Below are 123415 nucleotides of genomic sequence, written 5' to 3'. Positions count from 1 at the left end.
AAATGTCATCACTCAACTTTGCCTCTGCTCAGTAAAAGTTTTACGATGCTACAGAGCATCTTATATCTCAAGTCTTTTTCTTTAATTATTAAATCTTCTATTTTGTATATTTTAATTAAAAATTTAACGGTTAAAGAGCTTGGAGTATTATATATTTCAGAGTACCACATGAAATCCTAACTACTTAGTCGATGTTTCAATCCAATAACGTACGAACGTTTATTTAATTTCATTACATGACTATTTGGTATCAGTTTCTATTACGGTCACAGACAAATCTCGTGGTATTAAATTTTTAATTTTAAGCGCTAACAGAATTCAAATGACGTGAATTAAAATGAAAAAGTAAGTGAAAAGGTTGCTAAGCAAAAGCATTTAATTTGTATCCAAACAACACTGCCTCAGATAGCCCTGCCAAAAATATGAGAGATTTTTCAGTGTGATTGTCACACAAGGTAGTACACCACGTGTTCCTATATAAATGGTGGGTTATGCGTGTTTAAAGGTTAATAACTTAAAAATTATAATTTTCCACCACTTACATAAAAACACTTGGTGTATCATCCGTGTTCCCGTCACAACTAAAAATTTCTCCAAAAATAGTCATTTTCCTCCTCAGATGTGCTTAGTCCCTAAGCTAATTATATTCTCCCCCGGATAATTACTTAAACCTACCCTCATTTTGTCGTTTACCAAATACCCTCCCACTATAAACGGTAATAACCATTCACAAGGGCAGAATGGTACTTTCGCCTCTGAAATATTCTGCCCTTTACAACCTATAAATACGACCCTCCATTCCGATACGCAACCCGCAAAACACTTCCGAAAAAACTCTATCTCCGATCAATGGCGTCCGGTCACGAAGTCCAACTGAAGCTCACCTCTGCCCGCGACCTCAAGAACGTCAACTGGCGAAACGGCGCCTTGAAGCCCTACGCCGTCGTTTGGGTGGACCCCAAGAACAAATGCTCCTCCCACGTCGATGAGGAGGGCGACACGTCACCCTACTGGGACGAGACCCTCACCATCCCCTTACCGGGCCCCGTTGACGGCGACACCACTCTCAACATCGACATCGTGCACGCCGGATCTGACCCGGATACCAAGCCCTTGATTGGGTCGGCCCGGCTCAAGCTCCGGGATGTCATCGATGACGTGGGCTTCGACGAGCCCGCCAGCCGCACACTCCAGCTCAAGCGACCATCCGGTAGGCCCCAGGGGAAAGTTGACGTTAAGGTTACGATCAGGGAGCCACGCTATCGTGCGCCGGAACCGTACAACGCTCCTCCTTATGGTGTCCCGCCGCCAGCTGGCTCTCGGGAATATCCCGCTCCGCCAACGGCTTATGGGGCACCGTACGGCGTACCTGCACCTCCGCCGCCGCAAAATCCTTACTACGCGGCGCCTCCGCCTTCTGGGTATCCGTATAACCAATACAGTGCTCCAGCGCCGCCGTACGGTCAGCCCGCTCCCTACGGTCAGATGGGACAAGGGAGTTACGGACAGCCGGGGCAGGGCTACGGGCAGGGGGCGTACGGGCAGGAGGAGAAGAAGAGCAAGTTTGGGGGGATGGGGACGGGACTGGCGGTAGGCGCGGTGGCTGGGGCGGTGGGTGGGCTGGCATTGGCGGAGGGGTTTGATTACGTGGAGGACAAAATTGCGGATGACGTGGCTGAGAAAGTGGAGGATGATGTGTACGACGGCGACGACGGCGACGACTTCTAGGTTGTTTTGTTGTTTTCCGATGTTTCGATAGTTGAGGCGTGGCTTGCATGCATGGGCCATGCTTTTTAATTAATTGCATGTTTTTTTTTTTTTTTTGCATTGAGAAAAATGGAATGGAAATAATATGTGGTTTAAATTAAAATTATCTAAATCGAATGGGACATAAAGGCAGTCCAATTCGAAAATGCGACAAAATGTGCGTGACAGGGTAAGCGAGTGCGTCAGGATAATTGTGCATTTTTTTAACATGCGTGTGAGAAACGTGTTATTGAATCTTCAATAACAGGATCAGTCAGAGCATCTAGATAATATGGATGCGTTGTGCATATATGCAGCACAAACAGAAAGAAATGAATCAAATCAAGGTGCAAATTCAATAGGGCAGTCCATCATTAACTATTCTCGCAAAAGAGAGATTTTTAGTGTGCCGAGAATATTAATCGATATATCAAATATAATAATACAATTATTTGGGGAAAAAAATTTCATTTAATTTGTATTATGATATTTGGTGTAACGAATCGCGTTCCCAACTTTTTAAAAAAATGGCCGATGTAACGTCTGATTGGGTTTAAATGGAGCGGAACTTGTTTCGAGTGTTGATTAATTCAAGTTTTTTACTATGTTGTTATCAATGTAAAAGTTATTAATCACATCGCTGATACAATTTTTAGTATATGTTACCGTTTATTTAGAGTCGGCTTGTATTAAGAGAACAAGATATGTTCTCTTGTCACAATATAGACACCCTACGAGGACTCAACACGCTAAAATAGGGCATAAGATTGGCATCTAGGCATATATAGGGCGGTGGATGTTGGTATGGAATATTCTTTTTTTTCCTCTTTTTATGCGGTATGGAATTTTACTTCTTTTTTCTTTTCTTTTTTTTAACAACGAAATTTTTCTTTTTAAAACAAAAATAATAGGGCAAATTACATAGTAACCCCTCAGGTTTGAGGTCTATTGCAATCTTATACAACATCTTTAAAACATTTCACTTTCATACCTCAAATACTATTTTATTTCAATTTCATACAACCGTTACATTTTCTATCCATGAATCTGTTAAATGCTGACGTGGCTGCCACATATATGCCATGTGGCTGTCAAATGTCTGCCACGTGGCAAATAAAATAATTTTTAAAATTTTTTTTAAAAACTTGAAATTGGAAGAAGAAGAAGAAAAAAAAAAAAAGAGACCGAACCCCTGCAACCCAGAAAAAGAAGGAGGAAAAAGAAGAAAAAAATAAAAAAATAAATAAAAAAGGACCGAACCCCTGCAACCCAGAAGAAGAAGGAGGAATAAAAAGAAGAAAGAGGAGGAAGAGGAAGAAGAAGAAGAAGAAAAAAAAAAGAATGATCGAACCCCCTGCAACCCAGAAGAAGAAGAAGGAAGAAAAAAATAGAAGAAGGAGGAGGAGGAAGAAGAAGAAAAAGAAAAAAAAAACAAAAAGATATGTGGCATACAGGTTTTTAAAAAAAATTAAAAAAATTATTTTATTTGCCACGTGGCATATATGTGGTAGCCACGTCAACATTTAACAAATCCATGGATGGAAAATGTAACGGTTGTATGAAATTGAAATAAAATAGTACTTGAGGTATGAAAGTGAAATGTTTTAAAGATGTTATATAAGATTGCAATAGACCTCAAACCTGAGGGGCTACTATGTAATTTACCCAAAATAATATATCCGGAATATTTGGCTTCCTCCTTTCTTAGTCACCTCTGATTGGTTCACCATGGCATCAGAATGCTTGGCACGTCCTAAACCAATCATTTTAATCTTCTCTCCGCGTGAGAGACCTTTTCTCTGTGTGAGAGACTTTCTCACCGGTGTGTGAGTGCTCCCAATTCCGTCATCTCGCTCTGCCGCCAACCCTAGCAGTGACCAGGGTCAGTGGCCTTCCTTATTCTTCTTCATTTTTTTGTCTCTCTTCCCTTTTCTGTGAGACTGGCTTTCTCCATGCATGTTTTTCGACTCGTTTTTCTTGTAATCCATCCCCTAAGTCCTCCGATCTAACCTTTCTTCGGTCTCAATCTGATAGTCCCACTTCCAACCTTCCTTTTTCTTATTTTTCCTCAAGTTTTTCCACCTCCATGACTCTAATCTAGCCATTTTCTTACCTTTCCATTTGCTTCATTCATCCATCGTTCTCACACATGTCTGATTCTACAACCATTTCTTAAACCCGCGTTTTGCGGCTTTCTCGGAAGGTGTGCAAAGCTTTGGCTCATGCGGTGTACACACCACCACCTTCCACTTGTATGTCGTTTTCGGCTTTGTTGCTGGGGGAAAATTCTTTCCTACTAGCTTTTTTCCTTGGTGACAGTGGTTTCGATATGTGTGGTGCTTGGTGGAGGAAGATGGAGCCCTCTTCTTTAGGGTTGTGTTTGGTGAGATCTCTGCCATGGGATGCTGGATGGTAGTCTTTTAGGGTTGTTGTTTTTCTGTTTTTGGGCTCTTCTTTTGGGTTGGGCTTTTGTTTTGTGTTTGGGGTTCACTTTTTGTTTTGTGTTTGTTGTGTTATTGGGCCCCTTTGGTTGTACTTGTGCTCTCTTGGTAATGAAAATTACCTTTGTCCCAAAAAAAAAAAAACCAATCATTTTAATCTTAATTATTAGCTAAGTCTTAGTCGAGTAATAAATATATCCTCAAAATGCTGAAATATGTCTCTTTAAGTAGAAGTAGGTTCGAATTTATTTGGTTTGGTTTTTTGTCAAAATAAAAAATCAAACTATAAATATTATTATTCGGTTTGGTTAGGTTCGCAATTTGTACTTCAGATAAATTTGATTTTTTTGGTTCGGTTCATTTATTTTTTTTCAAAAAAAAATCTTTTTCTTTTTAGTCTAGAAATTGAAGAGAAAATGAAGAAGAAAAAAAATATAGGGAATAAGGCTTTCAACATGTTTGGGCTTTTAAGTTAGGTTTCCTTAACCTTGAATTGAAATGAGGCTAATAGTTGAATTGGAATATGGGTTGGAAAATTAACCCCCTACATAAAAAAATACATGAAATATTAATTTATATTCATTCAGTTCAGATTGATTCATTTATGTTCCATTTTGAACCACCAAAATTGAAATCGGACCAATAGTTTTCGTTTATGTTCTTTTATTTCCCGTTCAATATTTTGGTTTCGATTCAATATTCAATCCCTTTTTTTCGGTTTTCGGTTTTTCGAATCCACCCGTAATCTCAAGTACGTATTTTTGTCTCCATTGATAGAAGAAAAATAAAAAAATTACGTACATGCCAAATAATTTGAGTAAAGATTGGAAGGAGGACACTAATTGTTATAAGAGCAAGGATTAGAAGAAAATTGTACACAATATTATTGTTGTTGCTAAGCTTCCAAACAATTCTTATGAGCCTTCACATGCACTACAAGGCCCGGATTGAAGGTCTACACACCCTTATCACCTCACCTACGTTTCTTACAAGCAATAACCAAAACGAAAATAGTTTTGGGCTGTATAAAATCCTCTCCTTTCTCACTTCCCTTTCCTTCATGTAATTTGCCAACGTTGTTTGCAGCATTTCGTACAAGCAAATATCAAGGAGGTATGTTCGAAAACATGACTCTGAGTGCACAGATAAACGTTTTTAATCACTCGAGTCACAAACTTATTACGTCATTCAAATCCACATTTTAACGAGGTAAAATGGGGAAAAAAATGAGTACATGCATCCATGTATTGGTAATCTTTCGGGAATTATTATTAGCACATCAAACACAAATAATTAATCATTTCAAAGTTCCTATTACAATTTTGGTTTACTATTTTGATTGAGAATCTAGGCCTATGGCATCAACTACTTCAATGGGAATGGATGTAACAGAAGAATACGTTAATGCCTTCCGCACCGGAATCCTACCTCCACTTTTGGATACGTGTCGTCGCGTTATCCAATAGTGAATCCACCAAGTTTACGTGCAAGCCGATGGAGTCGACTACCGCAGCTCGGCTCCCATCCTATCGGCTCTTCGTGGAGCATTTATTGGATCCGGATCAACCCATGGTTACTCGGATCTTACATCGCTCCCTAATCACCTAATCAACCTCTTACTTTTATGGTAGGCTTGAGCCAAGCTCCAACTCGAAAAAACTTCGAGTCGGCTCAACCATCTTCGTTGTGTTAAGCATAATAGTCGTCATGCTATTATGAAAATTTGTGTACCCAATCGTATTTTCCACACGGAACCAGATCCCTTCTTGAGCATAGGGTTGGGAGCCTTTGACCGGGCAATCTGGACTATTAAAATTTGATCCAACTACTACAAACAGGGGGCCCTCTAAAAGTTGTAATTATTGTAGCCTTTGGATCAAATTTCAATGGTCCAGATGATCCAATCAGGAGGATCCCACCTATTGCTCAAGAGGGGATCTGGTTCCTTTTCCACACAATGAAAATTCTATTCTTGACTTGGGTGTCATGTAGTCACTTTCAAGTTTGAAGACTATTAGAAACCAATAAATACAGGCATCAAAATATAATATGTGTGGAGTAGAGAGATTCCGTCATATATCTGGGAGTGTAACTCATACTCTCGGTTGCTTCCATCACATAATGTGTAACTACGCAATGAAAGATATATCCTCCGATTACACTTAAAATTTTACCGTGTCAGTGTGTCAGTGGCTTCGCAGTGGATCCCGAGTCATCAAAAATATTGGTTCTAACATGGCCTTTTTTTTCATTAAGTATGGTACGTTTACGGTCAGAGCAATATTAAGAAGACTCTCAAAAGTGATTTTTCGTAAACTCTTTATCACCTCATGTTTTAGTATAATATTTTATTATATTAGCATAATAATTAACGTTAAACGTGAGATATTATAGAGTCATAAAGTCTTACTTTCAGATCCCCGTCGCATTTCCCTTATGGTCCTCTTGAAACATGATTGCCAGAGCTGAACTGGCGGTCATTGAATGCCCAACCAACACCCACCGCCCCCCCCCCCCCCTCCGAGTGGAAAGTGAACTACTTGCATAAGTGGAGATCATTATCTTTTGCAGTAATTTTCCAGAAAAAGAAAAATATAAATTTGGGATTACTTCTGAAAATGTATTAATCTAATTAATTATAAACCACAGTGTGGTAATATTATTGGGTCATTCATATAATTTCTTTGAATTCTCTAAAATTCACGTAATGAATCAGATAAATTTAACAAAAGCGTAATCCGATCTTAGGTAAGTTTCCATTTGCTTACCATATAAATTTATCTAAGATCGGGTTAATTTGTACAATTCATTAATAACTTGGTTAATTTGTACAATTCATTAATACTTAATCACACAACTACAAAAAATAGGGTTCACTAATTAGGGCTCTAATGAAGGTGCTCAAATTAATAGTCACACTTGTTCTTGTTAGATCTCAACAATCCCCAACAAATTTATGAAAGACTTCGTAATGCTTTCATATACTTTTTTTGCGTATAGGTTGGTCTAAGGTTAGAGAGCCGAAAAGGGTACACGGGGAGTCATTTTCAATAAATATTTTCAAAGAAATGCTAACGGAACTTTCTTAAAAGTGGGACTCCTTAGCTTTCCTCGTATTTTCAACAACATTTTATAACATATGTACGGAAATTACATTAAATTGTGAGGTGATAGAGTGTTCATAGAGAGTCTTGCTTTTGAGAGAATCCCCTTAACATTAGGAAATCATACAAATATATACCTAGGAAATTAGATTATGTTGACTTATATCATGATTGAGTTTGTAGAAGGATACGTTCATGCATATATTGTATCGTTCCTATTTACTTATCTCATTTCAAATAATTTAACATGTTGATATAGTTAGACTATAAAGATATTGTGTTTTTGAAAGCATGTGTTGTGAATAAATACTAACCTGTTGTGTGTGGATAAAATGATATATTGAAGTACAAATCGACATAAAAAATTACTATTTACGAGATTCGAATCTAAGATCTCACTTACAACTAAAGAAAAATACCAGTAAACCATAATTTTATTGTGTTAATTGCCAAATTGGTATGAATCCGATCCAACAAGACTTTACACAAACACTAATTGTCGTGTCGCGCTTGTATGATTTTCTCTCAAAATTAACTTCGAGATAGTTCATCTCGATTGATTTAGCGTTTTCCTTTAACCAAGTTTATGTGTTGCATGATTATATGATTAATGATATAGTTAAATTAAAAAATTAGTATCCGGTCCCTAGTTCCTAATGTTCATTGACTATGATCTTATTATTTTTCAAATTTTGATTGAAGTCTCTAGCATTAATATGATAATGAATTTACATGTTTATTACATAATTTTTTAATATAAAATTAGTAATTAAATTAGGGTTTAATACTCACAGCTCTATTAAACTCCTAATTAATTTTCAATTCAAACATTTCCAAAATAATAAAAAATAAAATTAGATTAAGTTTGTACCTATTAGTTCTTTTTTTTTTGGTTTATAAAAAGATTCTCAATTATTTAATCTTAAATGTACCCATTCATATAATTTTTTAATTTTTTTTAATCTTAAATGTACCCATTCTTAAATATATCAATTTGTTATATGTAAAATGTACCCTTTTTTAATATAAAATTCATTCAAAAATTTTAATCCATTTTTAAACTTATATGGGTACATTATTTTTCGTTGATTTGAGAATGTATCCATGTCAAGTTTGGTCGAAGAAATTTACTAATATTATTAAGCTTGATATAATTTTTTTTATGTGGTTTTGAATAATGTACCCATGTTTTGGTACAATAACTTTTTTTTGTTAATTTTGGTGAATGTACCCATATATATATATATATATGTATGTATATAGACACACACACAATAGAATAGAGAGTATAATTTATATTTTATTATTTTTAATCCCACAAATTATGGGTTTTATTTAAAATCTCATTAATATAAACAATTACAAATTTCAATTTTTAATTTTTAATTTTAAAAATATAGTAACTTGCATTATTACATTAATGTCAGAGACTTCGATAAAAAACTAAAAACTAATAAGGTTTCAGTCAAAGAATATTGATAGCTAGGGATCACTTTCAAAGTGTCTCTAGTTAATTACACAACCCACTCTCCACTGCTCAGTTTACCCCCACTGCATAATTTACCGTTTTTAGTACGGTAAGAACACGGTCTAATATACTAAGTGTAATAATACAATTGATTGTAGTTTTTATTTATAAGTTTTCAGCCGATTGTATTACTATATTTAGTGTACCAGATAGTGTTTTCGACACATTAAAAAATCTTTTCCACCAAGTGGGTTAAAAGAGAGAAGCATTTTTAGAACATCTTTAGAAGCTGTCAAAATATCTAAATCAGCTTTAACAATCATAAAGGACAGCAACAAAATTTTCCAACCGAGAAGCAAAATCTGATGTAGCATAATATAGAATACCAGCCCACCCAGTCGTCTCTAACCATTTGCAGAGTCCTCCCAGTCGTCGACTCGGGAGACTCCGACGTGGACATCATTAGAGCCCTCCACATGGCCAACAACGACGTCACCGCCGCAATCAACATAATCTTCGACACGCCCAGTTTCAAATTGAAGGAAAGACCACCAGCTTTTCGGAAGAATCCCCAAATTTTGAGCTCCGAGGTCGTAAATTTGAAGCAAATTGGGGAACGACGTGGTTGAAGAAGTCGCGGTTGCACGGTGCGAGAGCTCGGCTGGGAGCCAGTGGTGGGTTGTGGGCAGCGGTGAAGTTTCAGGTTTATCAACGTGTAAAGTTAGGAGGCTTAGGCCTGGAGACGAAGTGGATTTTACTTTTCCAACAAAGAGCAGTTCGACATCTCCGTCACTCTGCAAGGTTTTTGGGAAGGGACGGCGGGCAGCTGCTTGTTCGGAGATTGTGAGGTTTTCAAACGAACACATTCATTATTTATTTATATTTTTTTGCTGAAATTGTAGAAGTTATTTATATTTGTAAAATATAAATATAAAATAAAATTATAAAGAGAAAATAATGTAACAAAATAATAGTTCAATTTAACATATCAGGTAGAGATTAAAATTTTAAATGATGTCAAATTACCATATAAGCTTTTAAATTTAAATTTTATGTTTAAAATTTGACATTTACTTTAAAATGATCGTAGGTCACAAATCTCGATCTACCATGGGTCCCATAATTGCACCCCAACTACACCAAGCAACTACTTTATAAGTATCGATCTCCGAAATCCCATTTATCCACCCACACACCCTTCCATCTTCAAACCCTCCTCGCCCTCCTCCTCCATTGTTAGATTCTGCTCCTCCCCATCACCACCAACAATGGCGGAGATTTCGAAGGTGAAAGTCACCGGAAAAACCCATGTGAAGCCCAACAAGAAGATAGGCAACCAACAATGTCAGCTGGTCACATTTGACCTACCCTACCTCGCATTTTACTACAACCAAAAGCTCCTTTTCTACAAGGGGGGTGAGTTCGAGGAAATGGTGAAGAAACTGAAGGAGGGTTTGGAGGTGGTTCTGGTGGAGTTTTACCAGCTAGCCGGGAAGCTCGGCAAGGACGAGGAGGGAGTGTTTAGGGTTGAGTATGGTGATGAGATGGAGGGTGTGGAGGTAGCCGAGGCGGCGGCGGAGGAGATCAGCATAACTGATCTGGCAGTTGAGGAAGGCACCAGCGCTTTGAAGGACTTCATCCCCTACAACGGGGTCTTGAACTTGGAGGGCGTTCACAGGCCTTTGCTAGCAGTCCAGGTAATTAATCAATGCTAATTAAGCTACGTAATCTTGCTTAAATGTGGTCAGCTGTCCAAATATCTTGTTAAATAATGCATTACTATTGTGGTTAATCTCAGTATCTAATTAATCTTTAGGGAAAAAAAATAATCAACAGCTTGGCGTGATGAAGTTATTAAAATCAAGGGACCCGATAAATACTTTTTGATGTCAATTTAGAGAGATTTTTCAGCCCGGAATATATGGCAGAGCAACACAAGTCATGGTCATTAGACAATAAGAGAAAAAAAAAATTCTCAAACTATATAATGACATGAAATGTTTCGTCCTATATACCAGACAAACTGAAAAATCAATCAATTTGAAAGTGGGGTATATGGGGTGGTTGGAGTTGAAGGTTTTTTTCAAGAAAAAATACCATAATAATTTGAACCTTTTAATTACATGCTATTTTATGTGACATGAAATGTATTTATTTTGGTAGTTGGCATCTATTTAATTTCTGATTTCTCTGGGGAGGTAAATAAATGCTTTCTCATCCAAATGGCTAGTGTTTCACGCCACTGTTAGGTTTTGAATGCGATGTTTTACGGCTGGTTTGGAAGTTCTTCTTGCAAGAAGCATTAAAAGTGTTTTTTCCAAAAAAACACTTAATTTAGTATTTACCATGATTAATCTTTTCCATCATTGATTTGGCAGTTAACCAAGCTGAAAGATGGACTGGCAATAGGGTGCGCCTTCAACCATGCAATACTGGACGGTACGTCCACGTGGCACTTCATGAGCTCATGGGCCGAGATCTGCAACGGATCCAAATCCATTTCGACCCAACCATTCCTGGACCGGACCCAGGCCCGAAACACGCGAGTGAAGCTCGATCTCTCCCCGCCGGCATCAAACGGCGACGTTCCCGCCAACGGAAAAACGGAGCCCAACCTAAGAGAGAGAGTCTTCAAATTCTCTGAAGCAGCGATCGACAAGATCAAGTCAACGGTCAACGAAAACCAGCCATCCGACGGCTCAAAACCGTTCTCCACATTCCAGTCCCTCTCCGTCCACATCTGGCGCCACGTCACCCAAGCCCGCCAACTAAAACCCGAAGACTACACGGTGTTCACCGTCTTCGCCGACTGCCGCAAACGGGTCGACCCGCCCATGCCCGACGCCTACTTCGGGAACCTAATCCAGGCCGTGTTCACCGTCACGGCCGCCGGACTTCTGTCGGCGAACCTGCCGGAGTTCGGCGCATCGATCATCCAGAAGGCGATCGAGGGGCACAACGCGAAAGCGATCGATCAGAGGAACACCGACTGGGAGAGCTCGCCGAAGATTTTCGAGTTCAAGGACGCGGGAGTGAACTGCGTGGCGGTGGGGAGCTCGCCGAGGTTCCAGGTCTATGAGGTGGATTTCGGGTGGGGAAAACCCGAGGGGGTGAGAAGCGGGTCGAACAACCGGTTCGACGGGATGGTTTATTTGTACCAGGGGAAGAGCGGCGGGAGGAGCATCGATGTGGAGATCAGCTTGGAGGCTCCGACGATGGAGAAGCTGGAACAGGACAAGGGCTTTCTGGTCATTGACAACTAGTTAATTAAGCTTGGGATTTGGGTTAAGATAATTTGAAGGCAGTTTAATTAGTAGTGGTAACTACGGGATTAAGATTAATTAATTGGTTCGTGTGTGGGTTTAGTTGGGGCAGGCTTTTAATAATTACTGGACTCACATATGGATCAATTTTTATTTAGATTTGTGTGGGAGAGAGTGAGTTATTTGCTGGTCTTTTAACTTAAATTCTCCTTTTTATTTTATTTTTCGTTTGGATATTAAATTTTAATTATAAAAAGTTTACTTTTCCAATTCCAATGTAAATCTAATGTCAAATGCTCTTTAGACCATCTTCAACCCTTGGGCTAAAAGTCAAATTTTTTAGCCCGAAAAATTTAGCTTTTAGCCCAGAAACATCTTTTCTGCTCCAACCCTTCTACCCTAAAATTTTAGCCCGGAATTATTAAAGAATGAAATTAGCCTAAATTTTTTTCTTAAATCAATTTAAAAAAAAAAAAAAAATATGTAGATTATTGTAAATTAATTTTATGAACATTTTAATCTAAAAAAATTTAAATTCCGATAAACATTTCGCATTTAGCCCGGGGGGAAAGCTGGGGGGTATTTGGCCCAGAAATAGCATTTGGCATTTAGCCTAAAATTTTAGCATGGGTTGGAGAGTGTTTGGGGGGGTAATTTGGGAAGGAATTTGGCTTTTAGCCAAGGGTTGGAGATGGTCTTAAGAGGAGGATCCCATTTTACCCAAAAAATAAAAAATAAAAATGAGAATTATGTAAGGAGCCTTCTGATCTCTTGTGGTACTATCGTGAGTTTGTGACTTACCATGTGATATTACTTTTTTTTTTTTTTATCTTTTATTTTTTTAGTGAGAGAAATAACTCATTGTCTCACGAAAAGGCGCATATCAATTGAACGCTCGTATTCTCCTCTGTCTTTTTAACGGAAGAAATAACTCGTTGTCTCACGAGGAGACGCATATCAATTGAACGGCGATCTTTCAAATTCAGATATGGTCTCCTCTGTCTTATCATTCTACATGTTACCCCTTTTGTTGCTTTCGTAAAAGGGATTGAGGGGTTGATTGAAACTCTTAGTGGGTTTTCACCGACGAGATCAAATGTGTTTTGGGCAATCAAATCGGGGTAATGAGGTTGTTAAGTCCCAGCCGCAAGATCTCACTCTTTTATCAATTTGTATACTATTTTCTTGTCTCTCTCACATAAAGTGCGATAATTCAACTAATACTAGTATGGAACTTATTTGGATGTGTTTTTGAAATGATTGAAAGAGTTTTTTGTAAAAATATTTTTATAATTAATCATTAGTAAAAATGCAAGTAAATCCTGAAAAAACACTTAAAGTGCTTCTTAGAAGAAGCACATAACTAGTGCTTCTTGCAGAAAACACTTTAAGTGCTTTTGAAACCCAAAAATATTTTTCTAAAAGCACTTTCAGTTATTTTAAAAGCACATTAAAATGAGCTCATAATCGGTTGGCAAAATGAAAGATAAAACGGTTGAAATAACTAATCACTTTACTAAGAAAAACCAAATTATAGTTTAGTTCTGTAAGTAGTTTAAAATTACACTTGTTTAGTGTCAGACTCAAACCAAATCGGTTCAATTTGTTTATGTCAAAATTAATTGTTCCCATACAAACTATTGTTTATTCGTGGCTTAAATTAAATATGAAAAAGTATAAAAAATAATTATAACTTTTACAATACTTTATTATTTAATTTCTTCCTTTCTGCATAGCAGTAAATATAGTGAATTATTACTTATCAAATATAGTGAATTCTTAGGATGCACCTAAGTTTTATATTTATCTGCCAATTAACAAGTGAATTTTCGGGATTAGTTTAGCATTGCTGAAATTATTTTTAAAATTGAGATTAAAATTGTATTTGGTAAATGAAAAGAAAAAGTATTTTTTTGTCAAAATCATATTTCAAACAGCAAAAATCAGAAGCAACTCTATCCCTGCTTATGAAAACATCGTTTTTTTTTTCCAGCACAATAATTCCAAACTAATCCTCAGTTTATCCTTTCAGTTTTTTTTTTTAATAAAAAATATGGTTGGATATATCAAAATATAAATAATTAAAATTTTATTCAAATATCCAACAACTTCTATTACGATTATGCATAACCGAGCCGCATATCTTTGACAGTAGGCGACTGGTTGGATTAGAGTAGCTGTCGAACCGGTGACTCAGAGAAATTTTTCAGTATGATCGTCACACAAAATAATACATACGTGTTCCTATATAAATAATAAAATATATATATTAAAAAATTAATAACTTAAAAATTAAAATTTTACACCGCATATCATCCGTTTATGTGACAACTAAAAATTTCTCGGCGGCGCTTTACGGAAAAATACTCTCTCCCTTCCTCTGGTCTCGCTCTCTCTTCCCATCGCCCACTTCACCCACCGGCCAACGTATCATTGTCTTCCTCCCTCCAAAATTTGAGAGCGTCGCAGTAATATAATCATACGTCCAAGGGGAAGATTTGCAGACTTGTGAATTTGCGACCGGCGTCGAGGTTTAACGGACGGCGGATTCTTTCTCAGGTAAGTCCGATTCAGATTTTACGAAATTTGAGATTCCGAAACCCTAGTTTCTACTGTATTTGATGTTTGGTGATTTGTGTGATTGGATTACAATGTGAGCGTCAAACCCCTGAGAATTTAGGGTTTTAGGTGGACGAACTTCCAGTTTTATTTTGATTGTGTTGTTGGGATTGTGCTAAACACTTGGAATTATAAGCTGTTGACTTGGGTTTTTGGTTCTTAGAGTGTGTTTTGATGGATTCTCCTGAACGTAGTCGGAGTCATGTGAAACGAGAGGTGGAGGATAGCTCAGATTTGAGGCGTGATAGGGCTGGAGACGATGAAGAGTGGGAGGGCAGTGATAAGAGGAAGCACAGGTCAAGCCGATCAAGAAAGTCCGGTAATGGAGAAGACACGGGAGGAATAGAGAGCAGTGGAAGAAGGAGAAGTTATGGGGACAGAAGTGAGGGCCGAAGGAGATCAGGTGGCTCTAGCATTGCAGATAGTGATGAAGATGATTATGACTCAAGAAAAGAGTCGCGTTCTAAGCAGATGAAGAAAAAGCAAGAAGAGAGCAGTTTGGAAAAGTTGAGCAGTTGGTATCAGGACGGGGAATTAGAGAACAGGCAAGATGGCGGAGATAAGTTGGGAGGTAGAGGGTCAGTTCGAGCTGAAGAAAGTGAGAGAAGGAAAATGAGCACAAAGCTTACACAGCATGAGGATTCTCAGAGTAAAAGTAAGAGTAAAGAGGAAAGACCCCATGACGAAGAGCTTGAAAAGACACTTGGTAGAGATTCCAGGCATTCGGAGAGTAAGGAGAGCAGCCGCGAGAGGACACATGGTTCTTCTGAACAGGTGAAGACCTCGAGAAGAAGATGGGATGATTCAGAAGGTGGGAGAAAGGCAGAAGAAAGTCATTATGATAAATCCGATTCAAGAAGCAGCAAGCCTTCTGATCCTAAGTATGAGAGTTCTAAAGAAAAGAGTGTCTCTGCAAGAAATGAACCCAGCGAGAGTAGAATCCGGGGCGTGGATTCAAACAGTGATAGGGCTACCAAATCTAACAGGGAAGAGAGAAAACCTGATGTGGAAAAGAGTAAGAGCAAAACCAGGCCAGAAACACTGGAAGAAGACAACAGGGATAGTCCTGTCACTCGTGAAGATAGATCAGGCAGGGAGAAAACTGAAAAGCATAGACAGCAGAGAACTCCAACTGGTCGGGATGTTGCTGAAAGCAAGGAGCGGTCTTTGAATGCAGATGAAGCAAATGCGGTGACGAAAGACAAGGGTCCTAGAGAAGTAGGAAGTACCACCAGAACGAGGACACCTGAGCGGAGTGGGAGGCGTTATCAGGATTCAGAATACTTTGAAATGGATTATGACAGGAGTTTTAATCTCAAGCGGAAGGAACTGGATAAAGATGGTTATAGAGATGATCGATCAAAAGGGAGAGATGAAAGCTGGACTGACAAGAGTAGGGACCGAGAAGGTTCCAAAGAGAACTGGAAACGAAGGCAACCCAGTAGTAGTGAAAAAGACTCCAAAAATGGGGACATGAGTTATGATCATGGTAGAGAGTGGGAGCTGCCGCGACATGGTCGTGAGAGGACTGACAATGAAAGGCCTCACGGTCGGTCTGGTAATAGGAAAGATGGAAGCCGTGGTGAAGCTGTGAAGACCTCATCAAATTTTGGAATTTCAAATGAAAATTACGATGTGATTGAGATCCAAACTAAGCCTATAGATTATGGAAGAGCAGACTCAGCATCCAACTTTGCTAGGAGGACCGAAGCTGGTCAGCAATCTGATGGGAAATCAGCACCAAGTGATGAAGAGTGGGCATATCTGCAGGATGACAGGACAAGGAGGAGTGATATGTATGGATCTGGACCACCTAGAGAAGATTCAAAGGAAAGATATTCAGATGATATTAACTCCTTGCGAGATCAGAATTCATGGAGGGAGGACTCTGATGCCTACGGAGGCAAAGGTCGAGGACAGAAAGGTTCTATGCCTGGGCGTGGTGCTGGTGGCCAAAGTTCTGGTGGTGGCTCACAGCCTCCATATGGAAATGCAGAGCCAGGTTCCTTCAATAGAAATGCTTCACAAGGGATGAAAGGGGGTAGAGTAGGTAGAGGAGGAAGGGGTAGGCTTACTGGAAGAGATAGCCAACCGGTAGGAATCCCACTTCCAATAATGGGATCGCCGTTTGGCCCTCTTGGAATGCCACCACCTGGACCCATGCAGCCACTTACACCTAGCATGTCACCTGCTCCAGGTCCACCGATGTCCCCTGGTGTCTTCATTCCACCATTTTCTCCTCCTGTGTGGCCTGGGGCTCGGGGAGTTGACGTGAATATGTTAGGTGTCCCACCTGGTCTCTCCTCGGTCCCTCCTGGATCATCAGGCCCAAGATTTCCTCCTAATATGAGTACTCCGACAAACCCTGCCATGTTTTTTAACCAATCTGGCCATGGAAGAGGAGTTCCTCCAAACATATCTGGCCCTGGTTTTAATTCTGCAGGACCAATGGGTCGAGGAACTCCAGCTGATAAAAATCAAGGTGGTTGGGTTCCTCATAAAAGTAGTGGACCTCCTGGTAAAGCTCCTTCAAGAGGAGAGCAGAATGATTACTCGCAAAATTTTGTCGATACTGGTATGCGACCCCAGAATTTCATCAGGGAGCTAGAGCTTACAAATGTTGTGGAGGATTACCCCAAGCTGAGGGAGCTTATACAGAAAAAGGATGAGATTGTGGCTAATTCTGCTTCACATCCCATGTATTACAAGGGTGACCTGAAAGAGTTTGAGCTATCCCCAGAGTTCTTTGGAACCAAGTTTGATGTCATTCTCGTGGATCCACCTTGGGAGGAATACGTTCATCGTGCTCCTGGTGTTGCTGACCACACAGAGTATTGGACGTTTGAAGAAATAATGAATCTTAAGATTGAGGTAGTATATCTGCAAATCACATTTTTTTCCCTGACAAAAGACTAGAAATAGGCATCCCTACGAGCTTATGGCAAACTTGCTGCTTAATTTTAACTTCATAGTGGTAAATCATAAATCAGTTATCAACAGGTGCTTCATATGATTAAATATTAGCATTTTAATATTCTATAAGCTGCACATACATTTATATGTACTTTACTGTATTAGACACTTAGAATTTAATTCATATGCCATAAAGGTTTAATTCTTGCCTTTATGTGCTTCCTCTTACATTTGACTCAATAGTTGAACTTTAGTCTTTTGTTCTCTCAGGCAATAGCAGACACGCCTTCTTTCATTTTTCTTTGGGTGGGTGATGGCATGGGTCTTGAGCAGGGTCGTCAATGTCTAAAAAAGGTATTTAATCCAGAATTTTTTATTCGATTCTAAACACAACGTGTGGTTGCCTTTATTGCTGTAATATGATGTTGGATAATATGTTTGTGTAAACAAATTGTGATTATCTACATCTAATCAATGTGGTCCTGCAGTGGGGCTTTCGTAGGTGTGAAGATATATGTTGGGTGAAGACAAACAAAACTAATGCAACTCCTGGTTTGCGCCACGATGCTCATACTTTGTTTCAGCACTCAAAGGTTGGTGTAATTTTTCTTGTGTACACCTTCATCTTATTAACTGCCCTCCCCCCCTTGTTGAAAATGCTTTGTGGTACGTTAATTGGTTTTAAATAGTTTGTTCTGTTGCCAATACAATGAAGGAACATTGCTTAATGGGAATAAAAGGCACCGTTCGTCGCAGCACTGATGGCCACATAATCCACGCCAACATTGATACAGATGTGATAATAGCCGAGGAACCCCCGTACGGTTAGTAACCACATCAAGAACGCTGAGTTTTATTGCTATCTGTGAATCATGGTTTAAAGCTGAAGAATGGTGTGGGTGTCTCAATGTTTCTGTGATCAAGTCGTATGATGTGTATGAGCTGGTGGCAATAACTTAGTCTGCTATTGAGTTTGCCCCTTGTGTCTAAAATTAGTTAGATGTTTTATGCTGTTGGTTGATATACATATAACGACATATAAGCAAAATAACTTAGTATTCTTTGCAACTGTTGATCCGTTGCCTTTGAGGAATTTACTTTTCTTGCTATTTCTGTTATGTTTTAGATATTAAGCGAGTTTTGTTAAAATAGTAGTGGCATGCATGAATGGTGACACAATCATCTCTGTAGCGAAATTTTACTCTAGGTGTAAACACATAAAAAATAGTCGTACCCTCGTACAATTAAACAAAATGAGGAATGGGGGAGATAGAAATGGCATTATCAACTACATCATTCTTGGTTCTTGTGATACCAACCCATTTTGCATCTAGAGCAATGAAAATGAGAACCTAGGATGCTAAACTATGCCTTCGGAATTGCAGGTTCAACCCAAAAGCCTGAGGATATGTACAGGATTATTGAGCATTTTGCCCTTGGCCGTAGAAGGCTTGAGCTCTTTGGTGAAGACCACAACATTCGGTCCGGCTGGCTGACTGTTGGTAAAGGACTATCCTCATCGAATTTTAATATCGAGGTAAAATAGCTTAGCTCAAATTCTTGGTGTTTATCAAATCATGAGTTATTCATTGGAATATGAATAACCATACATGCCCAGAAGTGGGTTTAAAGTCGGTTAATTATACCACCGCATCGATCTTGTTCCCTTGTCGACATCAAAATCTGTTTCATGAATTGTCCAGGGATATACCAAGAACTTTGCTGACAAGGACGGGAAGGTTTGGCAAGGAGGGGGTGGACGAAACCCACCTCCAGAGGCACCTCATCTTGTGGTGACAACTCCAGACATAGAGGCCCTTCGGCCCAAGTCACCGATGAAAAACCAGCAGCAATTGCAGCAGCAGAATTCATCATCCATTTCTCTTACACCGGCAAATTCCTCCAACAGAAGACCTGCCGGAAACTCACCGCAAAATCCAATTGCTCTTGGTGTAAACCAAGAAGCTTCAAGTTCTAATCCCTCAACTCCAGCTCCTTGGGGGCCTCCACCAATGGAGGGTTTTAAAGGGCGAGACGGCAATAGTATGCCGTCAGATGATAAGGTTTATGATATGTATGGATACTCCGGACAGCCAAATGGAGAGTTTCTAGATTTTGAGTCTCACAGGCACATGAATTTATTGTAACGAAACGATGAGTGATATTTCTTTTTATTTGTATTGTAATTCTTTTTCCCTCTTATATAAATGGAAAGAAAATGCGCCGTTGGTATGCGTCCATCTTCGTTATTGTTCATCTGTTTCCCTTTCATCTTGAATAAAGTTGCTCAAAATTTATAATCTTTGAAGTCGAAGACACCGCGGTACAAACCCTAAACGAACCGAAATGTCACTTTCTAAAAAGATGGCGTTTCTGCATCAGTACTAGGTCAAAATCATGCTCTTAGATGAGATTACAGGCACCTTTTTGTACTCAATTACACAGAAATTCTATGGACTTAAACTCTATTTCCATCAACAAAAATTGAGAAGGAACAACAAAAGTGGGATTTCTCAGCTCCATTCATCCTCCGTCAAGCTTCATGTCTCGAATTTGACAAATTTGAGAGTTATGAAAAATTGGCAAGCATCCGTCAATCAACTGTAAGTTGTTCTTATGTCTCACTTTGAGGTTGTTGGGGCGAAGGCGTTCTAGCGGCAGTTTCTTCAACAGTTTGAGGTGGTTGGGGTGAAGGCGTTTTTGCAGTAGTTTCTTCAGCTGTAGCTGTTACCAATGTATGCATACAACAATGTTAACAAGAGCGAGATAGAGATGTAGGCATTCAACAATGTTATGAAGTGAGAGACTTAACGATGACTAACCTTGAGACGGAGTCTGAGGTTCAAGCTGACTTTCTGCTGGAGCAGATACCTGCGCCTTCTTTTGGGCAGCTGCTAGCTGCTCCTCTGTGATCTTTAAGTACTCTTCTGTGGTGTATGCTCTGGGTGGTGACGGAGCCCCATCTGCATTAGATAATTGACAGGTCAGGATTTAATAAAGAGACAAGAAACTACATGCACTGAATCATACAGCGAAAACATGAATCTGATAAAAAAAAATGGCTAAACGGTGAATATTGTCCTCTATACGAATCAGATGTAGCACATATGAAGATGCATGTGAAAGAAATATCATGGGAGATGGAACTGGCTCTACATTTCCCAGCTCTAGTTACTTGGATTTTTCATTTTTCCTACCATTAGTTCATATCCTAAACCTCATAAATTTTCACTAAACTTCCATAATGTGTCAGATGATCTAATGGCAATTTGAAAAACACATTAATCGCTTACTGGGGTCAGCCGTGGTCTTGGAATCTTCAGCTGTGGCAGTTGATGAAGAAGTTGATTTCTTGCTCATTATTCTGGCATTGTATGCATCTATTGATGATAAACTTGAAATGTCTAGAGTTTTGGAATCTTCGTCCGTGGTTTTGGAATCTTCAGTCATGGTAGTTGATGAAGGGGTTGAAGTAGTATCCATTTTCTTGCCATTGAATGCATCTATTGATGAACTAGAAATGTCATCAAGACCGATCTCCTTTTCAAGGGTGCTCTTGAAATCCCTCGAAACTTCCTGCAGATGCACGTACATGCAACATTGACATCCTTCTCATAAGAGGCATAAACATACATTTCAAATGAAGTTAATATTACCTACCTGAAGTTCTTTAATGGTGGGTTGAAAAGCACGTAAAGTCTTTCCTAATGTCCGAGCAACCTGCACGAAGATAACCGTTACTCAGGAATGCCAAAAGATCTGCTAAACTGTCAACACTAAGGTTATCAATTCTTTTTCTAAAGCTTGTCATCCTAACCTCACGACCCCATCATTACTTCAATCAACGAGTTTTGATCAACAACAATTCTGTGGGGGGTTCGGGGTTCATATACCAATCAGGCCCTAACCCTCCACACCCCTCTATCCCCGCTACTTAAACTGAGAATACATGCATCCGCGTGAGAAATTAAGGGCTTGTTTGGGATTACTTCTGGGAAGGTCAAAAGCGCTTTTGACGGCAGAAAAGTTAAGAAGTATTTCTGGTTTATGGAAGCATTTGTAGTGTTTCCTGAGGGAAGCACCTATCAAGTGCTTACTTGTGAAGTGCTTCCAAAAGCATTTTCAGGAAAATCTTGGATTAAACATTATTATGCTTCCAGCATAAGCACTTCGGATGAAAGCACTAATGAGTAGAAGTGTATTCTACAAAACCATTTCAGACCCAAACTTCCAGCTACAATACAACATACCACTCACCTCAGCAAGTCCTTTGGGACCAAAAACCAGCAAAGCCACTACTCCGATAACCAGAGCCTCAGGAGCTCCAACACCAAACAGAGATGCATAAACCACCATACCCTTACACCTTCTCTTCCTCTCTGCACCGTCAAATCACAAACGAGCTGGACTGATTAACCAAAACAGCAAACAAATTGCAAAATCCAAGAAAAACCCACGAACCCAAATGCTGAAAAGTTACCTAATTTCAAAGACTTCGGTGCGAATGAGACGCCCAGATGCTTCAATCCAATCCATGGCGAGAAAGGGCTGAGACCCAGCGGCCGAACCACTGAACAGAGCTGAAATTTCGGGTCTTTGGGGCGGAAGGCGGCTGCTTTTGTGCCTCTGGCGGCGGATGACGGCGAGCACACAAATGCAGTAGAACCAGCAGCGACGGTGGACGCCATGGCCATCAGTTCGAGACTTTTGATAGTTTTGGAGTCATGAGCTCTGGTGACGGTCCAAAATTATACCAACCAGAAGTATTAGATGTGTTTTCAGTTTTCAGCATTTCTGGGTGGGCCTTGAACCGTGGGCTTGATCTATACTTTTTGTTGGGCCAGTTTAACACTGCCCAAATGTTGTTGGTTGGCTCTTCTTTGACCCAAATGATTGATGTTATCTGTTTTTTCAGTTACAAGGGAGGGACAGCGGGTGAGGGAAGATTCGAACACAAGACCTTAATTGCAGAAGTAAACGTTGGTATATGGGTTGAATGATTTTTCAATCGGATACTCTAAGCTAGCCGACATTCACCTCTCCCAGACCCTACGTAAAGCGGGAGCCTTGTGCACTGGGTACGACCTTTATACTCTAAGCTTCTTTAATTTATCCAGAAGTTGATCGAATTCCGAGTGTGAGGCGCAGTGAGACCAAACAAGTCACTCCCTCGCCTTGCAGCAGCGACATCTTTTTATAAGTTAAGTCACTTCTTAAGATGGCTCACCTTATTCTACTACAATCCAAGCAACATAATTTCTTAATCAACCCAACTAAAACATATTTGTAAGCGGTGTTTAAAATATCGGTACCGGTAATATACAAATTTGTTGAAATATCGATGGATATGTCGATATCCGTATCCATATCGGTTAACTCCGATGGAAAAACGTGGTCATTTAAAATTAAACTTTAAGAAATGTCATATGGTAGTTTGTTGATATCTAACCGATATGCAGTGTTCTAAAAATCGGCTTAGGCAGTGAAGACCCGCCGCAATTTAAGGCAAATCGTTTCGAAAAATCGGTCTGGAGCTAGGCGGGCTAGGCGGGCTAGGCGGTCCTAGGCGGCTCCTAGGCGGATTTGATTTTTTTTTAAAGTAATTGTGTGCTTTTTTATTTTTTAGTTTCATGATGGTTTACTTATGGAAATGGTGTACCTAATTTGCAAAGGATGGATTGACTACAAGTTCATCAAATTGTGAAATTAATTGGAGAACTTTTTAGGGGATACATACAAAAAAAAAAAAAAACAAGAAGAAAAAAACTAGATACAACAACGTTAAATAATTTAGTCTATGTCCAATTCAATGCAAAGATCATGAACAAGAAGAATTTAGTATATCATCCAAGAATACTCCTCATAATGATTATATGCTTACTGTTTTTTAAATATTGAACTTGTTGGATGGATTTATTTTGTGTATTCTTCTACTTCTATTTTCGCATTTTATCATTCTTCTATTATCTGCAAGTATAGTTTTTTTTTAAGTGTAAATAGACACTTATTTACAAGATATATAATAAATTTACATAAATCCGTCTAGGCTTCACCTAGGCGCTAGGCCCCTGCCCGCTGCCCAACTAGAGTCTAGCGTTTTTTAAAACCTTATCGATATGTCGGAAATATTGATAAAATATGTCGATTTTAACCAAATTTAAGAGTTTCTGCAATAATTTATAAAGTTTAGACTTTCGTCTTTTCATATTTTCTTAATATTTTGACCGTATCAAATAAATTTCAAACACTATCCGCAAGAGATTCATGCATTAAATCCCACAACAATGAATGACCTTCATCCATACTCCTAAAGCATTATGATCTTGAATTATTCCGACGAGAGAATTTTGCAAATGGGTATAATTTATGAAGGAGGATCTTCATATAAATCTTTTATATACATATAATATGTTATGCATGTGTTTGTATATTAAAAGCATGCGATCGAACCCCCACCTACTCGATAAGTCGAACACGTGGTGTGCTGGTTTAGCTTTTGGCTTGTAGGGCCATATCCACACCACCTAGCCACCCCATGAGAGGTTCATTTTTGTGAAATATCTAGTAGCTGCCCCACCCTTGTGGACCCCTGCCCTTTTCCAATATTTGGTTACATGGGTGGTGGATCTAGAAACATAGAATTATCACATTATTCACTTTAAATGTAACTAAACCTGTATGGTATAATTTAGTCTCGTTTGGTGGGGCCAGCATGGAAAGCATTGAATTAGGCTTCTGAGTCGTGTCGCGTTGAGACTCGTGTCTCGTGTAAGCATGTCGACATCTGTTGAGCTATGCTATAAAGGTTAGTCCAGCAACATTTGATGTGCCCTGTCAAGATATGTCGAGTGTGTATTTTAGCAAACACTTGGTAAGTTGGTTCGAAGCTTTTTTTTTTCTTCCGTTTTTGGTAGGATCTCAAGACCTAGGGAGACCTAGTTGTTCCCTAAATGGATTCACTTTTATGGCGCGTTTACGTAACGGTAATGAAAATAGAATGAATTGAATTGAGGAGGAGTTGGAATGAGGAGAAGTCATAATCGGATTTCTATTGAAGCTGCTTACTTAAATGTTCTTGAATCATAATAGAATTCCATAAAACTGTTTACTAATTCAGCAAAATCGGAATACAAACCTGTATCATTACTAAAATGTCCTTGTCCCAAATCAAATATTTTATATACTTTAATAGGTTTATAAAGGATAGTCCTGGAAATAGAAAAAGTAAGTGAGGGCATAAAGGGAACAAAAGTATCATTCCAATTACCCAAACAATCAGGAATTGGATTACCACCTATATCTAGGGAATCAAATTCCACCCACACAAGGAATTGAATTCCAAAATTTATGTGGGTCCCACTGCTTTTTTTATTCCTCCATGTTTAGTAAACCGTAATCGGAATTCAATTCCACATTCTCATTGCGATTACGGATACGTAAACACGCCCTTAGAGGCAACTAGGCCTGGTAAAAGGGATCCTCCGGATCTCTTCTACCAAATTCACCAAATTAATCAATCCGGACCCTTAAAATTTGATCCAACGGCTACAAACATAGGGTCCATTTAAAAATTATAATAACTTGTTGGATCAAATTTCAAATACCCGAATTAGGTGATTTAGTGAATTTGTTGGAAGGGGTCCGGAGATGATCTCTTTCCCCAGTACAATATCTAGGCTCAATTCGAAATTCTTATGAGTATCCGAGCACCATCTGGAATACTAATTTGTGGTCTTAAAAATAAATTTATTTTATATATAAATAACTAATGTATCGTTCTGATTCAATAACCACACCATCAAATTAATTTGGAATTGGTGGCCTTTTGATGTACAACTTTTAACTTTTGTTTATAGAAGTCACCAAAGTGATGTCTAGAAAAGTGAATTTCATCATAAATTTCAAGAACAGAATCTGAATGTGTGTGTGTGTGACAAGGTAACATGAAATTTAATAGTTCAAAAGTAAAAAGGTAAAAAGGTAAATAACAATAAAAAGGGATTGGGGTCAGAAAGCAAAAGGATTGAATGGGATGGATCATGGATGGATGATGACGATAAAACAGAGAACCGCCCACCCGTGCAAGTTTAATTTAGTGTATGTGCATGTCGCTATCTTACGCACGTGGGGTGCGCACAAATACCCATTGCCCACATGTGAACATCTTTGACAAAAGGCTTTATCTTAGTGGAAAATATAATTAAAAATTTAGAATGTATTCTATTAGGATTTTGAGGGATTTAATTCTTTTAATGAATCTAGGGTTATTCAATCATGATTTTAAGTGATTATTTGAAATTTAAGGTGTATCCAATTAGAATTTTAAGATAGTTTATTAAAATCCTTAAAAATCTGAGTGTATTCAATTATGATTTTAAAGAAGTTTATAACATTTCAGGTGTATTCAATTATAAATTGATTTTAAAGAATTTGAGAAAGTTGAAAAATTAGAGCGAATTGGAGAGATTTCGTAGTGTATTTTAAGCATTCACAAATCTTACATCTTCTTATGAAAATCAATTAAACTCCATGAAAATCCATTAAAATCTCTCAATTTCTTAATTGAATACACTCCCCTAATACTTTGCCTAGTTATATTTTCCTTTCCGGTTGGAATTTTTTTTGTTCAAATTTCACTTCGAATCTCTGTATTTAGAGTTTGGGCATACAATTTCAATTATATAGTTCTTATTAGCCCATTTTACTAGCCTATTTTATGAACTAAAAACCTAAACACTCCTAATTTCTTTATTTTTATTTGAACGAGACTCTCTCGGTCCACAAACTCCAAACTAAAGCTCCAGACTGGATCCCATTCTTCCTAATCAGGCCCACTAAAAATATTGTATTATATTTTAAACTTATTTTTAGCTACGCCCATAGGATTCGATTTTAGTCTCATTTTGCTCATTCTGACTCAAAAGTTACCACACTACTTCCTAAAACTCAAAGTTCGTTTCATTTTGCCCCTTGAGTTGATCCCAGTTTACCCCCTAAAGCTTGAAAATTGTCTCCATAAAACTCAAAGTTCGCTCAATATTGCTTTAAATCTATTAATTTTTTATCTGAGTTTGATTTGGATGCGCCAGGTAACATGGTCTTATTAGGTGTTGGATCCCACATATGTTTTAAAAGACCACCTACAAGTTGTAAGGAGAACAGAAACTTCATAAGTTAAAATGTAACGAATTTTGAATTTCGAAAAATAAAGTAATAATTTTTTAGTTACATTAATAAAGTGAGATCAAAACGAAATTTCATAGAGTTCGTAGTTAAAAGTAAATCTATATTTTAACTTGAAAAGTTACCGAATTTACGGTTTTTTCTGTTGGGTTGTGGAGATGGCAACTGAATGCGGTCACGAGAGGAGTCCCGCAACGTGAAAAGCAGATATCGAGAATATTACGAGTCACGAGAATCTCACGCGGTCACACCACCGCCGCCAGTAACTTTCCTGCTTCCCCATTGAAATCACCGCCGAATCATTACCTTGGTGGGACATACTTGGTGAATTAGAGCCACGTCAAAGGCCAATTACGTCAAATTCCATTTTCCCGTTGGATTTGAAAATTACAATCATTTTTATCAATTAAAAGAGAGTGAAAAGATAAATTAGTCTTTTATCACACAAAAAAATGATTGTCAATAATGTAATTTCACAAGTCCAAATTTTACTGATTTTTATTGAAGTATCACCTACAAGATATGTTAAAATACCTTACATATTAAAATAAAATAAAAAACTGAAAACAAAAACTTTTCACTCCGCCACGTTCTCTCTCTCCCTCACTCCTTCTCGTTTTCTAAAAAAATGTGTTAATACACACAAAGTACGTAGACAAATGCTAGTTATCAATAATAAAAATGAATTTTAACGAAAAGCTCCAAGTACTATTTATTTTAACGAAAAATCATATTTTTTACACTAAAATGTCAATCCTAATATTATTCACTTTACCCTTTATTTTGTTTTTATCGTTAAAACTTAAAATTTTCAAATCATTTTCATTAGTTTTCGTATAATAGAATCTTTGTTATTAACTAATTATATGTGTTTGACTAAACAAATTATATAGATAATTAAAAAATGAGTGTGAGAGAGAGAGAGATGACAGCTGGCTTGTCCAATCTCGTATCCAATTAATTAACCCCAACTTGTAAGATTCTAATCATTAATTTGTGAAAGCCATGGCCACAACAAGAAAAGTTTTTTTAATGTGTCAGAAAAACAGCTCGGTATATCAAATATCGTAGATTTAAAGTATCAGACCGTGTTACGGACAAATTATCCGCATTAAGTTAGTATTAGTTTTTCTTGTGTGAACGTACTTGTCAACATTAAATAAATGTAACTTGTGGAACAAGTTCGTCTTCATTTCAATGAAGAGAATCTATCAACATGTAGAGATGTTTGAAAAATATGTCACAAAGAACCAGTGGAATCGATTGTATCGATAATTATCAAATTAGGAGAGATTCTTAGGTACGTCGTAGTGATTAGAGATATAGAACGAACAAAAATATTTTATCATAGACAATAGAGACCTCCCAAGAAAAGATTAAGTTGTTGCATTTATGAATGAGAATTGTTATTGACATTTCAAAAATCTTATTCTACACTACTTACAAATATATTTTTCTTTATAAATATAGAAAGTTTGAAGTGCAAAATGAGAATTTTGGTGTGCTAATAATAATTCCCTTATGAAAATAAAAACATGTAACATCATTGTGATGAGAGATTTTTAGCGTATTGGGACATCAGTACATACATTGTATATCATTATACAAGTGGAATAAAGATTTTTTTTTTCAAATATTTTTCCACTTGTATAATTATATAGACGTATGTGCATGTGTTTCCGGTCGAGTGAATCTCATAATAATAGTTGAGAAAAAGATGAAGTATAATAGTGTATGGAAGAGTGGGGTGGTTGCATGCTATGCTTGCGTCATTAATATACTATTTGTTTTTTAACAGAAATATTGGATGCAGTTTTGCTGGATCTATGAATAATTCAGATTTGTGCTTATTAGATTATACACAACATGTTAATTTAATAAATAAAACACATATGAAAATTTATTTTATTTTTGATAATTTCATAACAAAAATTAGAATAATGCATCAAGCGGCAAGCCCACGTGCAGCTAATTTCTTTTTTCCTTGGTTAATCGCCATCAACATCGCCCATCCATATAATTGTAATTATTTGGTAACCAAATAAATTAAATAATGCAGCAATACAATAATTCGAGATTGAAATTTTTTTTTTCAAACGATAAATTTTCGAACTCATACCGTAGTTTAAGGGCAACGCACCTTCTCATCGCTTTAGTGGCCACATGGATTTTGTTAGAAAATAAAAAAAATAAAAAAATTGTGTGGGTCCCATTTCTAGAGAGAGAGTATGCATATACAATAGAAGTCCACATTTTTCATTCATTCATTCATTCAGCTTCAAGAAACGTTCATTACCAGATCGAATCCGCCATGACCGTTGATTATCGCCGGAAAAACTGTCGTTCTCCGGCCTCGTAGCTCGGAATTCGAAACCCAATTGGTCAATCTTCGCCGGAGTTGTTTGTTTGAGATAAAAAAAAAAGCTGAGGAATTTAGCTCCAGAAGCAAAGCAACGAGCTTTGTGGGATCACAGAAGCAGTCATGAATAGCAGCGTTGACACTATCAACGCCGCCGCCACCGCCATCGTCTCCGCCGAAGCTCGCGCCCAGCCCACGACCGTCTCTGTAACTCTCTCTCTCTCTACTGCTTACATATCTTTATGCATGTGTGTTCTTCTCTTCTCTCAATCTGTTAATTTGTTCTGATTTTTGGGTCCTTGTTATACTCATAATACTCTGTTTGGTTGCTGAGAAACTGTGGGAATTCAAAATCACACAGATATGGGCAGTTGGATCTTGCGTTCTTAAATTTACTTTCCATCCAAAAAAGTGGAAAGTAAGAATCTTTGAGTGTTTTTCTAGTGCAAATAATCCTTGAAATTCTTAAATTTGATTGAACTCATATAATTGAATGATGGATTAGTATAAAGGTGTAAAATTTTATTTTAATTTTAGTTTAATGGAGACTTTATTGTGTTTGTATTGCTATATGGTGACTTCGTTTTATTTCAATTGCTAGTATTTTGGTATGTATGTTTTGCTGTAGTTCCAGATTTTGCTAGATAGCACCTAGCAGAAGCGCACAACCGAGCATAGTGGCGTTTTAGGATTCATAGAATTTCACACCCACCTCACTTAGTGGGATTAAGGCTTTGTTGTTGTTGTTGTTGTATCTGGTGAACATTTCATAGTTTAGAAAGTTTGGAGTTTCGGCGAAGAAATCCAGCCGGGAAGGGGACCTATTTCCCATCCTAACAACTTTTCCTTCTTGTCGCGGTTGCTATGGAGGATGTCGCCTGGTGGCTTTTATAGAATTGGCTTTTAGAGTGCCAGTACACCAGAATAGCTTTAAACCCTTAATTGTAAATTTCAATTTCAGTTGCCAACTTTGATTCAGTTGCTATGTGATGTAGAATGGTGTATAAGTAATTACATAAAACACTTTCATTCATTTCGAAGATTGTACGTGAAGTTCTTTTACCAGTCAGTATCTTAGAGATGTTCGTTTGTGGATTGAGAGTGAATTCAAATCTTTGTGGTGTTAAATTTTGAAGAGTAGTTTCTTCTGGTGTCTTTCGTGCATTTTTTTGGTGTTAATTTTGAAACTGAGTCATTGACAATCTTTTACCATTTGACTACAGAAAAGAAGATGGGGAAGCTGCTGGAGCCTATATTGGTGCTTCGGGTCACATAAAAATAACAAGCGAATTGGTCATGCTGTCCTCGTTCCAGAGCCTGTAGTGCCAGGAGCTGCAGTTTCTACCATTGGTAACCAAACAATCTCCACCACAATTGTATTACCATTCATTGCCCCTCCATCTTCTCCTGCATCTTTCCTCGCATCCGATCCACCATCCGCTACCCAATCACCTGCTGGATATCTGTCCCTCACTTCCCTTTCTGCCAATGCCTACTCTTCTTGTGAACCTGCATCCATGTTTTCCATAGGCCCTTATGCATACGAGACACAGTTAGTGTCACCACCTGTATTCTCTACATTCAACACCGAACCATCTACGGCTCCATTCACTCCCCCTCCTGAATCCGTTCAGCCGACTACACCTTCATCCCCTGAAGTTCCATTTGCTCAACTTCTGTCGTCTTCACTGGACCGACAACGTAGAAATAGTAGTAACAACCAGAAGTTTCCACTGTCCCAATACGAATACCAGCCTTACCAACAATATCCAGGAAGTCCAGGTGGTCATCTCATATCACCTGGATCAGCAATATCAAATTCTGGAACATCTTCTCCTTTTCCGGACAGACACCCTATGCTTGAGTTTCGCATGGGGGAAGCTCCGAAGCTTTATGGTTTTGAGCATTTTACCACTCATAAGTGGGGTTCAAGGCTAGGTTCTGGATCATTGACACCAGATGGTGCGGGGCTAGGTTCCAGGCTAGGTTCTGGAACATTAACACCAGATGGCTATGAGCTAGGTTCAAGGCTAGGTTCTGGATGTTTGACCCCCAATGGTGTGGGAGTTGGTTCCAGGTTGGGTTCTGGATGTTTGACGCCTGATTGTACGGGGCCAGCCTCTAGAGACGGTTTCCTTGTGGAGTACCAGATTTCTGATGTGGCATCCCTGGCCAACTCAGAGAGTGGATGTCACAATGGTGGAACTGTATTTGATCACAGGGTGTCATTTGAATTGACTGGTGAAGATGTTGCATGCTGTCTTGCAAATAAAGCATTAAGAACTGCAACGGAATCTTCAAATGATATAGCAGCAGAATACGCAATTGAAAAAGAAGCGTTATCAACAGATTCCAACAATCACCATGAGTTTAATGTTGAGGAAAGTTTGAGTAGAATTCCTGAAAATACTTCAGGAGAAGGGGAAGATCAAGGTTACCGGAAGCAAAGATCCATCACACTTGGTTCGACAAAGGAGTTTAATTTTGATAACACAAAAGATGAAGTTTCGAGTAAGACCAACATTGGCTCGGAATGGTGGGCTAACAAAAATGTTGCTGCTAAGGAATCTAAGCCTTGTAATGACTGGACTTTCTTTCCGATTCTACAACCAGGAGTTGGATGACATAGCAATGGTTCAACATGGCCTTTTCGGATGTGTATAGCTTTGGTAAACCGGGGATCACATTGTTGACGACGAATGGATTGCAGAGGTGAGAGTTTCTTACGGCCGAAAACAGAGAATTGAGGGGGGAAATAGATTGTAGAATTGTTAGTGTGAGTGCTCAAAGAGCATTCTTTAGAACATTTTTTGTACTTTGATGTTAATACAGAGGATATAATTCACTTATGTAGATGTTGTGTTGTTGACTATATTTTGTTCATGTGTAATAAAAAGGTCGAATTACGCCATTTTGAGTATTCGCACTTGAAGATGCGTAACAGTCTATCCGGAAAAGGCTCCGAAAGCTCATACTTTACGAGCCTTGCCGGAAATCTAATGCATTTGATCTTCGAACGTCGATTTCTTTGCCCTAAACCAGTTGTGAATCCGACAACGGAAATCGGTTTCAAAGCCGGAACCAGGTTCAAACTCGGAATGAATGGAAGGGGATGGAGAGCATGAAGTGCCTCGAATATGTAGGGCATGAGCTTCACTGGTCTAACATTGTAGGGGTAGTGGATTGGATGCAACCATTCAAGTTGGTGGCAACAAACAATTGTTATGGTGGATTAAAAGGATAAGCATTTAATTAAAAATGTCCTATAGGTAATGGCCAAAGCTCAAGTCTTTGTCCTACCCACTTGCCCAAACAGGGCAGAAATGCAAACTAGGAACAGGCTGTGACCAACAAACCAGGAGACATGATAAAACAACAAAGCAAGGATTAGGGCAACATGTCATGTTGGAAAATTTTATGGCTCCAACTCCAAACCTCATCGCCATCAGGTGGATAGAGGTGCATATTGTAGTGTGGCTAATTGCACACCAATAGGTTCTTGTAGTGCTTAATTGACATAATTAACTGATGGTTCATTTGAGACTGTTTCTGTAGAAAACGCTTTTTTAGTTTTTTGGTTACGTGTTTTTTCAAAACTTGTTTACCCCATAAACGCTTTTAAGTTCGTTTGTCAAATGTAATGAAAATCGCCTTTGATTGTTAGATGGCATTTTTAGCCGTTTCCAAAGAAATATCATATATGCCTTGAACTGATTATGGATTCTAAAAGCATTTTTTGGTGCTTTATAGAGTTCATTGTTGATCATTTTAACTAAAATTCTCGTCATGCTTTTACTAGAAGTGCTTTTGTAAAAAATGCTTATGAGCATAAATTACTTTATAGTCTATACTAAAATAAGTACGACGGGTGGCAAGTTGATATCCCATTCTTCTTCTCTCGAATTCTCTCTCTCTCAGACATTTAAACCGCTGCCGCCATTCTTCTTGCTCAAAAACCACGAACCACAACACCGTTATCCTTTACGCCAACATTTGAGCTTTTCATGCAAGAGTCCCGTTCGAATTTGAAGAAAACTTTCTACCCTAAAAGTTAGAGTTTCCTGTTGACTTACTCCGACTTTTTCGACAAATTTCTGATCAAATTTAAGCACGGCGTGACTTGAGATCACCAACAATCGATTGACATTGGACACAAGTACATCCTATGTTTACTAAAAACAATTTTCAGCAAATCTTCCCTTGACAATTTGTTTATTTTGGCAATCTCCCCTAATTCGTCTCTAAAAAAAAAATTAATTTTTTTAAAAAGCACGGGTTATAAGTTAGCAAAACCAACACATGAAAGAAAAAAAAACTACTCATGAGGACAACTCATTCCAGGAAGGTCATTTTTGACCTTTTCCGCCACGTAGTGGGCTCAAAAATAGACTATAAATGGTTCAATGCATTGCATGTGAAGATTATGTTAATAATTTATTTATTTATTTTGGTAATATGACGTTAGTAGTTTAACAAAATGTGTCACATGATTTGATTATTTTGTAATTGCATCTTAATATATCATTCGATTTGATTTTCTTCTTTGTTTGTTTCTCTCTCTTGGCTTCCAATATTATAATTGAGTTTGATGTTTTCATAGTAGACAAAACCAAAACATGTTACATGTATTGCACTTAGTTAACAGTTTTGTCGTTGATTCATCTGAGTATCGTACATGTTCAAACATATTTATTATGAATCTAATTTTGTCGCTAATGCATTTGCTAAAGAAATAGTCTCGTTGCACAACTTTATTAATCGAGCCTTACTTGGTTGTTGTCGCCTCCAAACATGTATAAAAATTATGTAAAAAAAGTGATGTAACGGATTCCTCTCCTTTATTATTTTTTTGATTAAATGAATTTAATAATCTAATAAAATGTGTCACATGATTTGAGTAATTTTTAATGGCATCTTAATCTTTCATTCGATTTGGTTTTTCTTCTTTGTTTGTTTCTCTCTCTTGGCTTACAAGTTACAACAGTGATAGTTTGATGCTTTCGTAGTAGACAAAACCAAAACATGTTACATGCACTGATCTTAGCTAATAATTGTTTCGTTCATCCATCTGAATATCGTACATGTTCGAACATGTTCATTGTGAATTTCTTTGTAAATTTCTATTTTTTTTCCTGATGTATCTTTGTAAATTTCTATTGAGCCATTGCTATTAAACAGATTGAAAGTTTCAATCTTGGCTTGGTTCTTGTGAATGATTGAGCTTTAGGCTGCTTTTGTTAAGAGGATTGACTTGGATAGGATACTTCGGAAAGAAATGGATAGCAACTTCGAAGGTAGAAGATTAATTACTCATGAATGAAAGTTTTTCAGTCTAATCCCACAACAATAGTAGTAGGATTAGAAGGGATAACTTTGATCATCACTACTCATATCTGGTTTGAATGTGCTTTCAAAATGATTGAAAGCGTTTTTGATGAAAATGTTCTTGGAACCAATCCTTAGTAAAAATGTAAGCAAATCCTGGAAAAGCACTAAAAGTACTTTCTGGAAAATACACATAACTAGTGCTTCTTGCAGAAAGCACTTCAAGTGTTTTGGAACCCAAATTTTTTTTCTCTAAAAGCGTTTTTCAGTTATTTTAAAAGCACAACCAAATGAACCATCAATCTTTTACCTTCAATTTAGACAAAATTTGGAAGTTGTCCTCCATTTCTAACGGACGCAGCCTTAGAGTCCATGTGAAGATCTTTAGCTTCTTGTGATACAAGCGAAATTCTACTTTACACTAATCTAAACGGTGAAGATTTGAATTTGAGTGCATGGGAGGGAGCACATAAGCTCTGAAGTTGGAAAAATGGTCATGGCTTATTCTCAAAGTGGTTCTTGGCTCGATTGCGTTTGCAGTCTTTTGGATATTGGCAGTGTTTCCGGCTGTCCCTTTCTTGCCAATCGGGAGGACAGCAGAGTCCCTCCTCGGGGCAATGTTTATGGCTGTTTTCCGAGTCTTAACTCCTGATCAAGCATAGCTGCTATTGATCTCCCAATCATTGGTTTTCTGTTCGGGACAATGGTTGTATCTATCTCGAAAGAGCGGATATGTTCAAGTATTTGGGCAGGTTGCTCATATGGAAAACTCGAGGAGCAAGGGACTTGCTCTGTCGAATCTGTTTGATTTCTACCGTTTCGAGCGCTTTCTTCACCAATAACACCTCTTGTGCGGTTTTAACCGAGTTTTATTTTGAAAGTTACAAGACAACATAACCTCCCGCCTCATCCTATCCTACTCGCCCTTGCCTCGAGTGCAAACATTGGGTTTGCAGCAACCCCGATTGACAATCCTCAAAACCTTGTTATAGCTATTCGGAGTAAGATTTATTTCGGGACATTTGTGATTGGAATTCTCCCTGCAATGCTTGTGGTAGTGTGTGTGAATGCTTTGATTCTTCTATGTATGTTCTGGAGGTTGTGGTCTATCCAGCTCCGGAACCTGTTCCAGAGGGGATGTAAGTTCTCGTCGGTTTTCCCCAGGCACATTGTGCACAGAAATAGGGTTTTGCACTAGGATCACAGATATAACAAATAGAATTACAATAAACCAATCAAACAATTAAAGGGAAATAAACTTATCTTCCAAAGTGGAGGAAGAAGAAGCCATGATTGCTAGGGTTTCAAGGAGGAACTTCTACAATCTAGCAGCCAAGAGTCCTTGTGCACAGAAATAGGGTTTTGCACTAGAAGGGATATTCCAAATCAATTAGGATTTTATTATAGTACTAAATGGTAACGAATTCTTTGTCAACTAATTAAGGTCTTCATGATTAATTGCACTAAATAAGGACTCATAAACTAAACCAAATAAGGGCTCCATAATTTTCTCAACTATTAACTCGGATTGATCAAGTTACTTGTATGTCAAGAAACCGTGAGGACATATTCTTTGACACTCACAACTTAAAAGACAAACAGATGCATTTCCTATGTAGTCGTTGGAAGGGAAGGAACATCTGGACCACAAGACTGCAAATGTTCATAAATTTCTCTCTTGTTTTTTTTATCAGGTGTCCTATTCACTCTTGATTTTCTTCTGCGTAATGTTTATAACCGTCAAAGGATTTAACAAGACAGGCATTCCAAGCGATCTTTGGGACTTCATGGCGCTGCATGCGCAAATTGATCGTGCTACCGGGATAGTTCTTGCAGTCACCATACTTGTGCTGTCAAATTTGGCTTCAAATGTACCAAATGGTATGTATGTTGATATTATTTCTCTTTGCAATCTACAAGAACCTAAATATTCTCATACTTTCAGCAGACACTTAACATGCATTTTTTTTTTCTTTTTCTTTTGTGTTGTGGATAGTTTTGTCGCTTGGAGGGCGGATGGCAGCGTCGGCGGCCCTAATCTCTGCCGCGGAGGAGAAGAAGGCGTGGCTCCTATTAGCTTGGGTGAGCACCGTTGCCCGGAACCCTCTTGCTTTTGGATAAGCAGCCAACTTAATAGTGTATGATGGTTTTTGTAGTGCTAAACTAAAGAAAATACTAAACCAACAATTTTTTGTATATAATGATTTTAGCTAAAGAAGAATGAGAAGGCTATTTTGTATTGTCTTGGCGGCTATCATAACTTGGAACTTAGAAGCCGTTTCATAAGTATGATTCAAGTAACGTTGATGAATGAGTTGTGAAAGTTTTTAAATTATATCCACCTCACACCCTGAAGGCAGTTTTTAGTGCGACTGTCATACTGCTACGTATTTTTATTAATCTATTGGTATCATCTACTTATCAATCCACTTTTTTTTATAATTCCTATAAAACTATATCATTTGCTTATATTATAACACATAAATTAATATCATCACGTAACAGTATAACCTTCCGTCCGACTTCGTCCCAACATAAAGCAAAGCCAAATCATGACATAAGAAAGGGATTGTGACAACATGATACGTGCGATCCATGGCCCCACAAATTTTAGCCTGAGTAGCTTGGTACATCTCCCCTTGTGTGCAGGTTGGCCATCTTTCATCTGCACATCAACCTCTTGCCTCGTGTTTGGCAAATAAATTGGTACAAAATACAAGATGGTGTGAAATGAGCGTGAATGGCTGAATGCCGACGTAAAGTAAGTCTATGAAAAATTGAAGAATGGAAGTCGAAATAGTAGAATTAAATAGTAGAAGTTTAGTTTTTACTATTTTGGTGTGTAAGTTTTCTTCGTACATTTAAAGAGATGTCAAATCAAAATCTCTATATATAGAGATATTCTTGTATCATACCACTACAACACATAAGATTAAAAGCAGAAAGTGATAACACAAATCTTCTCTCCTCTTTTCTACATTCATTATCTGATACAGTTAAGAAAATAAAAAGTGTTGCACTTCGATTTCTAGCAAAAGTTCTCTTTTTTGTTTGTTTGCCTATTTATAATATAAGATAGATGTCCACAATTTTCCTCCAATAATAATCAATTCTGAGAAACTAATTTAGTATTATTTTCCACAATATATATTATATTAATTCCTTAATTCACGTACCGTGTTTTTGGCGAATAGATTACGAAAGTGTGACAAATGCGACCGGATCTCTCCTCCTCAAAATGTGACTAAAATGCTTTGTGAAAACAAAAACAAAACAACCTATTCATCCAATAATTATCACGCATTACGAAAACAAACAAAGAGACCCCTCCCCTCATATATCTCGTGAACCAATTCACCTAGGATCAAACTTTCACATTCACAATTTCAAGCTTGCGAAATTTGAAATGTTTGTATATCGTATGGAGACTCGACTCGAAAATAGTGAATGTCATCATGACATAAAGTGTCCGATAAGAAGAGAAATGTTTTCTTGTAATTAATGCATACTTTGAGTGACATCACTCTTCTAATAAATGCTAACCACATATTTTAAAAGCGAACCCTATGTTAAATAAAAACTCACCTAGAACGTCTTATTTGCATGGAGAAATATTAAATCCATGGCCTCACAAACTTAGCTATCGTCGGCTCCATCCACCAACGCACAATGCTCTCCGTCTTCGGCGAGGCAGCTGAAGCTTTTGGGGGAATATTTGGCACACAATCTCTTCAACGAAGCAGTCGCTGCAAAATTAAACTCTCTCTCTCCTCCTCCTTCTTCCTCAGCCTGTTCTGTGTTTCTTGTAAACAGTGCTGCTGTTGTCGTCGTTTCGTGAATTGATGGTACTGATTCCATCATCCATATGCAGAGGATTAAAATGCCACGGAGAATTTGTTGTTGGTGGCGGTGGTGTTGTTGTGGGGTATGTGGCATGTTCTGTAAACTGGTGCATGATTTGAGGATTTACTGGGATGGTGGAGTGGGGAGAGAGCTTCATGGTGTGGGAAGTGAGAGAGAGAAAGAGAGCCACATGCAAGCATGCAAGACGTATAAGTACCCTAACCAATCCCATGAAACTCGAGGAGACCACCACGAACATCCAGTCGTTGACGGCGTGGATGGTGGAGGACGGATTCAGATCCTTTTTCGGACCAGTGTCTCTGAAGCCTCAGGATCAATTGATCCTAGCCGTTCAACCTACCAATCAATAGCATTGTTCAATTCATTTTATTCTGATTGCACATATTAAGAACTGCTAATATTTGGTTCCAACAGAATGATGGTATGATATGATTACAAACCCAAGCTCATTTCATTCTGCTGCCATTATGCCATACCCAAACAATGTCTTCAATGAGTACATACCAACAAAATAAAAAAGAGATACAAAACAAAATTACCGCTTAATAAAATCCGATAACATTGTGTATTTTAAGCTCACGTATAGTCGATATGGTGACAATTAGATTGGCAAAAAATTGTCCTTATTTTTTGCGTTCGAGTTTTGTAATTTGAAGACCTTTCAGATTTAAATCCAAAATACTCTCTTTTAATTTTTCATATTTTTAACGTTCTAATAAAGATACTATCGTCTCATCTAAAAATCAAACAATATGTATTTCACTAAGTATAATTGGTTTTCTATTTTTTGACAAAAGATAGGATAATCTACATCAAACTACGGGAAATGAGATTCAAACACGGAACCTCGAGTGTAAGGGGGCAAACACTCTTAAGCTCTTAACCAACTCAGTTACATGACACTTGTAGTCTAATTGATCTTATTACTTGTAAGTTGTATCCTACTAACTACGGAGAGAGAAATTCGAATACGAAACCTCGAGTATAATGATGCATACTCTTAATCAACTGAGCTACAAAGCGTCGATATTATTACTTGTGAGTTGTAATCATATAATTTGAATTGAGATGGCATAAGTATGCTTTTATGATGAATAAAAAAGGGAAAGATACGGCACTACTTTATAATTAAAAGTTGGGTATCAATCAAGTTGTCTGTTCTTTGTTTTTTAGGCACATACAATCAAGTTGTCCCTAGAATGAATTTACCTTTTCCATAATATTTTGATAAAACATAAAAGGTTGGATTTTACAGTGACAATCGCATACCGTGACGTAGTAATATTAATTTATCTGTTACACTACTTATAGATTTATAATATAATATTTATTAAATAAATGCATATATTATAATATAAGTGAAATAAACTAATAGTATAACGTGATGGTATTCATCACACTGAAAAAATTTTGATTGCCACACAATTTTTTATTAATACAATTATTACAAATACGAAATGATTTCTTTGAGCAATTAAAATGCCTTTTAGTGGACACTCATCATATATATTTTTTGGTATGATAGCAGGAATAAAAATAAATCTACCGATATTATGTTGCATTTGTTTAAAAAAAAAACAGAAAATATTTTGGTGCTAATCATTATTGTAGGTGTAAAATAAATCATGCTAACATGAGCATATAATTAGGCAATCTAACCTAATTTTCATTTTTAACGTAGAATAACACCAATAATAAAAACTCACATTTCTGCACTCATCTTGTAATTTCTTAATCTAAAGTAAAAATAATGAATTATTAATTAAGGCGCATGCAAAAGGCCTTTCTCTCATTCGTTTTGTCGTTGTTCTTGAAATTACACATTATGTATTAAAAAATTGTAAGACGTGTGTAGAAATGATAGTAAGGAAAGAAAGGCACCAAATAATCTTTCATTATTTAGTTTTACTCTCGATATTTTTACTCTAATTTACATTAAAAAGAAAGAGATTTCGAACATGAAATACACTAGGATAAAAAAACGCCTTATTCGTCAACACAATCCATTACTTGATATATTTTTCATCTTGTTGGAGTAGAAGGAAAAAAATGGTGGGAGAAATTAAATTAAACGAATGTGGTAAAGTACATAATATAGAAATTAGGGTAAATTATATAGTAGTCCCTCAGGTTTGAGGTCTATTACAACCTTATACAACATCTTTAAAACATTTCACTTCCATACCTCAAGTACTATTTTATTTCAAAATAATACATCCGTTACATTTTCCATCCATGAATCCGTTAAGTGCTGACATGACTGCCACATTTGTGCCACGTGGTTGCCAAATGTGTGCCATGTTGCAAATTTTTTTTTTTATTTAAAAAAAAAAAACCTGAATAAAATAAAAAAAAAACTAAAAAAAACTTGAAAACGCAGAAACCCACCCCACCCCTATTTTCGCTCTATCTGTTTCTTCTTCTCCGCCTAACACAGAAAAACACCAACCACTCTTTCTTTTCTCCCTTTCTACTCTCTGCATACAAACCCACATACCCCCCCCCCCCCCCCCGGCGCGCCGCAAGCAAACCTGGAAACATCCACCCCCAAAAAATCTGCAACCAAACCCAGAAAACTTCCCCCCCCAAACAAACCCATATCCGAAACCTCTCCCCTCTCCCCCCGAAAAAACCCGGACCCAGTGCTCCCGACGCATCGCTGAGTGGGCTCGTCGGCTCTGACAACGAGGTATGTATTCAAATTTTGAATTTTTTCAGTGCTTGGTTGGTGGGTTTGGGGTGCTTACGAATGCGGTCAAAGTTCTGATTTTTGAATGGGTTAATCTCAAACCACGGAACGATGCCGCACCGAGAAGAGAGAGAGGGGAGGAAGGCTGAAGAAAAGGTGAAAAAGGATAGCAGAGAGCAGAGAGGGAGAAAAGAAAGAGTGGTTGGTGTTTTTCTGTGTTGGGCGGAGAAGAAGAAACAGATAGAGGAAGAAGAGGGGTGGGGCGGGTTTCTGCGTTTTCAAGTTTTTTTTTTTTTTTTTTTTTTTTTTAATTCAGGTTTTTAAAAAAAAGAAAATAAAAAATTATTTTTTTACCATGTGGCACACATTTGGCAGCCACGTGGCACAAATGTGGTAGCCACGTCAGTGCTTAACAGATCAATTGATGGAAAATGTAACGGTTTTATTATTTTGAAATAAAATAGTATTTGAGGTATGAAAATGAAATATTTTAAAGATGTTGTATGAGGTTGTAATAGACCTCAAACCTGAGAGGCTACTATGTAATTTACCCTAGAAATTAACTTGGCTATTCAACATATAAGAAGGAGTTATTTTTAAAAATAGTTTGTGACTGGTTACAAAATTTAAAATTATAATTAATCGTTCATATTATAAATTACTCAACAAAAATCTTACTGACTAAAAAACTAATAAAATATCGTTCAGTTATTGAATTATAATAAAACAGATAGATGAATTCTCAGTGGGTTTTAAAAGCAAAATAAATATAAAAAATGAAAAATCAGCAGCTCTAGACAACTTATTAATGTCTTTTAAGCTCAGAAAAAAATATACTCTCTCTCTCTCTCTCCCCCTGGAAGCGTCGATTCTCTTCTTCCTTTCAATTGCAACAAAACACACAAAATCCTCATAATCCAATCCTCTTTACGTCGTTGATTTCTAGGGATTTTGTTTTTTCCGAGCATTTCACTGTGCAATCAGAAGAACTCCATCAAATTATCGTCGAGATTCGTGCCAGATTCCGAGCGGGTTCAGCTCGGATTTTGCAGCTCCTGAAAAATTTCAGTGAGTATCGTTTTGTTTGTTATGTAAATTTAGTAAATTACTGATTTGTTGAGTTATTTAGTTGTTTGTTGATTCTGTGTGAGTGTTTAAGTTGCAAGTAGATCTGTGTTGCGAGCTCGTGGTAGTGAGCAATTTGGGATCGAAACTTTTTGTTTGGTTCCCGAGAAAATTGGAGAAAGAAAGCGAAAGGGAAAATTTGAATGTTGTTGCCGTTATTTTGGGTTCTGGGTTTTGAAATTTGAGGCAGTAGGTCCGTTGTGCATGTTGAAGTCAGAGTCTTTGTGTTGCTTTTACATGACCCAATTTATCAAGGTTTGGATTCAAAATTATGGGTTTCATTTTGCTCTTTGCTGCGTTTTCCCGGGAACCAAACAAAGGTTAAAGTTTGGGGATTGGAAAGAGGTGGGTGAGAGCTAATTTAACTTAGTTCATGGATATTATGTTGCACTGTAAAATCTAATGATTCACATGTGTTGAGTTCACTAAGTGTCGTTTGAAGCGGTTTTGTGAGTATGGCGCGAGTATGTGATACAGGCATATTCCTATGGTCTACCAAATTTCAGACCTTTACGATTTAGGTGCTAGTGTCCTTTACTTAATTCTGGTTGTTTTGCAGCATATCTTTTGTGCCATTAACTTAACTTAGAGATCCTTGAAATAGAGTTACTGACATGCAGCCTTTATCCCTGCAGGTTTTAATTATGTGCTGAATTGAACTCGTGTAACTGATTGGTAACCCCATGTAATGGTGTTATACAATTAAGTTATACTGCTGGAATGAACTAGCTTTGAAGTACTTTCCCTTGGATTCTGTAAACCTATTATGAGAAATATGCCTTCATGGTGGGGGAAGTCGTCATCCAAAGAAGCAAAGAAGAAGGCAGGAAAGGAAAGTTTTATTGACTCTTTACATCGGAAATTTAATTTTTCTTCAGAGAGTAGATTGAATAGTAGATCAGGAGGGTCTCGAAGAAATTGCAATGATACTATTTCGGAAAAAGGATGTCAATCCCCTATAGAATCAATATCTCCTTCGCCCTCAAAAAATGTTTCCAGATGTCAAAGTTTTGCTGAAAGGACTAATGCTCAACCACTTCCGCTTCCTGGTCTACATGTTGCTCATGTTGCTCGTACAGATTCTGGAATTAGTATATCAACAAAACCAAGATCGGAAAAAGGCTCTAAGCCATTATCGTTTCTACCTCTGCCGAGACCTGCATGCATCGGCAGTAGGTCAAATCGTACAGATGTAGATGGAGACATGGTCACTGATTCAGTCTTTAGTGAGAGCTCTGTTGATAGTGACGATCCAGCTGACTCATCATGCCATCGTAGCCCTCAGGCAACTGATGACAATGGCACTAGAACAGCTTCTGGCAGCCCTTGCAGGTGAGCTTTCATTTATTGCACGTGCAATTATGGTACTAGTATGCATGATTTTTTATATGCATGAATGTCAATGATTTACTTGTAATTCCTTTAGCTTGCTCATCCCTGACAATTTTCTGCACTTTTTATGAAGTGTGATGCTCAAGGATCAGTCATTCAATGTTGCTCCAGTACACTCAAGAGAGCCAAAAAAATCAGCTAACATTTCTTTCAATAATCATGTTTCCCCCACATCGCCTAAGCGTAGGCATCTAGGCAGCCATGTGCCAAACCTACAAGTTCCTTATAATGGAGCTGTCTGCAGTGCTCCTGACAGCTCAATGTCAAGTCCTTCTAGAAGCCCAATGAGAGCATTTGGCACTGAGCAAGTGGTGAACTCTGCTTTCTGGGCTGCAAAGCCTTATCCAGATGTCACTCTACTTGGCTCTGGCCACTGCTCCAGTCCAGGTTCGGGTCACAATTCTGGACATAATTCAATGGGAGGAGATATGTCTGGACAGTTGTTTTGGCAGCAAAGCAGGGGTAGCCCTGAGTATTCTCCGGTACCTAGTCCCAGAATGACAAGCCCAGGCCCAGGCTCAAGAATTCATAGTGGTGCTGTTACGCCTATCCATCCTAAAGCAGGAGGGACTCCCAATGAGACACAGACAAGCTGGGCTGATGATGGGAAACAACAAAGTCACCGTTTGCCTCTTCCCCCTGTGAATGCTTCCCCTTTTTCTCATTCAAATTCAGCAGCAACATCTCCTTCTGTGCCACGAAGCCCAGGAAGGGCAGAGAACCCACCAAGCCCTGGTTCACGCTGGAAAAAGGGAAAGCTGCTGGGTAGAGGGACTTTTGGACATGTTTATGTTGGTTTTAATAGGTAGATACCCAAATCTGTCTCTCTCTCTCTCTCTCTCTCTCTCTCAACCAAGCAATCATATATCTAAGTACGTAGCAGTTAATACTCTACATTATAAAACTTCAAAGTCCTGCCTTCAAACTTGCTTGATGGTTTGGCCAAGTGTAGGAAAAAAAAATCCATTTATCTCACATGTAGCTTGTAAATTAGTTTCTCTCATAGGTTGCTTGCATGTGAAGTTTATGCCTATCTGATTTTACATTACCGACTTGTTCAGTGAAAGTGGTGAAATGTGTGCGATGAAGGAGGTCACATTATTTTCTGATGATGCAAAGTCTAAGGAAAGCGCTAAGCAATTAAATCAGGTATCATCCTGTTGTTTTAGTTTTCAAGTTCCTTCCTTGGACAAGTTATATGCTTTCCTTCATTTATTTGACTTTTATGTTGCGACGTTTTGACAGGAAATTGCTTTATTGAGCCGTTTACGGCACCCCAATATTGTGCAATATTATGGGTCTGAATCAGTAAGTCTTTTGTCCATGTTGGATTATTCATTGTATGCATTTAAATACCGATTTTCATTTGTCATGTTTGTCGATAACACATTTCTTAGTTATGAGTCTGAAGCTTAATCTCTGCATATTGAGTAGTTGTGCAATATTATGGGTCAAAAGTAACTTTTACTTGAAGATTCAAGCAACCACTATAATCTATGCTGATATTCATTCCTATTACAGGTTGATGACAAGCTATATATATATTTGGAGTATGTATCTGGTGGATCCATATATAAACTTCTCCAAGACTATGGGCAATTTGGCGAACTAGCAATTCGTAGTTATACTAAGCAAATCTTGTCGGGGCTGGCGTATTTACATGCTAAAAACACTGTCCACAGGTGAAATTCGTTAGCTATTCTTTGTCAAGTACTTTGAAGCATAAATTCAACCGTCTAAATATACTATCACGATGTATTTACTGAACATTAAGCATCTTTCATGTACAGGGATATTAAAGGGGCAAATATACTTGTAGACCCAAATGGACGTGTCAAGTTGGCAGACTTTGGGATGGCTAAGCATGTAAACGCATGCATACTTAATCTTGATATGATTTAAAGAATATGACATGATAATGCAAACCATAACCAACTATTGCAAAAACAATTCTGTTTCCCTTCTCTCCTAATCTAAATGCATGTAAAGCACAGTCATACTTATCTTGTGTGCTTTGCAGATCACTGGGCAGTCATGTCCATTATCATTTAAGGGAAGCCCTTACTGGATGGCACCTGAGGTTAGGTTGCTTCTAGTTTTCGTATATTTTCTCCTCCATGGCATGCTTCTTGATGGTTTTACTTAAGTCTTCATTTCGGTTGCTTGCCCAGGTTATAAAGAACTCAAGTGGTGCCAACCTTGCTGTAGATATATGGAGTCTTGGGTGCACTGTTTTGGAAATGGCTACAACAAAACCACCTTGGAGCCAGTATGAAGGGGTAATAATTTAGGTCTACAAACGAATGCTTGTGTACATTTATTTATTTATTGGATGTAGGGCAGGGGGTTATAAGAATTTGAGATTGAGATCATATAGGCTAATTCAAGTATTCTTTGCATTGTGTAATATTGTCCTTTTTGTGGTTAAAAGGTTGCTGCCATGTTTAAGATTGGGAATAGCAAGGAACTTCCAGCAATTCCAGATAGCCTCTTGGATGATGGAAAGGATTTCATAAGGCAATGCTTACAGAGAAATCCACTCCATCGTCCTACAGCTGCCCAGCTTTTGGAGCATCCTTATGTGAAATATGCTGCGCCTTTGGAAAGATCTATGTTGGGCCTTGAGCCTTCTGATCCACCCTCTGGGATTACAAATGGAGTGAAAACACTGGTATGAATTCCATTTTTACCACAGATGTAAAATTGGTGTCTTATGGTGTTGGTAGTTTTGTAATCATTTTTTTATTTATGTTTGAGCATAGTGCATGCTATCAGGTTCGTTACCTGTTATTTCCTCAATGTGCGCAAAGAACTCGTGATAATCAGTTACAATGAAATAGTAAGGTTGTCAGTACCATTAGTTCACATTACAACCCAACCCAGTCCCTATATCTAGAGACAAGACAATACAGATGTTGAAATCTCTCTGTTTTAGTGTCTGTATATATGGATTGAAAATCTTCCCTAGTGTTGTGTGTCATCAAGTATAAACACATTTATGATATCCTTGATTGGACTTTGATGAAGCAGCTGTTACATGCACGGGTCCTCTTCTCGCCTCTTATTTTATCTGTTGTGTTTTATTGATCATTGTTAGGGTATTGGGCAAGGGAGGAATTTCTCCAACTTGGATTCAGATAGGCTTGCAATTCATTCATCTAGACATTCAAAAACTAATAACCATACCAGGTCAATCTCTCTCTCTCTCTCTCTTGCTCACACACACACACATTTGTATATCCATCTATCTTTATGTTTCTCTTTGTTGATGCGTACAACAACATTTTGACATTAAGATTTTGGTTTGATCTTTATTTGCCTAAACTGCAGTGAGATCCATATTCCAAGGAATATATCATGCCCTGTCTCACCCATTGGAAGCCCTCTATTGCACTCAAGGTCACCACCACACCTAAATGGAAGAATGTCACCTTCCCCTATATCTAGCCCACGGACTACTTCGGGCTCATCCACGCCTCTCACAGGTGGCAGTGGTGCCGTTCCATTTATTCACATGAACCAGCCCATCAACTTGCAAGAGGGTTTTGGAGGCATTTCAAAACCCTCGAATGGTCTCTATGTCAATGGGCCCTCCTCCTATCATGATTCATGTCCTGACATGTTTCGAGGGAAGCAGCCAGGCGCTCATATCTTCCCAGAACTGATGCCTTGTGAAAATGATGTTCTGGGAAAGCAGTTTGTAAGGCCTGCCAAAGTGGAGCAGTATGATGGACAGTCGGTTTTAGCTGATCGGGTGTCTCGCCAGCTCCTTAAGGATCATGTTAAAATGAACCTGAAACTGGATTTAAGCCCCAACTCTCCTTTGCCGAACCGCACAAGTGGTGTCTAACTTATTTTGATGGACCCACCAATCAGTTCAAGCTCACAAGTTAATCAGACCATTTTGGATATACTGGATCAACCCATCCATCATGTTGGACTGCGAAGGAGAGTATGTTTTGTACAATAAGAACCGTGGAATAATGTTGAAGCTCCGGAAAGTTAGTGGCTGGAAGCAGACAACTCTTTTTGCATGGCTTAGTGTTCAGGCTCATAACATCCGGTAAGCTAAGCCATGAGACGGGAATGATTCCGGAATTATGCATATCGAGCTCACATCCTGACAACATAACACTCTTGTAGTACATAGAACGTGATGCGGTTTAGACTTGTAGGAAGTTTGAGTGCATGACTGATTGGAGCTATGAAATATGCTTGATTTTGGTCGACGAGGATGGCTTCTGATGGTCCGATCCATTGCAGTTCCCCTGGTAAGGAAGAAACTCAAGGCAGCAAGAATTTGTATATTTTCTGAGATGTTCATATAGAGAAAAGAAAGGCTAAGAGGCAAATACTATTTAGCTTTGGAACAATTTTTTGGGTCTGAAACTGCTGTACAGAAGATTGGCGACTAGCCGGGGACCGGACTTGTTAACGGAATAGTCAGCCGGAGATTTTTGAAGCCTGCACGTTCTGTTTTCTGCACTGATTTATTGTGGGCTCATGTGTAACATTGTATAATTCTGTCTTGTACTACCTGTTTTGTTGTATCGTCATCATGTATGCACTGTACATCATCACTCAACTGAAATGAAGAAATCTAACTGCTCGGTTCTCTCTTATCCCTCTTCAATTTTTCGGGTCTTTTCGTAACGAATGTCTTGAATTTGTCATCCGTCCTTCCGGGAGCGGGAGACTTAATTAATCGAGATTCAGCAGATGAAATTTCACCCCGACCATCAATAGGTTGAGCCAGTGGATTTATAACACGACCTAAAAAAGCCTCACTTACCGGTATCTGAGCAATTCTTCCTGAACGACGGGATTTTTGTTTTCAATATGAAATTTCTGAACTTGATACAAATATATCAAACAAAAAGCATTCTCGAATCAAAACCACAAGGTTTCAAGCAGAAAGGGAGTTTATTCACCTTCAAGCAATACTCTTCAACTTTTGATTTACAACATTATTGGAGACTATCATTCACTTTGTAAACTTTTCAGCCTCAAAGGGGCTCTCTCTCTCTCTCTCTCTCTCTCATTTAGTCAAATTCATGGTGAAATCCCATAGCTTCTTTCCCATCTCGACGTCCTGCCCATGCTGCGTTGTCTTGGATAGGTTACTATCGGCAAAATATTCGCCGGTCACCCCCTTGACTTGCGGATGCAGTGCCAGGTAGCACGTCGTTGCTGCTCCCTGCAATCGACAAAGTTTATAAACAACGGGATTCTACATTTGAAGGAGAGTTTTTGAGATTCATCACACTTCGATTTAGTTTCACTGTCATTTATTTGCCCTGCAAGTTCAACCAGAGGTAACTTACCTGCTGAACATTTTTAAGCAAAGCTCTACCAATCCCGTTAACAAGCCCTGCACCAAACCAGAAGACCAAACATCTGAAACTAAGCACATACTTGCCTTCTACAGCGTGAAATGTATCCGAACATCAGCTTTAAACTCACATTTAGTGAAGGGATTACCGTTAATAGCGCTGTTATAACGGAAAAGATTGGTAGCAATTACACCAGGGTGAAGTGAGTTTGCTGTTATATCTGCCCCTTCTTCCTGTGTTGAAGAAACAATCACAAATAACAGCGTTCATGGATTAGAGAAAGAAGTATGATATTAATCGTATGAAAATTGCTTGAAAGTTTGCAATGCGATTTCAAGAGGCCATTCATCAACTCCGATATCATTGAACTATTGTCGAATTCATTTTACTCAGGTCCTGGGAGAAGATGATACACCTTTAAACGTCTTGCAAGCTCGTTAGCATGCAAAATGTTAGCAAGCTTTGATTGGCCATATGCAAGATAGCTTCTGTACCTGCAGATAGGCAGTCACAAACTCAGATTAAACTTATATTGAACTCTCCATTCAGCGTATGCTGCGAAGAAAAAGGGAAACGCAGCGCACAAATATACAATCTCGAAAGACAAGGATTGTCTCAATGTTACCCTGCTTGGTCGTTAATCTTATCAAAACGAATTCCTTCAGGATATGGATAGCGGTGAGCTTCTGAGGACACATTTACAATTCTCCCTTGCTTGCTGCTTTTGCGTGCTGTTTTCTTCATATTACCCAACAAAAGGTTTGTCAAAAGAAAATGACCTGCAAAATCACAAAACGTTCAGCGAATTAGGACAGCTTAAAACTCACAATACATTCGCAGTCAGATTTACGGTCTAACAAATGCAACATACCTACGTGGTTTGTCGCGAACTGGAGTTCGATTTTGTCCTTAGAAAGCAAGAAAGGGGTTGCCATAACTCCTGCATTGTTACTTAATGATAAAACAAGTACAGTTACCAACTAAGCTTGCTCAAGAGACACACAGGAGTTCTATTGGACATGATGAGACAATGTGAAAGAACAACTTCTGCAATTTTCTATCCGTTTTCTTACATTAGGATGTTGAGAGGAAGGCCGGAGGAATTGAAATCCGATGCGAATTTTCTCACGGATGATAAGGAAGTGAGATCCAATTCCATGGCATCAACTTTGGCAGTGGGAATTTGCTTCACTATTGCTTCTCTTACATCTTTACCGGCAGCCACATTCCTCACTGCCATAACCACATGGGCACCGCGCAGTGCAAGAACGCGTGCAGTTTCGGTGCCAATGCCACTCGATGCTCCTGCAACAAAAATATGCAGAGCCAAAGAAAATTTTACCATAAGAACGCGGAATAACTTTTAACAGCTGTGCATCCTTTAGCATATATACACATGTATATATCCTAAAGGCAAAACAAACCCAATAAAGGGGAACCCAAACCAACAAGACTTTTCACTTTACGAGGATCCGGAACTTGGCGGAACATCTATATACGTAGTCTTATTATTGCTTCTTATTATTGCTTTGCGAATATGCTATTTTCACGACTCCAACCCATGACATTTCAGTTATAAAAGAGCAACATTTTCGTTTCGCCAAGGCTTGGTGTCAAAACAAACCCAGTAATCATACTATAATATTGGATTATTTAATGAAAACTGCAGGTTAATCCCAGTGTTCAAAAACCAAAGCAAATTGATTGAAAAGTTCAAATTTTGGTGCAAAAGATGAGATTGTTGATAACAGTCGAATAACATGGAGCAAGAAATGGACCCCACAATACAAAACTACATATTAAATTAACCACCATGCAGAATTCTATTAAGTTATCCAATCAAATTCAACCTTCGACGCAAAGGCAAAATAGCAGTTAAGAAAAATCTACGTATTACCAAAAACGTAGAAGAAAATGGAAATTCCCTCACCTGTAACAATGGCGGTGAGACCTGTGGCATCAACCCCTTGAGTAACTTCTTCTGCTGTCGAAGATGACGAGAACCCTGATGGCCCTTTTCCTCTAAAGAACCACATCCTCTCTGTCTCTGCCCGCAAAGAGATGAGAATGTGTGACTTTTTATTGACAGTTTTGGTTAAGTTCTTTTCTTTGCTTTGGTGGTGGTTGCTTGCGGGGTGCCTCGGTGGAGCCTCTTTAGCCTGTTATGTCCCCCTCCTTAATTTTGGATGATCACAAAGTTTGAAAAGGTCAATTTAATTATCAAAGATATTTCTTCTTTCCTTGTAAGTCAGAGGTATTAGGTTCGATTCTCGTCAAAGACGAATTTGAACTATTCATTGCTAGCCCATTGTGAAGCTAAGTCCGCTCTCATACCTCTTTAGTAGATAATATCGTTTATTAAAAAAAAAAAATACCAAAGGTAGCATCACCTCCTTATTCACCAATTTGGTAAATAATAGTGTTATTGGGTATGTACCGTTTCTTCAACATGCATTTAAGCACATTGATTACACTAAAGTGATAAGATCAAAATGAATTTTGTTGTTGATGATTTGTTTATTTGGGTTTATCTTGTAATTTGAGTTTAATCTTTTTCGTTCTTTTCTTTGCTTTGGTGGTGGTTGCGTGCGCTGTGCCTCGGTGGAGCCTCTTTAGCCTGTTATGTCCTTAATTTTGGATGATCACAAAGTTTGGAAAGGTTAATGTAATTATCAAAGATGTTTTAGGTTCGATTCTCATCATAGACAAAATTGAATCACATTATTGCGCACATTATGAGACTAAGCCCGCTCCCTCACATTTTTAGTAGATAATATCGTTTCTTAAAAAAAAAAATACCAAAGATATCATCACCACCTTATTCACCAATTTGGTAAATAATAGTGTTATTGGATATGTACCGTTTCTTCAACATGCATTTAAGCACATTGATTACACCAAAGTGATAAGATCGAAATGAATTTTATTGTTGATGATTTGTTTATTTGGGTTTATCTTGTAGTTTGAGTTTAATCTTTTTCAAGCAAACTTCAATGCGTTATACATGGTTGTTATTTATTGACATAGCTTGTTGATATTGTTTGACACCGTGACATTTTTAGTATGCTGGACATGGTTCAATTCGTACCAAATCATCTTTAAAATTGAAAACCAAACTAATAAGATTTATTCGGTTTGGTTCGTTCTAGTTCTTGTAAAAAATTTAGACCAACAAACCAAACTGAAGATTGGACGAGTCTATTTTCGATTCCAAACTCCAGGTTTTTCTGCTCAGAATAAATCTAGATCAGTTATCGGCCAACACTGATACCATGTCAAATTTTAAAGAGATGTACTTTTCCACAACTTACATTTTAAGATCTACATAACAAGACATGTATAATGTTTTTTCACAAAATATTTCAAAAAAAAATAATAGTAAAATTATTTAACATAAATTGTATTTAATTCTGTCAAATTTTCGGTGCAAGACTTTACATAATTCAACAAAAAAACATCCGCAAAAATTGAGTGGGCACAAGGAGAAACATCATTGTGGGCCGTTGAGTGGCCCATATTTGCTGCTTGTCGTGGCCCATTTCACCAAAACCTCGCCCAACCCACGTCGTACTGGACATCTCACAACCCGACCCGCTCAAACGCCAACCGGGCCAATCCCCTCCTCCACCCAAAAGTCCGAAACCCTAACTATCAGCACGTGCGAGGGCGCCTCCCCTTCGATAGAGTCACGTGCCGGACACAACCGCCCACAGACGGACTCCAAATCGTGATAGCTAGAAGAGAAATGATACAGGAACACACAGAAAGAACAGAGCAGAAAGCCTTCCAGAAACCCTAGCTCCCCACCCCCAAATTTCCCACATCTCCAAATTTTCCATGCATTTCAGCTCGTAGTTGAGGTACGCTCACCGCCCTTTCTCCAATTGAAAATTTTCATATGGTATTGATTTATGCATGCAACTTTTGCTAATTGTGTTTTCCCCAATTCAGGATTGTGAAATCGATTGATTGTTTTTTGATGGGATTGTGGTTTGATTTTTTTTTCATGTGAATAAACCCTAAATTTAATTTATATAGAATTAGTACTGTTGATAAGGATTTTGTTAGTTGTGAGGTGGAATTATCAACAATGGAAGTTAAAGATTTTTACTTGATGGGAAATGAAAACTGGGTTGGATTCTGAAAACCATTTGGCATGGTCTATAATCTGAAATGTCGTTTGAATGTCCCGGAATTCGGCTTTTCGGTTTCCTAGCAACCGTTTGACATGGTTTGTAATATCACATCTTATTGGCCAGCTAACCCAACTGTTTTTTTAACCTTTTCAATTTTTTTTTTGCTTAATTACTCAACTAATTGGTTGCATTACACTTTTCTCTTTTCGTCCTTATTTCATTTGGGGTCATGGAGATTGAAGAACTCAATAGATGGGCTTCCAAGTTGTGTCCTTTGCACATATTGCCCCGTTGTTTCTTTTGGCAGACTCGAATGCTACATTGAGTTCTGACTGCTGGTTTATGCATATTACGTGCTATTTTGTATTGTATCTATCATTGAATCTTTAATATGTTCGTCTGGTGTGGAGTATTGAGCTTTGTGCTGCTAGTGTGAAACTTAGTTTTTCTCAACTTTCCCAACCTCCTAGATGGTTCTAGATGGGCTATTCATAATTTGTATGTTGTATGAGAATTTAAGGGTATAAAGAATAAGAACAAGTGAAAACCAATACAATTGGAACATACTGTCGTGGCCAAGCCGATCTGCTCCCTTAGGTAACAACCAGTCTATCTGCTCGTCAATATCACTCATGCATTGTAATCTTTTCTCATTTTTCTTTCCCATTTGTGCGCACAAAGATATTGAGAAGCTTCAGTGAAATCCTCCATAAATATACTTCCTCATTTTCTTGTTATATTACAGTTACCGCTGTTAACTGTTATAGTTGAATTAGAATAAATATTTAATGAGAACGGTTGTCTTGAAATTTGAGGCCTATCATCTCTTGTTTGTTCCCCATATCTTATTGTGTTTTACCTTGAATACAGGAAAAATATTTGATAAAGCTCTCCAAATAAGAATGCTAATACACATTTTGTTGGGATTCAAGATCGTATCATTTTGGGAAGCACTGACAACTATTTTGTGCTTAGTTAATCAAGTCAAGCTTTTGAATAAGGAAAAGGTCCATTTTCCCTGTAACTCCTTGTTTTAGTGGAGGTAAAAGGTGGTTTCTGGTTCACCTCTTCTGAAAGTTAGTTGTGGTGTCACTGTCAAATGTCAGAAGGTGTCATGGCGGTTGTCAAACCTGAGGTATGCTACTTCATTGTGTGATGAATTACAAATCGTAATTTAGATAGGTTAGATTATTTACATTTTGTTTTCACAGTTTATGATTTCAGCAGCACATGTATATTTAAGGATCCTTTGTCACTTGAGTATGATGGGAAATGTATAGGTATAGTATAGATTCATAGTAAAAGAATTAGTTTGTTTCTGGATGAACTCTTGGTGGAATCTATGGAGAATTGTAGTTTCTTTGGTAGCCAGGGCTTGTGCATAATGGTCGGAATAAGTTTTGTCTTCAAGTGGTATTTCATGTTAGGAAATTTGTATTTTAATTATTGAAGGGTTCAGCAGTGTAGAAATGAAATATAAGCTAGTGACTAGGACTGCTGCACCTAGGGTTATTGGTTCTGTGGGTTGTATATGTTGTAGTTCAAGCTAAGATTGATATAGGAGTACTAGTTGTGTTTCTCTTTTGAATCCCTCCTAAATTTTCCTTATGTTTGTGCAAATAGATGAAATCTTACATCTGGCTTCAAACTGCCGACGGCTCAATCCAACAAGTAGAAGAAGAGGTTGCCATGTTCTGTCCGATGATATGCCGGGAAATATTGCAAACAGGAATGGGATCTTCCAAAAACTATGCTATATCACTTCCTCAACGAGTTAATCCTGCCATTTTGGGCTTAATACTTGACTACTGTCGGTTTCATCAAGTACCCGGTCGCTCTAATAAGGTCTGATATATGATTCTACCACTTGTAGTTTGTTTTTCTGTTCATACATGATGTTAATTTCCAATTGGCAATCAACAGTGAGAAGCTTATGTAAAAAACTTGGAGAAAGTATTGTTACCCCTTATGTGGCCCAAAAAGGGGTGGTTTTGATAGTCTTTTATCCATCTTCATCATGTATATGGTGAAGTCAGAAGTAATTTATGTGTTTGATAGTATTGTTATCATGTGTAGGAGCGCAAAACTTTTGATGAGAAATTTATTCGAATGGATACAAAAAAGTTATGCGAGTTGACATCTGCTGCTGACAGCCTCCAATTGAAGCCTTTGGTTGATCTCACCAGCCGAGCACTTGCTCGAATTATTGAAGGAAAAACACCCGAGGAGATACGTGAGACATTTCATTTACCTGATGACCTCACAGAGGTTTGTTACTATCGAAAGTTATTGGCTTTTTTTCTTCCATCCATGGTTTTCATGTATAAATGGTTCAATCCAGGAGGAGAAGTTGGAACCTCTGAGAAACATAACTGATGATCCACGTATCCGGCTTCTCAATCGGTTATATGCTAGAAAGAGGAAAGAATTAAAAGAGAGAGAGAAACTGAAGGTGCTTACTTTTACTTGAAGAGTTTGAAGCCTTTACCATATGTTTAATGCAATACATGTGGTAAATTTATATGTCACAATGTTTATTACTTGAGTTCTGTGCAAAGTACACACATGTAATGATGCAGTTGGAGGCTTGAAGCATTAAAGCCTGTGCATATATGATCGCATTAATAGAAAGTTATTTATTTGTTTCAGAATGTTGAGGCTGAGGAGGAGCGTGTCGATGAGCGTTCAGTTGACGATCTCTTGACATTTATAAATGGTGGAAATAGACGTATGATTCAGAAATTATTTCTCTTTATCCTGGTTTTCTGCCTTTGTTCTCACACATTGATTTTTTTTCTAACTTTTGCTGTTTGAAGTTGTAGTATGGTTGGCTCTCAAATTCTTAATAGATAATTTTTTTTTAATTGATTTTGCTTCCAAAGGACCACTCTGTTGAACGTTATCGGCATCCCTACTTTTGCTCCATGGACAAGGAGCAGAATTTTTTTTGGGTTTACATAGTTTTTGATAGGTACTTCAATCAGTGGATTCAGTTACATAGTTTTTAATAGGTACTTCTGTCAGTAGATTCAGTATCATGGATACTTAATGAAGTATTCAAGATTTTTTACTCTCTGTACTACTATCTCTTGTCAAATGAAAGTTGTATTTGATAGACCTATGTTGTTAATCGTTATCTACTCTCAACCTACTAGAATCTGATACACTATGCAGAAGCAAAGGGGATTAAGACCAATAAGAATAAAAAGAAGAATCGAAGAAGAAAAGATCATCCAAAAGATTCTTCAACCAATGTAAATGGACATAATAAGGTTGGTTCTTCTCTCTCGCTCACCACAGCACACACTTGTGTATGTTCGTGTATTAGTATGCTAGTGAATTTTTCCTGCATGTGTTAGAACTTGTTTGTGAATTCTCTGTCTTTGTCTACATTTCTAGGACTTGGATACACTTTCTTCTGCTTCCCACGATGGTGACACAATCAATGTTGAGTTGTTGTCTCCCAGTTCTTCAAAGTTGCAAGATTCTACATCTGTTACCTTTTCACCAAAGCTTGACTTTGATGATGGTGATTTGGATGATGATTTAGATCCTGCCATGAAGGAAGAGCTTGACAGGTAATATTTGTAGAGCATATTAAAAAGAATGATCACAATGCTAATATTTAACTGTCTATATGAATTATGATAACCATTGTCTCAACATACACGGAAATTATTCTCTGCCCCTGTTAAATATCCCCTTCCACGGTTACTCAGTCGAATCTACAGATTTTTATGATTATTGCAAGACTGTTTGTCTTATATTCCTTTATATTGTATGCTTTATGTAGGGAAGTGGAGGATTTTGCACGAAGATTAAATTCGGATTGGCCAGAAAGGATGCAGGAAATTTTATCTTTAGGTCAAGAGAGGAGACTTGCACCAATAAATATAAACGGCAATGGCTCTGCACGTGGATGTACAAGTATGTCCCAATACATCCTCTGATATCAAGAGTGATTGAGTGAGTGGGAGACTAGATTGAGTGCAAATTGGTTAGACTGACAAAGTTACCGGGTGATTTGCAGGTTTGGACAGGAGATAATGATCTACTAGAGAGCGCTATTTAATCAGAATGTCCAGCAGCTTGAGTGATTGGAACAGATGCTACCGATGGGGTTCGCTGCTGCACAAGCTTAGAAGAGAGAGAGCAGTGTTTTTGGTGTTGCCGGCATGTGAGTATATTTGTTTGATTTTTCCATCACCAAATGCATTTTTCGTTCTGTGGGCATCTACCATTTCGAAGAAAGGAAGCGAACAGATGTCAAAAAAAAAAAAAAGAATGAGGAACTCAGAGGCTACATTAGGGAGCATAGTTTTCCTCATTGGTTTATGTTCTCTTTTGTGGTTATTCATGAGGAGCAGACTTTGCTCTGTTTTTTTCCTTGAGCCGCCATCGATGGCGGCCGCCTCCTGGACTTTCTTGAAACGATGCCGAATTTTGCAGATGTACCTTTTCTTTTTCATTTCATATACAGGCCCCATTTGGCTTTTGGAGAGTCTTGCAAGAAGTTGCAAGTGCTTTCAGTTGATGTAATGAAATTGAAATGAAAAATAAAGGTTATTTCAAAAACCTTGTACAATATGGTCGTTTTGAATATGTTGGAAAGCCATATATCATCTTAGGTTCACGGAGCGGATTCAATGATTGTGAAAAACTTGCATGCACTCGTTTCATGAAACGACTTCGTGAAATCAGTTTCTCATATATAAGGTTGTGAACAGGAGACCTTAGAAATTGATGCATGGTTTTTCTTCTTTTGGTGACGTTATAAAAAACATTTACGCACCAATGCCCTTTTCAAGTGGTTAGAACAAATTTCAGGCCTGTATTCCAAAATGTTCTGAGTTCGATTTCTGATGTTAGTGAATTTCACGATAGTGATTAAAAGAATATTCCAAACAGCACGTTGTAAGTTCGATTTCTGACGCTGATGAACCACAAGATAATGATTAGGAGAAGTCTGAAATGTCGTCTTCTGACCCTAAATGGGTGGACTGCCGTGTCGAAGTCATAGATGTTCCCCATTTTTAAAAAGAAAGAGACAAGTAGTATTCATTAAATTCAGATTCTTCTCTAATCAAATTCACATTATATGCAGATCTTTTATTCATTTATTTTTCTTTTGGACATTAAGAAACGAAAAGGAAAACAAAGAAGAAGAAATTAGTACACTGAAGATCAATAATCTTTCAGTTTATGGGCGGAGTAGTACTTCTTGAAAGCCCTAGGAAGATAGACAGGCAGCAAGAACCCAAATAAATTGAAGCACCAAAACGCCATATTAGCAATAGCAAGCCCTCTCCCCACATACAATCTTTTTGCAGATCCACCGTACTCCTCATGCTCCTTAGAAAACTCGCTCTTCAGCCACTCCACAATGGTGAAAATCCGCCTGGAATTGTAGAAAACCGGCACGAAAACACGTATGGGAGTCGAAAACCGGTCGGCAAAAGCCATTCCTTCCATGAACACCTGACTGGCAAGGAGAAAAACGTGCGGGGAAGCGGCGCTGATGCCTTGTTTATCGCCTTCGAAAATTCCCTCCAAAATGTAGGCAATGGGGAGCAGGAGGCCGATGATAGCGCCGGTTAGGACGTAGAGGCGGAGGACTTTGTTTTGGGGGTTGAAAACCGTGGGGTCTCTGGAGGAACCGAGGATGGGGAAAGCAACTTTGGAGATGAAGTGCATGTAGATCACGGAGAAGACGACGAAGGCGAAGTCTTGGGGGCTTACCATGCCGCTGGCGGAGAGGACGACGACGACGGCGAGGGCGTTGAGCTGCCGGAAGGAGAACAGACCGCCACCGGCTTTGCGCGGAGAGGCGGTGGCGGTGGAGTGTGAAGTTGGGGACTTTTGGTGGGAGCTGAGTTTTGAGGAGGTTTCGTCGTTGTGTTCTTTGAATTCATGCTCTTGTTCTTTGGGGAGGCTGATGTCACTGCAGGTTGGACCAACCCCACCTGACATTTTTTTTCTGTGTTTCTGTTGATTAAACCGAGTAGGGTTAGGGTTAGGGTTTGGTTGCAGAGAAAGCAGAGTTGATGAGAGAGAGAGTTGTGAGAGAGTGGAGAAGATTAGACAGAGCGTTAAAGAGGAAGAGATGGGGAGAAAAGGAAGAAGATAGGGTAAAGCATAAGGTGGGGAGGGCGGACAGGTGGCAGTCTAATAGGGATTTCAGGAAACAGGTTTTGGTGACAGGAGAGGGAGTGGACATGATTTTATATCTTAAATACTTTTGTCCAAGTCAAAGTGGCTCAGCCGTAGACAGTCAAGTGAAATCCAATCCACGAAATAATTTGATTTATGAATGGCAATGTTATGGTAAAGATTATAATTACATGGAATGGAGGAGGAGGTTATAAACGTCTATATAGTAAAATCGATTTTCAACGTAATGAAAAAGAAAATCTTGAGCATGCCAGCACTGTTAATCATAAAAACAAAATTTGTTGTAATATACATTAGTACCAGAAGGATATTGTTGGACCGGATACACGACTACTGTAACGTCTCGGTTCAATAACACAAGATCATGTATAGTTAGATTAACACGTGACATTGTGATTACTTGGTGGTGACTAATATGATTTCTCGTTAAGCTGAAAACCAAAAACCAAGATTAATAGGTGTGCAGGAAGAGGGGCCGTGGAGGCGCAATCTTCCGGGCCAAGTGGCTTGGCCCATGGAAATTGGTCACCTGTAGCCCATGTGCTAGCCCGAAAATAGAGGAAATTCAGTCGATTGGAAAGTTTACACAATCGAATTTGATCAAAAAATATCACCCTTTACAACTTCAAATACTGTAACCTGAAACGACATCACAAATGCAACCTTCACAAACGAAACGCCTGTCCAGAAACCAACTCGTTTGGTCTGTCGGGCTCATTGATGATGTCATCAAGACGGTACAAACAATGCATAGCAACGGACAATGACGGCTCAAACCAAAGAACCAAATTCATTACAGAAACTTCTGCCAAAGAGAAGAAAAATCTTACTCTAATCAATCTGCTATGACAAAGAGAAGAGGGAACTATAACCAAAAAAAAAACTTATCTTCCAAAACTTTTTCTTCGATTTTCTGACAGAAGACCGCTGGTAAAACTGGACCCTTCTGCTGCTAAGAATACAATCATTGGCTAAACTGTGCATGCTGTATAACCCCCAAAAAAAAGAAGAAAAACGATCTCTTTACCCTCTATTACTAGGCAACTGTGCTATGTTTCGGAATGTACTTAACCTTCACACCCTTGTCATGCTTCGTCCTGCGCCTGACTTTAGCAGCTCCAGCAGTTGGCAAATCAAATGCCTCCCCATCTACAAGCCTGTTTTCCGCATTGCCAAGAATGCTGTGTTTAGACTTCAACAAATGATTCGCTCCTACTTCACCGTCATTTTGATTGTCTGGGCATCTGGGAGGTTCGGAGTCTTGGAATAGAACCAATTCCACATGATCTGCAGCAATAGCCTCCTTCCATCCTGCACAAACAAGACGTGTCCTTATTGTATTGTATTTCAGGGTTAATTAACTTTAACCGGGAGCTGCTTGTACAAAAGAGAAAATAGAACAAGATACAAAATGGAGCTGAACTCACTCTGTGCAAGAAAATCTTCTGCCGCACGGCTACAGAAGCCCAGGCTTTGTGTTTCATCGGGGTGAGTAGAGCCGTTCCCGTTTCCATCATTATGGCCATCCACAACACACGATCTTTTACAATTTTCACTGTAAGGGCTTTGGCTGTTGCCCTTTTCAGCTACCACATTTATGTCAGATTCTTTGCTGCCATTCTGAATTGGCGTAGGACCTTTTGTTCCATTCCGGCTCACTGGCCTCCAAAGCTTCACTGTTGACCGGTTTGTGCCACTCTGTACCAGATCAGGTTTATTGGTTTTATCCTGAAGATTGTCCTTTAGCATTTGACCTTTCTCCGAAAGACAGTCATCATGAACACCAGCCAGATTATTACTTTCCTGGCAAAAATTTCCAAGATTGACTGGTATAGAACCAATCAAAACCTCATGGTTCTTGATTTGATCTGGTTCAGATGCTTCTTCCTGTACTCCAGCTTTCAAACTCCCCCCATCATATTCTGGTTTGGGCTTTCGACTCCATACTCTATTGCCACTGGAAGCAGCCCTTACATCCCTGTGGTTACCGTGGTGGTGTATGGATGAATGCTTCGCTGTTTGAGAACTATGGCCTCCATGAAATCCATTGGGCACACACCGCTGTGATTTTGGAGACATGTGCCATCGAGCAACTGCACGCCGACTACCATTTCCTTGCACCACCCGCCGTTCAACATTTGGTCCACTCGCCGAATCAACATGTCCAACGCTAACTCCAGTCTGAGATTCGAGATCTGCATTTTCATCCGTATTTGAGAAATGGAATGGTTCAAGTGATAAGCAGACATGATCCAGCACATCCGAACTGGCCGTGTCAGAATCAAATGTTGCTGAAGGACTAGATGTTTCTACGAGTGGCACAGCCTCCAGAGTTTCATCAATGTTCTCCTTAACATCAACCTTCTCCCCATGTCCTTGATCCTTTTCCTTCTGTTCTTTCTGCCTAAGCTTCTTCTGCCTTTTCCTTTCCAAGAGCTCTTCTTGCCTACAGTTATTCAGAAAATAAGACCGAATAGATTATGCAACTGATAAAAAAACAACAGGCAACAGATTACCCAGTCATGCTGGTCTATACTCTACAGAGTGCCGAGTTTAAAGAGGCACTGAAAATCTTCCCACCGACACAATTGAAAAACTGAAATGTGCTGAAAATCAAATAGAAAGGCTTGTTGTGTACCTTCTTTGAGCAGCTTCTTCTTCCTCCACTAGCAACTTCTGTAACCTCAAAGCTTCCGCATCCTTGTCAGCATGCCAGGCTTTCAACTGAGCAAAAAATCACCACGAATTTAAACGCGAAAAAGAGAGTAAAATCAACCATATTAAAAGATGGAAAAGAAACCAGAAACTTACCAATATCTGTTCCACCAGGAAGCTTGTACAAGCAACTAAGTTTTTTGATTCAAGGCCAATTTTCCCAGCCTCTCCATCAAAAACATATCTCTGCATTGATATGGCTGTCCCACACAGAAACGTCTTTTCACTTGCATCATCGAGGATAGAGAATAACTCCTGGGATGATATGGGAAATCTGGAAGGTCTAGCTTGAACAATATCCTGGATAAAAAGAAAAGAATCAAACATATCATATCCACTGAACAGGCAATGTGGCAGTTCATTACAATAAAAACTCATACACAAGAAAAAGCATAATGTCTTACCAGAAGGGCAGGACCAGCCTTCAAACAAACGTGAGGCAAAGAAGAAAATCCCGGTTTCCTTATAAGTATTGTCAATGCCTTTATAATTGAAGACCCTGGAACTTCCTAGAAAATATATTAAATTAGGAGATCTCTTTTAAAAACAGTTCCTTTCAAATGATTGCACTTAAGTAACAATTTAACAAAAAATATAATGACTTTGGAAAAAATGAAGCCCACTAGAAATTAACTGGAGGAAGGCGCAAAGAACAAATCTTGGTCAATTCAAAACTATGATCAGTTGGGATAAAAACACATTACTGTCCTACTTTGGTTCATCTGTGATCAATCTAGGCATAAGAGGGGGAAAATTTGTCACTTAAATTACACCACATGCATACCGCGGTACATGATTATAACTTATGATGCATGCCATAAAAACACAGGCAAGTAACAGAAAATACCTCCAAAGTCACATTATTGAATGATACAGCTTCTTTTGCCTCTTCTGGCGAGAGCTAGACAAACACCAAACCATGTAAGGATTAAGCTGCACATACACTAAGAAGAAGGTATCCCTAACGTAAAGTATTCAAAGAATAAATTGTACCTTGTCCCAAAATTCACGTAGAAGCTCCCTATTTTTAGAAGAATCCTACAAGATTTAAACAAAATAAGTATTTTGAACACGATGGACGGCAAAAGATGCTCACAGTCGCAACACACAGAAAAACAATAGACAAATTTATAACAGTTTAAAATAGATGGGACACCTTATCAAGCTTTTTCAACCGATGGCGTACACGTATGTGTCTTCTGTAGTTGATGGATGAGCAAAACTCTCGTGGGCATTTGTCACACTTTTGCATCTGCACTTTAATAGGAGAGTGCAGGGGCCAACCTGGAAGTTCTGCCAGAAGTAACATGTGTCATCAAACACTTATAACCAAACTGCCTTCTTATGACATATAATATGAATATTAAAACCGCCATTGGCCGTAGCAGTGGACCAAGAAAGGCAAAACAAACTCAGGATACTCCCCATTAGGTATGGCACAAAGCTCAATCTAATGGTTCACTACTTCTATAATCAAACAAAGTTGTATTTATACAAATTAGTTTCCAGTACCTTGTTGATCTAAGGCATGAAGTAGCTGAATCCACGGGACTGGGCTATCCCCGGCCCTTGAGAAAGAAATAGATGGCTCTTTCGCAACTTGTCCAATGATAGTGTCAAGGGAATCATTTTCCTCCTCTGATTTCATAGCATACAGAGAGTCTGAGGTCGTAGGTTTTGCAATTGACATCAGAAATACAAATCCACCAGATGTCTCTGCAAAAAATGTAGGACAAATAAAAACAAGGTAAACATCTAATGACTAAATGACATTCAATTGAACTGGATTGAGGCACGAATACACCACATCTAAAGTGGATGTAGCAATAGAATGCAAGCTCAGGGAACAAAAGCATCCTGTTTCATCTGCATGACAGCTAAATAGATTTATTTCCAAACAAGTTATGTATCTAATAAGTCCGACAATGTGCGATATTATTAAAGAAGCCACAATCATATGACATGTGTTGTACCGAACTTAGTAATGCAAAGAGGAATTAGAACATCCAGCCAACAAACAAAGTTCGAGTAACTTAATTATTTTCACCACATAAACAACCACGAAAAGACCCATAGTTTAAACAATGAAGAATAACATGAAAACTGATGAAAAATCTACCATTACAAGATAGGAAGTAACAAAAAATGTGAAAACCTACAAAATTCTATATCCTAAACATATTCTGGATTACAGATCCACCAGAAAGAATGCATAGCGAAAAATGCCTCCGCCTCCGCATCCAACGAACATATATCCATATACCTCGTTATAGAAACATAATCATACAACGAAATCGAAATGAAATCAAGAGTAGGCGAATGAACATATGAGGGGAAATCGAAACCAATGTTAAAAGGAAAGGAAACTTCAATAAATCTCAAATAATCGGCATTCCGGAACTTAAAATCATAAACATGCATAATCAAACTTGATCAGAGACGACTGTAAACCTCACTTAGCTAAGTTGAAATTCCATCATTAACGATTTCACATACACCACAAATACATACATAAATGTATACACACATAATTCGAAATCTCTAGGTTTTCTCTCGTTCATTGCACAGATACAGAGTTTTTCCAGCTATCATACAGAGAAACAATTCAATTGAAAAAAAAAAAAATCAAGACTCAAAAAGCAAGAATTCGGAGAAGCTCGGAAAGGTATGGAAACACGTGATCTGTGATCGATATATGATATTATACGTATAAATGTGTGTGTGTATATATATGGGTGAGAAGGAAGTGAGGGAGTAATCGGTTTACGTACCAGTGGAGGCGCGAGCAGAGATCGGTTCAAGAACAGGGAGGACGTCGGGATATCTGCGGGAATCGGAGCAGGCGGGAGGGAGATTCGGAGTGTTTGGCGGGAAGGAAAATCGCCGAGAAAATGCAAGAAATTGACAAGCCGAAGGTGAACGGAGACAGTGAGAGAGTTCGTAAGGAGAAAATATAAAGGCGAGAGATGGAAGAGAAGGAAGGGAACCCTTTGCAGTAAAAGGAAAAAATAAAATAAAATAAATGAAAATAAATATATTAAATGGAATTTTAAAGAAAATTCTAAGGTTATGTTCATTTTAACGAAAAATCATATTTTTACACTAAAAAGTTAAACATATTATTATTTACTTTACCATTTATTTTGTCCTTATAATTAAAACTCAAAGTTTTCAATCTTTTTTCATTAATTTTTCTTATATTAAATAAATAAAATTTGAGATTACGACATAGGATAGGAGGATGGTAGGGTTTGTTTCACGCGCTGAGGGAGAGAGTGAAAAGGGGTAGCATTTGGAATTGAGAGATTGATAGCCTTAACCCTTAAGTTGAAGAAAATTTTCAATATGATCCGTACGCGAGATGGTACATCACGTGTTACCATATAAATAGTGAGATATGTGTACTAAAAAGTTAATAACTTAAAAAATAAAAAATTTCACCACTTTTATAAAAATACGTGGTGTATCACTTGTATTCCCGTTATAATAAAAAATTTCTCTTTAAGGGGATGTATTCAATTGGGAATTCGAGAGATTTTAATGAATTTATAAATTCATAGATTTTTATGGAGTTTAACGAATTTGTAGAGATTCTATGTAAAATTTTAATTCAATTCCCTCGAAATCTCATAGAAAGATGTGAGATTTGTGAATGCTTAAAATACACTACAAAATCTCTCTAATTCCCTCTAATTCCTCAACTTTTCCAAATTCTTTAAATTCAAATTCTAATTTAATACACCTGAAATGTTATAAACTTCTTTAAAATTCTAATTGAATACACCCGGATTTCTAAGGATTTTAATAAACTATCTTAAAATCTTGATTGAATACATATTAAATTTCAGATAATCACTTAAAATCCTAATTAAATACAACTAGATTCATTAAAAGAATTAAAATCCCTCAAAATCCCAATTGAATACACCCCTAAGTTGGTTCACTGGGAGAATTCAGTTCATTATAACATTGGGCTTCCAGCCCATCAACAAAGATTGGACTTCAGATTTTTTACTTGTTTTTTCGACTTGAGATTATTGAAAATAGTGATTTTCACAGTCTCGCTCGAAAGATAAAACTTGAGATTATCGAGAATAGTGATCTTCACACTTTATTTTAAAGCGAAACTTTAGTGCGGCAGCTATCTCACAAATGGAGTGTGATGCGTAGAGTCGGGTTTGACCACCAGAGTACATCCGGGTATTTTTGTGAGTGCAATCAGACAACAAACCTAATTTGACACCGTAAAATAAAAATAAAAAACTAACAAAACAAGACCGCGAAAATCACTTTCCTGCTAATAGCCATATAATTATTCCATTATTCCTACCAAAAATTGAAAAATATTGTTCCCATTTTTTTCGTAGAATGACAGTAGGAATTTCTTTTACACCAATGATCACTGTTCTAAAAATCCCCGCCTAGCGCCGCCTAGGCGCTAGGCCCCAACCCACCGCCCCGATTAATGCCTAGGCCCCAGCCCACCGCCTAGACCACCTAGGCACCCACCTAGCCCGCCTAGGCACCCGCCTAGACCGGCCTAGGTTGCAACTCACTTAGACAGAAAATACATAACTTTCATTTTGCATTTTATTTTTTTCCAATAAATTGTAAGAGACTTGTTGCATACTTGAATGAACAAACATTATATCCTTATTTCACATGTTTTCATTATGTTCCAATACTTCTTGATATATATGCATTCTATTTTGTAGTTTATGATGAAATTATATATATTTCAAGTAGAAGCAGACACTTATTTACCTGAAATATGATAGATTTACTTAAATCCGCCTAGTCCGCCTAGGCTCCCGCCTAGCCGCCTAAGCGCTAGGCCCCAACCCGCCGCCCGACTAGCGCCTAACGACTTTTAGAACCTTGTCAATGATAAATTACGACATTGGAGCCCTTGGAGTTAGTTAAATTATGATGGCAGCGAATAAATAAGTTATAGTTAAGTTAGATCGTGTAACCAAAATAAGGATTCTTCTTTCTTATAGTTTTCATGTTGTGTTAGTTTTTAATCAAAAGGCATAAACGAGATTCGAACCTGTAACATTTTCCTCTGTTGAGAAAATAATAAAAAAGTATCATTAGACTACGAGCTTCCGATTTCCATGGTTCTGAAGTATAATCAGTAATTAATTTTGGCCTAAAATCATTTTCTAAAGATAATGATGCTACAGGCAGGTATAATCACTGTGTATACAAACAGTAAAAGAAGTAAAGATGCGAGTAATTTTTACAACTGTAGTTGCCACTGTTGAATTGCATACTGGAGGGCATAATTGGGGACCAGATTGCAGTGTTCGAGCTCAAGATTTGTCATCGGCGACGTGTTGTGGCCGCTTTTCAGCCATCCCCGTATTGCTTCTTCTTCGTATGTGAAACCATCTGCTGCAATGTGTGGATCTTGCATGACTTCCTGCAAATGCAAATTAACGCATATCGTGTTCAGTTAGTGATTCTACAGAAATTGGAATTCGAGTCCGATGGACGTAAGTTACCTGCAGAATGGGGCAGACGAAATGGGATGGTGTCCGAATAAGCTTCTTGGAAACCAAGCACGTTGCTGAGGCAGCGTATGAAGCTCTCATTGCCTCGTGGGCAACCAATAGGTCTAGCCGATCCAAGCGCTTGTTCTCGCAGCACCTCAGTGCTATGTAAGCCATCTCTTTTGCTTGCTCTAGTGGCCAATCTCCGGCTGAAACGTCCAGCAATGCTTTGAAGTTGTCATTTTCTAATGCATATTTCACATCCTTCACTATTCCTGAAAGCGGACTTGCAGTTAAAAGTTGCAACAGTATAATCCCGAATGAGTAAACATCTGATTCTGGTGTGAGTTTTCCAGTTTCAAGATACTCTGGATCCATATACACATGAGCTCCATTTGGGTCACTACGTATTTTGGTGAAGTTGGTCGGGTTTTCGTTCTGTGGGATCAAAGAGTTGATGCCCAAATTTATAAGTTTGCTCACAAAGTTCGCTTCAAAGAGAATGTTACTGGGTTTCACGTTCCCATGGACAAGACAGGGGATATTTGAGTGAAGGAATATGAGGGCAGAGCATATCTCTGTAGCAATGGACGTTCGAATTTGCCATGGAAGAGGCGGAGTGTTGTCTTTGCAGGCAAGGAGGTCTTCAAGGCAGCCATTCTTTAGGTACTCATATACAACTGACCTGGATTCTGGACAGGTTCCAATTAGTGTTACTAAGTTTGGATGCCGCACTCTGCTCAAGACCTCTACCTGATGGAATTGAACCGAAATAATGAATTCACAACTGTTTCACTGGTTTTCTAATAACACATAAATACTGTAGAAAACATAACATAAGATTTACCTCATGTTCGAAGTCCAATTGAGTTTTAGAACCATAAGAAGGCAACATCTTAATAGCAACATGCATGTGGCGAAGAATCCCTTTATAAACACTTCCGCGCCTTCCTTCTTTAATCTTCCAGGACGGATCAAAGTTGTGAGTTGCCTCGTTGATCTCCATAAAAGAGAAGATAGGGAATTCTGCCTGATCAAAGCTTGCAGCTTCCCCATTTATCATTGTCTCTAGCTGTCTGACTTTTCTCATTGCATTTCTATGCTCTATCTTCATTTTATCCCGTTTTTCCCTGAAACTTATCAAGAGCCCCGCAGCTGAGATGATTTTCTCCTCTAACTCCTTGACCTCACTTTGTGACGCTTCTAGTTGTTTCTCCAGCACTAACTTCTTGTCCTCAACCATTGGGAGTTGTCTTATAGATTCCTCACTCTCATCCTTCACCCTGTCTATTTCTTGCTTTAATCTAGCAAGCATTTCTTCCATCTCTTTTCTTTGGCTCATCTCCTTAGTGCATAAACTTTCAAATGCTTTGGCCTGTAAGAAGGCATGGACAACACAAACTTTGTGGTGAAGAATGAGAGACAGTATCTGCTATTAGTAGGTATGCATAAATCACCAAAATATGCATGCTTGCACAAATGCACACCACATGCAGACAAATACCAGCATCTAAAGAAACCCAAAAGGTCAAAGTTTGACGCATTCAATCTAGAAAACGATCAGGCTAATAAATGAGATCAGTTTAACTCATGAGCAATTCATGCCATTCCAAATTTTACCTTGCATTTAGCCTCCACCGCATCATCTTCCTCTTTCCACCGCCTAGTTGTCTCTTCAAATTCCTTCAGTTTTAAGTTCTTAGCATCCACAATGGCTTGTTCTACGCTATGATAACTTTCACCATTTTCTTCTCCCTCCTGTAAAGATAAGCAATTAAAGACTAATCAAATGGTTTGAAAAGTACAGCACACACTGACTTGAAAAGAAGTTTTTGCCACAACTAAAGCCTGACAGAGCACAAAAGAAGCTCTTTATCTGCCCCAATATGTTCCCCATAACTCAAAACTCAGGACATAAAACAGAAACTATAAACATGCACACCTAAGCGGTTTTCTAGGAAGAATTTTGTACAATTTCAGCAAAGCAGTAAATGATGTGTAATGAAAATCATCCATGTACTTGCATACAAAGGGTGCCAATGAATGAATTTTCTCACCGCATCTATCATCAACGGGGTCGACCTCCCTGATATTTCTTCCAACTCGCTGGTATCTTCCTCAGCATCTGCAGAGCTCTGTAACAAAGTTACTTGTCTAGTACCACCTCACATTAGAGCGAAAAGTCAAACAGAATTTCTCATTGGAGAAAAAAACAGTCTGGGTAGTGAGGCTACCAGATTTCTCAGCGAATCAGTTGATTCTGATCTGAAGTGTTCTGGTTGCTCTGTTCCAAAAGCCCAATTCGTCAGCAGCAGAGGAGGGGCAATTTCTATTTCAGATTCATCTTCTCTGTCTCCCCTGTTTTCACGTGCTTCATATAAGTGGCAATTAAATATAGTACGTATAAGGACAACGCAACAAAGTTACAAAATTGACAGTTTGAACTTAACAGGGAAAGCTACTTGGGTGAAAACAACAGTTATGAGCCAGTCTGCCAATACATTAAGAAAAACTTAAACCCGCCGATGCATGAGTTGGTGTGAAAGGTGCCAAACCTTGTATATATGAGGTACCCCTTACAAACAAACCAAATATGACAGGAACTAGCTGCCTTTTGGCATACGAAAAATGCTTTCCTGGACTTTATCTCAGCCAATCTCCTGCAATCCCAGCAAGGATGAGTCAGTCAACATAAATGATATGCATGTTCACAAGTCTTTCAACTCATTACCGATCACACGCCCTTCATCATTAAATTAGATTTACCAGCAATAGAATATGTTTCTTTGATTTTACCCACATAGCACTAGGAACGACAAAGTAGCATGACTACTACAACAAAGCCTTGTCTCACTGAGTGGGTCGGCTGTATGAATCCTAGAACGCCACTGCGTTCATAATTCATTTGCATTGTTTTCTTCCTAGAATGCCACTAAGTGGGGTCAGCTGTATGAATCCTAGAACGACACAGTAGCATGACTAAAGAAAAAAATTATCATTAAAAGTATATTCACTGATGCATACTCAGAATAATGTTCATCTGCAGCTGCCCCCATGACAAGCCATCTAATATGGTGCCGAGCAACTATTTCGACAATCCCCTCTTCGACATTTCCCATCTCCATCCATAATTCATTTGCCTCCACCTGCATTCATAAGAAAGCACCCTAAGACGAAAATAACGCTCTCCCTATACTTGAAATTCAGATTTCGAATACTAATGTGCACGATCTATAGTGTAGATTATCAAAACAACTATGAAAACAATGAAAAGCGAGCCGTTACCCCCGCTCCGGTGAGAATCATTCGGTATTGATCTAGAAGCTTTCGTAATTTCGTCCTCTCAGCTACCTGTAACACCTTAACTGCTCCTTGTTTCAATTTACTAGCAGAACCGATCCCTTCTGCTGCAAATAGTACCAAAAATCACAATTATAACTCTAAATTGAAAACAATTGCCTCGAAGTTCAAATTTTCTTTTCGATTTTCTCAGCAGCCAAACACAATTTAAGGTCAATTTCTCAAAAACACTAAAGACATTGATCGAATTCAACTTTCAGAGTAAAGAACTCACACATCGACAGTAGAAGAGAAGGTTTGTGAACATGTAGCAGGCAAATCCTCTTCCCGGCGAAGTTCTTCACCGCCCAAGCCAGCGTCGTTTCGCTCTGCTTCACGTCCTTCCCCACAGCAACAAATATAGTCTCCTCCACATCCGACAACACCCGCCCTTCTCCGACCTCTCCAACGCTCCCCATCGGAACAGTACCGCCACCGAGTCTCGTGGAATTCCGAATCCCGGGTTTGGGGGATTTTGAACTCGGTGAGTCAAAACTCAGTCATGACCGAGTGACTGTAGCCCGTAAAGACGCGGTAATTTGTACGGTGGGAGGATTAGTCTTGCCTGCTTCGTGACAAAAACGGCTTTACTTATTTGGGTTGGGCTGAGATTCTTACACCTTTATTTTTTTATTTTTTTTTTGGAGGAAAAATTAATAAATGTGTCCTTTTATATAAAGTTAAAGTAGAAAAGTTAATGGAATAAAGGAAAGTTTTTGTCAATGGACTCGATGCTTAAGATTGAAGTAAGTAGACATGTGTTAGGTAAATTGGTTTGAACAAAGTGTTTGCTATTTACACTAGTTTGTAAAAATATAAGATAATTAAGAATACCGTCGCAAACCCTAGCAACCGCTCTTTTTTTTCTTCTCTCTCACACAAACTCGGAGTTCCATCTTCCTGTCGTCGACTCTTTTCTCTGGCTGGCGTCGGCAGCTGCCCATGTGGCCGTTGCCAAGGTGGTAGTGTCGACAGTAGCGGCGGATTTCTGCCTGTGCGGAATAGGAATTAGGTTTGTTTTTATTTTTACTATTATGTCCTTTTGTTGTTTGGGATTTGACTATCCCAAATTTTATTGGACTTATTTGTTGCAATTGGTTTGTAGCCACTATCTTTCAATGAAATCTTTGCTTTAAAAAAAAAAAAAAAAAAAAGAATACCACTTTGTTAGAAAACAAAAAGTATATCATTCTGTCATAAAAAATTTGAAATAATTGGCACTATAGAAAAATAATTCAGCAATACCCAAAAATAGCAAAAAATAAATAAAAATTTATGTGCATCTTTTTTGCACATTTTTTTTCGCGTCATTTGATTAAATATACCAAAAGAAAATCAAAGTTCATAATTAAAACAAATATCTATTTACTATAAAGTAGTTTGAATTCGTGCAAACTTGGACATTTTTTGCACGTAAGAACATAAAAGGGAAAATTAAGTAGGAATATGTCAATCTTTCTAGATTAATAGACAAATAGTAGAAAAAAGTCAAACCAACGAGATAATTTAATAAAATTAAATTATAGTGCACTTGCATGGCAATTACGATCTTTTTATTCTTTGTGTTATGCTATCTACACACGTTTTTTTACTTCTCATATATCTTTTGTTAATTTATGTCTTTTGACATTTTTCAATTTATCCGATCTGACGGTTGTAAACTAAAAAAACATGTAAAAAAATAAAAATGAGTATGTGGATATCACATTCCTATTCCTTTTGGACGTTCGTCTTGTCCATGTGAGTAGGATTACGAGGGAAGAAAAAGACTTGCCTTCATTACGCCATACACGCGTTTGATTAGCACGTTAATACGGATTAGGCAAAAGCCAATAACATCAAGCACTCAACATCTCCTGATTATAATACAATAAAAACAGGTATGAAAAATCAGACATTTTATAAGGACTCCAAGTCCAACCTGCAACAACACATCAAATATTTTAGGCAGCAAAACCACTTTAAAGTATTAGGGTTTGTTTGCAAGTGATTTTAAAATGGTTGAAAACGCTTTGTGGTAAAAATGTATTTAGAACCAACTTAGTAAAAAAGTAAGTAAATCCTAAAAAAACACTTAGGACGCTTATCTGAAAAAAACACATAACTAGTGCTTCTTGTATAAAGCAATGGCAGAGCTAGAAATTTTTTATCGGGTGAGCTAGCTTAAAGATCTAAATATATAAACAAAGAAACTTTATATTGTATTTTTCACATTACCAGCTAGCTGAAGAAAATTTTCACAATGTGAGCCAAGAATTTTCGCTATTAAACAGTTACAGGTGAAAATTCAAACAAATCCAAACTTGTACATGTACAAGAAGCGATGAGAAAAATGATGTAAGAAAAAGAGATTGTTTGTAAAATGTATTATATAACTAAACCGAGAAATTCGGATCAAAGACTAAATATATAATGGGTTACATTCGAAAATTAATAAAAATTACATGCAAAATTTTATTTTTCACATAAAGCTACATGGGCTATAGCCCAGGGTAGCCCTTAATGTGGCTCCGCCATTGACAAAGAGCACTTACTAAAAATATTTTCTCTAAAAACGCTTTCATAATTTTAAATGTACTTCTAAATTGGCCCTTATAATATTCAGGTTTAATGTCCTTTTATTAAGTTAAGGCTTGATAGGGGTCATTTGGGAATATTCAACCCCCTATTTTACGTGTTTTGTTATTTTAAGAAAAAATGACTAACTTTTAAACTGGTTTTTAGAAAGTGTCGTTTCCTTTGGTGCATATAAACTTATTACAATTCGTCGGGTTCCAATTCGGAACCGGATCCTCAAAAACTGAGCAATCTAAGCAATGATCTTGGACCGTTAAAATTTAATCCAACGATTACAAACAGGAGGCTCATTTAAAGTTATAATAATTATAGCCGTTAGATTAAATTTCAACGATCCTGATTGATTTCTCAGGGTGCTCAGTTTTTGGGGATCCGGAGAGGATCCGGACTCGTCCAATTCAACGGAAGTAGCGATAAATCCGGACCAACACATGGGCAAAAAAGTCAACTCAACAGAAAGCCCAATTGCAACAGCCCAGTTTCAGAGAAAAGCCCAAACCTTTCTGGCCCATCAGAAAGTGTCCCGCGCCAAAACGCAAACTCGCACAAACTTGCTTCTCTCCTTCTCCATCTACGCTTCTTTGACTGGTAGTTCTGAAACTTTAACTCTCTCAGTCACGCACTTCATGACGATCCATAGTTATCGTCTGCTCTATGGACCATGGAAAACCCTACAGAAACACTCCCAGAAACCCAGGTGAACGGCCCAGATCCGCCGAACAACCCAGAAACCTCCGCATCCGGAGATGGTCTTCTCGCCGAGCTCGAGTCCCTCCGCCAGTCACACCAAGCCCTGCTATCGAAGTCCGTGGCGATGGATGAAGACTCTGATCTCATCCGGCAGCAGAGAGACGATGCCCTGGCTCGCAACAACGAGCTAACCAAAGTCGTCGGAGAAATTTCCGGCGAGAGAGAGTCGCTTCGCGACGAAATTCAGAAGCTCGAAGGTTGTCTGAGAGAAAAGGAAGATGGGTTTGACTCGAAATTGGAGGAGGAGCTGAAATTGAAGGAGGTGATTGAAAACGAGGTGCGAGTTTGTCGGGAGACGATTGAAAGATTGGAGCTTGAGAGAAAAGAGAGAGATGGGTTTTTGCTTAAGTGCTTGGATTCGCTCCGATCGATCAAGGAGGGTATAATCGGAATAATCGACTGCGTCGGCGACGAAAAGGTAGGGAATGGAACTGAAGAAGCTGAGGGGACCGGTGCGGAATCGGAATCCGACCCAGAGTGGAGGGCGGTTTATGAGGAGATTGCGGCGGTTGCGCGGCTGACAGCTTCGGCGGAGGCGCAGGTGAGTGAGTATAAAGAGCTGAGGAAGAAGGAGAAGAAGGAGTTGGAGAATAGCGTGGTGAGTCTGACGGAGGAGAACAGAGATATCAGCAGCCTGCTAAGGGTTGCTCTGGCGGAGAAGGAGGCGGTGGTGAAGAGGTTGAAGGGAAGCGAGCAGAAGCGGGTGCCTATTTTGCAGAGAGTTGGGTTTGGGTTTATAATGGGAAGTGGGGGCAATGAGCAGTCGCCGGAGAGTTCCGGGGATAAGCTGGACGGTGCAGGGTCTACTGCAGGAAGTAAATCGGATGGCAGTGACTGTGAAGAGGGGGTCATCAGTCTGGTGAGTTCAATTTTTCGTTGTTTCGGTCATGGATTGTTTGAGCTAATTTATGATTTCTCGTTGGTATTTTCGTGTTTGATTATTCGTATCAGGCCTCGACTGTAGAGAAGATCATGAAGAACCTGCGGCTTGAGATCACTCAGTTGAGAAGATCTCTGGATGAATCTAGGTAGTTCGTCATTGAATTATGTTCGTATTTGAATTTGCATTGGTATTTTGATTGTGAGGTAGGTTAGCTATCGAAGATATAAGCTTTGTTTCGGTGTTATTTACCTGAATTTGGATTTCGAAATGATGGCAGTTCTTAGTTCTTACAAACGGTTCAGAAAAAAAGGAGAACATTGTTTAGTTCAGGGAAATGTTAACTGTTTGAGTATGATTCCTGATGTTATGTGATGAAAAGTTGTCAATAGTTCAAGCTTTTTATGAATATGAGTTTCTGAAAGCACTTCTCTAACCATACTTGTACTATAGCCATACTGTTTACGTTGAGCATCGTTGATTTAGTTGTCGATTACTTATTATCAATTCTATGCCAGGTCAGACACTGAGCGCTTGCAGAGTCTCGCGGAAAAACAAGCTCAACAAATTTCGGAAAACACGCAGTACATCAAGGAGTTAGAGAATAGAGAGAGGGTTTTAACTCAAAATGTAATGGGCTATAACAAAAATCCGTTGTTTGTTTGCTTTGCGGTCCTAATGTGTATTCACCTTCTTGCTGAATTGTTTTTGTCATTTTATTGTCGTAGGTTGAAGAACTCATGATCGAAATAAAGGAAAGTGAAGCAGAGGTTGCTAGATGGAGAGAAGCTTGCGAGCTAGAAGTTGAAGCTGGGAAAACTGAGATTGGAGAACGTGAGAAAGTGGTAAATTTCTATTCCCCATTACTAATTGCTACTGCGTGTTTACTAAGATTTAGTTCTACGCTTTATTTCCTTATCTGGTGTTCTTGAATTTAGTCTCTCACACTTTGGTATGCTATTTCGTTAGATCGCCATTCTGAAGCAAGAATTGGAGAAGACAAAGGCGGCTCTCGACATATCAAATGGCAAACTGAAGATGAAAGAAGAACTTGCAGCGACCGCTATGGCTGCGCAGGCAGCAGCAGAGAGGTCCCTGCAGCTGGCCGATAGCAGGGCATCAGGACTACGGGCACGTATAGAAGAACTAACAAAGCAAGTAGAAGAAGCAGAGAGCAGAGAGCGCAATAACCGAAGGGTGAGACACATATGTTGGCCATGGCGACTCCTGAAAGCTTCTAACAATGCACAAAACAGTATTAAGCCTGTAAGACGATTCCTACCTGAAATGCAAGCCTTGCTTCACTATAGCGGGTGATAAATCAGTTACTTTTCGGATCAATTCAGTTGTATTTGTTTGAATTTGTTTCTTCGTTTATTTTTTAGATGTAAAGAAACAATTGCTCGAGTACGATTACAATGTGCAGTGTTTCCTCCTTTTCTGTCTCTTAGAAATTTCGTTGCGGAATCAAGAAAACAGAGTACAAAGTATTACACGATAAACGAATTACATGAAGGTTTAAGGCAATATGTTTGCCAATGCCAGCCAACAAGACAATATCTGTTCTTGTGATACAGAACTGACCAAACGGAAATAAATTACAAGGAGGAGAGAAATTCTCCGACGTCTCCGAATTTTAGATTCGCTAATTGAATAGCCCTCCAAATTCCTTCTTCATCAATCCCTTAATCTGTGCAACAAAACACAAATTCCAGCGTCAAATCGAACACATCGATACTTCCATATGTTAAGCAAATGATCCATACAAGTCTCAAAATCGACGAGATATACCTGCTTAGCCGAAAGTCCGATCTCTTCTAAATCATCAAGCTGAAAACAAAGAAAACAACATCGGATTAGAAACCAACTTAAAAGCATTATATAACTACATCCCCTCTACTAGTTTTGTTTTCCTTTAAAATCTCTGATGTGGGATTTGAGAATACTTACATTCTTGAAGGGCTTCGGAGATTCATCGCGCAGTTCCATGATGTAGGTTGCTCGCTTCTCACCAATCCCCTAAACGTAAAATTTCAAATAAGTTGAGAACGAAAAACGCTAGAGAACAGCGATGATAATAAAAAAGAGGTTCCGATCCTCACCTTTAATCTTTTCAATTCTTCCCTATAAGGAGTAAAAATGAAGAAAAGATTAGGCTTGTAGAGTAAGGATACGAAGCACACTACTGATCGAAAAGCATATATACTTACTTGTTGGCTGTATTTAAGAAGCCGAGATATTCTTGAACAAGAGAATGCTGCAATGACGGTATAACATTAGAACTTGGAACGAAATTGAAGACATGAACAGAATGAAGATAAGGTATAGATCATACCTTCACTTCAGAATTACGCACACTAAGCGCTTCCCAAGGGCTGTTGACATTTGTAACCTCACATCTATTGTCTTTCGTACCCTTATTAGCCGGAGTTTTCGGTTCTACATTGTTGGATGAAGCATCATTCTCCTCTCGCATCTTTATGCACAAGGGAGTTGCAGAACAGTCGGTTTTTGATGCATCTGATATCTTTTTGCACACAGGAGTTGCAGAAAGAAGGTTTTTCAGATTGTTTGATAATTCTTGTAATCTTGAACTTATTGGCGGCGATTTTTCATCATTGACATCTGAGTTCTTGCCTTCCTTTTCAACATGATGACCTGTCAATTGAAAGACCAAATTAGGATTTGTTAGGTCAATTTGCATCCAATATCTTGCAGATGAGGTTTGCCGATTCAAACCATAAGAAACCAACCTTCTTCAAGTAAAGAGAAGTCATCTCGGCTGTTGACACCCGGAGTATGTTTCTCAGTACGAGCATCAGAATTAAAAGAAACATCCTGGAAACAATATGAACAATCCATCAAGAAGGTACTCCACAATTCCAACTCATGATGCTTTTGTGTTGAAACTTTCCATTACCTTTTTTGCCATTAAAATGCATTCTGCATGCTTTGGAGCATCTGATGATAAATTATCCTGCAAAATGTCAGTTGACACCCATCACACCTTTAACATTTACATCTTATAAAAACAAAATCCTCCTACTATATTTTTCTAGACTTCTACGTTACCTTTTCACCCATAGAAGTAAGTTCCAGGGGTTTCAGTGCATCTGACAACGTATTCTCCTGCATAGACCATCAGTGACGTCAATCGAAGATTCCAAATGATTGTCTATAGCAATACAAATTATACAATACAGGAGTACTGTGAAGGATGAGTTACATACCACTGAAGGTTCTGCTACTTCCGTAACACTTGAAACGGACATTTCCTGCAAAAATACGATGCAATGCCTATAAATAAGAATACAAGATTACTCCCCCAAAAGTGTTCTCACTTCTTGAAATTCTAAATATAGACAAAATCAAAAGTACAATATAAAAGACCCTTACCTCTTTATCTACAGAAGTTTCTGAGGTCGATGCGATATCTGAGATTGAACTTCCCTGCATTAAAATTAATAAGGTAAACTCAGGTTGAAAAACCATATTCGGAATCGGATTACTTCAATTTGCAAAATGCTTCCCATAAAAATGTGTACTCTAGCATATAAGGTGGTGTTTTTTCCATCTTTTCACTAAATCAAAAATATCCAGGATATATGAAATGCTCGGCACAAAGTAAGAGATCATGTACCTTCTTCGATTTGGTCAATTTATTTTTTTCATCAAATAGCTTCCTTTAAAAAGAAAAAAATAGCACATATTTCAGAAACTACAGTCATTACTGGAAAGGGAACAAATGATTCAGCTATAACTTAGTGTACAAAGGGAAACCTTCATAACATACCTTCCTTTCAATACGGGAGTCATACTGCAATTGATCTTCTTTTCAGAAAGAGGCGCTCTGGAAATGGTTTGTTTCTTTGTTGTACCCACAATGGTCTGCGGTATATGGCCCTTACGTGATGGAACCACCGCTGATCTTGTCAAACATTTAGTCTTCTTTGTAGACTCCATGACAGCCCCATTATTATTTTGACAAGATCGAGACATCAGGCTTACCATGTACATGGAATCTTGACAAAATGTTGGTTTCTACATTGAAAAAGAAAGAATTAAGGTCAAAAGACAACCAAAGCTCCCAGACAACAATAAACCAGAAAAAGAAAACTTGCAACCAAACGAACAACTCTTACCAAGCAAGTGACCATCAGAACTCTATGCGCTCCACTCAGGGAGTCTTGCAATAAATGTGTGAGTTTGCTTTCCCGGTAAGGTACATGATTTCCAGAAGCGCGTAGAGCATGAACAACATTCAACATGGCATATATTGACTTGTGAATTTTACTAGTCTCCACAAGATTAAGGCCATCGACACTTTTCCTACGGGTTCCCTCATAACCTATTAAGGGCAGATTGAATAAAGTTATTTCCTATATAACATTGTCAAACAAACAACAAACGAGAAGAAAAAAAGAGGCTGAAACATGTTTGGCCTGTTGTTAAAAAGACATACAACCTGCCAAGTCAACAAAATTCAATTTTCCCACATGAAGGGCATCTGAACTTTCACTAGGAGATGATACATGCACTATCAAGCCCTTGTGGCCGCGACGAGGAAGTTCAGTAGCTACTTTTTGTGCTCGTTTACAGGAAGCACACCCACTTACATATAAATTGTAGAATTCTGAAACCGATTTCACGGGAACCTGGAAAGGTATGAACAGATATGTCATGACTCATGAACAATGCACAATAGAAAGCCGCTCTTGCTATCTCGATTGAAAACAAACAACAAATAACTTACCCGAGAAAGTCCTTTAAGCCGAATTTTCCCTTGAGCATCACCCTGTACCAAAACTAGTCGTCGTTCTGGATCCAAGATATCATACACATGGTCCTGATAGACCTCGTAAGATGATATATTAACGGAATTTCCATCTTTCTCCGCGGCCAAAAAAATTTCAGCCATTGCTAGAGCTGCCAAACCTGGTTTCTCAGCAGAACCCTTCAAAATCAAGTGGTTCATCTCATCACTATACATGCTATTTCGAAAGAAAAAAATAGTTAAAAGACTAAAACTTGGGGGGGAAATTGGGGAGAAATACACCCCACCTGAATTAAGCAAGTCTTTCCACTGCCTCTTGCTCCCAATGTAACAACAGTGGCATTACAACCACCAAGAACTCCAGGTATTAGAGGCTTCACCTCTCGCGAAAAGATTACGCCATTGTCTTCGTGTTGGTCGTAGAAGTAATCCAATTCATACGATTCTTTACGACTACAACACAAAGTAGATGATAAAACTTGTGACCTTACACTTAATCACGTCACAAAAATTAACAATTTTCATTTCGTAACAAAACCCAAAAGAGTAAGAATCAGTAGGAATTCAATACAGAAATCGACGTTACCTTGTAGGCTGCTGCTCTTTGAAAGAGAGAGTGACACTCTCCGAACCCTCTCCATTGGGCTTGTTCACGGAGATCCAAGAGTCCCCCTTCGAAAACTCGGCCTCTGCGTCCATAAATCCCCTGACTTTCGCTACAAATCGGACCTTCCGAGATGGTTTGGAGCGCGTTGGGGTCTTGGTGCGGTCAGGGTTGTCGCACAAAGACGACGCCATCGTAGAATTGAAGATGGAGAGAGAGAGAGAGAGAGCAGTACGAATTATCCCTTGATTTGGTTCTGGTTTTTTTATTTATTTATGATTTTCTTATAATTTTGGCAAGTGCCAGCAAAATAGCCGTTAAAATTTTTGGGAGGGAATTCAAATTTTACTGACGTGGCGCGCTTACACGCTCCTTCCCGAAAAGGATACGAATCGAATCATTAATTGGGCCAACACAGAACAATCCAGTACCCACCTATACATGTTAATTAACAGCCCAAAACCTCCAGCGGCAAACTCAAAAAACTGAATTAATATTAACTTCGTCTTTCGGGGTCGAATTGGTACAATACAATACATGCATCTAACGAATCGGCTACAATTAGGGTTGGAAAAATTTTCCCAAACCGAAAAAATTCTGATCCCAAACTAAAAAAATCCCAGATCAAAATTCCCCAAATTTCCAAGACGTCATACCGAACCGATCCGAAACCATTTGATACAGGATTCAGTATTACCTATTCAATAGTTCGGAAATCCTGAACCGAACCGAAACTAAATATATATATATAAAACATCATCGATCTTTACAGGTTGACCCATTTCAACTTTTGTCTCTATCTCGTCTTTTAGTAATGTTATCAACAATAAGATCTTAGAAATCTGATACACAATTTCTTGGATGCTACTTCGTTGCTGAAATTTCAGCAGGAGGTCTTACTTACATCCAATCTCGGGTGGACATGTGTCCAAGTTTTGATTAAAAAAAATCAAAATTTGGACACATGTCCACCCGGGATTGGATGTAAGCAGGACCTCCTGCTGAAAATGTCAGCAGCTAAGTCTTATTCCAATTTCTCTAGGCTCGTCTCAAACTGTCCCGGCCACCATGTGCTCCCATTCGTCCCGTCTTGATTTGTTACAACATTCGACCAAGAGTGTGCATGTTGCAATTCAAAGAGAGATTTTTCAATGTAACCGGCACACGGGGTGGTACATCACGTGTCACTATGCAAATTGTGGGATATATGTTTTAAAAGGTTAATAACTTAAAAAAAAAATTCTCATCACTTACATAAAAACACGTAATGTATCATCCGTGTTCTCGTCACAATGAAAATTTTCTTCAATCCGAAAAATGGTGAGCTGTGCCCAAAACCAAAGGAAGCATCAAGGCCCATTTTGAATGATCCGTAGAATTTGGGGGTGTAAAATATAAGGAGTAAAAAAGAATGAAAACAGCAAACGCCGCGTTTTAGTGAGTTCGCATTCCTTTTCTTGGACGCAATTTCATTTTTGTTTCACAAATTCTTCAATTTCAACCGATCGGATCGAAGTCGTCGGAAACGATGGAATCGAGGGCGGTGGAAACACAGTACGGCGAGAGGAAGAAGATAACGTCGGCGTGCGACGTCGAGGCCCTGAAGAAATGCTTGGAGGAGAACAAAGGCGACTACGTCAAGTGCCAGTCGCAGATCGAGGCCTTCAAATCTTCATGTTCTTTGAAGAAACCAAATCAATCTCCTGAATCCGTACAGTAGATCATCAGGTTCGAATTTTGTCTGTAATTTTTGTTGGAATTTTGAGTGTTTCTGGTAATCTGAACATTTACCCATCTGGGTTTTTTTTTGTAATAATTCATTATCTTTAGATCGTTTGAAGCTTTGGTCTAGAAAGCACTTCCGCTGAAAGCACTTATATTACAAGCACGTCAAGTGCTTCCCAAATTACTTTCTAGACTAGAAGTAGCACCTACTTCCAAAATGATAAGCAGTTTTAACTTTATCCACCAAACGTCTGTTCAAAGCGTTTTTTATTATCCAAAATCACTAGCTTTTCCCACAAGCACTTTCGAACTTGCTTAAAAAGCTTAAGCTTCTAAAGGATCTCCTCCCAGGCAATGGCTTTTGCATGAAGGAATTTTGTGGCACACCACATTGCCCTTTCAAGTACAGGACATCTGGTATGTGGACTGCCCTTGTCCGGCGATGCATTCGGATGAGGAGAGAAAAACAAAATCGCGTTCCCCTTAACGGGTCTCGGTATGTTGCTGCTCCTTCCACAATCAGCCTGTTAGAATTCCTCTGTCCCACATCGGCGGTGGCCGAAGGCTTGAGAAAAAGCCCTAGAATTATCTCACTCTAACTTACACCTATACCTACACCAAGTGGGAACAGTATCGGTGTTGTTGAAGTGGGCCTATGACCCGTCTATCTGAAACCCATACCTGACGGATTGAGTAGGTGATCAAGTAGGGACAGTATCAGTGTTGTTGGAGTGGGTCCATGGTCCGTCTACCTGAAATTTAACAAGACCGGACCTTGCTACTCTCTGAACGACAAAGAAAAGCACTACATGTCTAAGGTAGATCAAGTCAGCCAGTTCAGGAACCGAAGGCCACAGCAACAACAGCCAGTTCATCGATAAGAAATTCATCAATGTACCTGATCTTGGTTGCCAGGATAGTTGGACAACGCGTGACGGGTCAATTCGGTTGGAACGAACTGAGTGGCCAAAATGTACTACAGTTTCTTGGTTGGTTTCCTTCCTCCTCAGTTCCTTCCTGCTACTGAAACAAAATGGAGCTTGTGAAATGAAAGTTGAGATGAAGTTCTTACATTTCGTTCGGCAGAAGAGCTGGCGAAGGAAGACGTCGCCGCCAGGAGAAGGAAGACGTCGCCGCCAGGAGAAGGACGATCGAGGCAAGGGAAGCCATTGAAGCTGAACCTCCTGTCCTGAGAGTCTGAGAGAGAGGTACTACTTGCTTCAGCTGCACTAAAGCCTTTCTTTTTTTCTTTTCTGTTAAATGTACAACACTTTGAAGCAGTCAATTTCTACTTAAAAACAATATTTTACCAAACAAGACTCCACCTTTCCTATAACAAGTCATCATGTCAGCATCTCAAATTAATTACACATCGTGATTGGTTTGAGATACCGTTACAATGACTGACACCTTTTGTGACTAGTTTCTCGCTTGCTATTTGTTGTAAATATAGTGCTTCATATGCATGAGTGCATTTTGTTTAAACACGCTCAACGACTACGTTAATTGTTATTAGATGAATATGATTTAATTTTTGTACTACCTAAATCTCAAAATTTAAACTTTTCATGTAATTAGGCATCGTAGAAAACCACAACTTTTGGGTTGAGAAAAAAAGCACATAATGAATCAAGGGAACTTTAACGAAAAACTCCTGATAACGTTCATTTTAACGAAAAATCATATTTTTACACTAAAAGGTCAATCCTGGTACTATTCACTTTACCCTTCATTTTGTCTTTATCGTTAAAACTCAAAGTTTTCAAGTCATTTTCATTAGTTTTCCTATGAATCAATGAATTTATAGTTTGTCGCAAATTTATTCTTTTCTCTATGTTTGTAACCGAAACAATTACTGTAATGATCGATCACTACTTATCAAACAACAGTAATAAGTTAATAACAACAACAATCACTCCCTTCTGTTCATTCTTTTCTCACGAAAAACCGCGCCGTGAATGACTTGCTTTTCTTCGTCGAACCAACCGAAGACTCCCCGCTTGATCCATTCGGGTGATCTTCCTCGTCCTTCTCGTCAAAAGTTCCATACGGAGACGGTGAATATGCATGAGGCACGGCCAATGTGACAGCCCTCTGTAATGCAGCCTTGTGCTCTTCCGAGTGCTCTTTGGCCACCGTCTCCTGCCGCTCCATTTTTTGCTTCGACGGAATCTCCATGATCTGATCTTTCTCCAATAATAACTGAAGGGAGGGGAAACAAGAGCAGAGGTTCAGACACCGGGCAACGATTTTTTAAGCTTTATGATCTGCTTGAGACTTGAGCTAAAAACTTACATCTAGAGCCCTCTGGGCTTCTCTCTCTATCCAAATGATGGCGTGGTCAGAAGTGGCATTACAAGAAAGAACGATGTGCTCAAATCTCCCATCCACCGGAACTGCTGTCTTGACAACGGGCGGAAATCTTCCACACCTGCAAACAAAATTATATAGATGGGAGATCTTTTAACAACATAACATCAAAAGTTACTCCCTGCTCAGCAAAATATCTATGAAACTGCTGTATCTTTGGTTCAACGTGGATGTGGCAAATCCCGCTGATACCAGGTACCACTGTATAACATCCATATTAGAAAGATACAGTGGTTAGTAAGGCTGGATATACGTCTAAAATATTTCCTGTAGGATTACAAAAGAATTTTACATATTGCACGACGACCGCACATTGACAAAAGCAAGAACAGAAGTGAAAACTTGTTCTTGGTAATTTATGGTATGGATCAAATAAGTCTATGCCAGACAATACCTAAAAGGCTTTCTCTCAACAATGTGATAGAGGCGGCCAGGTGCATAGAGCCTCCTTGGATCTTTGAGCATTTTTTCCTCAGGTATACATGTGTCCCTCATGCATCGTAGGGACAATATGCACGGCAAACTGTTTCAAAAATCAAATCCAACTTTAATCCAGATAAATTAAAGTCCAAAATTTTGATTTATCACCTAATTAATTCTCAACATATTAGTTTGCCTTCGGCTGTGAACAAACAACGGTTGAAAAGAGTGATCAGAGCCATCTATACCAGAAAAGTGACTTGAAAATGTCTTCCAACGGTGTAGCGGTCCGCGGTAAAAAGTCATCCTGGTCCAGCATAATGACCACAATCAAACCTACGAAAAGGATTGACGGAACTACTACTTAAAGATTATAGTGGTGGATGCAATATTTTGCTATTTAGTTTCTAAATGAACAAGCTTCCACGCATCGCCAACACAGAAAAATATTTTGGGATGAAAATTTTACACAACAATGAGAGAGAAGATGCTAATAAGTATAAAATCTAAGGCTGCAGGAGCACAATAAAATGTATACTCATTTAAGCTTATTTAAAAAATAAGAACAAAGAGAGGGACTAAAAACTTGCCTGAAGCACAACAGAATTGATGACATCCGCATATCTGACTGCTAAGTTCAATGACATACACCTCGCCGGTGCAATAGCATAGCCCCTAACCCTCTTCCGATCAATGTCCCCCAACCTATCCATGTTCTTCACTACCAACATTGTTAACAATGCTGCTACACCTGACCCTAGGGAGTGTCCTGTGAAAGTCAAAGTATATTTTGGATACTTCTCCACCAGATCTTTCAACATTTCACATTCTGCATCCATGACCCATTGAGCAGCCTTCAATAGCCCGTTGTGAACATACCCGCCATCAAATTTCCTCTTACCCAGCTTATTATCCATCAGAACTGCATAGTCACTCTCTCTTGCCAAGTTAAGGCCTCTGAAGGCAAGAACTATATCGGCATGATCATGATCAAGATACAATATATACGGAGGAGCTAGACCTCCGGTATGTTCATATGTCTTTTTCAAGATTAAACAATCTGGGTTAATTCCATACCCACCGGGTGGTTCCCAAAGAGGGCATCGAAGGTCATCTTCGTAAACAGCAAGAATGTAGCGGCAAAGGCGAGGAACAGGCTCAAATTCTTCAGCAGTGGAAATGCCCCAAGTCTCACTGTCATGACCCGCTGTGTGGAGGCATCGCTTCCACGCCCAGCGGGTACATGCCAGACAATAAACACACTCAAGGATAGGACACCCCCATAGGATTGACATTGAGTCCTACAATCTAAACATACCATGACACATCAAAACTCAGAATTCACAATACACCAATGCCCAAGGACATTTCAACAGCATTAATCGGATTTTCGCAAACGCAATACAGGTATTCATTTACTAATGTTCACAAGAACTATCAGTAGAAGCACATCAAATCAAACACAATGTTATATAATTTGACCCCAAATTACACAAAATTGAATACTTGAAAAATGGAACCAAAGCTGCTATCTTTTCATACCCAGAAGCTGAAACTCGACAAAAAGCTCGATTGGGTCAACTGGGTCTCAACCATTACTGAATTTTGATGCACTGATAAAAAATCTTCAGCAGCTGAAACGATCACAATTTCCACATCCAGCAAACACCCAAAAAAAAAAAGGAAAAAGCAGAGAGAAAGAACGTAACAGATACCCAGAAACCAATATTTCGGTTTCGATCAAATACTGGAATCTCACGGCAAAGACACGATAATTTTCAAAAGATTTGCCAGCATAGACTTCGTTTTCAGATGAAAATTAAAGCGTGGTTTTTGCTTATATGTACAAATTTGGTACTAAATTAAATTGAATTTTGAAGGAAATAGCGAAGGGGGAGTGTGAAGGGAGGTCGTACCTGCAAGTCAATGCCCATTGGGGTTTCTTGATTACTTGGAGAAGAGATGGGAGTGGGTGGAAACATGATGAAGGTGCGCGGTAAAGGCCAATCATCACTGTTATTTCTTTCCTCTACCCTTCTCTCACGTGAATATCATGTCTCACGTGCTCGGTGGTCCATCTACTTTTTTTACCGCCGTCAAAGTTCTTTACGTATTGTGATGACATTCTCTACGGTTAATTGGTATTTATATAAAAATTAAATTGAAAAAATCACCACTTTAAGTGAAGGAGTTGATTTGAAATGACCAAAATGTTTGGCAACGACGGATGTCGGATGTCGGGAACTATTTTTATCGATTTTAAATCTCAGAGACCAAAGTGAGAAGTTATGTCAATCTTAAAGAACCATTTTGGCTAAAAAAACCAACCATATTTACATATACAACGGTCTCAAATGCAAACTATTATGTTATTTAGTTTTCACCAGCCAAACGATATGATAATTTACATTGTTCTTGGATTTAACCATTACGTTCGAAGTGTAACGGGGCAATTTTATTACAGTTCAGATGTGTAATTGTACTTATTACAAAACGCTTCCTAGCTAATCATCAATGGTATAAATAGATTCTCCTAGGAGATGGATTGTGCCCTTCATCGACAAATTCTCAAAACTGTTTTACATTTCTGACAACACAACAGCCCGACGTCCAAAATTTATCGTTAAGAGATCGCGGTCACGTCTTAAACTTCTGAGTGAGTTTCCCCACTCCTTCCCTACAATCTTCAGCGACACGCTTGGCACCTTCTTTGACGGCCAAGCTAAACTCCGATGTGCTTTGCTGCAACTCTTGGGCTGATCTACTGGCCTTTGAAATGGCGGCGTCTTTTAGTTCTGCAGCCCCTTTTCCTGCCTTGGGGATCCACTCCCTCAAATTGGATATGAGCAAGGCTATCTTTTGGATGATCTGATCGATTATATCTCGGGATTTCCCTTTTATATTTGTTGCTAGTGCCTTAAGCTTATGCATCAAATTCTCCGCCCTGCTGACAGCTCCTTCAACCGAGAACTGCTTGCCAGCCTCGAGCCATGTAGCCTCACCCAAGGTATCTTCTCGGAGGTCATTGTCAACAACTACCTTGATGCCCTGCCTCTCCCAGCGATCTCTAGCCTCCTCGAGTACTTTAGCATGTTCTCTTGCTCTTTTTGCCTCATCTTCAGCCCAAGCCCTGGATTACAAAGATTAAAGTCTTAGAATGTTGCGTGAAAATAACAAAACAGATACATAAGACTTGGAAGCTAAATACCTGGCCATGGACAAGGCTTTCCGTTCAACCTCTAGATCATGCTGTAGGCGTGCAATCTCCTGGCTTTCGGTTTCTGCTTCAGTCCTAAGTTTGCTAATTCTTTCTTTTTCATAGGATATCTCTGCTTTGTTACTCATTAGGCTCTGCAACTGTTCCTCCACCTCATGCCTTAACTTGGACAGAACTTCCATTTCTGATTCAACAGCTGCACGTTCTTTCATCAAGGCAATATTATCTTCCGCTCTCTCGGATCTTAACCTTTCCAATTCACGTCTTGCTTCTTCAGCCATTTTCTCCACAGCATCAATTTTTTCCCTCTCCATGGAAAGATCCTTCTCAAAATTTGCGTTCACATCCCTTTCAACTTCGGCCACTAAAGCATTATGTGCCTCCACAGCATTTTCTGCTATAGATTCTGCTTCAATACGTGCAAGCTCCTCACTCACCGAGTCTGAATACTCTCCAGTTGCAAGGGCAATAGCAGCCTGGGCTTTTGTTACTGGCTTATCCGGCTGGAAGAGTCTGGTGTAACCTTTAAAACAAAAAAGAAGGAAATGTGGACTATCAAACCCATAAAATTCTGTTAAAATTAGAAATATAGTTACGAGTCATGACTCACCAAATGCAAGAGCAATAATACCCTGTTCCCCAGATAGGTCAGCAACAAGTGCAGGACATGCATCTGGATGTATCTTATCAGCGTCTATAAAACCAGAAATTTGGTAGAGGACCTGTCCAAATGAAAAATAATAAATATAGAACTAACGATTGAGGCCTACAAGCACAAGAGTAGCTCAAAAACAACAAAACTGAAAACAAACTTATATTGTTAACAACCTCCTTGTCGGCTTTTGGGAGATGTCTTTTCTCTAGGGCCATCTTCCAACTTACAAGATCCTGGCGTGATAGAGGGCTGCAGCAAGAAATTACATTAAAAAAGAAGGCAAATAAGAAAAACCACACAAACAACAACAACAAAGCCTTAACCCACTAAATAAGAAAAACCATAAACTAAGTAATTTAGCCTCAATTCAGTAAATCGAAGATACATTTAAATGTGAGCAGAGAAACATATTAAATAAATACAGATAAGTTACTGGAGAGAAAAAAAAACTGTACGCCCTCACAACTAGAGCAACTAATTTCCAAAAGTAAAGAGACCATGCAATGATGTAGTTGTCAAATTTTCAATTGTGAACGGCCAGGATAATTGGTTTGGAGGAGGTAAACCCCGCGTATTTGGAACTACACACAAATCCAATAACGCCAAGTGATTTTAAGGAAACAACACACTAAAGAGGACACTATGTTACAAGGAATCGAATATACTACCTTTCAGGAGAGAAGTAAAATGAACTTTCATTTTCATCCAAGGAAGAAAACATATCATTTCTTGACAGCTTGCTTGAGATAAGTCCTGCTTCAGCCAAACCTGAATGGATGCAAGGAAATAATAAACACACAAAGCCTATTCACACTGTCTCTTAGGCTATAGCAAAAAAATCTAACATGCTCAAACCTTGAATGGATGGGAAATCAGGGTCTTCAGGTGTAATATCATCAAATGCAAGCTCAGTAACATTCTCAATATACATAGCAGGATATATTTTAGAGATTGAGTTCCTACAGTTAACCCCAAGAAAATATGTCAAAAAGTGTAGACCTATACTATGCATCACAAATTGCAAAACAGAAAATATGTTGCCAAGATTTATATCACAGAGACGAAGGAGGTATACCTTGAAAGAGCACTACTTGCAAAAACCAACCAACGGGCATATTCACGCCGTGTACACAAATCACCAGGTTGAACATCAGCCTCTATGACCTGAAAGCCATTGTCATATTCAAATTACAGATTACAAACTGGCTCAACATCTTACAAACAAAACTATAAACTAATGAGAACAACGTTGATATTTGAGTCAAAGATTTCCATTTCAAAATTTGTCGAATCTAAGGAATCAAATACAGTAACAGTTGGAATTAATAAATAAAAAAAAATCCTCCAATAACTTTGGGATAAGGAAATTAAAAGCAAAACATGACAATGTCAGTACCTTTAACACTTGCAGCGCTGCTAATGCCTGCCCCTGGACCTGATCAACAACTGCCGGAACCAAAACCTTTCCAGGAACCACCTGTAGAGCTGCAGAAACCACAGTTGGAGCAGGTATTCCAGCAGAAGAGAAGGAATTCCCAGCAGTTGGTAATTGTGATTTGCTTCTAGACGGCTCACTTTCAGCTATGGTATTCCCTTCGAGGGATGAACTAATTCCCTCAGCTAAAACCTGCGGTGTTTTGCTGAGGTCAAGGTTTTCTTCGGTTGAAGATGGGGTTACAGGCCCTATGTTATCTTCAGATGAAACCTGAGGTTCTAAAATTGTGCTTGATTGTGTCCTAACCGATGTATCCAGAGCTATCGGTTGATTAAGTTCCTGTGCATCGGCAATAAAAGTAGAAGACTCAAAAGTGGCAGTTTGGTTTTCACTTGTCCCCAGTATTCCATCCTGGGGTTCAATGCTAGGGTTTGACCGATTAGTTTCAGAGGCTTGCAAGTTGGTTGGTTTGACACTCTCTAGGTTCTCTTTAAGTTCAGAAGCCAAATCTCCTATACCTACAGCGAGGCTTCTGTCAAAATCCTCAAGCCCAGAGGCACGAATTGAATCATTGCCGTCAGGCTCAACTGACTTGTCATCAGAAGTTGATTCATGTGGCGTATCTCCTTTATCGGAAGCACTATTAACCACCTCAGTACCTCTGGATGTTTTTTCAAAATCTTGTCCTGACAAGCCCCCTATATCATAATCATTACCAACTCTAATTTCACTGGGAGACTCATCAATTTCTGGAGATGAAGAAGAATCCTCATTAGTACCTGTCCTTTCTTCCGGACTACTATTAGCATCATGCTTCACATTGCTTTGATCATCCACATCTTCTGTACTCCTCTCATTGTCATCATCATAAGTCAAAGACCGCTCCTGCTGCGTCGTTAATGGCTCCATCTGTTGTTTTGGGCCTGAACACATCCACATATGTTTTAACATTTAGCCAAAAACTAAAAATACGTCGATTACAACTCAAGGCAAACTTGTTCCCTAAAACACATGATCTTCCACAAAACCAAAACAAAGCAAGAATATACAAAACACTTCCATTTCCATTAACACCACTGAATTTCCAGTCCAATTCAAAGCTTGCCGATTATCGAAAGAAATAAGGCAGCAACTTACTCAAATTGTTTCGTTTTCCAAAAGACAATGCTGCAAAAGTAAGCCCCGCAACAAGAACGACTCCGGCAACTCCAGCTCCCACAGTCCCTGAGAGCAAACTACTCCACAAATGTTAGCAGCCAGACAAAGCATAACTGATAAGAAAACGTCAATCCAATAGAGTCGAACAATTATGACCTCCAAACCATTTCTTCCTCTGCGAGTCCAATGACTCTTCCCCATTATCCGAATCGGACCACCCTTTAAACCCGTCAGCGATCGAGTTCGACCCGACCCACGAACCCCCATTGCGACGGGGCTCCAATCCACTCCCGGACCTCTCACTGCCTTGAGCAACGCAGAGCACTCGAGCCCGATGATCGAGCTTCCCCAGTCGCCACCGTACGAGAACGGAGGAGGGTTTACAGCAATTGCCGCAATTGAAAGCTAAGCGAATCTGGAGGGAGCTCGGAGAGCACGTTGCAGTCACAGTCGCCATGGAAATTCACTGCTGCTGGTGTCGGATTGGGGGAAATTACACCCAATTGAAACACATAGAGAGAGAGAGAGAGAGAGAGAGAGAGAGAGAGAGAGAGGAAAGCTTCGGTATGGGAAGTTGAAATTAGGGTTTTTACGAGCTTGAATTGCAGAGAGAGAAGATTGAATTGCAGAGAAATGGGTGTGATTTCGAAGGTTTTGGATTTGAGGAGGAAGGAAGAGACAGACACTCTTTGATTTTCATAATATTTTAAGTTTATTGTCTTTTTAATTTTTTGGGTCGTATTTTAATTTTATGATCTATTGACGGACTCAACAAGGGAAGTGTAATTGCAAAGTGGCCTTTTAATACGTTAGGAGAAAGTCGTTGGGTCATTGTACGACGATGTGAATTCAAAGTTGGTCGGTAGATAATTTAACATCTTATTTAACAAAAATTATCGTTTGAGACAAAAAAAAAAAAAAAACTAGAGAAGTGTTATCTCTTTCCCATAATTTTTTTTTTTAAACAAACGATCTCATCTACATTAGGGGAGAAGGTGAGTTTAGCATCACAATAAGTTAGCAATAATATGGTTCAAATTCGTATTTTGTGAGAATCAAACCTAAAACCTTTCACTTATAATTAAAGAAAAATATTACTACACCGTAATACTAAATGACAACTATGAAGAATATCACTGCATCGTAATATTGAAGGACAACTATTTCTTCATTTTGATTTGTTGAGGAGAATTTTATGGTACGGCTATACAACTTTTGTATCATCGTGGTGGTGGTGTCAAGTCTATGTAAATTGTAGAGGGCAACACGTTGTAATCTAATATTGCATTGCAAAGAAAAATTTTAAAAACGACAATATATTATTGAACACGATACCTCGCGTGATTGTTTATGAACATGTTTTTCCATAAAAAAACATGATTCTTATTTACCACACACACACTCTACCTTTGCAAAAGCAATTTACCTCACAAAAAAGCAAATTTCCCTGCTAGATTGTCCTCATCTCCAAAACTCAATGATTTTCTCTCTTTTACCTTTATTATATAGAGTAATGTTAGAGAAACTGAATTTGTAGATAAAATTTTAAAAATTAAGAAACATGGAAGTTGACGATTGATTTATTACTTAAACGTTGATAAACGTATTTATTTTTATTAATGACACATTATTTAGTTTGCAAACTTAATCTCTAAATTTATCTCCATAGTATTATATAAGGTCGAAGGAAGGAGGTTGACTAACCCTACCCTATTGTGAATTGAAGTACTGGAATTTTAGCACGTGCAATCATCAATCCAGAGACCAAAACATGATGGTGAGTTCTATGTTAAATTGTTCTTGTTATTTTATTATGTGGCTAAGCAAAATCTCTCGTCTTAGTAAATAATACTGTGATTCACCTAACACTTTGCGATTCTATACTTCTATGCGTGTGTTGAAGAATACCAAAAAATTGTGTGATCCTCCGTTTGTTATTAAAACTGTTTTCTTCACCAAATGTACTTAAATCAATGGAAGTTGTATTTTTATTTTCCGGTAACATGGAAGAAAAAGAGAAGAAACACTAAGCAACAACTAGTCTAACTTTGTCAATTTCAATCGTCGAAAAAAAGAGAGTTTAAACTAAACAAGAAGACGGCTTTGGAAGCTCTTGAAAATCGTATTAGTCATACGATAAAAGAGTAAAAAAGAGGAGGAGATTTGAAGAGTGACTCAAATCACTCACAAACTAAATACAAAAGTTAATTATAAAATCTGTCTTTAATTACAAAAGTGAACCAAAAACCCAAGATTTCAAGATTACTTGATCAATGTAAAGAATAAATTGGTAAATTTAACGACTGGACTGTCGGAAACTAATGACTAGAATTGAAAGCTCGAGAATATGAAAATTGGTTGATGTTTATTCCTTGACCGAAACTTCAACATAAATACACGTAGAAATAATAAAAATAGCTAAACCATGCAACAATTAATCCCATGATTAATAAACGAGATACCTCCTAATTATCTGTAGACAATCTGAATTGACTACTTATTTGCAGATAATTAAACATTAATAGATAGTTAATTAAACTAATTCCTGACATGAACATGCGTCGAAGAATTATGCCAGAATTCTCACACACACTAAATTCTTGGGATTACGTGGGCTTGCAATGGATTCTTCATTACCACAGTAAACTCCTGCTTCTCTGACAGGTCAACGTCATCTCCCTCCACAGCCCTCCACTGAAACTTCCAAACCAAATTCGCCACAAAGTACTCCAGATGAAGCACCGCCAACCCCGCCCCAGGACAGGACCTCCTCCCCACCCCAAACGGCATCATCTTAATCTCCCTGCTTCCCGTCAAATCGAACCCTTCTTCTCCGCCGCTGCTGCCCAAGAACCTCTCCGGCTTGAAAGCCATGGGGTCCTCCCACACTTGCGCGTTCCACCCTATATCCGCCACCATGACATTGACTGTCCCGTTTTTGGGCACCAGGTGTCCTCCCAAAACCACGTCATGCGTCACCGAGTGCGGAAACAAAACGTGCCCCGGTGGGTGGCGCCTCAGCCCCTCCAAGATCACGGCTTTCAGATACGGCAGCTTGTGCAGGACCTCCTCTCGCACCTCCTCCTTCGTTTCTCCCATAACCCGTTTAATCTCTGAAAACAGCTTCTCCTGAACTTGCGGATACTTTACTATGTTAGCCATGACCCACTGCAGCGCGGTGGAAGTAGTGTCGGTGCCGGCGTTGAGAAACTCCGAGCAGAGGTTGACCATTTCGTCCTCCGAAAGCTTCCGCTTCTCTTTGCCGTCGGGAAGCTCGAGGTCCAGCAGCGTATCGGTATACGACAACACCGATTCATCGTCTTTGTCGTCGTTTTTCCTGCCCTGCTTTGCCTTGTTTTGTCGTGCTCGAATCAGAGGGACGAGCACTTCTCGTTGTTCCTCGAGGATTTTGAAGAATTCCCGCCACCGATTTTTTAGGAAAATCTTCGTCAATTTCGGCTTGAAATTGAGGATGTTGAACCGCCGGAAACTCAAATGTTGTTGGCGCTGCACCCGCTCGATTTCTTTGATTTGCTCTTCGTTCAATTTGTCGCCGAAGCACATTAGAACGAGGAGGCAGAACAGGGCGTATTGGAAGTGGTCGACCACCCTAACACTACCGACGACGCCACCTTCGGAGTGGGATTGAGACATGGTTTTGAGGCGGTTGACGAGGATGTCAAGAACCCATTTGCGGGCGTTGCCGTAGGATTTGACGCGGGAAGGGTGGAGGATTTCGGAGGTGAGGTTGCGGCGGAGGAGGCGCCACGTAGTGCCGTATCCGGCGGAGGCGATTGTGTGCTGGTTACTGGTAGTGTACTTGTTGGTGACCAAGGCCCCAGGTCGGTCAGCGAATACGGCGCCGTTCTGGATGAAGGCCTGGTGGGCGAGGGAGCGGTCGGCGATGAAGACGGTGGAGCGGGAGCCGATGGAGAAGGAGATGATGGGCCCGTATTGGACCTGGAGTTTGCGGATGATAAGCTCGATCTCCAAGAAGGGTTTCAGGATCCACAAGAAGCCGCCGATGATGGGGATGGAGCGGGGACCGGGAGGGAGCTTGGGTTTGGAGACGGAAGTGGGTAGGAATAGAGAAAGAAGGGGTTTGAGGAGGAAGGAGACGCAGAGGGCAATGAGGATAAGGAACCAGGTTTCCATGGTGAACTGTAAGCAATCAGACAATAAATTATTAATTTTCCACAACTATATAAAGAGATGAAGAAATCCTGGTGAGCAAGAAAAGAGATGAAAATAGCGTGGTGACGAAGAAAATACCGACGAATTATTGATTTGCTGACGAACACTGTACTGATGCGGAGATCATCAAAGCTGTTGGATAATTATCTATTGGAAAATGATCCGGATCTCTTTTTTCTAATTCATCAAGTTCAGGATCCGAATCGTTAAAATTTGATCCAACAGCTATAAATAAGAACTCACTTTAAAAGTTATAATAAATTCCTGTTGAATTAAGTTTTAACAATCTAAATCTTTAAACTTAATGAATTAAGAGGAACGAACAGAATCCCTTTTGTGATCCATTAGTTTTATTTTCTGCTAATATTCTCAATGTGTCAGAAAACATAGTCCTTAGTGTTTGACCTAATTTTTAGGAGAATCCGAACTCAACCACATATATGTTACCACGTGAAAAAGGTAATTCGCATGCAATGTTTTGTTTACGTACGGATGTAATGTCTTTGGTACTATTTTACGTTAACACGCACGGGCCTCTCACTCATCAAACATGTTCTGTTTCTTTCATGAAATACGTGAACAGATTGACAACTTCAGCCGAAAATAAGTCACATTCAAATAAAACGTTATTGTGCTTCGTGAATTCACTGAAAATTAACATTGTGATTAGGTGACAGTTCATCTCAAGTTGTTATATACAATGGGGTGAATTGCTAATTTAATTCTGAATTATCGTCTAAGTAAAAATTAGGTCCCTAAACTAATTTTTTAGAAAAATCAGTCATTGAATTATAAAAATCTGTCAATCATATCTCTAATATTAGATTCGAATCTACTATATTCAATTTTCTGTCAATTTTAAGTTACGTTACTTGCATATGATGCATATTAGAGGGTAGATTGGTAAATTTCACAAAGAATTGTATGTGGAGTTAACTTTGAAGGGTAAATTAGACATTAGATTATGAAATGGTAAGGGCTTATAGGTGAGAAAATGACGGTATTACATTTTAAAATGTGTCAAGTGACTTAAGTTGACGAAACATTGGATAAAATACCTTTGAATATAATAATAGAGATGAAATTAGCAATTTGTAATGAATTTAGGGACTTCTTTTGCCGAAAAAAATAATTCAAGAACCTAATTTTTACGGAGGAGATAGTTCAAGGTAGGGGTGGCGAAACAGGTAGAGAACTCGTGGGTCAGGGTGGGTAATCAAGGTTCGGGCCGGGTATGCGGCGGGTCCAAATTTTTTAGAGAGTAAATGAGGCGGGGCGGAACGGGGCGGGACGGGAAGGTGATATATCCAGGATGGGGCAATTCCAAATCTTCAGACCCACGGGGCCCGAGACCGACCCTTTTCTATTATACAATGGTTGGGCATTGCTGGGGGATTAGAAACCCACCAATTTGGATGAATGAATGGGCTCATTCCTATAATACAATGAAAACTTCTAGAGCCTATTTCAAACAAACTTGGCAATTTCCCTTCGGCCCTCTCGCTTCGTCATTTTGAAACCTTCTAGAGCCTTCTCCCTTCTTCGATTCCAAACTGAAACCCACCAAGTTCCTCCATCTCTCATTTCTCTATCTCTGCAAATCCATAAACCATTCAACATACCTAAACTTCTTCATATCCCTCCATTTTTGCTCGCATGCTCTCAGTCTCTCCCTTGATTTTATCGAAATTTCACTCGAACGGAGTTGAGATATATACTCCCGAATCTTGTAATAATCCTCACACAAGGGGCCTTCGATCACAATTTGTTGAGTGCCCGAACAATGCACACTTCATGAACCTGAATTAGAGATGGAACATAGTCTCAGTTGACGTCAAGATTGATAAAACTATAAACTAATTTAGCAGACTTCTACTTACGACCAATTCAGTCGATACGACTTTTGAAGGCCTCATGTCGAGTATCAAACTAGCAGCGCCTTCATCAAGTTTTCCATCCTTATATCACCACCAACCTGAGGCAGCTGGTGAAATGTTAATATGATGAAGCATAATGGTATATACAAATCTCTGTTCAAAGAGCTGACAACAGTTCGACATTTGTCGTGTCCAATGAGTTATTCCGTGGGTTATCAATACCTATGAGTTTCAAATGGGATGATGAAGGCATTACAATTGTCCGAGACCTAATAAACAGTAAAATCACATCTAAAGGTTTTGCAACATTTTCGTTAATTAATACGCAAAATAATTCGATGTTGTTGCAAATTATATCTCATCTTTCTACTACTTTTTTCGACAAACTAATGTGTTATAGAGTATAAGATACTAGCTTTTTAATCTTTAAATTTTTATTTTTATATTTTTAACTAAAAATTTCACAGTTAAAATATCGAAAATATTACAATACTGAAATATCATTAAAAATCCCTTCAACCTCATTATGAACATCTGATAAATTAACGGGTTCTTCTCCACTCGTTGCTTTGCCTAACCTTCTATTTTCGAATTGTAATCCATTGATTGAATTCAATCGAGTGAAGCCAAAAGTAAATACAAAAGTAAATAAAATTGTCAACTGAAGCTATGTTATGGTACTCAAGATCCATAACATAGCTCCAGTTGACAATTTTATTTGTCATCATGTTCTTCTATTGGTAGACATGCACTAACTCACATTCAGTTATACGTGTCATAAGTTGTCTGCACTGATGTTTCCAAGGGAATGAAATTGGTATCAGTTGTAATTAACCACTAAAGCGGAATTCATCTCCGCACAATCTTTATATACTATTGTCAACTGGAAGTTTTAGTCCAAAATTTAGCCCCCAAACATCAGCATCGATCGCTTGCCCCTTGCCCAAGTTGACAAAAAACCTTCCAAGGCAATCACCGATGTTATCTCAAAAAACTCCTCATCTATCTATATTTCTAGGAGCATCGATCCGAAAACCGTAAACATTAAGCCTCACCCTCCCTGCAGTGGAGTGGGTGGATCCCAAGCCAAAGACACTTGCATCTTAAGAACATTAGAGCACACACAATGAGAGGCGTCATACCATTCCTCCGCAGCCTTGCGCTCGCGAAGTTGGCTTCAAAGAGTTGCTTATTCCTCCATTTCCATATATATGAACAGTTGAAAACAAAAACACTACTCCATCCAATTTATTCAGACCCGCAATTAACTTGGATTTCAAATTAACCATCAGCTAAGCTGTAACACCAAGATTAAATGAGACTTGTACCTATGTAGGCTTCTCATCAATTCTCAAATACTCTTTGCTGTTGGGCGGTCTCTAAATAAACAGTAAAAGAAGAGGAAGAGATTTGAGAAGTGACTAGCAAGGAGCAATGACAGCTCACCCAAGTCACTCACCAAATACAGAAGGGAGGATTCTCGCAAGATCATTTCGGAAATCTTTAAATCACATCCGTTCATCGTAAATCGTATAATTAATTTTTATCAGGATATGTTTATATTCAATTATAAAATCTGCGTTGGATCACATAAGCAAACTAAAAACCCAAATATTCGAGATTAGATAATCAATGAAGATCATACGAGTTTAACAGCTAAACATGCGTCGAAGAATTAAAACAGAATTCTCGCACACATCAACTTCTTGGGATTAAGTTGGCTTGCAATGGATTCTTCATCACCATAGTAAACTCCTGCTTCTCAGACAGGTCCACGTCATCTCCGTCCATAGCTCTCCACTCGAATTTCCACACCAAATTCGCCACAAAGTACTCCAGGTGAAGCACCGCCAATCCAGACCCAGGACAGTGAAAGAGTTTAAGCTAGGGTTCGAAAACTGTGAACTGCATAAACTCATCAAGGAGTATGGTTTGGCTTTCTTTAAATCTGCATTATTGCAGTATGGTTTTTATACAGTTTTACATACACCCGCATGCCATAAACAATAGTACACGCATGCAATAAATAATGTGAGATCATGCAATATTCTTCTGCCCATCTTCGACAGGACTTCATGGGTTTCATTTAGAATAGTCCTTTCACCATGTCAGCAGCACATGGATTATATGTCAGCAGCACATGGCTTATACTCAGGTAGTTTGAACTGAATATTTGGTTTATCACGCCCCCGCAAGCTGAGTGGGCGCGGACGAACAGGAAGCTTGGAAAGAAGATAACTGAACCGTGCGGTGGACAAGCCCTTTGTTAAGAGATCGGCAAGTTGGTCAGTAGATGAAACATATCCCACAACAAGTTCATTTCTAGTGACTTTCTCTCGAACATAATGATAATCAACTTCCACATGACGCATACGAGCCTGATAAACGGGATTGGAAGCCACTGCCAGTGCACTGATATTGTCACACCACAATTTTGGTGGAGTGAGAGGAAGACGAAGATCACAAAAAATGTGTCTGAACCAAGATAAGGTGGCAGCTGTGTAGGCCATTTGGCGATACTCGGCCTCCGTACTTGAGCGAGACACGCCGCGCTGCTTTTTAGAACTCCAGGAGACCAAGTTATCCCCTAGAAATATGCAATGACCACCAGTGGAGCGACGATCATCAGGGTCACCAGCGTAGTCAGCATCGGCAAATGCTGTGAGGGACAAAAAAACTGGGTTTATAAACGAGACCGCGATCATGAGTGGCTTTCAAATAGCGAAGAATGCGTTTGACGGCAACCCAATGTGTAGTGGTGGGCGAATGCATATACTGGCAGACTTGATTCACAGCGAAAGCAATGTCCGGACGTGTGAATAAGAGATATTGGAGAGCCCCAACAATACTTCGAAAGGTTGTTCCATCCGCCAAGGGCTCGCCCTCATACAAACTAAGCTTGCGGCCAGGGAGGGCTGGAGTAGACAAGGGTTTGGCGTCAGCCATCTGAGTTCGTTTGAGGAGGTCCAGGATATATTTTGACTGTGTTAAGTACATGGCCGTTGGCGTTCTCGTAATTTCCATTCCCAAAAAATAATGCAAGGGACCAAGGTCCTTCATGGAGAATTTTCGACCCAATTGATGAATCAAGGTGGAGATGTGAGCTGGATTATTACCGGTGACGAGGATGTCATCAACGTAAATGAGCAAGTAAATGACATTAGTTCCATTGCAGAAAATGAACAGCGAAGAATCTGCCATGGAGGCTTGAAAGCCGAGCTCCTCCAGATGGTGAGAGAAGCACTGAAACCAGGCACGTGGAGCCTGTTTTAAGCCGTATAAGGACCGGCGAAGACGGCATACATGTGACGGAAACTGCGGATCGACAAAACCAGAAGGTTGGCGCATGTAGACTTCTTCATTTAAAGAGCCATGAAGGAACGCATTTTTGACGTCAAGTTGGCGAATTGGCCAGTTAAAATGAAGAGCCACGGAGAGAATGATCCTGATGGTAGCATGAGTGACGACGGGACTAAACGTCTCACTGTAATCAAGCCCTTCTTGTTGATGGAAACCATTGGCAACAAGACGTGCTTTAAATCTTTCAATGGAACCGTCAGATTTCCGTTTAATACGGTAGACCCATTTATTTGGTAGGACATTCATGGAGGGATGAGAAGGAACTAGGGACCACGTTCCTGTGCTTTGTAGAGCATTGAACTCTTCTGCCATTGCCATACGCCATTCGGGAGACTTATTTGCCTGTGTAAAACAAGAGGGCTCAACAAGTTCATTAGTCACATCAGAAACAAGAGCATACTTGGGGTTTGGCTTCTGAATGCCATCCTTTGAGCGTGTAACCATGGAGTGAACAGGTTGAATTTGTCTCTGAGAGGAAGGTGAGACAGGAGCAACACCCATTGCAGTCGTAGGGGATGGAATGGAAGAAGGGGCAGGGAGGTGCGGATTTGGTGGGAAATTAGAGGAAATAGGGTTAGGTTGGGGGGATGGTATAGTGGGATGCATGTGATGGTGCGGATGTGGTGGTAAAGGGCAGGGAATAGGACTAGGGTTAGGTGGGTGAGATAATATGGGGAATAAGTTGGACGGATGTGGGTTTGGTGGTACAGTTGGGAAAATGGGGTTCCTAGAGGGATAATGGAAAGAAGAGGGGTCAATGTTCAGTACCATAGACGATTGGGAGGATGAGGACGTTGTAGAAATGGATTCTTTGTATGGAAAATTGGTTTCATCAAATAGGACATGGCGTGACAAAAAAATGCGACCTGTGGACGTATCTAAACACCTATAACCTTGTTGATTTAATGAATAACCTAAGAAAATGCAACGTTTGGAGCGAAATTGCAGCTTGTTAGTATTATAAGGACGAAGAAATGGAAAACATGCACACCCAAAAACTTTAAGAAAATCATATTGAGGAGATTTTTGAAACAGTTTTTGAAAGGGAGACTCATCATGGAGAACTTTAGTGGGTAAACGATTGATCAAATAGTTTGCTGTATGGAAAGCATCATCCCAAAAAGAAGTTGGTAAGGAGGAATGAGCAAGAAGAGTGAGACCAGTTTCAACGATATGACGGTGTTTACGTTCGGAAATTCCATTTTGTTCAGGATGATGTGGACATGTAAAACGATGTAGAATGCCATGTTGAGTCAAAAAAATTTTGAATTTGTTGTTTACGTACTCCCCTCCTCCATCAGTTTGAAAGGATTTAATTGTAGTGTGGAACATGTTTTCAACCAATTTCTTAAAGGACACAAAAGTGAGAAAAACATCAGATTTTAATTTTAAGGGATATAGCCAAGAGTAGCGAGAAAAATCATCAATAAACACGACATAATATTTAAAACCATTGATAGAAAAAGAAGGTGAAGTCCATACATCGGAATGAACCAATTGTAAAGGAGATGAAGACCTAGAGACAGACAATGGAAAAGGTAACTTGTGACTCTTGCCCATGGGACATGAGTGACATAACTCACTAGTTACAACGCCCTTAATAGGCAATTTGTTCCTAGAAACCAAATTTTGCAAAATATGAGAAGATGGATGACCTAACCTAGAGTGCCAAATTGAATTGGACACTCTAGTTCCTAAAAATGCAGACACGCCTTTAATGGAAGATGAAACACCAGAAAAAGGGTAGAATCCATTCCTACTCGGGCCTTGTAAAAGCATCCTCCCCGTGTGGAGTTCCTGAACACAGTATGAGTTGGGATATAAGGTTAGAGAACAGTTATTATCGGTAGTAAAACGATGGATAGAAATAATATTGGTTGATGCATTAGGGCATAGTAGTGTATTAGGTAATGTGAAAGTAGAGGTAGGTGTACGAATGGAAGTGTTGCCTATGTGTGAAATTTGCAAACCTGTGCCACCAACAACTCCATTGACTTGGTCCATGCCAGTATAAGGATGAGGATGCGCAACAGTAGCTAGATTATTGGTGATGTGAGCATTGGCCCCGGAGTCAAACAGCCATTCCTGTATGGCAGGTGCTGTTGCAGAAGCAGGAGGAGCACGAGCAGCAAAGGCTTGAAGACGTGGTGCAGGGACACGTCCCTCATAAGACATATTTAGGCGGTTGAAGCAGTCAATCGCAGAATGACCATAACGATTACATATTTGGCATTGAATCCGGCTTGTAGTAAAAGTACCTTGGGAAGGAGAGGTGCCAAGAATCCCATCATGTGGGCGGGAGTGGGATACTTGGTGAGAGTTGGACCCTTGGTGATAGTAGGAACCTTGGTGAGAGGGTGAGGAGCTGTAGTGGCGATTGGTAGAGCCGCGACCAGTATTGAAGTTACTACGACCACGGAAGCCAGTAGAGGATCCTCGTCCTCGAGAAGATGCAGGTGCGCGGTTGCCATTGCGAGCGGCGGCAAGGACAGTGAGCCCACTGTCAGTACCAAACGCGGAATGTATTTGCTGTCGTCTTTCAGCGCCAAGGAGGAGGGCTTCCAAAGCACTGTAGGTAATAGCCTCATCACGGGCTTGAGCGGAAGCAACGGTACTTTCATAGGCCGGACCAACGTTGTTGAGGATGATGGCAACGATGTCGGAGTCGGAAACGGGAGCACCAGAGAGAGAGAGGGTATCTGCGAGACAATTAATTTTATCCAAAAATTCAGAAATGGAAGAATCACCTCGGTGAGTATTCATCAACTCACTACGAAGCTGGAGAAGGCGACCGGTGGACTGAGAAGCATAACGATCACGTAGTGTTGTCCAGGCAGAGTGGGAGCTGGTTTTCCCAATTAAAGCAGCAAGCACGGTAGGATGGACGGAGGAGTTGATCCATGACATAACAGTTGCATCCTGTTGTATCCAAGTGTCGAAATCAGGGTTGACTTTGTCAGTGATGTTTCCATCCTCATCTGTCAGCAATGCTGGGGGACACTTACTAGTTCCATCAACAAAGGAAACCAGATTTCGACTGCGGAGGAGAGGTAGCATTTGGGCTTGCCAGAGAGGGTAGTTGGTACGATCAAGTTTGATCGTGAGAAAATTGGAGACATTAGGAAAGGGAATGGGAGAGGAAGATTGAGAAGCCATGGGAGAACGGGGAAAAAAAATTATTGTCGCTAGACTTTAGCTCTTTGATACCATGAAAGAGTTTAAGCTAGGGTTCGAAAACTGTGAACTGCATAAACTCATCAAGGAGTATGGTTTGGCTTTCTTTAAATCTGCATTATTGCAGTATGGTTTTTATACAGTTTTACATACACCCGCATGCCATAAACAATAGTACACGCATGCAATAAATAATGTGAGATCATGCAATATTCTTCTGCCCATCTTCGACAGGACTTCATGGGTTTCATTTAGAATAGTCCTTTCACCATGTCAGCAGCACATGGATTATATGTCAGCAGCACATGGCTTATACTCATGGCAGCAGCACAGCTCACCCAAGTCACTCACCAAATACAGAAGGGAGGATTCTCGCAAGATCATTTCGGAAATCTTTAAATCACATCCGTTCATCGTAAATCGTATAATTAATTTTTATCAGGATATGTTTATATTCAATTATAAAATCTGCGTTGGATCACATAAGCAAACTAAAAACCCAAATATTCGAGATTAGATAATCAATGAAGATCATACGAGTTTAACAGCTAAACATGCGTCGAAGAATTAAAACAGAATTCTCGCACACATCAACTTCTTGGGATTAAGTTGGCTTGCAATGGATTCTTCATCACCATAGTAAACTCCTGCTTCTCAGACAGGTCCACGTCATCTCCGTCCATAGCTCTCCACTCGAATTTCCACACCAAATTCGCCACAAAGTACTCCAGGTGAAGCACCGCCAATCCAGACCCAGGACAGGACCTCCTCCCTGCCCCAAACGGCATCATCTTAATCTCCCTACTCCCCATCAAATCGAACCCTTCTTCTTCTCCGCCGCTGCCCAAGAACCTCTCCGGCTTGAACGCCATGGGGTCCTCCCACACTTGCGGGTCCCACCCTATATCCGCCACCATGAAATTAACACTCCCCGTCTTGGGCACCAGGTGTCCGCCCAAAACCACGTCATGGGTCACCGCGTGCGGCAGCACAAAGTGCCCCGGCGGGTGGCGCCTCAGCCCCTCCAAGATCACGGCTTTCAGATACAGCAGCTTATGCAGGACCTCCTCCCGCACCTCCTCCTCCGTTTCCCCCATAACCCCTTTAATCTCCGCAAACAGCTTCTCCTGAACTTGTGGGTACTTGACTACGTTGGCCATGATCCACTGCAGTGCGGTGGAAGTCGTGTCGGTGCCGGCGTTCAGAAACTCTGAGCAGAGGCTGACCATTTCTCCCTCCGAAAGCTTCCGCTTTTCGTTGCCGTCGGGAAGCTCGAGGTCCAGCAGCGTATCAGTGTACGACAACACAAATTCATCGTCTTTGTCATCGTTTTTGCTGCCCTGTTTTGCCCTGTTTTGTCGTGCTCGAATCAGAGGGACGAGCACTTCTCGTTGTTCCTCGAGGATTTTGAAGAATTGCCGCCACCGATTTTTTAAGAGAATCTTGGTCAATTTCGGCTTGAAATTGAGGATGTTGAACCGCCCGAAACTCAAAAGTTGTTGGCGCTGAACGCGCTCGATTTCTTTGATTTGCTCTTCGTTCAATTTGTCACCGAAGCACATCAGAACCAGGAGGCAGAACATGGCGTATTGGAAGTGGTCGACCACCCTGACACCACCGCCGCCGCCGCATTCGGACTGGGATTGAGACTCGGTTTTGAGGCGGTTGACTAGGATGTCGAGAACCCATTTGCGGGCGTTGCCGTATGATTTGACGCGGGAAGGGTGGAGGATTTCGGAAGTGAGGTTGCGGCGGAGGAGGCGCCAAGTGGGGCCGTATCGGGCGGAGCTGATGTTGTGCTGGTTGCTGCTGACGTACTCGTTGGTGGCCAAGGCCCGGGGGCGGTCGGCGAACACGGCACCGTTCTGGATTAAGGCTTGGTGGGCGAGGGAGCGGTCGCCGATGAAGACGGCGGAGCGGGAGCCGAAGCGGAGGGAGATGATGGGCCCGTGTTTGGCCTGTAGTTTGCGGATGATAGGCTCGAGCTCCGAGAAGGATTTGAGGAGGAATAACAAGGTGCTGATGATGGGGATGTAGCGGGGCCCAGGAGGGGGCTTGGGTTTGGAGATGGAAGTGGGTAGGAATAGAGAAAGAAGGGCTTTGAGGAGGAAGGAGACGCAGAGGGCGGTGAGGATAAGGAACCAGGTTTCCATGGTGAATCGTCAGCAATCAGACGATGGGCAAATGCCTTTGCTTAATAAATTATTATTTTCTATATTTTATAGAGAGTTGGATAATGTAGGGTGGGAAAGGATAATCTTCAGATTCCTTCTAACTAAGCAAAAAATATAAACACTTAAAATTTGATATAACGATTAAAAATAAAAAAAAATATTAAAAATTATAATAATTTTAATCGTAAGATTAAATTTTAAAGATTTAGATTTTATGCCTGGTTGGCTCAGATGGAAGGATCCCTTTCTGTCCTCGTGGAGCAAGAAAACTCATACTTCGATTTTTCAGAAATTTTGGAGTGATGTAATTGCTGACGAACGTTGACATTGACTTCGAAATCTAGTCATGGGCCGGGCAATCACATATTGTTTTGTTAAAGAGTAACGCTATAGAAATTAAATTTATCAAATAAAATTTTGAAAACAAAAACATAGAAGTTGTTAATTAGTTTATTATTTAAGCGTTGATAAACGTACTCATTTATATTTGTGACACATCATTTAGGGGTGTAGTCAATTTGGATTTCAGAGAATTTTAATGAATTTTTTTTAGTGATAGATTTCAAAGGATTTTAATAGACTTTATAATTCTCTATGGATTTTAGAAGATTTATATGGATTTTCATTATGATTTTTGTGGATTTGTATAGATTTCTTCCATAGATTTATTATGACACACCCCAATCCTAGAATCAAGACGTGCTGGCCGTCACGTGAGCGTGACGTAGCCAAAAGTGCGACACGGAAACAAAAGATATGAGAAATATGAAGGAATTTAAACCAACCACTAGCAGTAATAACCAACTAGCATACTAGAGTGAGGTTACAAAGTAAAACACACAATTTCAGAGCGTAGATACTAGGTGCAGTCAAGTAGGACTATAATTAAAAGTACAACACCCGCAGGTGAGTCCTACATGCAGGACGTCTATCAGAACGCCGAAAAGGACCTCGTGAGCCACCAACTGCTAACTAGAACCTGGAGGGGCGCAAAACAAAGTTGAGTGGGTCAGTAAAACCAAAGATTTTCCAAAACATTTCATTTAAAACATTTCTAACCCCTCTCTGTAAAACCTGTATACTTTCCCAAAAAATAACATAGTAGCATAATATTTACTCAAATTGCTCAAAGCATCAAGTTTATCAAAATCCAGTAATTATGCCAAGCAATAATGTCAATGATTAAAAATATGGATGCATCAATATGACAGGTGATATAATGAAATAACCGGAGACCCTACAATGGTCTTGTACGGCTAATTCTATAGCTCAGTATTCCCCCTAGCCGGAGTCACCACAGTGACCTATACGGCCCTACTCTGCACGTCACTCGGAACTACGTAAGGTAGTCTGTACGATGGAAAGGTGTAAGAATATGCTCTAGTGCTTCTCTCATCAATCATCGGCACGCATAAACTAAGGTTACCCACTAGTCGGAATCACCTCTAGCGATCTATACGACTAGCATGTCGGAACCCTCACATGGTATGTATGACATTCACCTACTTGGATCCAAGGCGAGCGTGCGGTGCAGTGAATAATATAAGCACTAACACCAAGGGTGCAAGTTATGAGCTTTCAATGCAATTCACATAAAATAAATCGTATGAATAATGTAACACTCACCTGTGCGTCCACAACATCAATTCATATATATATATATATATGCATCAATTATCAATTCAAATATCTCATAATATGCATGCATGGCATTTTAAAACGTATTTTCATATAAATTCATTTTATGGGAAAAAAATCAATAGTATATAGGTAATACGAAAACAAAAACTGCCCACTCACTGGTAAGTCGATTGGTCGTAACCCCCGTGACGTCCTTGGATGCGCTCGTCCTCGGGATAGGTGTCACCTATATGCAAAACAACTATAGAAACGTTAATTAAAACACATAATCAACAATTCGAAATAACTTCTCATACGGTGCTCAATTTGGGTATGTGAATATACCACATCGACCTACTCGACGTCATAGACGTCGACAAATTTTTAGAAAAATTTTTGGGTTTTCCACGCAGCCCCACGCGCCGTGGGTGGCACGGACCTACGCGCCCCCACGCGCGCTTCTTCTTCCTCGCGTCGCCAGCACAGTGTCGCCGGCGCCGGAAACCTGCAACTCGACCTTTCTCACTCGTTTCTTCACCATTTTTCATGAAATTTTCACCTACGAGCTCTAAATTAAGAGGGGAAGGGATCTATACCTTTAAAAACCTCTGAAATTTCGTCGGGAAAATCCTCCAATTCGGCCAACTTCGAACCCGACGATCCTGACGTCCAAAACCTTCAAACGAAGCACTCCGAAATTCCTTGGGACCTCACTAAGCTTACTATAAGATTAGAATTTCCTGAAATGCAAGATTTTACGTGTGCATGAACAGTGCACAATTTTGGGGTTAGGGTTTCACGATGATTTTGAGGGTTTCACTTCCTAAAACTAGTACCATTCAACTCAGAACGTCAAAATGATGAAGAACCATACCTTGTTAGCTTCAATCCGTGATGTTTAGAGAGTCCTTGGGTGTGGCCGTACAATTCGAGAGAAAGAGAGTGAGAGAGATCCGTAAAGGAGGAGAGAGAGAGAGAGAGAGACACAGGGTGAGTGAGAGAGAAGGAAATGTGTGCGTGTTCCCTCACAAATCATGACCATTCATTTCTCTTCCTAGTTCCCTAACCACACAAACAATCCAACATTTTAAATCCCACTTAATAATTTGTTTCCAAAAGTTTAGGAATGAAGGAAATATGTCCAACATACACACATACATACCTTAATACCCTCTAAGGGTAATTCTGTCATTTCAAGTCCCCAATATTTATATAATCTCGGAACGGGCTGTGACATATTAGGATTTTGAAAAAATTGAAAATCACACGCAGAGCTGTCAGATCATTTTTAATGAAATCATGCAGTTGTTGTGACTCAAACAACTCCAATGTTCCAATGTGTGTTCACTTATGGGTCTTGTAATACCCCGTATTTAAAAATAAATAAATGGTTATATAAATGTGTGTGCAAGTACTTATATCTATTTCAAATGTAATGATTTTTTTTAATTTCATTTTATATATTATAGGTACAAGAACTTGTATTTTCGACATGTAAGTTAGTAGGGATTCCTTCACTACAAGAATATATCTAAGCCTAGCTTGTACTTTTAAACTCAAATTTCTCTAACTAGAGAGGTTTCTAGTGTTTGCCATCCTCATTGTAGTTTTGTAATTTTGTAGGTAACTTATACATGTATTAGATTGTTTTTGGTAGGCCTTAAAAGTTGTTTTTACTTGCTAATGGCAATTATCATTGCTATAGCCGAGCTTAAGGTGGGATTATTTGAGTAGTTTTTGCTTGATTCATTTTTCTCCCAAGGATGAGGTGGAGGTGATAATTAATAGAAGTTAATGATTAGGGTGAAGAGGTGGAAGTTTACATGAGAGTGAGTTGGCAAGTTTGTAATAATTAGGAATGTAAGAGTTAAATCTTTGGTGATGATTCATCCCCTCCAAAATTGGAGATGTGGGATTCATAATCCTTAGACTTTGAACGTGGTTTTTGAGTATTTGTCCACATGCATGGGAATGATTGCTTCCAATTACAAGATGTCCAAGTATTGCAAAACAAAGTGAAACATGTCATTAAGGCTTAATGGAGGATTCCATTTCTTCATCCATAAAAGCAAAGGGAGGAGAGAAACGGGGAGAAGAACAACACACAACATCATCAACAACACACGGGGAAAAAGAAACAAAACCTCATCTTCTTCATATACCACTCTTCCCACCATCCTTTTCTTTTACCTTATGTAAAGGCTCTAGGCCATCTTCATTGTTTTTTTTTTTTTGTAAATCTCTCTTACATAGTGAAAACATAAATGCATATGCAACCCTAGTGGACGTAGCCAAATTGGTGAGCCACTTAAATCTCCGTGTTCCTTTGTCTAATTGCAATAAATTTGAGTTGAGCAAACCATTTAAACACTGAGTTATTAAATAGAAACATAATGGAAAAGGAGGATCGACAAAATGAAGAAATGGTAATATATTGCTTATCATTTACATTAAAGATTATTATTTTGTTAATATTATGATTATATTACTCTTGTTACTAATCAATTTGATTTATGTTGAAACTTACAGGCTTGTTAAAGAAAATGTGAGTATTGATATCTCTGTGAACATGGCATATACATATGCATTGCAAAACAAGAAAAAGAGTTGTGTTGAGTTTGTAAAGTGTTTGCGTTGTGAGGCTATTCAAGGGCTGAAGTTTGCCTTGAATATAAAATAATGAACCTTGTATATGTCAGGCGTAGGGTGCAGGGCTTGAGTATACAAATTGATTTATTATAAAATAATGAAATCTTGTATATGTCAGGCGTCAGGGGGAATGCATGTTTAATAAAGTGGAAACTGAGAGTTTAATTACAAAAATTGGGTTAAGGGATGAACGGGAGTTAACTCATATTATAAGGTATTCGGAGCCAAATGGTATAAGCATGGTATGAGACGTGCATGCTTGGGTGCTTTAGGTATGTGTTGACGGGATTAGAAGGGAGTAAGTACATTCATCCATTCCATTTGCATATATTTCATGCATTTGAAAGAATTGTTACAATTTAATTATTATTTTGTTGTGAATTAATTTGTGCACTATAGTTATTCCTCTGCATATTTGATAATTTTTTTGTAAGATTTTGTTATCTAATGTATGTGTAGTCTTTATAATTTAATTTAATTTTTCACCATATCTTGGTTGTAGAATTTATTTCTATAGCTAAGATATGGCTCACACCCTAGCTCGTTAATGTCGCTTATAACTGACATAGATTTTAATAATTTTTAAATACTGGTGTTGCATTAAAAAAAACTGTGTCAATTTTAAGCGACATAAAGTTGGTGTTGGAGTAGGTGTCGCTTCTAGCCGACACTAGTGATTGTTTTTAAATATTTTAAAGCCTGCGTCGGTTCTGACCAACATATATTTTAAGTTTTTTAAATATTTTGAAATCCAGTGTCAGTTATAAGTGATAGATTGATGACCTTTATATACTCTCCCCCGTGTTAAATTGAAATATTTTGGGCGGGAATTTTCACGTTTGTTTCGACGCCACTTGCAATCACAATCAAGTTTGTCAGGCTCACGTCGGTTTTGACCGATGCAACTTTTTTTATTTCCATGCAACTTGCAATCACTGTCATGTCTGTTAGGCTCAACGTCGGTTTGAACCGACGTAAAATTTTCTTATTTCAACGCCACTTGCAATCATTGTCAAGTCTGTCAGGCTCACGTCGGTTTTAACCGACACAATTTTTTCCTATTTCGACGCCAGTTGCCTTTCAGTCAAGTGTGTCAGACTACGTGCATTTAAGTCGTGTTAGACTTAGTGTTGGTTTTAATCGACGTGAAGTCCAAATATTTCGACGCCACGTGCATTTTAGTTAGTGTGTCAGAGTAGATGTTGGTTTTTACCGACGCAAAGTGTACATATTTCGACGTCATTTACAACCACTATCGGTCTTAACCGACGCCAACTTATTATCCATATTTAAACCCATTTCTTCCCTATTACTTCCGTGCTTTCATTTCGCTTTATCTCGTTTACTTCTTTAGTTTTGCGCTCGTGCGTCCTTACTCCCTCTCTTTCCTCCATTTCAGCCTTACTCATTCTCCTTCCACTAACTTTTGCTATAGATCAACAAAGTGAAGATCAACATTATGAGGAACTCCATTTCGAAGAGGAAGAGTTCGAAGCTAGTTCATTTTTGAATTATTATTAATTTCAGTTTTTGTTTTGTGTTTAAACTAGTATTATGCTTAAATTGAAAATTTACTTTTGTTTATTGGCTTTTAATTGTTTTTTTTTTGTATGAATAAGGAACATCTCAACAGAGGCGCGGACCCTCAATTCCCAAATGGACAAAACAACTTTGTTCGTTTGATTCGTCTAGAAAATGCATTAGTGATATTTCTAGTGCCTTTTCAAAATATGTAGTGGGAGGTTAGAGATTACAAAAATCTCCCGTTGATGAGTGATTGACGTAAGATTAAGGAACAAGATAAGGAAGTTTTCTGGAATAGGATAAAGGCATATATATATATATATATATTTTTTTTTTTTAAATTTGAAAATAGAAGAATAAGTCAATGATTATAATAATTATTAATTAGCTTGATTTTTTTATGGATGTAGGGAATATTTTTTTTGAAGATGAAGATATAGCAAAAATGCCTATGATCCGCTACATGATCTTTAGGTTGCAGAGCATACGCACAAAGAGTATAGAAATAAGTTTTAAAAACCGTATTATACTAAGAGAGCAGCCGTGGTGTGCAGCCACCCTCCTCCTGATGTGAATGCTGCACAATGGGTTGAGTTGGTGGCATACTGGAATAAAGTGCGGCAAGAATTTGTATGTGTTGTACATTTTTAAGAAATGTTATTAATTTTCAATTTAATATATAGTTCTTAGAAATTTTATTTTTAATATGAAGTTTGCTTAAAATTGTTTTCATTGACATATAAATAAGGCGGAAGAAGCATGTTAAGACCATTAGTATGGTTCATTGAAAACGGAAGAGGCAAGAATTTGTTTTGGCCCATAAATGAAATTTATTATTATTTTTATATAATTTTTTTAATTACTATTAATTGAAAACGAAAGCAAAGTCAGATCTTTTTATATATTTATTAATTGAAAACGAAAGCAAATAAGTTTGCATATTTTATTTATTTAATTGTTAGCTGATGTTGGTTAAAACTGACAGTGGGTTGGATATTTTATAGTTTAATTGCTACTTGATGTTGACTATGACCGCCATCATGTTAGAATAGCACGTCGTTTTTAACCGACGTAAAGTTCGATATCACTTTTAACCGACGCTGCTTCATGGCGGATTAAGCTGACAAGCTGACATTGAAGCCCTTTCGTGATGCTAGCAATGATGTCGCTATTCCAATCCAACATTGCATGGTTTTATGTCGGATTTTTACCAAATTTCTAACAGAAATTGAAGTTCTTGTCGGTTTTTGCTTCGCCAGTGATAGCCTCTTTTGTAGTAGTGTGTCTAACCTTCCTTCTCAGTCTACCAGACTGACCACAAGCTGCAAGTAGCAAAAATATTCACCATGGTAGTTCCATTCATTTTCAATCCCATGCTCATCATTTTCCAAAACTTCAATGCACACTCTAGCTTCCTGCCCTTCAAGTACCTACCAAGCATAACATTAGAAACCACATTTCATTAATTTTCGGCAAGCTCCACTTCCCCAGCGCCGAACTCATTGAGCTTCTGCAAGTTATGTGGGTTTGGGGTAATGGAGATAATTTTGGCGATTTGAGGCAATTTTCCATTGAAAATCGGTTTCGTGCGAGGAGAACATGGGAGAAAAAAACTGATTCCAGCGATATGTTAAAAAAATATTGAACCATCGGATCTCAGGTAGGGCAAAAAATGGAGGAATACTATTCCTTTTCTGAGAAAATAGAGAACTTGCCAGAACCCAATAGTTGTTTACAAGTAGAATTTGAAAGAAAAAAAAAATCCATGATAGATGAGAATGAAGACGATGAATTCGAAGTCGAAGAGGACGATGAGATGTGTTCCGAAGAGGAAGGTATAGATGAAGATGAAGGGGTTGGGAGGTTCTTTTCTGTTTGCCGACGTGAAAAGAAATCAGATGGGGGATGGTAGGATTCTTGATAGCATTTGGTATATATACGATCCACCTTTAAATCCATCAAAATCCCCTCCCATTCAAATCCTATCAAATTTTTTGCATTCTCACTAACTCTGGATTTATATGTATTCTTTAAAATCTTAATTGACTACCATTGGATATGGATGTATTCTTTAAAATCCTCTTAAATCTTACTTTGACTACACCATGATTTCTAAATCTTTTAAAATTGTAATTGACTACACCTTGATTTTAAAGTCTATTAAAATCCTATCAAATCCTATTATGACTACACCCCCCTTAGTTTGCAAATTTTGTTTTCCAATTTAGTCTCTCTAACATTACCCTTCGTTAAGAAGCTAAAATGCATGGCATTGTGTAATTTACTTGCCAGTTTTGCGGCATTATCCAAACTCAACTGCATATTGTCATGTGAAAAAGTTGAAATGTCTAACTGTAATTTGTTTGTTATGTTTTGTTTTCGTAGGTACATGCCATTTAAGGGATGTATCATCGTTTTTTTTTTAAGAAATAAGGATTAGTTGTGGGATCCACTCTACATTGAAATTTAACGATTCGTGCCGTCTATTTTGTAAGTCTCGATTCATACATCATCCTTGCAAAATTCAATTCAATCCGAAACCACTTGCCTATTTAATTATCTCATTGAAATTTCATTGTTTCTTATAGACAAAAGGGTTCGTCAATTTATTTGAACTCAATTAGATATCAAAATATTTTCGATTTAACTAATATTTTGCAAAGATGATCTAAGAGGTGTAACTTGAAAAATAAACTATTCGGATCGTTAAACTTTGATATGATATGGGCCCCACAACTAATCCTCATTTAAAAAAAAAAAAAATCTTTTCCGTTAAAAGCTTCATCCGCATTAATGTCTTGGTGCTATTTGAATTTAACCCGTGTGGGACTTGGTATAAGAGGACAACATGACAATTGGGTGTCTAACCCTTCAAACATGCTTTGTTTCCTGATTCCTGAAAAAGATTTCCATCTTGCATGAACAAAATGACAACTTCAACGGAAAATAAGTCTTATATTTAAATTAAACTTTACTGTGTACCCTAAAATCACTGGAAATTAACACCGCATCAAATGATGGTTCACCCAAAGGCGTTAGATATTATGTATCTCTACTTAAAGCAAATAAAATAGTGAGTAGAGATATTCCCGAATCTTGTAATAATCATCACATAAGGAGCCTTCGATCACAATTTGTTGGGTGCCGGAACCACCACCCTACAAAAGATCAAATTATAAATACGCTAGTCAGACTTTCCATCTGAAAAAATGGAACTGTTGCAGCAAAAATTTGGTTGCTAATACTATTAGCATATCTGTATCTGACCAACCGTATGGCTTGCATCCCCAACTTTAATGTCACATATTCACTGCATCTCAACGCCCCACCATCAAATCCAATCATGAAGTTGAAAACTTGAGATTACTTCAGATGACGAATTTTGGGGACGAAGCATAGTATAACAAATTAAGCAGTGAACGAAAATGGTAACTGAACACCTTTGTCGAAAAGAAGTTGTCTTCAAAGAGTTGTTTATTCTTCTATTTCCATACATTCGAAGGTAAAAACAAAAACACTACTCCACCGAATTTGTTCAAAATACAGTAACTTGGATTTCGAAATAGCCATCAGTAAAGCTGTGACGCCAAGATTAAAGGAGAGTTGTACCTGTGTAGTGTAGTCATTCCCATCGATTCTCAAATGCTCCTTGCTCTTGGGCAATCTCTAAATAAAGAAGATGTCTTCCAAGATTTGAAAGTTGTATTAGTTATAAGCTAAAAACTAGCAAATACAGCTCACTCAAATCACTTACTAAATATTGAAGTTATAAAATCTGTCTTGAATCACACTAGTAAACTAAAAATCCAAATTTTCCAAATTACATAATCATACGCTAATAGATTTAACGGTTCAGCATGCGCCGAAAAATTAGTATAAATTTTTCACACGTAATAAAAATTAGGGTAAATTACATAGTAGCCTCTCAGGTTTGAGATCTATTACAATCCCATACAACGTCTTTAAAACATTTCATTTTCATACATCATGTACCATTTTATTTCAAAATAATACATCCGTTAGATTTTCCGTCCATTGATCCGTTAAGTGCTGACGTAGCTGCCACATTTGTGCCACGTGGCTGCCAAATGTGTGCCACGTGGTAAATTTTTTTTTTTAATTTAAAAAAAAATCTGAATCTTCTAAATTATTATAAAAAAAATAAAAAAAAACCTTGAAACCCATCCATCCCTGCAGCCCCCCAACCTACCCACGCCCACCTCCACCTCCACCTCCACTACAATCCCCCACCCCACCCCTCACCTTCCTGAAACCCCCAATTCTATTTGAAAAACAAAAAACAGAAAAACAGAAACCCATAAATCCCCGACCCATTTCTCCCTCTTCTTCACTCTCTTCACCTCCCCTTCCTTCTCTTTTCCCAGATCAACGCCGCCCTTTCCCCATCACCACTGCATATCTCTCTCTCTAATCCCTCTGCTCCTCATGGAGGTCTTTCGTCACCACCCGATCTCGCCGTCGACCGGGATATCTCATCGTCGCCCTGCTGCTCCTGCTCGTTGTTGTGGATGCAAATTTTCTCCTCTTCGATCTTGGACGATTTTGCACCTACAAAACAACTAGCACCTTAGGTTAAGGCCAAAAGCCTCACGCGCCCACGATGAATGGGGGGGGGCTTTGGCCGAAGAACCTCCGATGCCAAAGTTAGAAATTTAGAGAGAAATAGTGTTTAGAGTGTTTTGGAATTTTTGCAAGAGGTTTGGAATGAATTTTTGGTGAGAATAGGAGCCTATTTATAGGATTAGGCTTCCCCATTTTTCACCAAGGAAGGGCCGGCCACACCCTTCCCTTTTCTTAGTCAATTTGTGGTTTTTTATTAGCCCCTTTATTGGCTAATAAAATAGAAATGAATGGGGTCTTAAATGATTAGCTTTATTTGAGTAATAAAGTGGAGGAAAATAAAAAAAAAGGTAGGGAAAAGATGGGAGGGAATGTGGCCGGTTACTATGGGATTTTTAGGTTTAATTTTAGGTTTAATTAGCCAATTAATTGGCTAATTAAATATGAAAGGAGATATTTTATTATTTATGGTATTGATTGGCTAATTTAAAAGGGAAGGAAAGGTGGAAAAGGTAGAAAAAAAGGTGATGGAATAGACTTTGAATGGGGTAGCCGGCCCTATCCCATTTTTTAGGTTTGAGTGGATGTTTCAAATTGGTAATTAAGGGATGATTTTAGGAGATATGGGAAGAATATATTATTTAGATAATTAATTAACTAAATAATATATTAGGGAAATTAAGTTTTGGAAATAATTACCTAAAATAAGATAATTTGGAATTAGTTACCTCTTCTGGAGCATTTTTGAATTGGTTGAGGATGATTACCCACTACTTGCGCGTAGGAATCCCGATATACCTCAAGGGTATTTTTGTCCTCTTTCGTTCACAAATCCACGTGTCGCCTAGTGAATATTTTTGGCTCCACAAATGCCCCCACACCTGTTGAGCTGTTTGCAGAAAAGGGCAATAGGTGTAGAGATTTTCTTGCTTTAGGAAATTCTGAACTGTTTCCTATTTTGTTGTTGATTCTTTCTTTCAATAGGAAATTAAATCCTTCTAGGAAAAGGAAATAAATTTCCCCAAAGCTTATTTAAGTCCACCTTAAGTGGATTGTTAAATCAACTTTTAGAGTGAAACTTATTCATCCTTACAAGAGAAAAAGAGAGCTTAGAGGATATTTGTTCCCCCTCCTCTAGCAATCTTCTACGTCTTGCCCGTGTAAAGGATCGCTCTTCGTTGCTTCCAAGTAAGAAAAAATTATTTTTCTTGTCTTCTTGATTTTCTGGAATCTTTGGATCTTGATTCTTGGCCTGATGGGAATCAGAGACTTGTTATAGGTTGATCTGGTGAACCATGGCATGGTAATGCCATGCAAATATATATTTTTTTTTCTTGCTGGGCGTTGAAGCAAGCCAGGCCGTGGGGCCTGGCAGGTTTGCTGGTCCTGCGGCTTTAAGCCTAATTCTTGTTTTTTTTTTTTTTTTTTTTTTTTTTTTTTTTTTTTTTTTGCTGCCGAGAGCTGTTTCTTTTCTTTTTTTTTTTTTTTTTTTAACAACTCTCTAACAAATCTTCCTTGTACTTTTGTAGAATTTTCAAGCATGTCTTCCTCGAGCCGTAAGAATGATGATGGTGTGCCCCCGCTGTACCGTCAAGGCGGGTCTTTGAGCAAGATTGGCTACTTCAAAGCTGCTCACATCAAGATTAGCTCCGACAATTTGTTTAGAGATTTTCTTGAAACGTATTGGCATGCCATTCCGTCGGGAGTGCGTGTGAGACGAGTTAAAGATGGTAGCAGCCGAGAACCATGCAGTGGAACTCGGAGAACTATCAAGTTCCATCCTTACTATTTTGTGTTAGGGTTTACTTTCCCTATACCGCGTTTCTTCCAAGAAGTGCTTTGCTCTATGAAATGTGCGCCTGCCCAATGTTCCCCGAATGCGGTCCGAGTGATGGTGGGGTTCCACAATTTGAACCAATTCTTTGACTTGGGACTAACCACCAACGAATTTTGGTATTTCTTTGACATAGGTCGTATTGATGGAGTTGGACAACTGCGAATCCGTCATAAGCTTTTTGATAATTCGAGTAAAGGAGATCATGATTGGGCCAAAGAGACTTTGGAGATAAGTGGAGAATGGGAATCTGATTCTTCTCCCGAGCTGCGTGTATCAACGGTCTTCATATCTGGTAAGCAGACTGCTTAGTCTTTTCGGCTGCTTTGCTTTAGTGCCAAATCATTCTTCAATTTTCTGATTGTCTTCTGTTTTTTTTTTTTCTTTTTTTTTGTAGATTCGGAATTTGGCTCAACTCCTAGGGTTTCTCCAGATATGAAAAAAGTGCATGTCGCTCTGGGTATTCCTTCCGAGTATCGTGAGTGGCGTTGGCTGCTTAGTCCTCTTCGTAGGGAAAAAGGTGGACTACCCCCAGAAGAAGAAATAAAACGGATCAAGGCAGACGCGATGGCTCGTCCTATCACTGTGGTGGAGCCTACTACCAATGAAGGTGGGAAAAAGAAACATTCCCCGCCTGCTCAAGAGATACCTGCTGAGAAGAAAATGAAGACTGCTCGTGGGGATTCTCCGGCTGCTCCCAAGATTGTGATTGACCTGACTTCCTCTAAGGGCGAGAAAGAACGAACTGCTACATTTGTGCCAGTAACGCCTATTGCTTCGAAGGCTGCTAGCTCGATTGCTGAAAAAATTGCTCAGCGTAAAAGTTCTTCCGTGCCTTTGGTACCGAAGTTTGTGCCAAAACGTCCGTCCGGGACTAAACCTGACTTACCCTTGAAGAGACTTGCTACTATGAAGAGTGATAAGGTGCCCCTGTCTGCTAAAGTGGCGCCGAATACTGCTTCTTCCGCTGCTGCAACCATCTCGTCTGCTGATAAGAATGAAGCTGCTCGCTCAGGCAGGCTTGAAGAATCCGCCAAGGCCGTTTCTGAGGAGGCTGCTAAGATTTGTGCTCTTTTGAAACCAGATCTTCTTGAAGACATGGATGTATGCGCCCAGTTTGTTGATGGCGTCAAAGAGATTGTTGGTCCGAGTCTTTTTGCAAAGCATACACCCGAGTATAGGAAGACTGCTCTGCTAGCCATGATGCAGAAAACAACAATTCTGGCAGCCGAGTCTATGTTCCTTGACCAAGAGGACACCAAGGCTGCTAAAGAGATGGCAAGAACTATGGCTGCCGAAGCTTATTCCTCGGTTGAAAAAATCAAAAAATTGGAATCTGAGCTTGCTGCTTTGAAGGAATCTCATACTTCTGACCCCACTTCTCAGCAGCTTGAGGCCGCTCACCAGGAGATCATGGATTTGAAGACTAGGTTTGATGCGGTCCAAACAAAGAATGAAAGTGCAGAGAAGGAAATCGAGCGTTACATACCTCAGATTCGAGATCTTGAACGCTCCATATCTGAACTTCGCTCCGCTGCTTATGCAAAGGATGAAGAATTGATTGCTACTTACAACCAAGCGATCCACTTCAAAGAGGTTGCTGACAGGCTTGAGCCTCAAGTGTCGGAACTTCAAGGTGTTTTGAAGACCAACGACAATCTTAAGAAAGAAATTGAGGAGTTGCAGCGAGTTCGTGCTTGCCTGTTTGAGGAGAATGAGCAGTTGAAGAGTGAGAAAAATGGTTTCGAGGCTTCGCTTATTCAGAACCAATCTGATTTCTACAAGCTGGGCTATGTAGATCATCTCTATGGGCGGCCGTCTGACTTTGAGTTTTCCGGTAAAGACTTCGAGACCTTCTCTATTTCCCCAGAAGACTTGCTCGATTTTACCTTTGAGTCTTCTATCGGTGAAATAGCTGGAGGAGTTGATACCCAGGCTGGAACAGTCGAGGGTAAAGGTCCGGAGGATGCCGCTGCTGAGAACACCAAGGCTGCTGAAGGTGTAACAACCGAGCAGTTGGGAGATGTCCAAACTACCGAAGAGTAGTCTTCTAGGTAGCTTTTAGGGTTTCCTTTTCTTTCCTTTGTTGCTTTTGCTTGAACTCTTTTGGTATTTGCTTGTTGTTTATCAATTTTGCTATAAAATTTAATAAACTCGCTTCTTTTGCTTTTCCCATTTTTTTTTTTAACCTTTAGACCTTATAAGCCAGTGGCAGGCGTGCTACTTTTCTATAAGTAGACAGGCCCACATAGCCTATGCAACCGTAGGTGTTGATGTAGAAACTTCTGCAAAGTTATTAACCATAGGGTTGGCAGCCGGATGCCTTACTTACAGAAGCAGACGAATCCGCGTAACCACTTGGTTATTCAACCTTGGATTTTTCCAATTCCGTAGGCCGTGTAGCAAGTATCACAACACTTTAGGATTTGGTATAAGTTATTCTGCGTTTGACAGAGGTGAAGCTTATCAACTACGTAGCATGTCGGTAGTGGATAAAATCTTCGTGTGTGCACGCTAACTTGTTTAACCTTTCACAATAATGTGCGGTTGCATAAGTCTAGCGTGGTTCTACTGCTCGAAGGGCAAGCCGTAGGCAGTCTTCTGGAAATCCGTAGGCTACCTTAGTGCACTCGGTAGCAGCTTTAGGTTTCCAGGGCAGCCGCCCATTGGGTGTGCTGCATAATGTGCCCCCTCCGTATCTAGGGCCCGGTTCCCTGCGGATTAAGCCGATAGACCCATAATCCTTCAACTAGCTAAGCCTTGAAACAGACCATTGTGGCTACTTCTAGGAATCCCGGCGCAAGCCATCATGCACCTAGTCATTCTAGGGCAGCCAAGCTCATCCACGTCTGGATATTCGGAGTGTTGAGTTTATCCTCCCTCCTTGGAGAGCACAGTTGGTCCCTTGGGGGGTGTAATTTTCTTTTGAAATGCAGAAAGAAATAAGTTGTTGTAGACATATATTAAAGCCAAATTACAAATTACTTTTGAATTCTTTATTGAAAAATAAAATGAGCGAATAACTTGGTTGCAAAAACTGCATGATGATTGGATAGTCCTCGGTTTACGAGGTGGTGACCGTTGAGATGCTCGAGTCTTCGGGTCTTGATATAGTGTGAAGTCACACATGGTATTTCCTCAAATTGTAGGCGTTCCATTGCTTCTCGATCTCTTTATCATTCATGGTAGCAAGAGTATAACTGCCTTTGCCGCCGACTCTGTTGATCTTGTAAGGACCTTCCCAGATGGGGTCCATTTTTTTCGAGCCTTCTCTGCGGGCAGTGATGAAAGCTTTTCTTAGGACTAGGTCTCCAGGTTGGAACTGCCGGATCTTGGCCCTTTTGTTGTAGCTGGAAATGAGCTGCTGCTGGTAGGCTGCGATGCGGGTGATGGTTTGTTCGCGCCTTTCTTCTGCCAGATCTAAATCTGTGGCCATTTCTTTACTGTTCCGCTCAACGTTTAGCAATAGAGTGTTGATGCTTGGCACGATGATGTTGGGAGGTATGATTGCCTCCGAACCAAACGCCAAAGAGAAAGGAGTTTCACCGGTTGCTCGTCTTTTGGTGGTGCGATATGCCCATAAACATCCTGGGAGCTCATCTGGCCATTTTCCCTTTTTGTCGGTGAGGGATTTCTTGAGGCAGTCGAGAATCGTCTTGTTGGATGCTTCAGCCTGCCCATTGCCTTGAGGATATCTTGGTGTGGACATGTGTTGTTTGATGCCGTATTTTTGGAAGAACTTTGCCAAATCTTTTCCCACAAATTGAGGACCGTTGTCAGTGACGATGGACTGAGGGATGCCAAATCGGCAAATGATGTTCCTCCATATAAAGCGCTCTATATCCGTCTGAGTCGTGGTTGTCATGGGTTCTGCTTCTACCCATTTGGTGAAATAGTCGGTTGCCACGATCATCATGCATCTGCCCCCCGTAGCAGGCGGCATAGGCCCTACCAGGTCGATTGCCCACTGCATGAATGGCCAAGGACTCGTTTGCGGGTGTAGCTCACTGGCGGGTAGTGCTGGTACTGGTTTGTAGCGTTGGCAACGGTCGCATTTTTGTACTAACTCCTTAGCATCTTGGTGCATGGTAGGCCAGTAATAGCCTGCGTTAAGAGCCTTTTGGGCTAAGGATCGACCTCCAGAGTGATTCCCACAAACGCCTTCGTGGATTGAGCTTAGAACCTTCAAGTCATCGGGAGGTGCCAGGCAGCGGAGATGTGGTCCGGTGTAGGATCTTCGGACGAGAATGCCATTCCACATATAGTAGCGTGCCGACTTAATTTGAAGCTTCCTTGACTCCAATCTTTCTGTGGGTAATGTGTCGTTGACCAAGTAGTCTATAATTGAACTTTGCCAAGTGGGAGTTACACTAACCTGTGACACTTCGGCTATCGACTCCATCTCTATGCTTGGCTTGTCTAGATATTCCACCGGAATAGAGCGTTTGAATTGGTGGTCAAGGGCGGAGCTGATAGGAGCATAAATATGCGACTTAGTATGTTTGTTTTCGTGCATTTATGTTCTTAGTTCTTAGTTATGTTAGTAGTTTAAGCCATTTTTGTGTGTTTGTAGGTTCTATGGGCCAAGGATGCAAGAAGATGCATTTTGGAGCACTTTGGAGCATTTTTGGGCCAAGATTGGATGGTGCAAACATGGAGACATGAGGATGGACGAATTTGATGATTCAATGGGCTAGAAATCTACATGTGTGTGTGCAAAGTGTTGGCCTACAACTTCAAACATCATAGCTGCCATGTGATGGCAGAAAATGTGTTTATTGCTAGCTAAATGGATGAAGAACATGCATGTGCAAGTATAAACACCACATGGGCAGCAAGAAGGAAAGAAAACAGCAACACACACACCACATGGGCAGCAAGGAATCAGAAATTAAAGCATGGAAGAGTGGGAAGTGATGATGACAACACAAACACACACACACGGCAATGGAATGGAGTTGGCAGATTTCTACAACTTTGGTAGTGAATGGACAGCAAGGAATGGCAGAAATTGGACCACTATGAGGTGGATTTCTGGTTGGTCTTCCACTTATAACTTTGGGTGGCTTTGGAATGATTGTTTCTAGGTGGAAAGAGCACAAAAACAGCACACACACATGCAAAAACAAAGCTGGCAGCATCCTTTCTTCTTTGCCGTGAGTTGTCATGTCCATTGCCTTGCA

The 123415-nt window shown here is 39.2% G+C and overlaps 19 protein-coding genes and 1 pseudogene across 25 annotated transcripts; 10 read left to right on the top strand and 10 right to left on the bottom strand.

Moving 5' to 3' along the window:
• The first annotated feature begins 803 nt into the window (after positions 1–803).
• LOC126616396 (protein SRC2 homolog) lies at positions 804–1870 on the top strand. Its single transcript, XM_050284455.1, has one exon. It carries the CDS (start codon positions 850–852, stop codon positions 1726–1728), a length of 879 nt encoding a protein of 292 aa, XP_050140412.1. The 5' UTR covers positions 804–849; the 3' UTR covers positions 1729–1870.
• An 8000-nt stretch (positions 1871–9870) lies between these two features.
• LOC126616352 (BAHD acyltransferase DCR-like) lies at positions 9871–12298 on the top strand. Its single transcript, XM_050284413.1, has 2 exons — positions 9871–10456; positions 11138–12298. Exons 1-2 carry the CDS (start codon positions 10028–10030, stop codon positions 12020–12022), a joined length of 1314 nt encoding a protein of 437 aa, XP_050140370.1. The 5' UTR covers positions 9871–10027; the 3' UTR covers positions 12023–12298.
• A 2042-nt stretch (positions 12299–14340) lies between these two features.
• On the top strand, positions 14341–19794 carry LOC126616344 (N6-adenosine-methyltransferase non-catalytic subunit MTB-like). 2 transcript variants are annotated; one of them, XM_050284392.1, is made up of 7 exons: positions 14341–14581; positions 14805–17512; positions 17825–17908; positions 18043–18147; positions 18270–18378; positions 18940–19091; positions 19258–19794. In XM_050284392.1, exons 2-7 carry the CDS (start codon positions 14816–14818, stop codon positions 19699–19701), a joined length of 3591 nt encoding a protein of 1196 aa, XP_050140349.1. In that variant the 5' UTR covers positions 14341–14581; positions 14805–14815; the 3' UTR covers positions 19702–19794. The 2 variants fall into 2 exon arrangements, with proteins under 2 accessions (XP_050140349.1, XP_050140359.1); XM_050284402.1 differs by having other exon boundaries at positions 14341–17512.
• Positions 19795–19887: 93 nt separating this feature from the next.
• On the bottom strand, positions 19888–22312 carry LOC126616359 (sec-independent protein translocase protein TATB, chloroplastic). The gene is made up of 6 exons (XM_050284417.1): positions 22035–22312; positions 21812–21933; positions 21215–21274; positions 20848–21130; positions 20377–20517; positions 19888–20278 (listed from the first exon to the last, which is right to left on the bottom strand). Exons 1-6 carry the CDS (start codon positions 22246–22248, stop codon positions 20169–20171), a joined length of 930 nt encoding a protein of 309 aa, XP_050140374.1. The 5' UTR covers positions 22249–22312; the 3' UTR covers positions 19888–20168.
• A 6673-nt stretch (positions 22313–28985) lies between these two features.
• LOC126616337 (uncharacterized) lies at positions 28986–32007 on the top strand. Its single transcript, XM_050284384.1, has 2 exons — positions 28986–29303; positions 30320–32007. The coding sequence occupies exons 1-2, from the start codon at positions 29220–29222 to the stop codon at positions 31718–31720; spliced, it is 1485 nt and encodes a 494-aa protein (XP_050140341.1). The 5' UTR covers positions 28986–29219; the 3' UTR covers positions 31721–32007.
• Positions 32008–34371: 2364 nt separating this feature from the next.
• Positions 34372–35668, top strand: LOC126615275 (silicon efflux transporter LSI2-like; annotated as a pseudogene).
• LOC126616330 (silicon efflux transporter LSI2-like) lies at positions 35629–36668 on the top strand. The gene is made up of 2 exons (XM_050284375.1): positions 35629–36302; positions 36418–36668. The coding sequence occupies exons 1-2, from the start codon at positions 36149–36151 to the stop codon at positions 36540–36542; spliced, it is 279 nt and encodes a 92-aa protein (XP_050140332.1). The 5' UTR covers positions 35629–36148; the 3' UTR covers positions 36543–36668.
• A 5084-nt stretch (positions 36669–41752) lies between these two features.
• Positions 41753–48113, top strand: LOC126616303 (mitogen-activated protein kinase kinase kinase YODA-like). Its single transcript, XM_050284353.1, has 12 exons — positions 41753–42042; positions 42735–43431; positions 43565–44296; positions 44553–44640; positions 44737–44799; positions 45013–45173; positions 45282–45357; positions 45512–45571; positions 45663–45770; positions 45923–46162; positions 46589–46680; positions 46822–48113. Exons 2-12 carry the CDS (start codon positions 42866–42868, stop codon positions 47339–47341), a joined length of 2706 nt encoding a protein of 901 aa, XP_050140310.1. The 5' UTR covers positions 41753–42042; positions 42735–42865; the 3' UTR covers positions 47342–48113.
• A 282-nt stretch (positions 48114–48395) lies between these two features.
• Positions 48396–50950, bottom strand: LOC126616315 (short-chain dehydrogenase TIC 32, chloroplastic-like). Of its 2 annotated transcripts, none has more exons than XM_050284357.1 (8): positions 50755–50950; positions 49898–50129; positions 49696–49775; positions 49450–49603; positions 49240–49318; positions 48955–49057; positions 48816–48862; positions 48396–48688 (listed from the first exon to the last, which is right to left on the bottom strand). In XM_050284357.1, exons 1-8 carry the CDS (start codon positions 50858–50860, stop codon positions 48530–48532), a joined length of 960 nt encoding a protein of 319 aa, XP_050140314.1. In that variant the 5' UTR covers positions 50861–50950; the 3' UTR covers positions 48396–48529. The 2 variants fall into 2 exon arrangements, with proteins under 2 accessions (XP_050140314.1, XP_050140323.1); XM_050284366.1 differs by having other exon boundaries at positions 48973–49057; positions 50755–50948.
• Positions 50951–52524: 1574 nt separating this feature from the next.
• On the top strand, positions 52525–57535 carry LOC126616286 (SKP1-like protein 21). Of its 2 annotated transcripts, none has more exons than XM_050284320.1 (10): positions 52525–52684; positions 53831–54095; positions 54584–54805; positions 55037–55228; positions 55302–55412; positions 55610–55688; positions 56135–56232; positions 56360–56538; positions 56754–56887; positions 56991–57535. In XM_050284320.1, the coding sequence occupies exons 2-10, from the start codon at positions 54060–54062 to the stop codon at positions 57005–57007; spliced, it is 1068 nt and encodes a 355-aa protein (XP_050140277.1). In that variant the 5' UTR covers positions 52525–52684; positions 53831–54059; the 3' UTR covers positions 57008–57535. The 2 variants fall into 2 exon arrangements, with proteins under 2 accessions (XP_050140277.1, XP_050140287.1); XM_050284330.1 differs by lacking the exon at positions 52525–52684 and adding an exon at positions 52701–53557.
• Positions 57536–58032: 497 nt separating this feature from the next.
• Positions 58033–59128, bottom strand: LOC126616297 (uncharacterized). Its single transcript, XM_050284341.1, has one exon. The coding sequence runs from the start codon at positions 58928–58930 to the stop codon at positions 58145–58147; it is 786 nt and encodes a 261-aa protein (XP_050140298.1). The 5' UTR covers positions 58931–59128; the 3' UTR covers positions 58033–58144.
• A 576-nt stretch (positions 59129–59704) lies between these two features.
• LOC126616279 (uncharacterized) lies at positions 59705–64824 on the bottom strand. Its single transcript, XM_050284310.1, has 10 exons — positions 64618–64824; positions 63359–63562; positions 63003–63139; positions 62840–62884; positions 62694–62747; positions 62251–62355; positions 61943–62146; positions 61770–61855; positions 60559–61577; positions 59705–60442 (listed from the first exon to the last, which is right to left on the bottom strand). Exons 2-10 carry the CDS (start codon positions 63534–63536, stop codon positions 60168–60170), a joined length of 2103 nt encoding a protein of 700 aa, XP_050140267.1. The 5' UTR covers positions 63537–63562; positions 64618–64824; the 3' UTR covers positions 59705–60167.
• A 2090-nt stretch (positions 64825–66914) lies between these two features.
• LOC126616273 (U-box domain-containing protein 32) lies at positions 66915–71250 on the bottom strand. Its single transcript, XM_050284297.1, has 10 exons — positions 70916–71250; positions 70627–70748; positions 70366–70487; positions 69897–70001; positions 69576–69699; positions 69399–69476; positions 68962–69099; positions 68189–68716; positions 67354–68094; positions 66915–67271 (listed from the first exon to the last, which is right to left on the bottom strand). Exons 1-10 carry the CDS (start codon positions 71097–71099, stop codon positions 67089–67091), a joined length of 2325 nt encoding a protein of 774 aa, XP_050140254.1. The 5' UTR covers positions 71100–71250; the 3' UTR covers positions 66915–67088.
• A 2590-nt stretch (positions 71251–73840) lies between these two features.
• LOC126616266 (uncharacterized protein At3g49055-like) lies at positions 73841–76323 on the top strand. Its single transcript, XM_050284284.1, has 5 exons — positions 73841–74866; positions 74959–75035; positions 75406–75517; positions 75616–75732; positions 75857–76323. The coding sequence occupies exons 1-5, from the start codon at positions 73919–73921 to the stop codon at positions 76202–76204; spliced, it is 1602 nt and encodes a 533-aa protein (XP_050140241.1). The 5' UTR covers positions 73841–73918; the 3' UTR covers positions 76205–76323.
• Positions 76324–76354: 31 nt separating this feature from the next.
• LOC126616257 (kinesin-like protein KIN-10C) lies at positions 76355–80539 on the bottom strand. The gene is made up of 18 exons (XM_050284278.1): positions 80248–80539; positions 79949–80114; positions 79641–79841; positions 79353–79542; positions 79030–79235; positions 78681–78928; positions 78528–78570; positions 78284–78337; positions 78118–78162; positions 77960–78016; positions 77808–77864; positions 77641–77725; positions 77223–77545; positions 77098–77144; positions 76990–77011; positions 76838–76906; positions 76679–76717; positions 76355–76577 (listed from the first exon to the last, which is right to left on the bottom strand). The coding sequence occupies exons 1-18, from the start codon at positions 80457–80459 to the stop codon at positions 76533–76535; spliced, it is 2109 nt and encodes a 702-aa protein (XP_050140235.1). The 5' UTR covers positions 80460–80539; the 3' UTR covers positions 76355–76532.
• A 3251-nt stretch (positions 80540–83790) lies between these two features.
• On the bottom strand, positions 83791–86793 carry LOC126616243 (uncharacterized). 2 transcript variants are annotated; one of them, XM_050284268.1, is made up of 6 exons: positions 86697–86793; positions 85371–86088; positions 85029–85087; positions 84755–84883; positions 84286–84421; positions 83791–84192 (listed from the first exon to the last, which is right to left on the bottom strand). In XM_050284268.1, the coding sequence occupies exons 2-6, from the start codon at positions 86073–86075 to the stop codon at positions 83917–83919; spliced, it is 1305 nt and encodes a 434-aa protein (XP_050140225.1). In that variant the 5' UTR covers positions 86076–86088; positions 86697–86793; the 3' UTR covers positions 83791–83916. The 2 variants fall into 2 exon arrangements, with proteins under 2 accessions (XP_050140225.1, XP_050140216.1); XM_050284259.1 differs by lacking the exon at positions 86697–86793 and adding an exon at positions 86323–86690.
• Positions 86794–87208: 415 nt separating this feature from the next.
• LOC126616221 (uncharacterized) lies at positions 87209–92009 on the bottom strand. Of its 3 annotated transcripts, XM_050284250.1 has the most exons (11): positions 91402–92006; positions 91225–91311; positions 90867–91010; positions 90049–90137; positions 89728–89816; positions 89508–89611; positions 89321–89420; positions 88826–88901; positions 88608–88719; positions 87989–88520; positions 87209–87910 (listed from the first exon to the last, which is right to left on the bottom strand). In XM_050284250.1, exons 1-11 carry the CDS (start codon positions 91700–91702, stop codon positions 87418–87420), a joined length of 2127 nt encoding a protein of 708 aa, XP_050140207.1. In that variant the 5' UTR covers positions 91703–92006; the 3' UTR covers positions 87209–87417. The 3 variants fall into 3 exon arrangements, with proteins under 3 accessions (XP_050140207.1, XP_050140196.1, XP_050140203.1); XM_050284239.1 differs by having other exon boundaries at positions 90049–91010; positions 91402–92009; XM_050284246.1 differs by having other exon boundaries at positions 90049–91010; positions 91225–91322; positions 91402–91558.
• Positions 92010–93591: 1582 nt separating this feature from the next.
• Positions 93592–95536, bottom strand: LOC126616144 (cytochrome P450 89A2-like). The gene is made up of 2 exons (XM_050284146.1): positions 95518–95536; positions 93592–95406 (listed from the first exon to the last, which is right to left on the bottom strand). The coding sequence occupies exon 2, from the start codon at positions 95398–95400 to the stop codon at positions 93838–93840; it is 1563 nt and encodes a 520-aa protein (XP_050140103.1). The 5' UTR covers positions 95401–95406; positions 95518–95536; the 3' UTR covers positions 93592–93837.
• An 8806-nt stretch (positions 95537–104342) lies between these two features.
• Positions 104343–106090, bottom strand: LOC126616152 (cytochrome P450 89A2-like). The gene has a single exon (XM_050284161.1). The coding sequence runs from the start codon at positions 106001–106003 to the stop codon at positions 104441–104443; it is 1563 nt and encodes a 520-aa protein (XP_050140118.1). The 5' UTR covers positions 106004–106090; the 3' UTR covers positions 104343–104440.
• An 11848-nt stretch (positions 106091–117938) lies between these two features.
• LOC126615257 (uncharacterized) lies at positions 117939–120278 on the top strand. The gene is made up of 4 exons (XM_050283071.1): positions 117939–118527; positions 118630–119672; positions 119727–120069; positions 120148–120278. The coding sequence occupies exons 1-4, from the start codon at positions 117939–117941 to the stop codon at positions 120276–120278; spliced, it is 2106 nt and encodes a 701-aa protein (XP_050139028.1).
• Positions 120279–123415: the final 3137 nt, after the last annotated feature.

Source organism: Malus sylvestris, chromosome 1 (genome assembly GCF_916048215.2).
Source record: "Malus sylvestris chromosome 1, drMalSylv7.2, whole genome shotgun sequence".
In the NCBI taxonomy this organism is placed as follows: Eukaryota; Viridiplantae; Streptophyta; class Magnoliopsida; order Rosales; family Rosaceae; genus Malus; species Malus sylvestris.
The sequence above is the reverse complement of the archived record's forward strand: the minus strand, read 5'-3'. Positions and strand labels throughout refer to the sequence as shown.

Coding starts and splice junctions, on each gene's coding strand:
- LOC126616330 (XM_050284375.1), top strand. CDS start 36,149: ATGTTTATAACCGTCAAAGGATTTAACAAGACAGGCATTCCAAGCGAT. Junction 36,303..36,417: donor GGCTTCAAATGTACCAAATG/GTATGTATGTTG, acceptor TGTTGTGGATAG/TTTTGTCGCTTGGAGGGCGG.
- LOC126616352 (XM_050284413.1), top strand. CDS start 10,028: ATGGCGGAGATTTCGAAGGTGAAAGTCACCGGAAAAACCCATGTGAAG. Junction 10,457..11,137: donor GGCCTTTGCTAGCAGTCCAG/GTAATTAATCAA, acceptor TTGATTTGGCAG/TTAACCAAGCTGAAAGATGG.
- LOC126616257 (XM_050284278.1), bottom strand. CDS start 80,459: ATGGCGTCGTCTTTGTGCGACAACCCTGACCGCACCAAGACCCCAACG. Junction 79,236..79,352: donor GAATTTTGTTGACTTGGCAG/GTTGTATGTCTT, acceptor TGCCCTTAATAG/GTTATGAGGGAACCCGTAGG. Junction 76,718..76,837: donor CTCCGAAGCCCTTCAAGAAT/GTAAGTATTCTC, acceptor CTTTGTTTTCAG/CTTGATGATTTAGAAGAGAT.
- LOC126616221 (XM_050284239.1), bottom strand. CDS start 91,702: ATGGCGACTGTGACTGCAACGTGCTCTCCGAGCTCCCTCCAGATTCGC. Junction 91,312..91,401: donor GAGGAAGAAATGGTTTGGAG/GTCATAATTGTT, acceptor GTTTGCTCTCAG/GGACTGTGGGAGCTGGAGTT. Junction 89,612..89,727: donor GCAAGTAGTGCTCTTTCAAG/GTATACCTCCTT, acceptor GGTTAACTGTAG/GAACTCAATCTCTAAAATAT.
- LOC126616359 (XM_050284417.1), bottom strand. CDS start 22,248: ATGGCCATGGCGTCCACCGTCGCTGCTGGTTCTACTGCATTTGTGTGC. Junction 21,275..21,811: donor GTCCCAAAGGACTTGCTGAG/GTGAGTGGTATG, acceptor ATCTTCGTGCAG/GTTGCTCGGACATTAGGAAA. Junction 20,279..20,376: donor ACCTCAGACTCCGTCTCAAG/GTTAGTCATCGT, acceptor CATTGGTAACAG/CTACAGCTGAAGAAACTACT.
- LOC126616266 (XM_050284284.1), top strand. CDS start 73,919: ATGGAAAACCCTACAGAAACACTCCCAGAAACCCAGGTGAACGGCCCA. Junction 74,867..74,958: donor AAGAGGGGGTCATCAGTCTG/GTGAGTTCAATT, acceptor TATTCGTATCAG/GCCTCGACTGTAGAGAAGAT. Junction 75,733..75,856: donor TTGGAGAACGTGAGAAAGTG/GTAAATTTCTAT, acceptor CTATTTCGTTAG/ATCGCCATTCTGAAGCAAGA.
- LOC126616273 (XM_050284297.1), bottom strand. CDS start 71,099: ATGGGGAGCGTTGGAGAGGTCGGAGAAGGGCGGGTGTTGTCGGATGTG. Junction 70,749..70,915: donor TTCTCTTCTACTGTCGATGT/GTGAGTTCTTTA, acceptor TACTATTTGCAG/CAGAAGGGATCGGTTCTGCT. Junction 68,095..68,188: donor AATTGGACTTCGAACATGAG/GTAAATCTTATG, acceptor CAATTCCATCAG/GTAGAGGTCTTGAGCAGAGT.
- LOC126616337 (XM_050284384.1), top strand. CDS start 29,220: ATGAATAGCAGCGTTGACACTATCAACGCCGCCGCCACCGCCATCGTC. Junction 29,304..30,319: donor CCCAGCCCACGACCGTCTCT/GTAACTCTCTCT, acceptor ATTTGACTACAG/AAAAGAAGATGGGGAAGCTG.
- LOC126616279 (XM_050284310.1), bottom strand. CDS start 63,536: ATGTCAATTGCAAAACCTACGACCTCAGACTCTCTGTATGCTATGAAA. Junction 63,140..63,358: donor TCATGCCTTAGATCAACAAG/GTACTGGAAACT, acceptor TACTTCTGGCAG/AACTTCCAGGTTGGCCCCTG. Junction 60,443..60,558: donor AGAAGATTTTCTTGCACAGA/GTGAGTTCAGCT, acceptor TTGTTTGTGCAG/GATGGAAGGAGGCTATTGCT.
- LOC126616144 (XM_050284146.1), bottom strand. CDS start 95,400: ATGGAAACCTGGTTCCTTATCCTCATTGCCCTCTGCGTCTCCTTCCTC.
- LOC126616344 (XM_050284392.1), top strand. CDS start 14,816: ATGGATTCTCCTGAACGTAGTCGGAGTCATGTGAAACGAGAGGTGGAG. Junction 17,909..18,042: donor GTCGTCAATGTCTAAAAAAG/GTATTTAATCCA, acceptor GTGGTCCTGCAG/TGGGGCTTTCGTAGGTGTGA. Junction 18,148..18,269: donor CTTTGTTTCAGCACTCAAAG/GTTGGTGTAATT, acceptor AATACAATGAAG/GAACATTGCTTAATGGGAAT.
- LOC126616396 (XM_050284455.1), top strand. CDS start 850: ATGGCGTCCGGTCACGAAGTCCAACTGAAGCTCACCTCTGCCCGCGAC.
- LOC126616152 (XM_050284161.1), bottom strand. CDS start 106,003: ATGGAAACCTGGTTCCTTATCCTCACCGCCCTCTGCGTCTCCTTCCTC.
- LOC126615257 (XM_050283071.1), top strand. CDS start 117,939: ATGTCTTCCTCGAGCCGTAAGAATGATGATGGTGTGCCCCCGCTGTAC. Junction 118,528..118,629: donor ATCAACGGTCTTCATATCTG/GTAAGCAGACTG, acceptor TTTTTTTTGTAG/ATTCGGAATTTGGCTCAACT. Junction 119,673..119,726: donor TGAAGACTAGGTTTGATGCG/GTCCAAACAAAG, acceptor TACATACCTCAG/ATTCGAGATCTTGAACGCTC.
- LOC126616315 (XM_050284357.1), bottom strand. CDS start 50,860: ATGTGGTTCTTTAGAGGAAAAGGGCCATCAGGGTTCTCGTCATCTTCG. Junction 49,776..49,897: donor CTTCCTCTCAACATCCTAAT/GTAAGAAAACGG, acceptor TTTATCATTAAG/TAACAATGCAGGAGTTATGG. Junction 49,058..49,239: donor AGCTTGCAAGACGTTTAAAG/GTGTATCATCTT, acceptor TCTTCAACACAG/GAAGAAGGGGCAGATATAAC.
- LOC126616303 (XM_050284353.1), top strand. CDS start 42,866: ATGAGAAATATGCCTTCATGGTGGGGGAAGTCGTCATCCAAAGAAGCA. Junction 44,800..45,012: donor AATATTATGGGTCTGAATCA/GTAAGTCTTTTG, acceptor TTCCTATTACAG/GTTGATGACAAGCTATATAT. Junction 45,174..45,281: donor GCTAAAAACACTGTCCACAG/GTGAAATTCGTT, acceptor TTTCATGTACAG/GGATATTAAAGGGGCAAATA.
- LOC126616286 (XM_050284320.1), top strand. CDS start 54,060: ATGTCAGAAGGTGTCATGGCGGTTGTCAAACCTGAG. Junction 54,096..54,583: donor TGGCGGTTGTCAAACCTGAG/GTATGCTACTTC, acceptor TTGTGCAAATAG/ATGAAATCTTACATCTGGCT. Junction 55,689..56,134: donor TATAAATGGTGGAAATAGAC/GTATGATTCAGA, acceptor TACACTATGCAG/AAGCAAAGGGGATTAAGACC.
- LOC126616243 (XM_050284268.1), bottom strand. CDS start 86,075: ATGTCAATCCTATGGGGGTGTCCTATCCTTGAGTGTGTTTATTGTCTG. Junction 85,088..85,370: donor TCAATTCTGTTGTGCTTCAG/GCAAGTTTTTAG, acceptor ATGCTGGACCAG/GATGACTTTTTACCGCGGAC. Junction 84,884..85,028: donor ATTTTCAAGTCACTTTTCTG/GTATAGATGGCT, acceptor TTTTTGAAACAG/TTTGCCGTGCATATTGTCCC.
- LOC126616297 (XM_050284341.1), bottom strand. CDS start 58,930: ATGTCAGGTGGGGTTGGTCCAACCTGCAGTGACATCAGCCTCCCCAAA.